Source organism: Pseudophryne corroboree, chromosome 5, assembly GCF_028390025.1.
Source record: "Pseudophryne corroboree isolate aPseCor3 chromosome 5, aPseCor3.hap2, whole genome shotgun sequence".
Lineage (NCBI taxonomy): Eukaryota > Metazoa > Chordata > Amphibia > Anura > Myobatrachidae > Pseudophryne > Pseudophryne corroboree.
Window position 1 is genome coordinate 66,396,077 of NC_086448.1, and position 144,179 is coordinate 66,540,255.

The window sequence follows — 144,179 nt, forward strand, 5'->3', positions numbered from 1 at the left end:
ACCGACGCCAGGATCTCGGCGGGGAGGGGCGAGCGCAGCAAGCCCCTTGCGGGCTCGGTGGCGACGGGTTCTATTCCCACTCTATGGGTGTCGTGGACACCCACGAGTGGAAATAGTCCCTGTTGGTCGGCATGCCAACCATCGGGATAGTGAGCCGTCGGGCTCACGGAGGAGGTCATGTGACTGTCGGTCAGCTGACCGGCGGTCACATGAATACCACCCGGTTTAAAGGGACAACTGTACTCAAGGCGAAATGTAAAAGCTTTTGTATTCACTCCTTCAGTGTACCAAACGGCTGTAGCCTGTTACAGCGCTGAACAGTACATTTAGCCTCCAGTCCTGTCACATTTTGAGGCAAATTTCTAACAAATGTGTGACTGTTTGTTTAACCATAAATCATGTATGTGGGACAGTCAGCTTGTGGGGAGTGAATCCTATGTTTCTAGGCAGATCACAGAAAGAACATGTATTGGGGGCACTGTACGTTCCTCTGGTTTTCTCTAACGTCCTAAGTGGATGCTGGGGACTCCGTAAGGACCATGGGGAATAGCGGCTCCGCAGGAGACTGGGCACATCTAAAGAAAGCTTTAGGACTATCTGGTGTGCACTGGCTCCTCCCCCTATGACCCTCCTCCAAGCCTCAGTTAGATCTCTGTGCCCGAACGAGAAGGGTGCACACTAGGGGCTCTCCTGAGCTTCTTAGTGAAAGTTTTAGTTTAGGTTTTTTATTTTCAGTGAGACCTGCTGGCAAAAGGCTCACTGCATCGAGGGACTAAGGGGAGAAGAAGCGAACTCACCTGCGTGCAGAGTGGATTGGGCTTCTTAGGCTACTGGACATTAGCTCCAGAGGGACGATCACAGGCCCAGCCATGGATGGGTCCCAGAGCCGCGCCGCCGGCCCCCTTACAGAGCCAGAAGACAGAAGAGGTCCGGAAAATCGGCGGCAGAAGACATCCTGTCTTCACCAAGGTAGCGCACAGCACTGCAGCTGTGCGCCATTGCTCCTCAGCACACTTCACACTTCGGTCACTGAGGGTGCAGGGCGCTAGGGGGGGGCGCCCTGAGCAGCAATAAAAACACCTTGGCTGGCGAAAATACATCACATATAGCCCCCAGGGCTATATGGATGAATTTTAACCCCTGCCAGAATCCATAAAAAAGCAGGAGAAAAGTCCGCGAAAAAGGGGCGGAGCCTATCTCCTCAGCACACTGGCGCCATTTTCCCTCACAGCTCCGTTGGAGGGAAACTCCCCTGGCTCTCCCCTGCAGTCACTACACTACAGAAAGGGTTAAAAAAGAGAGGGGGGCACTAATTAGGCGCAGTATTAACAATACAGCAGCTATAAGGGGAAAAACACTTATATAAGGTTATCCCTGTATATATATATAGCGCTTTGGTGTGTGCTGGCAAACTCTCCCTCTGTCTCCCCAAAGGGCTAGTGGGGTCCTGTCCTCTATCAGAGCATTCCCTGTGTGTGTGCTGTATGTCGGTACGTTTGTGTCGACATGTATGAGGAGAAAAATGATGTGGAGACGGAGCAGATTGCCTGTAATAGTGATGTCACCCCCTAGGGGGTCGACACCTGAGTGGATGAACTGTTGGAAGGAATTACGTGACAGTGTCAGCTCTGTATAAAAGACAGTGGTTGACATGAGACAGCCGGCTACTCAGCTTGTGCCTTTCCAGACGTCTCATAGGCCGTCAGGGGCTCTAAAGCGCCCGTTACCTCAGATGGCAGATATAGACGCCGACACGGATACTGACTCCAGTGTCGACGGTGAAGAGACAAATGTGACTTCCAGTAGGGCCACACGTTACATGATTGAGGCAATGAAAAATGTTTTACACATTTCTGATAATACGAGTACCACCAAAAAGGGGTATTATGTTTGGTGAGGAAAAACTACCTGTAGTTTTCCTGAATCTGAGAAATTAAATGAGGTGTGTGATGATGCGTGGTTTTCCCCCGATAACAACTGATAATTTCTAAAATGTTATAGGCATTATATCCTTTCCCGCCAGAGGTTAGGGTGCGTTGGGAAACACCCCCTAGGGTGGATAAAGCGCTCACACGCTTGTAAGGGCTCTACCCTCTCCTGAGATGGATCCTGCTGATAGAAAGCAGGAGGGTATCCTAAAATGTATTTACACACATACTGGTGTTATACTGCGACCAGCAATCGCCTCAGCCTGGATGTGCAGTGCTGGGTTGGCGTGGTCGGATTCCCTGACTGAAAATATTGATACCCTAGATAGGGACAGTATATTTTTGCCTATAGAGCATTTAAAAGATGCATTTCTATATATGCGTGATGCACAGCGGAATATTTGCCGACTGGCATCAAGTCTAAGTGCGTTGTCCATTTCTACCAGTAGAGGGTTATGGACACGTCAGTGGTCAGGTGATGCGTATTCCAAACGGCATTTGGAAGTATTGCCTTAATAAGGGGAGGAGTTATTTGGGGTCGGTCTTTCAGACCTGGTGGCCACGGCAACAGCTGGGAAATCCACGTTTGTACCCCAGGTCGCCTCTCAACATGAGAAGACGCCGTATTATCAGGCGCAGTCTTTTCGTGGACAAGCGGGCAAAATGTTCCTCATTTCTGCCCCGTGACAGAGGGAGAGGAAAAAGGCTGCAGAAATCAGCCAGTTCCCAGGAACAGAAACCCTCTCCCGCCTCTGCCAAGCCCTCAGTATGACGCTGGGGCTTTACAAGCAGAATCAGGCACGGTGGGGGGCCCGTCTCAATGAATTTCAGCGCGCAGTGGGCTCACTCGCAAGTAGACCCCTGGATCCTTCAGGTGATATCTCAGGGGTACAAATTAGAATTCGAGACGTCTCCCCCTCGCCGTTTTCCTAAAGTCGGTTTTACCGATGTCTCCTTCTGACAGGGAGACAGTTTTGGAAGCCATTCACAAGCTGTATTCCCAGCAGGTGATAATCAAGGTACCCCTCCTGCAACAGGGAACGGGGTATTATTCCACACTGTTGTGGTACCGAAGCCGGACGGCTCGGTGAGACCGATTCTAAATCTAAAATCTTTGAACACTTACATACAGAGGTTCAAATTCAAGATTGAGTCACTCAGAGCAGTGATTGCGAACCTGGAAGAAGGGGACTACATGATGTCTCGGGACATCAAGGATGCTTACCTTCATGTCAAAATTTACCCTTCTCACCAGGGGTACCTCAGGTTTATGGTACAGAACTGTCACTATCAGTTCAGACGCTGCCGTATGGATGGTCCACGGCACCCCGGGTCTTTACCAAGGTAATGGCCGAAATGATGATATTCCTTCGAAGGAAGGGAATTTTAGTTATCCCTTACTTGGACGATTTCCTGATAAGGGTAAGATCCAGGGAACAGTTGGAGGTCGGTGTAGCACTATCTCAGGTAGTGTTGCGGCAGCACGATTGGATTCTCAATATTCCAAAATCGCAGCTGGTTCCGACGACTTGTCTTCTATTCCTAGGGATGATCCTGGACACAGTCCAGAAAAAGGTGTTTCTCCCGGAGGGGAAAGACAGGGAGTTATCCGAGCTAGTCAGGAACCTCCTAAAACCGAGCCAAGTCTCAGTGCATCAATGCACAAGGGTTCTGGGTAAAATGGTGGCTTCCTACGAAGCAATCCCATTCGGCAGATTCCACGCAAGAACTTTCCAGTGGGACCTGCTGGACAAATGGTCCGGGTCGCATCTTCAGATGCATCAGCGGATAACCCTGTCACCAAGGACAAGGGTGTCCCTCCTGTGGTGGTTGCAGAGTGCTCATCTTCTAGAGGGCCGCAGATTCGGCATTCAGGACTGGGTCCTGGTGACCACGGATGCCAGCCTGCGAGGCTGGGGAGCAGTCACACAGGGAAGGAATATCCAGGGCTTATGGTCAAGCCTGGAGACATCACTTCACATAAATATCCTGAAGCTAAGGGCCATTTACAATGCTCTAAGCTTAGCAAGACCTCTGCTTCAAGGTCAGCCGGTGTTGATCCAGTCGGACAACATCACGGCAGTCACCCACGTAAACAGACAGGGTGGCACAAGAAGCAGGAGGGCAATGGCAGAAGCTGCAAGGATTCTTCGCTGGGCGGAAAATCATGTGATAGCACTGTCAGCAGTATTCATTCCGGGAGTGGACAACTGGGAAGCAGACTTCCTCAGCACAACCTCCACCCGGGAGAGTGGGGACTTCACCCAGAAGTCTTCCACATGATTATAAACCGTTGTGAAAAACTCGACAGGTATTGCGCCAGGTCAAGGGACCCTCAGGCAATAGCTGTAGACGCTCTGGTAACACCGTGGGTGTACCAGTCAGTGTATGTGTTCCCTCCTCTGCCTCTCATACCCAAGGTACTGAGATTGATAAGATGGAGAGGAGTAAGCACTATATTCGTGGCTCCGGATTGGCCAAGAAGGACTTGGTAACCGGAACTTCAAGAGATGCTCACGGAGGATCCGTGGCCTCTACCTCTAAGAAGGGACCTGCTCCAACAAGGACCCTGTCTGTTCCAAGACTTACCGCGGCTGCGTTTGACGGCATGGCGGTTGAACGCCGGATCCTGAAGGAAAAAAGGCATTCCGGATGAAGTCATCCCTATCCTGATCAAAGCCAGGAAGGATGTAACCGCAAAACATTATCACCGCATTTGGCGAAAATATGTTGCGTGGTGCGAGGCCAGTAAGGCCCGACGGAGGAAATTCAACTGGGTCGATTCCTACATTTCCTGCAAACAGGAGTGTCTATGGGCCTGAAATTGGGGTCCATTAAGGTTCAAATTTCGGCCCTGTCAATTTTCTTCCAAAAAGAACTAGCTTCAGTCCCTGAAGTTCAGACGTTTGTAAAAGGGGTACTGCATATACAGCCTCATTTTGTGCCTCCAGTGGCACTTTGGGATCTCAATGTAGTTTTTTGGGTTCCAAAAGTCACATTGGTTTGAACCACTTAAATCTGTGGAGTTAAAATAACTCACATGGAAAGTGGTCATGCTGTTGGCCCTGGCCTGGGCCAGGCGCGTGTCAGAATTGGCGGCTTTATCCTGTAAAAGCCCTTATCTGATTTTCCATTCGGACAGGGCGAAATTGAGGACTCGTCCTCAGTTTCTCCCTAAGGTGGTTTCAGCGTTTCACCTGAACCAACCTATTGTGGTGCCTGCGGCTACTAGGGACTTGGAGGACTCCAAGTTGCTAGACGTTGTCAGGGCCCTGAAAATATATGTTTCCAGGACGGCTGGAGTCAGAAAATCTGACTCGCTGTTTATCCTGTATGCACCCAACAAGCTGGGTGCTCCTGCTTCTAAGCAGACTATTGCTCGTTGGATTTGTAGTACAATTCAGCTTGCACATTCTGTGGCAGGCCTGCCACAGCCAAAAATCTGTAAATGCCCACTCCACAAGGAAGGTGGGCTCATCTTGGGCGGCTGCCCGAGGGGTCTCGGCTTTACAACTTTGCCGAGCAGCTACTTGGTCAGGAGCAAATACGTTTGTAAAATTCTACAAAATTGATACCCTGGCTGAGGAGGACCTGGAGTTCTCTCAATTGGTGCTGCAGAGTCATCCGCACTCTCCCGCCCGTTTGGGAGCTTTGGTATAATCCCCATGGTCCTTACGGAGTCCCCAGCATCCACTTAGGACGTTAGAGAAAATAAGAATTTACTTACCGATAATTCTATTTCTCGTAGTCCGTAGTGGATGCTGGGCGCCCATCCCAAGTGCGGATTGTCTGCAATACTGGTACATAGTTATTGTTACCAAAAAATCGGGTTATTGCTGTAGTGAGCCATCTTTTCTAGAGGCTCCTCTGTTATCATGCTGTTAACTGGGTTCAGATCACAAGTTGTACAGTGTGATTGGTGTGGCTGGTATGAGTCTTACCCGGGATTCAAAATCCTTCCTTATTGTGTACGCTCGTCCGGGCACAGTATCCTAACTGAGGCTTGGAGGAGGGTCATAGGGGGAGGAGCCAGTGCACACCAGATAGTCCTAAAGCTTTCTTTAGATGTGCCCAGTCTCCTGCGGAGCCGCTATTCCCCATGGTCCTTACGGAGTCCCCAGCATCCACTACGGACTACGAGAAATAGAATTATCGGTAAGTAAATTCTTATTTTAACCCTCATGTTCCTTCTGTCATTTGTCTGATGGTTATACCCCTGGCATGGTGATTCAGTGACACTCCAGGAGCAGCTGTGCGAACCATTTACTTCTGTGTATATTTGGCAGTAGCACACACAGGGCCTGAATCTGAAGTAGGAGTAAAACAAGTAACTGCACCTGGACAAACCATGCTGCACTGCAAGGGGGATAAATTTATTTTTATTGCATGCAGGGTTAATACGGGCTGCTTTCACATGTAGCGCACAAATACTGGGCAGCTTTATTTTTACACTGTATTTTGACATACCCTTCCCAAATCCAATCCTCTCTGCACATTTTACATCTGCCCCACCTACAGTGCAACACTGTTTTGCCCATGTTACTTGCTATTCCAGAATCAGGTCCACGGTCTGGATCCAGCCTCTACCCCACTATGTCCAGAACTGCCGTACTACACGTCCGGGAAAAACAGTTTTGTAGTGTTGGTGTAGAATGTCTCTGCCAGCTCCCCTGGTTCCTCTTCTCTTGCTGCAGCTGTGATCTCCAGGACCTGTCTGTGATATAAAGGTGGTGGTGTTAATAACACCTTAGCCATATCAGTCTATTCCAAAGGGTAAGCCAACCATGTGTCTCCCCTGCCCAATACTGCTTCTCTGTTATAGTAAGCACACGTAATAGCTGTGTATTCTGGTAACTTGGTAATAGTTATAAAAGTCAGAATATTATCTGTCATAACTACAGTTCGTAGTTAGCATTTTCTTCCCTGTGTTAAAGTCCGAGGCCATCGTACTTCGCCTTTTATAGTAAAGGTGATAAATGCAGCCAGATCAGTCATCTCTCCTTGTACTACAGCTGAGCTACAGGATAAAGCTACATTCTGTTTCCCATGTTATTAAGACTGAATTACATTATCAGTGGTAACTGGTAGTGTCTTAAAAGTGGCACAAAAGCTGGCTCAGTGCTGCATGCACAGACAGATGAAGGGACAAATGTACTAAAGCTGGCTCAGTGCTGCATGCACAGACAGATGAAGGGACAAATGTACTAAAGCTGGCTCAGTGCTGCATGCACAGACAGATGAAGGGACAAATGTACTAAAGCTGGCTCAGTGCTGCATACACAGACAGATGAAGGGACAAATGTACTAAAGCTGGCTCAGCGCTGCATGCACAGATGAAGGGACAAATGTACTAAAGCTGGCTCAGCGCTGCATGCACAGACAGATGAAGGGACAAATGTACTAAAGCTGTCTCAGCGCTGCATGCACAGACAGATGAAGGGACAAATGTACTAAAGCTGGCTCAGCGCTGCATGCACAGATGAAGGGACAAATGTACTAAAGCTGGCTCAGCGCTGCATGCACAGACAGATGAAGGGACAAATGTACTAAAGCTGGCTCAGCGCTGCATGCACAGATGAAGGGACAAATGTACTAAAGCTGGCTCAGCGCTGCATGCACAGACAGATGAAGGGACAAATGTACTAAAGCTGGCTCAGCGCTGCATGCACAGACAGATGAAGGGACAAATGTACTAAAGCTGGCTCAGCGCTGCATGCACAGACAGATGAAGGGACAAATGTACTAAAGCTGGGTCAGCGCTGCATGCACAGACAGATGAAGGGACAAATGTACTAAAGCTGGGTCAGCGCTGCATGCACAGACAGATGAAGGGACAAATGTACTAAAGCTGGCTCAGCGCTGCATGCACAGACAGATGAAGGGACAAATGTACTAAAGCTGGCTCAGCGCTGCATACACAGACAGATGAAGGGACAAATGTACTAAAGCTGGCTCAGTGCTGCATGCACAGACAGATGAAGGGACAAATGTACTAAAGCTGGCTCAGTGCTGCATGCACAGACAGATGAAGGGACAAATGTACTAAAGCTGGCTCAGCGCTGCATGCACAGACAGATGAAGGGACAAATGTACTAAAGCTGGCTCAGCGCTGCATGCACAGACAGATGAAGGGACAAATGTACTAAAGCTGGCTCAGCGCTGCATGCACAGACAGATGAAGGGACAAATGTACTAAAGCTGGCTCAGTGCTGCATGCACAGACAGATGAAGGGACAAATGTACTAAGTGGTGCTGTTCAATGCCATCACATGGTCAGATGCTGTAATAATATTAAATAGAAAACCAGTGCTGTTTTGCATTTAATACTATGGACATTTTCAATTCTGTGGCTGGAACTGCTGACAAGGTCGATACTTATACCCCTTTTCCACTAGCTCAAAAAATAAGATTTTACTTACCGATAAATCTATTTCTCGTAGTCCGTAGTGGATGCTGGGACTCCGTAAGGACCATGGGGAATAGCGGCTCCGCAGGAGACAGGGCACAAGAATAAAAGCTTTAGGATCAGGTGGTGTGCACTGGCTCCTCCCCCTATGACCCTCCTCCAAGCCTCAGTTAGGATACTGTGCCCGGACGAGCGTACATAATAAGGAAGGATATTGAATCCCGGGTAAGACTCATACCAGCCACACCAATCACACCGTACAACTTGTGATCTGAACCCAGTTAACAGTATGATAACAACGAAGGAGCCTCTGAAAAGATGGCTCACAACAACAACCCGATTTAGTTAACAATAACTATGTACAAGTATTGCAGACAATCCGCACTTGGGATGGGCGCCCAGCATCCACTACGGACTACGAGAAATAGATTTATCGGTAAGTAAAATCTTATTTTCTCTGACGTCCTAGTGGATGCTGGGACTCCGTAAGGACCATGGGGATTATACCAAAGCTCCCAAACGGGCGGGAGAGTGCGGATGACTCTGCAGCACCGAATGAGAGAACTCCAGGTCCTCCTCAGCCAGGGTATCAAATTTGTAGAATTTAGCAAACGTGTTTGCCCCTGACCAAGTAGCTGCTCTGCAAAGTTGTAAAGCCGAGACCCCTCGGGCAGCCGCCCAAGATGAGCCCACTTTCCTTGTGGAATGGGCTTTTACAGATTTTGGCTGTGGCAGGCCTGCCACAGAATGTGCAAGCTGAATTGTACTACAAATCCAACGAGCAATAGTCTGCTTAGAAGCAGGAGCACCCAGCTTGTTGGGTGCATACAGGATAAACAGCGAGTCAGACTTTCTGACTCCAGCCGTCCTGGAAACATATATTTTCAGGGCCCTGACAACGTCAAGTAACTTGGAGTCCTCCAAGTCCCTAGTAGCCGCAGGCACCACAATAGGTTGGTTCATGTGAAAAGCAGAAACCACCTTAGGGAGAAATTGAGGACGAGTCCTCAATTCTGCCCTGTCAGAATGAAAAATTAAGTAAGGGCTTTTATATGATAAAGCCGCCAATTCTGACACACGCCTGGCTGAAGCCAGGGCTAACAGCATCGTCACCTTCCATGTGAGATATTTTAAGTCCACAGTGGTGAGTGGTTCAAACCAATGTGACTTAAGGAACCTCAAAACAACATTGAGATCCCAAGGTGCCACTGGAGGCACAAAAGGAGGTTGTATATGCAGTACCCCTTTTACAAATGTCTGAACTTCAGGTACTGAAGCCAGTTCTTTCTGGAAGAAAATCGACAGAGCCGAAATTTGAACCTTAATGGACCCTAATTTTAGGCCCATAGACAGTCCTGTTTGCAGGAAATGGAGGAAACGACCCAGTTGAAATTCCTCTGTAGGGGCCTTCTTGGCCTCACACCACGCAACATATTTTCGCCAAATGCGGTGATAATGTTTTGCGGTTACATCCTTCCTGGCTTTGACCAGGGTAGGGATGACTTCATCTGGAATGCCTTTTTCCTTCAGGATCCGGCGTTCAACCGCCATGCCGTCAAACGCAGCCGCGGTAAGTCTTGGAACAGACAAGGCCCCTGCTGGAGCAGGTCCTTTCTTAGAGGTAGAGGCCACGGGTCTTCCGTGAGCATCTCTTGAAGTTCCGGGTACCAAGTCCTTCTTGGCCAATCCGGAACCACGAGTATCGTTCTTACTCCTCTCCTTCTTATGATTCTCAGTACTTTTGGTATGAGAGGCAGAGGAGGGAACACATACACTGACTGGTACACCCACGGTGTCACCAGAGCGTCCACCGCTATTGCCTGAGGGTCCCTTGTCCTGGCGCAATATCTGTCTAGTTTTTTGTTTAGACGTGACGCCATCATGTCCACCTTTGGTTTTTCCCAACGGTTTACAATCAGGTGGAAGACTTCTGGGTGAAGTCCCCACTCTCCCGGGTGAAGGTCGTGTCTGCTGAGGAAGTCTGCTTCCCAGTTGTCCACTCCCGGAATGAACACTGCTGACAGAGCTATTACATGATTTTCCGCCCAGCGAAGAATCCTTGCAGCTTCTGCCATTGCCCTCCTGCTTCTCGTGCCGCCCTGTCTGTTTACGTGGGCGACTGACGTGATGTTGTCCGATTGGATCAATACCGCCTGACCCTGAAGCAGGGGTTTTGCTTGACTTAGGGCATTGTAAATGGCCCGTAGTTCCAGAATGTTTATATGAAGAGATGTTTCCATGCTTGACCACAAGCCCTGGAAGTTTCTTCCCTGTGTGACTGCTCCCCAGCCTCTCAGGCTTGCATCCGTGGTCACCAGGATCCAATCCTGAATGCCGAATCTGCGGCCCTCTAGAAGATGAGCACTCTGCAACCACCACAGGAGGGACACCCTTGTCTTTGGTGACAGGGTTATCCGCTGCTGCATCTGAAGATGCGAACCGGACCATTTGTCCAGTAGATCCCACTGAAACGTTCTTGCATGGAATCTTCCGAATGGAATTGCTTCGTAAGAAGCCACCATTTTTCCCAGGACCCTCGTGCACTGATGCACTGACACCTGGCCTGGTTTTAGGAGGTTCCTGACTAGCTCGGATAACTCCTTGGCCTTCTCCTCCGGGAGAAAAACCTTCTTCTGGACTGTGTCCAGAATCATTCCTAGGAACAGAAGACGTGTCGTTGGAATCAGCTGCGATTTTGGAATATGTAGGATCCACCCGTGCTGACGTAACACTATCTGAGATAGTGCTACTCCGACTTCTAACTGTTCCCTGGACCTTGCCCTTATCAGGAGATCGTCCAAGTAAGGGATAATTAAGATGCCTTTTCTTCGAAGAAGAATCATCATTTCGGCCATTACCTTGGTAAAGACCCGAGGTGCCGTGGACAACCCAAACGGCAGCGTCTGAAACTGATAATGACAGTCTTGTACTACAAACCTGAGATACCCTTGGTGAGAAGGGTAGATTGGGACGTGGAGATAAGCATCTTTGATGTCCAGAGACACCATATAGTCCCCTTCTTCCAGGTTCGCTATCACCGCTCTGAGTGATTCCATCTTGAATTTGAACCTTTTTATGTAAGTGTTCAAGGATTTCAGATTTAAAATTGGTCTCACCGAGCCGTCCGGCTTCGGTACCACAAACAGCGTGGAATAATACCCCTTTCCTTGTTGTAGGAGGGGTACCTTGATTATCACCTGCTGGGAATACAGCTTGTGAATGGCTTCCAGAACTGCCTCCCTGTCGGAATCCAGGGATCCACTTGCGAGTGAGCCCACTGCGCGTTGAAATTCTTGAGACGGGCCCCCACCAAGTCTGAGTCTGCTTGTAAAGCCCCAGCGTCATGCTGAAGACTTGGCAGAAGCAGGGGAAGGCTTCTGATCCTGGGAAGCGGCTGCATGGTGCAGTCTTTTTCCCCTTCCTCTGCCCCGGGGCCTTTTGCTCGCTTGTATTTATGGGAACGAAAGGACTGAGTTTGAAAAGACGGTGTCTTTTTCTGCTGATGTGAAGTGACCTGGGGTAAGAAGGTGGACTTTCCAGCCGTTGCCGTGGCCACCAGGTCCGAAAGACCAGCCCCAAATAACTCCTCCCCTTTATACGGCAATACTTCCATATGTCGTTTGGAATCCGCATCCCCTGACCACTGACGCGTCCATAACGTTCTTCTGGCAGAGATGGACATAGCACTTACTCTTGATGCCAGGGTGCAAATATCCCTCTGTGCATCACGCATATATAGTAATGCATCCTTCAAATGCTCTATAGTTAACAATATATTGTCCCTATCCAGGGTATCAATATTTTCAGTCAGGAAATCCGACCACGCGACTCCAGCACTGCACATCCAGGCTGAGGCAATCGCTGGTCGCAGTATAACACCAGTATGTGTGTATATACCTTTAAGGATATTTTCCAGCCTTCTATCGGCTGGTTCCTTGAGGGCGGCCGTATCTGGAGACGGTAACGCCACTTGTTTTGATAAGCGTGTGAGTTCCTTATCTACCCTAGGGGGTGTTTCCCAACGCGCCCTAACCTCTGGCGGGAAAGGATATAGTGCCAATAATTTATTAGAAATCAGCAGTTTTTTGTCGGGAGAAACCCACGCTTTATCACATACCTCAACTGACTCAGGAAAAACTATTGGTAGTTTTTTCACCCCCCACATAATACCCTTCTTAGTGGTATTTGTAGTGTCAGAAATGTGCAATGCTTCCTTCATTGCCGTGATCATGTAACGTGTGGCCCTACTGGACATTACGTTCGACTCATCACCGTCGACACTAGACTCAGTATCTGTGTCTGGGTCTGTGTCGACCCACTGAGGTAACGGGCGTTTTAGGGCCCCTGACGGTGTCTGAGACGCCTGGACAGGCACTAATTGATTTGCCGGCTGTCTCATGTCGTCAACAGTTTTTTGCAAAGTGTTGACATTATCACTTAATTGTTTGAACACGATCATCCAGTCAGGTGTCGACTCCCTAGGGGGTGACATCACTAACGCAGGCAATTGCTCCGCCTCCACATCATTTTCCTCCTCATACATGTCGACACACACGTACCGACACACAGCACACACACCGGGAATGCTCTGATAGAGGACAGGACCCCACGAGCCCTTTGGAGAGACAGAGGGAGAGTCTGCCAGCACACACCCAGCGCTATATATATATACAGGGATAACCTTATATAAGTGTTATTCCCTTATAGCTGCTGTTTATATTGTCATTTGCTGCCAATAGTGCCCCCCCTTCTCTTTTTTACCCTGATTCTGAAGCAGGACTGCAGGGGAGAGTCAGGGAGCCGTCCTTCCAGCGGAACTGTGAGGGAAAATGGCGCTTGTGTGCTGAGGAGATAGGCTCCGCCCCTTCACGACGTCCTTATCTCCCGCTCTTTTGTGTAAAAATGGCAGGGTTTAAAATACATCCATATAGCCCAGGAGCTATATGTGATGTATTCTTTTGCCACCTAAGGTATTATCATTTATATTGCGTCTCAGGGCGCTCCCCCCCAAGCGCCCTGCACCCTCAGTGACCGGAGTGTGAAGTGTGCTGAGAGCAATGGCGCACAGCTGCGGTGCTGTGCGCTACCTTAGTCTGAAGACAGGATTGTCTTCTGCCGCCGATTTCACCGGACCTCTTCGTCTCTTCTGGCTCTGTAAGGGGGATGGCGGCGCGGCTCCGGTGACCCATCCAGGCTGTACCTGTGATCGTCCCTCTGGAGCTAATGTCCAGTAGCCTAAGAAGCCCAATCCACTCTGCACGCAGGTGAGTTCGCTTCTTCTCCCCTTAGTCCCATGATGCAGTGAGCCTGTTGCCAGCAGGACTCACTGAAAATAAAAAACCTAAATTAAACTTTTATTCTAAGCAGCTCAGGAGAGCCACCTAGCCTGCACCCTTCTCGTTCGGGCACAAAAATCTAACTGAGGCTTGGAGGAGGGTCATAGGGGGAGGAGCCAGTGCACACCACCTGATCCTAAAGCTTTTATTCTTGTGCCCTGTCTCCTGCGGAGCCGCTATTCCCCATGGTCCTTACGGAGTCCCAGCATCCACTAGGACGTCAGAGAAAACACGGGTAAATGCACGGAGGCGCGCATTTACCCGTGTTTTCTCTGACGTCCTAGTGGATGCTGGGAACTCCGTAAGGACCAGGGGGATAGCGGCTCCGCAGGAGACTGGGCACAAAAGTAAAAGCTTTAGGGCTACCTGGTGTGCACTGGCTCCTCCCCCTATGACCCTCCTCCAAGCCTCAGTTAAGATTTTTGTGCCCGAACGAGAAGGGTGCACACTAGGTGGCTCTCCTGAGCTGCTTAGTGAAAAAGTTTAAGTATAGGTTTTTTTATTTTCAGTGAGTCCTGCTGGCAACAGGTTCACTGCACCGAGGGACTAAGGGGAGAAGAAGCGAACTCACCTGCGTGCAGAGTGGATTGGGCTTCTTAGGCTACTGGACATTAGCTCCAGAGGGACGATCACAGGCCCAGCCATGGATGGGTCCCAGAGCCGCGCCGCCGGCCCCCTTACAGAGCCAGAAGACTGAAGAGGTCCGGGAAATCGGCGGCAGAAGACGTCCTGTCTTCAATAAGGTAGCGCACAGCACCGCAGCTGTGCGCCATTGCTCTCAGCACACTTCACACTCCGGTCACTGAGGGTGCAGGGCGCTGGGGGGGGGCGCCCTGAGACGCAATAAAAACACCTTAGATGGCAAAAAATACATCACATATAGCTCCTGGGCTATATGGATGCATTTAACCCCTGCCAGTTTTTCCTTAAAAAAGCGGGAGAAAGGCTGCCGAGAAGGGGGCGGAGCCTATCTTCTCAGCACACAAGCGCCATTTTCCCTCACAGCTCCGCTGGAAGGACGTCTCCCTGACTCTCCCCTGCAGTCCTGCACTACAGAAACAGGGTAAAACAAGAGAGGGGGGGGGCACTAATTTGGCAGATTAATAAATACAGCAGCTATATAAGGGAAAAACACTTATATAAGGTTATCCCTGTATATATATATATATATAGCGCTCTGGTGTGTGCTGGCAAACTCTCCCTCTGTCTCCCCAAAGGGCTAGTGGGGTCCTGTCCTCTATCAGAGCATTCCCTGTGTGTGTGCTGTGTGTCGGTACGTTGTGTCGACATGTATGAGGAGGAAAATGGTATGGAGGCGGAGCAATTGCCTGTAATAGTGATGTCACCCCCTAGGGAGTCGACACCTAACTGGATGGTCTTATGGAAGGAATTACGTGATAGCGTCAGCACTTTACAAAAGACTGTTGACGACATGAGACAGCCGGCAAATCAGTTAGTATCTGTCCAGGCGTCTCAAACACCGTCAGGGGCTCTAAAGCGCCCGTTACCTCAGATGGTCGACACAGACACAGACACTGACTCCAGTGTCGACGGTGAGGAAACAAACGTATTTTCCAGTAGGGCCACACGTTACATGATCACGGCAATGAAGGAGGTTTTGAACATTTCTGATACTACAAGTACCACAAAAAAGGGTATTATGTGGGGTGTGAAAAAACTACCCGTAGTTTTTCCTGAATCAGATGAATTAAATGAGGTGTGTGATGAAGCGTGGGTTTCCCCCGATAAAAAACTGCTAATTTCTAAAAAATTATTGGCATTATACCCTTTCCCGCCAGAGGTTAGGGCGCGTTGGGAAACACCCCCTAGGGTAGATAAGGCGCTCACACGCTTATCAAAACAAGTGGCGTTACCGTCTCCTGATACGGCCGCCCTCAAGGAGCCAGCTGATAGGAAGCTGGAAAATATCCTAAATAGTATATACACACATACTGGTGTTATACTGCGACCAGCAATCGCCTCAGCCTGGATGTGCAGTGCTGGGCTGGCTTGGTCGGATTCCTTGACTGAAAATATTGATACCCTGGACAGGGACAGTCTATTATTGACTATAGAGCATTTAAAGGATGCATTTCTATATATGCGTGATGCACAGAGGGATATTTGCACTCTGGCATCAAGAGTAAGTGCGCTGTCCATTTCTGCCAGAAGAGGGTTATGGACGCGACAGTGGTCAGGTGATGCGGATTCAAAACGGCATATGGAAGTATTGCCGTATAAAGGGGAGGAGTAATTTGGGGTCGGTCTATCGGACCTGGTGGCCACGGCAACGGCTGGGAAATCCACCTTTTTACCCCAGGTCACCTCTCAGCAGAAAAAGACACCGTCTTTTCAGGCTCAGTCCTTTCGTCCCCATAAGGGCAATCGGGCAAAAGGCCACTCATATCTGCCCCGGGGCAGAGGAAGGGGAAAAAGACTGCAGCAGGCAGCCTCTTCCCAGGAACAGAAGCCCTCCCCCGCTTCTGCCAAGTCCTCAGCATGACGCTGGGGCCTTACAAGCGGACTCAGGTACGGTGGGGGGTCGTCTCAAGAATTTCAGCGCGCAGTGGGCTCACTCGCAAGTGGACCCCTGGATCCTGCAGGTAGTATCTCAGGGGTACAAATTGGAATTCGAGACGTCTCCCCCTCGCCGGTTCCTGAAGTCTGCTTTACCAACGTCTCCCTCCGACAGGGAGGCGGTATTGGAAGCCATTCACAAGCTGTATTCCCAGCAGGTGATAATCAAGGTACCCCTCCTACAACAGAGAAAGGGGTATTATTCCACGCTGTTTGTGGTACCGAAGCCGGACGGCTCGGTAAGACCTATTTTAAATCTGAAATCCTTGAACACTTACATACAAAGGTTCAAATTCAAGATGGAGTCACTCAGAGCAGTGATAGCGAACCTGGAAGAAGGGGACTATATGGTGTCTCTGGACATCAAGGATGCTTACCTCCATGTCCCAATTTGCCCTTCTCACCAAGGGTACCTCAGGTTTGTGGTACAGAACTGTCACTATCAGTTTCAGACGCTGCCGTTTGGATTGTCCACGGCACCCCGGGTCTTTACCAAGGTAATGGCCGAAATGATGATTCTTCTTCGAAGAAAAGGCGTCTTAATTATCCCTTACTTGGACGATCTCCTGATAAGGGCAAGGTCCAGGGAACAGTTAGAGGTCGGAGTAGCACTATCTCAAGTAGTACTACGACAGCACGGGTGGATTCTAAATATTCCAAAATCGCAGCTGATTCCGACGACACGTCTGCTGTTCCTAGGGATGATTCTGGACACAGTCCAGAAAAAGGTGTTTCTCCCGGAGGAGAAAGCCAGGGAGTTATCCGAGCTAGTCAGGAACCTCCTAAAACCAGGCCAAGTGTCAGTGCATCAATGCACAAGGGTCCTGGGAAAAATGGTGGCTTCTTACGAAGCGATTCCATTCGGCAGATTCCACGCAAGAACTTTTCAGTGGGATCTGCTGGACAAATGGTCCGGATCGCATCTTCAGATGCATCAGCGGATAACCCTGTCTCCAAGGACAAGGGTGTCTCTCCTGTGGTGGTTGCAGAGTGCTCATCTTCTATAGGGCCGTAGATTCGGCATTCAGGACTGGGTCCTGGTGACCACGGATGCCAGCCTGAGAGGCTGGGGAGCAGTCACACAGGGAAGAAATTTCCAGGGCTTGTGGTCAAGCATGGAAACGTCATTTCACATAAATATCCTGGAACTGAGGGCCATTTACAATGCCCTAAGTCAAGCAAGGCCTCTGCTTCAGGGTCAGCCGGTGTTGATCCAGTCGGACAACATCACGGCAGTCGCCCACGTAAACAGACAGGGCGGCACAAGATGCAGGAGGGCAATGGCAGAAGTTGCAAGGATTCTTCGCTGGGCGGAAAATCATGTGATAGCACTGTCAGCAGTGTTCATTCCGGGAGTGGACAACTGGGAAGCAGACTTCCTCAGCAGACACGACCTCCACCCGGGGGAGTGGGGACTTCACCCAGAAGTCTTCCACATGATTGTGAACCGTTGGGAAAAACCAAAGGTGGACATGATGGCGTCCCGCCTCAACAAAAAACTAGACAGATATTGCGCCAGGTCAAGGGACCCTCAGGCAATAGCTGTGGACGCTCTGGTAACACCGTGGGTGTACCAGTCAGTGTATGTGTTCCCTCCTCTGCCTCTCATACCCAAGGTACTGAGAATCATAAGAAGGAGAGGAGTAAGGACTATACTCGTGGCTCCGGATTGGCCAAGAAGGACTTGGTACCCGGAACTTCAAGAGATGCTCACGGAGGACCCGTGGCCTCTACCTCTAAGAAAGGACCTGCTCCAGCAGGGACCCTGTCTGTTCCAAGACTTACCGCGGCTGCGTTTGACGGCATGGCGGTTGAACGCCGGATCCTGAAGGAAAAAGGCATTCCGGATGAAGTCATCCCTACCCTGATCAAAGCCAGGAAGGATGTAACCGTGCAACATTATCACCGTATTTGGCGTAAATATGTTGCGTGGTGTGAGGCCAGGAAGGCCCCTACAGAGGTATTTCAACTGGGTCGTTTCCTGCATTTCCTGCAAACAGGACTGTCTATGGGCCTAAAATTAGGGTCCATTAAGGTTCAAATTTCGGCCCTGACGATTTTCTTCCAGAAAGAACTGGCTTCAGTTCCTGAAGTTCAGACGTTTGTCAAAGGGGTACTGCATATACAGCCTCCTTTTGTGCCTCCAGTGGCACCTTGGGATCTCAATGTAGTTTTGGGGTTCCTAAAATCACATTGGTTTGAACCACTCACCACTGTGGACTTAAAATATCTCACATGGAAAGTGGTAATGCTGTTAGCCCTGGCTTCAGCCAGGCGGGTCTCAGAATTGGCGGCTTTATCCTATAAAAGCCCTTACCTAATTTTTCATACGGACAGGGCAGAATTGAGGACTCGTCCTCAATTTCTCCCTAAGGTGGTTTCAGCGTTTCACTTGAACCAGCCTATTGTGGTACCTGCGGCTACTAGGGACTTGGAGGACTCCAAGTTGCTGGACGTAGTCAGGGCCCTGAAAATATATGTTTCCAGGACGGCTGGAGTCAGAAAATCTGACTCGCTGTTTATCCTGTATGCACCCAACAAGCTGGGTGCTCCTGCTTCTAAGCAGACTATTGCTCGTTGGATTTGTAGTACAATTCAGCTTGCACATTCTGTGGCAGGCCTGCCACAGCCAAAATCTGTAAAAGCCCATTCCACAAGGAAAGTGGGCTCATCTTGGGCGGCTGCCCGAGGGGTCAAGGCTTTACAACTTTGCCGAGCAGCTACTTGGTCAGGGGCAAACACGTTTGCTAAATTCTACAAAGTTGATACCCTGGCTGAGGAGGACCTGGAGTTCTCTCATTCGGTGCTGCAGAGTCATCCGCACTCTCCTGCCCGTTTGGGAGCTTTGGTATAATCCCCATGGTCCTTACGGAGTTCCCAGCATCCACTAGGACGTCAGAGAAAATAAGAATTTACTTACCGATAATTCTATTTCTCGTAGTCCGTAGTGGATGCTGGGCGCCCATCCCAAGTGCGGATTGTCTGCAATACTTGTACATAGTTATTGTTACAAAAATCGGGTTATTATTGTTGTGAGCCATCTTTTCAGAGGCTCCTCTGTTATCATGCTGTTAACTGGGTTCAGATCACAGGTTGTACGGTGTGATTGGCGTGGCTGGTATGAGTCTTACCCGGGATTCAAAATCCTTCCTTATTGTGTACGCTCGTCCGGGCACAGTATCCTAACTGAGGCTTGGAGGAGGGTCATAGGGGGAGGAGCCAGTGCACACCAGGTAGTCCTAAAGCTTTTACTTTTGTGCCCAGTCTCCTGCGGAGCCGCTATCCCCCTGGTCCTTACGGAGTTCCCAGCATCCACTACGGACTACGAGAAATAGAATTATCGGTAAGTAAATTTTTGTTTTTTGCAAGTGGAAAAGGGTAAACCCGGATCAAGTGACCCGTGAATCCTACCCAGCTATTTACCTGGGTAGGACACAGGAATGATCCGGGTAGGGTTGTAGTGTAAACGGGAGCCGTGTTGATGCGACACGGCTCCCGTTTACACTGTATGGAAGGGCGGCGCTGAAAGGTCATGTGATCTCCCTGCGCCGCCCCTGCCGCGTCACCAACCCGGCATATGCCGGGTTGTGACTGCTGATGGGAAAGGGGCCGAGCACAGGCCGCAGCAGGGGGCAGCTCCCGTGTCAGGCTCCCGGCTGCGACCCGTGCTCGTAAGTGGAAAAGGGGTATAAGTAACTATATCTAATACCCCTTTCAGGCATAAGCCAAAAACCTGTTGTTTTTTTCTGGTGTTCGCACATCAACCCGGGGTCAGTGCACCGGCCTGTGTGTGAAAGGTATGACCCAGGCCGTGCCTAAAAGGAATTAATTGGCAGGGAACAGTGGGGCTTGGAGGACATACGGCCTAATTCAGACCTGATCGTAGCTTTGCACAGCTATGATCAGTTACTCAGACATACGGGGGGGATGGGGGGGATGCCCAGCACAGGGCTAGCCTGCCGCACATGTCTGGCCCAAAAACGCCCCCCCCCCCCCCAGACAAGTACAAAAGCATTGCACAGTGGCGATGCTTTTGTACTTGACGAGTAGCTCCCTTCCTGCGCGCTGGCAGGGAGCTACCTGTCTTCTGTCCGGGTCGCAGCGCAGCAGCCGCCGTGGCACGGTCCAGGCACGCCTGCGTTGCCCGGACCGCGCCCCCAAAACGGCGGCCAAACGTCGTCAGACCACCCCCTCCTGCCCAGTGACCGCCTCTGCCTGTCAATCTCGCAGAGGCGAACGCTGGGCTGAGATGGGCATTGGCGGTCTGGCATGCGCAGTTCAGACCTGATCGGCTGCTGTGCGATAACGCACAGCAGCGATCAGGTCTGAATTAGGCCCATAATCTCCAAGCATCCACTGTAAGCTAGAAGATCTGGGTCCAGTGTGAAGAGTAACGACACGGAAATAGCCCGAATTGTCACCCATATCTGAACGGGGAGGGGGTAAATACAGAGAACCCCAGCTTCAACCCATGCTCTGTGTCCTTGGTCTGAGCCGCGCTTTACGCCTGAAAGGGGTATACGTTTGTGCAGAAGGTGCAAATCTCCAAGTAACCAAAAAGTAATTTTCTCTTACGTCCTAGAGGATGCTGGGGTCCACATTAGTACCATGGGGTATAGATGGGTCCACCAGGAGCCATTAACACTTTAAGAGTTTGAGAGTGTGGGCTGGCTCCTCCCTCTATGCCCCTCCTATCAGGCTCAGTTTAGAAAATGTGCCCAGAGGAGCCGGTCACAGCTAGGGGAGCTCTCCAGAGTTTCCTTAGTAAAAGTTATTTTTTTAGAGTTTATTGTTTTACAGGGAGGCTGCTGGCAACAGCCTCCCTGCAGCGAGGGACTGAGGGGGGGAGCAGTGTCCGCCCTGCGGGGTCTGAGCCACTGTCTCCGCTGACTGGACACTGAGCTCCAGAGGGGATGTCTCACCCCAGCAGCATGCCGCCACCCCCTTGCAGAGCTGAAGATTGTGGCGAGTGAGACACCGACCCCCCTAGCAAGCGGGGGGCCGGTGTGAAGATGGCGGCAACAGGGTATGGAGCCCAGTACTAACTGCGCTCTGGGGCTCAGCGGTACATAGTGCGGCGCTGTGAGGGGCGCCCTGAGCCAGCGCCTGCACCCTACACTGGTCACGCAGCCTGTCGGGGTCCCCGGATCTCAGCCAGCATCAATCCTCAGGCCAGTATAATCCTATGAAGAGCGGGAAGACAGCACCATTTTGGGGGCGGAGCTTCTCAGAGCGGACCCAGCAGCGTTTAGCGCCATTTTCCTGCCTGCACAGCGCTGTACAGGAAAGAAACAAGTCCCTCCACAGCAATCTCAAGCTATCTCACGGTACCAGGGGGTTGTAGAAGGGGTGGGAGGCTGCAAAACGGCTGTGTAACCTATTAAGGTACACAGTCAGCGCTCATAAGGGGTCTCCCTTGTATGTATAAAAGCGCTGTGTGTGGGTTGGCTCCAATCTCTGTCTCTCTCTTGCCATTCTTGGGGAGAAACTCTGTCTGTATCCCCTGTGTGTGTGTGGAGTGTTTGTGGTCACCAATAGTAATGTCCAGGGACTCTGTGCCATATGCTGCAGAGGATTTGTCCTCTTAAAATAATCCATTCCATGTAATCAGGATTGCACTGATTTAGCACAGAATCTAACAAGGGAGCCGGAATGGTTATCCTCTATCAAAAATTTGATTTCTCAGATTTCACAAAATGAATCTGCTACCCAGGTGCTGCAGAATATGGCAGTCTGGCCCAGTTCTGGTACCTCAGGTCCCCCCTGTAATCCCATAAGCGTTTTTAGCATAAATTATGCAGGATGACACCGATACAGATTCTGACGGTGATTATGGGGTACGGGGGAAAGCATCTCTTGCTAAAGGGGTGCAGTTGATGATAGAGGCTATTAGGGATGTGTTGAATATTAATGATACACCACCTGAGCAGGTTGGGGAGGCTTACTTCAATAAGAATAAGAAAGTCTTGGTAACCTTCCCTGCGTCAAAAGAATTAAATGCTATTTCTCCTTCATCCACTAGGGGCCACTGGAGCGTAGTTACAATGGGGAAATAGTAGGCAGTAATTGGGAGCTCCTCCCCTACTATCTCCCCTCCAAGCCAGTCTTAGTTAGTGCCCGAGGTGAGCTGGTTCACTTGGTTTTAGCTGAAGAAATTTTTTCTTTTTTCTTTATTATTTTATTTTCTTTCTTACACACACAGACTGGCCGCTCTGCCACTGCCAGTCTGCACCGCGGGAGCTGCCGGCGGGGTCCCATCACAGCTGCGTGCGGCTCGGGATGGGCCCCGGCTGAGGGAGACACTGAGCTCTCCTGAGTTGGCCGGACACCGCTGCGTGCGGCGCGTGTCGGGGCCACTCCATCCAGCAGAAGATTACGGCAGCACGGCAGCGGTAAGTCTCAAAAGTGACCGGACACCGCTGCGTGCGGCGCGCGTCGGGGTCGCTCTGTCGAGCAGAGTATAAGTCAACACCGCTGAGTGCGGCGCGTGTCGGGACTACATCTGGACAGCGGTGAGTACAATCTCCCCCCCTCCAGACTGATGTATGATTGTACACTGTCAGTTTTAGTGATTTAATTGTGCAATGTGGTGGTTGGACCCCCCCCCTATACTCCCCAGTCAGAGACAGGCTGGCGGGTTTCAGAGGCGCACTTATTATTTTGAACGGAGCTACAGCCCGCTCTGTAAGCGGGCTCAGCGCTCTCCGCTCCCGGCCGCAGCATAAGGCAGCCGAGTGATACACTTCCCGCTTATTTTTACATCTTCTGCCAACTCCCGCTCAGTACGGCGGCTCTGCACTCTCCGCTCCCCGGCCGCAGCATACAGGCGGCCGGGAGGGATACAAGGCGCTTCCCGCTTACTGTACACTGCAGCGGGTTTTCAAACTTGGCGCCGAATCGGGGGGGCGGAGCTAACTCCCGCTCCGTACGGCGGCTCTGCGCTCTCCGGTCGCTGCAGCACAAGTCCTCCGCTCCCCGGACCGCTGCAGCACAAGTCCTCTGCTCCCCAGACCGCGGCAAGCTCCTTTCCTCTGCCTGGCTGTTCAAGGAGCATATTTTACTTTTAAAAGGTATCAAGCTAATTCCCGCTTTACTCAACGGGCTCCCCTCCGGCGGATCACAGCACTCATTGTCTCTCTGCTGTCTCAGTGGGGTTTAAGTTTTTTTCTGTGCATGCATATGCTGGCTGCCATTCCTCCCTGCAGGGGAGTCATTTCAGAGAGGCTGTAGATCAGGAACCTGCTCTATTGCAGGAGCTGGTGCTCAGCTCATTAATGATTAAAATCTAGGGTGCAAGTATTTATCTACCCTGGTATTTATATACCCTGTTAGAAGGTTCACATAGACAGTATTTATCTACTCTGTTGGGTTCACTGTGTATGTGTATATATATATATATATATATATATATATATATATATATATATATATATATATATATATATATATATATATATATATATACATATACAGGTTGAGTATCCCTTATCCAAAATTCAAAATCACACATTTTCTGTGTATGCATTACCAGATATAGGGAATAAAACAAACCACTTCCGCAATGTTTTATAATAACAAAATAGCCCACCTTGCCACATAACATTTTCCCCCATCTTTTCTCGCAGGCTGGCCACCATTTTGAAAAGCCAGCGGAACCTCCGAGAAACATCTGGTGCACCTAAATTAGGGGGCACTACATACGGGGCAGGGGGTTGCCTTACCTTTATTATTCCTTGGTGTCACTAGTTACTAATGCTATTTGTAATTTGGGGAATGTGTGTGGCATCAGACAGATAGCGCTGCGGCTCAGTACGCTAGTAGCGGGTATCTGAACACCAGGGTTTCAATCTAAAAAAAAAAAAAAAAAAATAACTTTAAGGGAAGCTCCTATGGCTAAGACTCCTGTCCCACAGCGCAGCGTTACTGGTTCAGGTCTCCGCTGCTCCAGAAAGTTTATTTGAATCGTGTCTGTCACTACACGTTATAGTGCAGACCTTACATAGGGCAGTGTCTATTTAACCCACCTTTTCTCTTTTCGTTTGTCTCACCTGGGATAGTCAAATAATTCCCTCTTAGGTGTGAAGTACGAGGTGAAGCCATCTGCTTAGCCCTCCACGCACCTGCAGGATGCATCTGTTTGAACAGCTCAGATTATGCACGTAATGTCACTGTTAACAGAGACCTTGTAAGTCATTTCCCTTCTCCAGGTTTCAAAAAGAACCTTGCTAACCTTCCATGTTACACGGATTGGTGGTGGAAAGGCCTCTCTGGAAGGAGGCGAGAGATGTCCAGGATACTGATGGTCTGTTTTCGGTGGAGTCTGAACCAGTGTCTCAGAATATCCAGGTATGTTATACAGCAGTTCGTCTGATACTGCAGGTTAAGGAACTGCCAGGGACAAGGTTAAAGTTGTGGCTGATGTGTTGACCATAATTATTTTTTAAGGCGGGCACGTCGGGTCCATCAGGGTTCGACGCCGATGACGAAATGACAGCGACTGGTCCAGTTTCGGTTGAGCTCGGCAGGCTCCGGTAGGCGGCCTGCAGACACCCGAATACACAATTTCAGGTATCAAACAATGTTTGTTTTCCTATCCTTTCCCCGCAGACGGCAGGAAAGGGTATCAGAACCTCTCCAGGGTATACCCCTCGATGTATCGCCGGTCCAACAAGCTGCCGTTTCCCTGAGGCAACCTTGCTCAGGGATCCATCGAAGACACATATACGGCAGCGGGGTTCTACCGTGTCCTGAGCAGGTAGGTTGTGGAACAATTGTCCTCTAGGCTACAGGATAATTCGCATCAGGATCAACTGATACTTTGGGACAGATCAGAATCACGATTCGGCTTTAGGTTATTTTGAGGTATCCACGTCTGCAGACTCGGAACCTGGATTTTCGCTTGGGCTGTCTTAACCCGACGACCTCTGGGGCTGCGACAGTGACTGGTGAACATGAAATCCTACGGGGCAGAGGGTTCAGGGGAAGGAACTTTCTGCAGGATTTCTTGAACCATTGGAGGTAAGTCCACTTTTCTTTCTCCTACTGCTGCCCCAGCTCCAAGACTGACCTTTACCGGTCTTTCCTTTAGATCTTTCTGTGCAGTTTCAGGTTTTTGACTCCACATGGGCGGTATCTCCGTCACCAAGGGATCTCATGGTAACAGGCTGAAGCAGAGGTTCAGCATCCTCGGTCCAGTCTGATTTTAGGTCATCCAACACACCCACTACAGGTCACACCTTCCTACCACCTGGAGGGTCCCAGGGTAGGCGTATGCAGGTGGTCCTACTGGGAGGACTGAGAAGGCTTGGGCGGTTACGGACTAGACTTTGGAATAAAACCGTCTCTGGGGTCCCTCGGCGTAGGTCGGCCGGTCGACAATGACAAGAGCAGTCATACTGCAAGCGGCGCTCCATATGCTTCTAACCGCAAAGGGTGTTGATCCCTGTTTTCACATATCATTTGAATCGGGACAGTTCTCAGGCCTTTGTTTTCTTTTCACGGGCCGAAGCTAGATGGCTCGGCCAGGCCTATTCTGGCCTTAGAATCTTTTCAGTCTGTGATTGCTAGTTTTGAACAAGAAAGGAGGTTTTTACGCGTCCCTTGTCTTCAGGGATGCCTGTTCACGGATTTCCGTTGGGCTTCCTCATCGGACTTTTCTCAGATTCGCATTACAGGATACTCATTTTCACTGCCAGTACTTTCCATTCGGTCTCTCTTCCGCTCCCACAGGGTTCAGGAAGATCACAGAATAACTCTTTTTCAGGGGCAGGAAGTGACGTTTGTTCCCTAATTGGACAATCTACTACTAGTATCCCACTCTGCAGATTAGGTGGCTTCTGAATATCCTGAGGATCCAGGAGCTTCTGGTTCGACACGGATCCAATTATGCTCCTCGTAAACGTTTCTCAACACGGTCCGTCAGAGGATTTTTCCTTCCTCGGCACCAGGTACTCTCTTTCTTCAGTCAAGTTGCGACGCCATGAGTGGTCGCCTGCATTCCCCTCTGAGCGGAGGACAACAATCTTCTTTCCAGGTCAAGCCGCCAGGTCAGACTCCCGGGTGAGGGGACATTCCCCGGAGTTTTGTCAGCTGGTCCGCTGTTGGCGGAGATTTCGAAACGTCCTCAGGGCGTTCTGACTGACTCTTTAAGACGGGAGCTCTGGCGGCAGTAGCCGAGGATGCCCTCAGGGCTCCTTGGAGTTTCTGGTTAGTCTATCCTGCCTCCTTTTCTATTTCTACCTCACTTTCGGTAACACAGGAGGGGAGAGTGCGCGCTAGTCCTCTCGGTGGCTCCGGTGGGGCCAAGCATGACTTACATTTCCAGCCTGCATCTGTTCTCAGTAGAGGAACCTTGGCTCCTACCTCGACTAGTCTGTCTACTTCAACAGGGTCCTTTTCTTTGTTCAATCTTAAACTGGTTTCGTTTAACCTCGTGACTATTCACGAGACCTCAGAAGGGAGGAGTTCCCTAGTTCGGTAATGCCTACTGGGCCCCGATTTCAGAAGTCTGTTACCTCTTCTCGCTTTTGCCACTTTTGGAAAACTTTATGGGGCATAGTGAGGATAACAGGGGTTTTCCCCTTCTTTCAGTTACCATTCAGCCGTCATCTTTGGTTTCTCTGGGAAGTTTTGCTCGGCTGCGCTTCAACATACATTGACCTGAAATTTAGGTCTCTGCCCTTTCGGTTTTCTTCCAAAAGAGATTAGCCTGCCGGCCATAAGTTCGGGCTCTCTTTCAGGGAGTACTCTATTGGCAACTCCCCCGGGTGAGCTTCAGACTCAGCGGTCGTTTCTTCCAGAGGGGATGTCCGTTTTTTCCTATATATCTGACACTAGTGTTTTCGGCCCTCTTTGAAGGTTGTCAGGGCTCGCCGACTCTCTCTACAGAGATCTTAGGCTATTCGACAAAATGTTTTCTTCCTTCTTCTGTACGATGCTCCCGTAATAAATAGCCGGGGGCCCAGCAGACGCTGGGCCGTTGGATACCATCAGACAGTCGACTTGGCGGTTGCTCGGGAGCCTTCGTTTTCCATTTCAGCGCACTTTACAAACGTTGTGGGACCTTCGTGGACGGCTGCCCGTGGGGTCTCCATGAATACTTTGTCGGGCGGCTACTTGGTCGGACCGACATTCATTTTGTCAAATTCTACAAGTTTGACACTGTTGCGGCCTCTGCATCACAGTTTGGCCGAGCGGTTTTACAGGACTCTCAGCGCTCTCCCACCCGTTTTGGGAGCTCTGGGACGTCCCCGTTGTAACTACGCTCCAGTGGCCCCTAGTGGATGAAGGAGAAATCAGGATTTTGGTACTTACCGATAAATCCCTTTCTCCGATTCCACAGGGGCCACTGGACGCCCGCCCAGCGCTGTTCCTCCTTGTTTTTTGCTTAACGGTTTGCAGATCACCATATGACTGCTTGTTGAGATCAGGCTAGCCTGTTGTTTGTTAGGTTCTGTTCCAGGTTTAGTTTGTGTTATCCTGGTTTACAGGGCGTCATTAACCTCCTCTACCTTAAGGTTTGTTTATTCCAGCTCTCCTCGGGCACAGTTTTACGTAGACTGGCTTGGAGGGGAGATAGTAGGGGAGGAGCTAGCCACAGTGTGAGAGTTTTAAAGTGCCAGCTCCCAATTACTGCCTACTATTTCCCCATTGTAACTACGCTCCAGTGGCCCCTGTGGAATCGGAGAAAGGGATTTTATCGGTAAGTACCAAAATCCTAATTTTTGAAAAGGCATGGAAAAACCCTGAGAAAAAAATCCAGATCCCTAAGAGGGTTCAGGTGGCATTTCCTTTCCCTGTTGAGGATAGGAAAAAATGTGAAAACCCGCCTATTGTTGAAGCGTCAGTATCCAGACTTTCAAAAAAGGTGGTGTTGCCTGTTCTGGGATCTATCGCCTTGAAAGATCCGGCTGATCGTAAGATTGATAATACGCTTAAATCCATGTACACGACTTCAGGGGCTATACTGCGTCCCACTATTGCCAGTGCTTGGATTGCCAAAGCTATAGTAAAGTGGTCTGGCACCTTACTTGAAGATTGGGATACTATGGATAAAGATGATGTTGGCTTATTTTTGCGCAACATTCAGGATTCAGCTGGATTTCTGGTGTAATCCATGATAGATCTGGGTTCCATGGCTGCAGGAATTTCTTCCATGTCGGTCTCAGCGCGGCGAGGACTGTGGCTACGTCAATAGTCTGCCGACACAGAATCCAGGAAAAGTGTGGAGTCCCTACCGTATACAGGTCAGGCTCTCTTTGGGGCAGCGCTAGATGCGTGGATTTCCACGGCTATAGCGGGCAAGTCTCCCTTTCTTCCCTCAGCTACTCCTGCTCCGAAGAAACCGTTTTCTTCACCTACATCACAGCCCTTTCGGACTACGAAGCCCAGGAAGGCCAGGCCGTCCAACACTTTCTTTCGGGGAGGTAGGCCCAAGTCCAAGAAACCTGCTACGGCAGGTTCCCAGGAACAGAAACCTATTTCAGGTACACCAAAGTCCTCCGCATGACGGTGGACTGCTGGTCCCCGGAGGTGGGAGCGAGACTCAGGCAGTTTAGTCACGTCTGGGTGTCGTCCGACCTGGATCCCTGGGTGCAAGATATTGTGCCCCAGGGGTACAGGCTAGAGTTTCAAAATCTCCCCCCTGGCAGACAGGACGGTCCTACAAGCCACCATCCAGAAGTTGGTGGAGTCACAGGTCATTGTGCCTGTACCACCTCAAATGCACAACAAGGGTTACTATTCGAACCTTTTTGTGGTACCGAAACCGGATGGTTCAGTCAGGCCCATTCTGAACCTAAAGTCACTAAACCTCTTTCTGAAGGGGTTCAAGTTCAAAATGGAGTCTCTAAGAGCGGTGATATCAAGTCTGGAAGAGGAGGAATTCCTGGTATCCCTGGATATCAAGGATGCGTACCTCCACATTCCGATCAGGCGTATCTCTGCTTTGCCTTGTTGGACTGTCATTTCCAGTTCCTGCCATTTGGCCTCTCAACGGCACTGAGGGTATTCACCAAGGTGATGGCAGAGATGATGGTTCTCCTTCGCAGACAGGGGTTAAACATCATTCCATATCTGGATGATCTGCTGATAAAGGCATCGTCCAGGGAGAAACTATTGCGGTCCATTGCTCTCACGACCGATCTTCTCAGTGTCCACGGTTGGATTCTGAACCTTCCAAAATCACACTTGGAACCAACCAGGAGGTTGTCCTTTCTGGGGATGATCCTCGACACGGAAGCACAGAGGGTATTTCTTCCACTGGAAAAAGCGTTGGAGATACAAACAATGGTCCGGGATGTCCTGAAGCCAGCCCGGGTGTCGGTTCATCAATGCATTCGCTTTCTGGGAAAGATGGTGGCCTCTTACGAGGCTCTCCAGTACGGAAGGTTTCATGCTCAGTCCTTCCAACTGGATCTCCTGGACAAGTGGTCAGGATCTCATCTGCACATGCACCTGAGAATTCGTCTGTCGCCAAAGACCAGGATTTCGCTCCTCTGGTGGCTCCAACTACCTCACCTTGTGGAGGGCCGCAGGTTCGGGATTCAGGACTGGATCCTTTGAACCATGGATCAAGCCTCCAGGGCTGGGGCGCAGTCACTCAAGGGGAGACCTTCCAAGGAAGGTGGTCAATTCTGGAAGTTGGCCTTCCGATCAACATTCTGGAATTAAGAGCCGTATACAACGGTCTTCAGGCGGCCCATCTTTTAAGATATCGGGCCATTCAAGTGCAGTCGGACAACGTAACAGTGGCTTACATAAACCGACAGGGCGGAATGAACAGCAAAGCTGCCATGGCGGAGGTAACAAGAATCCTTCTTTGAGCAGAAAAACACGCGTTGGCGCTGCCAGCAATCTTCATTCCGGGAGTAGACAACTGGGAAGCAGACTTCCTCAGCAGACACTATCTCCATCCGGGGGAGTGGGGTCTCCATCCGGAGGTGTTCAAAGACATAACAGACCTATGGGGATTACCCCAAATAGACATGATGGCCTCTCATCTCAACAAGAAGCTTTGGCGTTATTGTTCCAGGTCGAGGGACCCACAGGCAGTGGACGCCCTGGTGTTCCAGTAAGTGTACGTGTTTCCACCACTCCCACTCATCCCAAGAATCCTAAAGCTCATAAAGAGAACAAGGGTTCAAGCGATCCGCATTGCTCCAGACTGGCCGAGAAGGGCTTGGTACGCGGACTTTCTGGATCTACTACAAGAAGAGCCGAGGCCCCTTCCTCTTCAAGAGGACCTGCTGCAGCAGCGGCCGTTCGCCTATCAGGACTTACCACGGCTACGTTTTGTCACAACTGAGGGCCTGAGCTGACGGGAGGCAGCCTCAGTTGTAGGGGCTGAGGTGTAATGGAACCTGGCAGGTTGTATCAGACCCCTAGACATATAGAAGAATTGCCCGAAGGCGTGACCACGACAACCAGGAATAAAAGTCAATGATGTTTATTTATGACAAACTCCATGCATCACAGTAGCAGTAAAGAAACATAAAAATCAGCAGAGAAATAATAATACAGTTCCTGGGTACTACAGGGTGGCAGGGGCCACAGAGCTCTGGTGGTATGAGACAGTTCTTATTATCTGCAAGTTGGAAAGTCCTTACCAGGCTCAACTGTAGCAATGCAGAAAGCCCAGGGTCGTACCAGCTGGTGTTCCAGGGAAAGCTGGACTGCTGAAGATAAAATGCTGCTGTGGGTACTGGTTAGAACCAGACAGGTGTTGGCACAGAGTGGATACTGGCTGGAACCAGTTAAATAATAAATGAGGCTTGAGAGCGATGCAATATGGATGAAATGTAGAATTTGAGAACGGAGAAAATAAGAATTTACTTACCGATAATTCTATTTCTCGGAGTCCGTAGTGGATGCTGGGGTTCCTGAAAGGACCATGGGGGATAGCGGCTCCGCAGGAGACAGGGCACAAAAGTAAAGCTTTCCGATCAGGTGGTGTGCACTGGCTCCTCCCCCTATGACCCTCCTCCAAGCCAGTTAGGTACTGTGCCCGGACGAGCGTACACAATAAGGGAGGAATTTTGAATCCCGGGTAAGACTCATACCAGCCACACCAATCACACCGTACAACTTGTGATCAAAACCCAGTTAACAGTATGATAACAGAGGAGCCTCTGAAAGATGGCTTCTTAACAATAACCCGAATTAGTTAACAATAACTATGTACAATTATTGCAGATAATCCGCACTTGGGATGGGCGCCCAGCATCCACTACGGACTCCGAGAAATAGAATTATCGGTAAGTAAATTCTTATTTTCTCTATCGTCCTAGTGGATGCTGGGGTTCCTGAAAGGACCATGGGGATTATACCAAAGCTCCCAAACGGGCGGGAGAGTGCGGATGACTCTGCAGCACCGAATGAGAGAACTCCAGGTCCTCCTTAGCCAGAGTATCAAATTTGTAAAATTTTACAAACGTGTTCTCCCCTGACCACGTAGCTGCTCGGCAAAGTTGTAATGCCGAGACCCCTCGGGCAGCCGCCCAAGATGAGCCCACCTTCCTTGTGGAGTGGGCCTTTACAGATTTAGGCTGTGGCAGGCCTGCCACAGAATGTGCAAGTTGGATTGTGCTACAGATCCAACGAGCAATCGTCTGCTTAGACGCAGGAGCACCCATCTTGTTGGGTGCATACAATATAAACAACGAGTCAGATTTTCTGACTCCAGCTGTCCTTGCAATATATATTTTTAATGCTCTGACAACGTCCAGTAACTTGGAGTCCTCCAAGTCACTTGTAGCCGCAGGCACTACAATAGGCTGGTTCAGATGAAATGCTGACACCACCTTAGGGAGAAAATGCGGACGAGTCCGCAGTTCTGCCCTGTCCGAATGGAAAATCAGATATGGGCTTTTGTAAGATAAAGCTGCCAGTTCTGACACTCTCCTGGCCGAAGCCAGGGCTAGTAACATGGTCACTTTCCATGTGAGATATTTTAAATCCACCTTTTTTAGTGGTTCAAACCAATGAGATTTTAGAAATTCCAAAACCACATTGAGATCCCACGGTGCCACTGGAGGCACCACAGGAGGCTGTATATGCAGCACTCCCTTAACAAAAGTCTGGACTTCAGGAACTGAAGCCAATTCTTTTTGAAAGAAAATCGACAGGGCCGAAATTTGAACCTTAATAGATCTCAATTTGAGACCCATAGACAATCCTGATTGCAGGAAATGTAGGAATCGACCCAGTTGAAATTCCTCCGTCGGAGCACTCCGATCCTCGCACCACGCAACATATCTTCGCCAAATGCGGTGATAGTGTTGCACGGTTACTTCCTTCCTTGCTTTAATCAAAGTAGGAATGACTTCTTCCGGCATGCCTTTTTCCTTTAGGATCCGGCGTTCAACCGCCATGCCGTCAAACGCAGCCGCGGTAAGTCTTGAAACAGACAGGGACCCTGCTGAAGCAAGTCCCTCCTTAGAGGTAGAGGCCACGGATCTTCCGTGATCATCTCTTGAAGTTCCGGGTACCAAGTCCTTCTTGGCCAATCCGGAACCACTAGTATCGTTCTTACGCCTCTTTGCCGTATAATTCTCAATACTTTTGGTATGAGAGGCAGAGGAGGAAACACATACACCGACTGGTACACCCAAGGCGTTACCAGCGCGTCCACAGCTATTGCCTGCGGATCTCTTGACCTGGCGCAATACCTGTCCAGTTTTTTGTTGAGGCGAGACGCCATCATGTCCACCATTGGTCTTTCCCAACGGGTTACCAGCATGTGGAAGACTTCCGGATGAAGTCCCCACTCTCCCGGGTGAAGGTCGTGTCTGCTGAGGAAGTCTGCTTCCCAGTTGTCCACTCCCGGGATGAACACTGCTGACAGTGCTATCACATGATTCTCTGCCCAGCGAAGAATCCTTGCAGCTTCTGCCATTGCACTCCTGCTTCTTGTGCCGCCCTGTCTGTTCACATGGGCGACTGCCGTGATGTTGTCCGACTGGATCAACACCGGTTTTCCTTGAAGCAGAGGTTCTGCCTGGCTTAGAGCATTGTAGATTGCTCTTAGTTCCAGAATGTTTATGTGAAGAGACGTTTCCAGGCTCGTCCACACTCCCTGGAAGTTTCTTCCTTGTGTGACTGCTCCCCAGCCTCTCAGGCTGGCGTCCGTGGTCACCAGGATCCAATCCTGTATGCCGAATCTGCGGCCCTCCAATAGATGAGCACTCTGCAACCACCACAGAAGAGATACCCTTGTCCTTGGAGACAGGGTTATCCGCTGGTGCATCTGAAGATGCGACCCTGACCATTTGTCTAACAGATCCCTCTGGAAAATTCGTGCATGGAATCTGCCGAATGGAATTGCTTCGTAAGAAGCCACCATTTTTCCCAGGACTCTTGTGCATTGATGTACAGACACCTTTCCTGGTTTTAGGAGGTTCCTGACAAGCTCGGACAACTCCTTGGCTTTTTCCTCCGGGAGAAAAACCTTTTTCTGAACCGTGTCCAGAATCATCCCTAGGAACAGCAGACGAGTTGTCGGCATTAACTGGGATTTTGGAATATTCAGAATCCAGCCGTGTTGTTTTAGCACTTCTTGAGACAGTGCTAATCCCCTCTCTAGCTGTTCTCTGGACCTTGCCCTTATTAGGAGATCGTCCAAGTATGGGATAATTAATACGCCTTTTCTTCGAAGAAGAATCATCATCTCGGCCATTACCTTTGTAAAGACCCGAGGTGCCGTGGACAATCCGAACGGCAGCGTCTGAAACTGATAGTGACAGTTTTGTACAACGAACCTGAGGTACCCCTGGTGTGAGGGGTAAATTGGAACGTGGAGGTACGCATCCTTGATGTCCAAGGACACCATAAAGTCCCCTTCTTCCAGGTTCGCTATCACTGCTCTGAGTGACTCCATTTTGAACTTGAACTTCTTTATGTACAGGTTCAAGGACTTCAGATTTAGAATAGGTCTTACCGAGCCGTCCGGCTTCGGTACCACAAATAGAGTGGAATAATACCCCTTTCCCTGTTGTAGAAGAGGTACCTTGACTATCACCTGCTGAGAGTACAGCTTGTGAATGGCTTCCAAAACCGTCTCCCTTTCGGAGGGGGACGTTGGTAAAGCAGACTTCAGGAAACGGCGAGGCGGATCTGTCTCTAGTTCCAACCTGTACCCCTGAGATATTATCTGCAGGATCCAGGGATCTACCTGCGAGTGAGCCCACTGCGCGCTGAAATGCTTGAGACGACCGCCCACCGCCCCCGAGTCCGCTTGAGAAGCCCCAGCGTCATGCTGAGGCTTTTGTAGAAGCGGGGGAGGGCTTCTGTTCCTGGGAAGGAGCTGCCTGTTGGTGTCTCTTCCCCCTTCCTCTGCCTCGTGGCAGATATGAATATCCCTTTGCTCTCTTGTTTTTAAAGGAACGAAAGGACTGCGGTTGAAAAGTCGGTGTCTTTTTCTGTTGGGGAGTAGCTTGAGGTAAAAAGGTGGATTTCCCGGCTGTAGCCGTGGCCACCAAATCTGATAGACCGACTCCAAATAACTCCTCCCCTTTATACGGCAAAACTTCCATATGCCGTTTTGAGTCCGCATCGCCTGACCACTGTCGCGTCCATAAACTTCTTCTGGCCGAAATGGACATAGCACTTACCCGTGATGCCAGTGTGCAGATATCCCTCTGTGCATCACGCATATAAAGAAATGCATCCTTTATTTGCTCTAAAGACAGTAAAACATTGTCCCTATCCAGGGTATCAATATTTTCAATCAGGGACTCTGACCAAACTACTCCAGCACTGCACATCCAGGCTGACGCTATAGCTGGTCGTAGTATAACACCTGTATGTGTGTATATACTTTTTTGGATATTTTCCATCCTCCTATCTGTTGGATCTTTAAGTGCGGCCGTCTCAGGAGAGGGTAACGCCACTTGTTTAGATAAGCGTGTGAGCGCCTTATCCACCCTAGGAGGTGTTTCCCAGCGCGCCCTAACCTCTGACGGGAAAGGGTATAAAGCTAATAACTTCTTTGAAATTAGCATCTTTTTATCGGGGGCAACCCACGCTTCATCACATACATCATTTAGTTCTTCTGATTCAGGAAAAACTATAGGTAGTTTTTTCACACCCCACATAATACCCTGTTTAGTGGTACCAGTAGTATCAGCTAAATGTAACGCCTCCTTCATTGCCAAAATCATATAACGTGTGGCCCTACTGGAAAATACGGTTGATTCGTCACCGTCGCCACTGGAATCAGTGCCTGTGTCTGGGTCTGTGTCGACCGACTGAGGCAAAGGGCGTTTTACAGCCCCTGACGGTGTTTGAGGCGCCTGGACAGGCACTAACTGATTGTCCGGCCGTCTCCTGTCGACAAACGACTGCTTTAGCGTGTTGACACTATCCCGTAATTCCATAAATAAAGGCATCCATTCTGGTGTCGACCCCCTAGGAGGTGACATCCCCATATTTGGCAATTGCTCCGCCTCCACACCAATATCGTCCTCATACATGTCGACACACACGTACCGACACACAGCAGACACACAGGGAATGCTCTTAACGAAGACAGGACCCCACTAGCCCTTTGGGGAGACAGAGGGAGAGTTTGCCAGCACACACCAAAAGCGCTATATATGACAGGGATAGCCTTATAATAAGTGCTCCCTGTATAGCTGCTTTTATAATATAATTTTTGCCACTATTTTGCCCCCCCTCTCTTGTTTTACCCTGTTTCTGTAGTGCAGTGCAGGGGAGAGACCTGGGAGCCGTCCTGACCAGCGGAGCTGTGTAAGGAAAATGGCGCTGTGTGCTGAGGAGATAGGCCCCGCCCCTTTTCCGGCGGGCTCGTCTCCCGCTCTTTAGTGTATTCTGGCAGGGGTTAAATATCTCCATATAGCCCCGGAGGCTATATGTGAGGTATTTTTTAGCCAAATAGGTTTTCATTTGCCTCCCAGGGCGCTCCCCTCCCAGCGCCCTGCACCCTCAGTGACTGCCGTGTGAAGTGTGCTGAGAGGAAAATGGCGCACAGCTGCAGTGCTGTGCGCTACCTTTAGAAGACTGAGGAGTCTTCTGCCGCCGATTCTGGACCTCTTCATGTTTCAGCATCTGCAAGGGGGCCGGCGGCGAGGCTCCGGTGACCATCCAGGCTGTACCTGTGATCGTCCCTCTGGAGCTGATGTCCAGTAGCCAAGAAGCCAATCCATCCTGCACGCAGGTGAGTTCACTTCTTCTCCCCTAAGTCCCTCGTTGCAGTGATCCTGTTGCCAGCAGGACTCACTGTAAAATAAAAAACCTAAGCTAAACTTTCTCTAAGCAGCTCTTTAGGAGAGCCACCTAGATTGCACCCTTCTCGGCCGGGCACAAAAATCTAACTGGCTTGGAGGAGGGTCATAGGGGGAGGAGCCAGTGCACACCACCTGATCGGAAAGCTTTACTTTTGTGCCCTGTCTCCTGCGGAGCCGCTATCCCCCATGGTCCTTTCAGGAACCCCAGCATCCACTAGGACGATAGAGAAATAATAATACCGGTGGAGAGAGGTAAACTGCAGAAAGGACACCGGCCCTTTAAGAGAAGCTGTACACTGCTGGAAGCTGGGCTGGAAGCAGGTGATTGTTGTAGCTGGAAACAGGTGAGTCCAGAATGGATCGGAGAGTCAGGCTACACCGCAGATGGAATGCTGGTACACCGGCCCTTTAAGAGAAGCTGTACACTGCTGGAAGCTGGGCTGGAAGCAGGTGATTGTTGAAGCTGGAAACAGGTGAGTCCAGAATGGATCGGAGAGTCAGGCTACACCGCAGATGGAATGCTGGTGCGGGTCTCTATAGCAGAAGTCTGGAGACAGGAGCTGGAACCTGGAAGACAATCACAGGAGAGAGACAAACTGGAACTAGGTTTGACAACCAAAGCACTGACGCCTTCCTTGCTCAGGCACAACCTATTTATACCTGCAGCAAGGAAGGCATTGGCTAGGCAATTATGCAAATTAATAATACTGACGACGGATTGGTAGGAATGATCAGCTGACAGAATCCAAGATGGCTGCGCCCATGCAGACACTTGGAGGGAAGTTTGGATTGCAATCCATGTGGTGTGGAAAACAGCAATGGCGGCGCCGGCCACCAGAGACAGGAGACGCCAGGCTGACAGATGCACATCCGACCACGCGGACACAGCGGAGGCCGCGGCTGGCGTAATCGCCACTCTGAATGCAGAAGCTCAGGGACGGCGGCGGAGGCCGCGGGAGACGCCATGCCAGATGTATAAGGCGTTACTGTGACTGCGTCCAGAGAGACAGGAGAGGATGCGGGAATGTGCACATCAGGATGACAGATGGGATCCGGTCCTGGAGCGCTGAGCCAGCCTTAGGAGGCATCTGATAGGTAAGAAATGGCGTCCAGATACCCGGATCGTGACCCGTTTGACGGCATGGAGGTTGAACGCCTGATACTAGCTCGGAAGGGCATTCCGAACAAGGTTATTCCTACCCTGATTCAGGCTAGGAAAGGAGTAACGTCTGAACATTACCATTGAATTTGGAAAAAAATGTGTCTTGGTGTGAATCCAAGAAGTTTCCTACGGTGGAGTTTCAACTGGGACGGTTTCTCCTCTTCCTGCAGGCTGGAGTGGATATGGGCCTGAGGGTGGGTCCAGATTTTGGCCCTATCCATTTTCTTCCAGAAACAGCTGGCTGTCCTGCCTGAGGTTCAGACCATTTTGAAGGGAGTTCTGCACATCCAGTCTCCCTTTGTACCGCCTACGGCGCCATGGGATCTTAACGTGGTGTTTCAGTTTCTCCAGTCTAACTAGTTTGACCCTCTGCAAGAGGTAGAGGTCAAGTTTCTTACGTGGAAGGCTGTCACTTTGTTGGCCTTAGCTTCTGCTAGACGTGTGTCGGGGTTGGGGGCTTTGTCTTGTAAGAGCCCCTACTTGATCTTCCATGAAGATAGAGCTGAGCTCTGGACACGTCAGCAGTTTCTTTTGAAGGTTGTGTCGGCATATCATATCAACCAACCTATTGTGGTGCCAGTTGCTACTGACTCCTCAATTTCATCTAAGTCCTTAGATGTGGTAAGGGCTCTAAAGAACTATGTGAAGAGGACTGCTCGTCACAGAAAATCGGACTCTCTTTTTGTTCTATGTGATCCCAAGATAATTGGATGTCCTGCTTCTAAGCAGACTCTCTCTCGCTGGATCAGGTTCACTATCCAGCATGCGTATTCTACGGCGGGATTGTCGTGTTCTAAGTCTGTTAAGGCCCACTCTACTCGTAAGGTGGGGTCTTCCTGGGCGGCTGAGTTTTTAGACTGAGTCTGGTAGGAGAGGCATAGAGGGAGGAGCCAGCCCACACTCTCAAACTCTTAAAGTGCCAATGGCTCCGGGTGGACACATCTATACCCCATGGTACTAATGTGGACCCCAGCATCCTCTACGGACTACGAGAAAAAGATTTACCGGTGGGTAATTAAAATCCTATTTTATAATATAACAAGCTGCTAATTTTAAAATATTTCTGGATCTTGTGAAAACTGATCATGTTTTAAATAAGATTTTAAACCTACCGGTAAATCTTTTTCTCGTAGTCCGTAGAGGATGCTGGGGACTCCGTAAGGACCATGGGGATAGACGGGCTCCGCAGGAGACATGGACACTTTAAGAAAGTCTTTAGAACTGGGTGTGCACTGGCTCCTCCCTCTATGCCCCTCCTCCAGACCTCAGTTAGAGAAACTGCCCAGAGGAGATGGACAGTACAAGGAAAGGATTTTTGTTAATCCAAGGGCAAGATTCATACCAGCCGCACCAATCACACCATATAACTTGCTTATCTAATAAACAGTTAACAGTATGAAAAAACAACGAAGCATCAGTCTAAAACTGATGAAACTCTAACATAACCCTTATGAAAGCAAAACTATATACAAGTTTTGCAGAATGTTGTCCGCACTTGGGACGGGTGCCCAGCATCCTCTACGGACTACGAGAAAAAGATTTACCGGTAGGTTTAAAATCTTATTTTCTCTTACGTCCTAGAGGATGCTGGGGACTCCGTAAGGACCATGGGGATTATACCAAAGCTCCCAAACGGGCGGGAGAGTGCGGATGACTCTGCAGCACCGAATGAGCAAACATCAGGTCCTCCTCAGCCAGGGTATCAAACTTATAGAACTTTGCAAAGGTGTTTGAACCCGACTGTGACAGGACGGTACCGTACGGAAGCACTCGCCGCTTGCCGCGTCCCGTCGACTGCGCACAGAATGGAAGGTCAAGCCGCACGAGGCCTGACCACCTAGGGGATTCCCGCTTACCGTCAGTAACCGCCTGTTACTGACTCCACCCACTACGCTGTGGGCGGGTTCTCGCTGCCACCACCAAACTCCTAACCTGCCGTGGCGTTTGGAACCACGGTTCTGCTCTGTATGTGCCGACGCACTGCCTTACCACAGCTGTGTGGTGCTGACGAATCCCCACTAGCCACTTGCTAGGCCTCTACCGGTAGCTGGCGGAAGGCGGAGCTTGGAGACGTTAGGTGCTTCCCTGGACAGCCGGAGGACGGGGCTAGGTTTGGCCTAACCCTGTTGGTCACAAGATGAAGCAATCTTCTTGAGGCAATGATGTTTATTTGCTCAAATATAGTTCTAAAGAGAACTCTTCCCTATTGCTAGGGGCAACAGCATACAGCAAGATGTTCCAGCAGAATAAGATGGTATAACTACTCTGGAGGCACGCAGGTCTCCTTTTTATGTCAGTTTTCCACACAGTACCACAGGGGGGTAAGCCCTCCCTGTCTTCTCCAACCAATCAGGTTATTTTACAAAATACCAATAAATTACATTTTACAAGGATATAAGTGCAATAAAACAATATCCTCCTTCCTGTCACCCAGACAACGTTTGGTATCAGATTAACATTCACTATTGATAAATTTATCACATATCTTCAAAATACAGATGTTTCTGGTCATTCACATCTCCAGGCAATCCCAGTGTTTAAGATTACAACAGGAATGGCTACAATACAAATAGTCTTCCTTCCTGCATAGGTCGTTCGTATGTCAATTAAATCAGGTACATGAAACAAGTTCCAAGCCCATAAACCCAGTGATTAGCATCTCTCTCTAAGGAACTTACACATCAAAAGGTATTGTCCTTCACACCTCTCTGCTAGCACGGAGCCATTAGCATGCCCCTTCCTATTTCCAGAGGATAAGAGATGCCTTTTCAGACATCTAAAGTAACTGCATTTTTTCCTTTAAATACATTTCATTTAAACACGTGTTTCCCTTTAAATATACACCAAGCCTGTCTTGAATATAAAATAAATACATTTAAACAGGTCTTCCTGCAATGGTGCACAGAGCACTACATATGACATGTTAAAACACATCATTCAACAAACTTTTAAACAGTCCGCAACATGGCGCTGGGCACGAGGGTTAACCCCTTCAGTGCCGCAGACGCCATTACACGTGTGGCTGGCTTGTCTCTCCGGCCACATTCCTTCCCCCCCATTCAAGCGGGTCAACCAGGGACCCATGTCCCAACGATTTGGGTCCTGGTCCCGCAGTCCCTTGTGTTGAAGGGGACGCTACCTAGGGTGTGTAGGCTCCGGCCTAGACAGTTCATCCATAGTGCAGTGGGCCTCTCTTCGTGGGTGCACAATGTTCAAATAGTCCACCTGAAGTCCAAGTTCAAGGCTCCACCACAAAAGTCTGTCCAATTCCCCCAAGGTAGGTTGCAGCCACCTAACAGGTAGGTGGTAAGTCACCACGGTGGGGGGCCAGTTACAAACAAGTGCCACCCAAGGTGTCCCAATTGTGGCATACCCCAGCTCCCACAATAGCAGTATACTGCTCAACCAGGCCACAGGGTGCTCCTGCCCATATGGCTCTTTCTGGCTCTGTACTGCTCCCAGTCCGTGCAGTGGCGCAATAGTTCGTAACACACAGTCCTGGTCAAGAATGTGCGCCATCAGCACTGGAGCGGGTACCCGAGCCTCCTTCAATGACTGGAATGCCAACTCGCAAGTGGGTACAAAGTCCACTGACTTGGGAATGCCCTTCCTAGCCATCTCTGTCAAGGGGTTCACTACAGGACTAAAGTCAATGACAACATGTCCGTAAGGCCTTACAGGTTCTAAGGTCAGTACCGGTCTGGGTGATGTGGGTCGGGGACAGCCTCTGGTTGCCTCCACCCCCTCTGGGTTGGGCCTACCCCTGTCTCCTCCCACATGGTGCCCCAGGCACTGCACCTCCGTCATACCTATCTGGCAACTGTCTGCCCTAACTGTCAGACCTGCCCTCCAATCCTCCTCTGTCGACCTATGACTCAGGAAACCTACCCTGTCACCTAGGCCTACTCTTCCCTCCTCGTCCGCTACCTGTGCCACAGTGATGGCGGCCAGACCACCAGCCTCTGGATCCTGTGTGGCATCCACTACAGGGAGGCTGCGTGTCTTCCCCGATCCACTGTGCACAGGCAAGGGACCTGCTATGTCCACAGCAACTTGCTGCAAGGGTTCTCCTATGGGCAGAGGCCCAGAGACAACACAACCGCTGGAGTGCCCCGGCTGCCAACGCATGGCACCAGCCTTACATGTGGTCTGGGCGTCATCCGACATTCCAGACCAGGGTAAGCTCTGTATCAGGCACTTCAGGGTACGGTCTGTCTCCGGGTTACTGTCCAAAGGGGTTTCGCTGGCAACCGACACCGGTTGCGCAGGAACGTTCCCTGAGGGGACCAGTTGGACACATTCCCTATCTGGTCTATCCCCTCCCACTTTCCTGTCTACCCTGTACCTTAACCCTTCCCGCCAGGTCAAACTTCCCGCCCCAACCCTGTCAAGGCCGCTGCCAGAGTGGCGCCTCATGCCTTTCGGGGATGGGTCGGAGAGTTGAACCTCCCTAAACTCCTGCCTGTGGCCCTCAATCTCTCCTAAATTGGGACACACTACAGGGGGATCTAGGTGGGGACTACTAGGGTCAGTCTGGTAGGGGTCAGTCATGGAAAAATCAGTGTGGTTTCTCATACTCACCGCCGGAGTTGGCAAACCACTTGGGTCAGGAGCATCATTGGGCACCCCCACAGGATCACTCGAGCTGGAACTGACATCCTCTGCGTTGCTAGGGGACGTAGGCATACCAGAGGCAAAAGGCATGCGGGGTCGATGTACTGATCTAGCCGCTGTGATCTTTTCCTCTGGGCTGGTTGATGCTGTGGTTGGCTGTGCTGGCAGTTGTCTAGCAGCTGTAGTCTTTTCCTCTGGGCTGGGCTGTGCTGGAGTAGCTGATGTCAACGGTGGTTTTGGAACTTGACTCCGGGGAATGGCGCCAACAAACATAGTGACGATCCCACCACCCAGATCATTTCCTAGGACCACATCAGTTGGGAGACCATCCATGACGGCAACTTCTCGCAACTCTGGTCCAGCTCCCCAGTCCAGGTAGACTCTTGCCATGGGAACCGCTCTCTCTGTTCCTTCTGCCAGGGTGACCGTGGCAGTGCGACCCTGCAATACTGCAGCAGGATCTATAAGGTGGGGGCTCACCACAGTGATTGAGGCCCCAGAGTCTCTTAGGCCTTCTCCCTGCAGGGGTCCCACGTGGACTGGCTGCAGGTGCCTCCACATGTTGTGTAGGGGCTGTTTGGCCATGCAGGTGACTCTCTCCGCAGAGTGCACCTGTCTCTCGCCACACTCCATCGGACTGACTGGAGGGGGAACAGTCTCTGTAGTCTCATCTCCTCTCGTCAAACAAGCGATCCGGGCTCCAGCACTCGGATTTGGGGCACGAGTCTGGGGTGCTTGGGATGCAGGACAGTTCATCCTCAGATGTCCGATTTTCCCACAGCCGTAGCACTTCTTCTCCAGTCGTGGCACCGATGATCTCTGATCAGTTGCAGGGACGCTGCGGTGCGGTTGCTGGCCAAGAGCACCCGGGTTGGAAGATGCTTGTCTTTGGGGTTGATGAGCTGAAGAGAGGGGTCCCCTTGGTGGTACAGTCTGTTGGAGCTGGCTGCTGGCGGGGCGCTTCTGCCCCCGTGGCCGAATTGCCACATATTTGTCGGCTAATTGGGCAGCCATTTTTAAGCTGGGTGGCTCCCGATCTAGCACCCACTCCTTCACTTCTTGGGCGCATCTGCGGTAGAACTGCTCCCTGCAGATCAGGTCGATCAGTGCGTCCCATGTAGTGGCTTCCGAATCCTTCACCCACTTCACCACGTACTGCCGCAGCTGGGTGGCGAACTGCTCATGGGTGCTGCTAGGATTCTTGGGCAAGTCTCTGAACTTCTTCCTGTAAGACTCTGGAGTGATGAAGAATCGCTGGAGGAGGGCCTTCGCGACTTCGTCGTAGTTCCCACAGTCCTCCGTCGCCACTCCTCGATAGGCCTCCAAGGCCTCTCCATGCAGAGTGGGCACAAGGTGTCTCACCCACTCTGACTTGGGTAGATCATGTAATTTGCAAGTCCTTTCAAAAACTTGTAAATGTCCATCAATGTCCCCATCACTGTCTGCAAACTTGGCAAACTGAATACGTCCTGATCTGTGTACAACAGCTGACAACGGCTCCCGGGGTACCACGGCCTGTGATGCCCGCTCCGCATGCCACATCCGAATGACAAGCATGCGTTCTTGCTCCGTTGCCCTTTCCCCCAATTCCGCTAGCCGATCTGCTAGGGTATCCGGGCCGCCCCCCCTGGGACGTTGGGATCCTGGCCATGCTAGGGATTGCTGGGAAACATTGCTGCGGTGAGAGAGGGCGGGGCTTGTGGTTCTCACCGGTTCCATACGAAGGTCCACTGTTGGGCCGTCCTCTGCGATGCTGACGCCGTCAGTGCTTTCCACCTCCGCCCGATGAGACTCCTCCACGCTCCTGAGCGCCGCCTTCATGACGCTTCTGGACGCGTTGGAAGGGATATCCACACCCTTCTGGCACACGATCTCCAGATCGCCCTTGGACATTCCGCTGAATTCCGCCATCTTGTGCGTTCTCCTGCGCTGCAGTTACTCCTCTTCTGAGTAACTCGGCTTCTCCAATCGGGTGATGAAAAGCCGCCTGGGAATATCCCACCACCGCTGCCACCAATTTCTGTGACAGGACGGTACCGTACGGAAGCACTCGCCGCTTGCCGCGTCCCGTCGACTGCGCACAGAATGGAAGGTCAAGCCGCACGAGGCCTGACCACCTAGGGGATTCCCGCTTACCGTCAGTAACCGCCTGTTACTGACTCCACCCACTACGCTGTGGGCGGGTTCTCGCTGCCACCACCAAACTCCTAACCTGCCGTGGCGTTTGGAACCACGGTTCTGCTCTGTATGTGCCGACGCACTGCCTTACCACAGCTGTGTGGTGCTGACGAATCCCCACTAGCCACTTGCTAGGCCTCTACCGGTAGCTGGCGGAAGGCGGAGCTTGGAGACGTTAGGTGCTTCCCTGGACAGCCGGAGGACGGGGCTAGGTTTGGCCTAACCCTGTTGGTCACAAGATGAAGCAATCTTCTTGAGGCAATGATGTTTATTTGCTCAAATATAGTTCTAAAGAGAACTCTTCCCTATTGCTAGGGGCAACAGCATACAGCAAGATGTTCCAGCAGAATAAGATGGTATAACTACTCTGGAGGCACGCAGGTCTCCTTTTTATGTCGGTTTTCCACACAGTACCACAGGGGGGTAAGCCCTCCCTGTCTTCTCCAACCAATCGGGTTATTTTACAAAATACCAATAAATTACATTTTACAAGGATATAAGTGCAATAAAACAATATCCTCCTTCCTGTCACCCAGACAACGTTTGGTATCAGATTAACATTCACTATTGATAAATTTATCACATATCTTCAAAATAGATGTTTCTGGTCATTCACATCTCCAGGCAATCCCAGTGTTTAAGATTACAACAGGAATGGCTACAATACAAATAGTCTTCCTTCCTGCATAGGTCGTTCGTATGTCAATTAAATCAGGTACATGAAACAAGTTCCAAGCCCATAAACCCAGTGATTAGCATCTCTCTCTAAGGAACTTACACATCAAAAGGTATTGTCCTTCACACCTCTCTGCTAGCACGGAGCCATTAGCATGCCCCTTCCTATTTCCAGAGGATAAGAGATGCCTTTTCAGACATCTAAAGTAACTGCATTTTTTCCTTTAAATACATTTCATTTAAACACGTGTTTCCCTTTAAATATACACCAAGCCTGTCTTGAATATAAAATAAATACATTTAAACAGGTCTTCCTGCAATGGTGCACAGAGCACTACATATGACATGTTAAAACACATCATTCAACAAACTTTTAAACAGTCCGCAACATGGCGCTGGGCACGAGGGTTAACCCCTTCAGTGCCGCAGACGCCATTACACGTGTGGCTGGCTTGTCTCTCCGGCCACACCGACCAAGTAGCAACTCGGCATAGTTGTAGTGCCGAGACTCCTTGGGCAGCCGCCCAAGATGAGCCCACCTTCCTGGTGGAATGGGCCCTAACCGATTTAGGTAACGGCAATCCAGCCGTAGAATGAGCCTGCTGAATCGTGTTACAGATCCAGCGAGCAATAGTCTGCTTAGACGCAGGAGCACCAAGCTTGTTGGCAGCATAAAGGATAAACAGAGCCTCTGTTTTCCTAACTCGAGCCGTTCTGGCCACGTAAATCTTCAAAGCCCTGACTACATCCAGTGACTCAGAATCCTCCAAGTCTCGTGTAGCCACAGGTACCACAATGGGTTGGTTCATATGAAAAGATGATACCACCTTAGGCAAGAACTGAGAACGGGTCCGCAATTCTGCTCTATCCATATGGAATACCAGATAGGGGCTTTTATGAGACAAAGCCGCTAATTCCGACACTCGCCTAGCCGAAGCCAAGGCCAATAACATGACCACTTTCCAAGTGAGATATTTTAATTCCACCGTTTGAAGCGGTTAAAACCAGTGCGACTTAAGGAAACTCAACACCACGTTCAGGTCCCAAGGCGCCACCGGAGGTATAAAGGGAGGCTGAATATGTAGGACTCCCTTCACAAACGTCTGCACTTCAGGAAGAGAAGCCAGTTCTTTTTGGAAGAAAATAGATAAGGCCGAAATCTGAACCTTAATGGAGCCTAATTTTAGGCCCAAATTCACCCCAGTCTGTAGGAAGTGAAGGAGACGGCCCAGATGAAATTCCTCCATAGGAGCATTCCTGGCCTCGCACCAAGAAACATATTTTCGCCATATCCGGTGATAATGTTTAGCGGTCACATCCTTCCTGGCCTTTATCAGCGTAGGAATGACCTTCTGGAATGCCCTTTTCCGGCTAGGATCCTGCGTTCAACCGCCATACCGTCAAACGCAGCAGCGGTAAGTCTTAGAACAGACAGGGCCCCTGTAGCAACAGGTCCTCCCTGAGAGGAAGAGGCCACGGATCTTCCGTGAGCAATTCCAGTAGATCCGGATACCAGGTCCTTCGTGGCCAATCCGGAGCAATGAGAATTGTTCTCACTCCTCTTTTTTTTCTTATTCTCAACACCTTGGGTATGAGAGGAAGAGGAGGAAACACATAGACCGACTGGAACACCCACTGTGTTATTAGGGCATCTACAGCCACCGCCTGAGGGTCTTATGACCTGGCGCAATACCTTTGTAGCTTTTTGTTGAGGCAGGACGCCATCATGTCTATCTGGGGCAGTCCCCACCGAGTTGCAATTTGTGCGAAGACTTCCTGAAGAAGTCCCCACTCTCCCGGATGTAGGTCGTGTCTGCTGAGGAAGTCTGCTTCCCAGTTGTCTACTCCCGGAATGAACACTGCTGACAGTGCGCTTACATGATTTTCTGCCCAGCGAAGAATCCTGGTGGCTTCCGCCATCGCCCCTCTGCTCCTTGTGCCTCCTTGGCGGTTTATATGACCCACTGCGGTGATGTTGTCTGACTGGATCAGCACCGGTTGGTTGTGCAGTAAAGTCTCTGCTTGACGTAGGGCGTTGTATATGGCCCTTAGTTCCAGGATGTTGATGTGAAGACAAGTTTCCTGACTTGACCACAGACCTTGAAAATTTCTTCCCTGCGTGACTGCTCCCCACCCTCGGAGGCTCGCGTCCGTGGTCACCAGGATCCAGTCCTGAATGCCGAACCTGCGACCCTCTAGAAGGTGAGCACTCTGTAGTCACCATAGGAGCGACACGTGGGCTCTGGGAGACAGGGTGATTAACTGATGGATTTGTAGATGTGACCTGGACCACTTGTCTAGTAGGTCCCATTGGAAAATTCTCGCATGGAACCTGCCGAAGGGAATGGCTTCGTATGATGCCACCATCTTTCCCAGGACTCGAGTGCAGTGATGCACTGATACTTGTTTTGGCTTTAATAGGTTCTTGACGAGAGTCATGAGTTCCTGAGCTTTTTCTATTGGAAGAAAAACCCTTTTCTGGTCTGTATCCAGAATCATGCCCAAGAAGGGCAGACGAGTCGTAGGAGTCAACTGTGACTTTGGAATATTGAGAATCCAGCCGTGTTGCCTTAACACCTTTAGTGAGAGTGACACGCTGTTCAGCAACTGCTCCCTCGATCTCGCTTTTATGAGGAGATCGTCCAAGTACGGGATTATTGTGACCCCCTGCTTTCGCAGGAGTACCATCATCTCCGCCATAACCTTGGTGAAAATCCTCGGGGCCGTGGAAAGCCCAAACGCAACTTCTGAAATTGGTAATGAGAATCCTGTACCGCAAATCTCAGGTACGCCTGGTGAGGTAGATAGATGGGAACATGAAGGTATGCATCCTTTATGTCCAAAGATACCATAAAATTTCCCCCTTCCAGGCTGGCGATGACCGCTCTGAGCGACTCCATCTTGAATTTGAACCGTTTTAAGTATAGGTTCAGGGATTTTAAATTTAAAATGGGTCTGACCGAACCGTCCGGTTTCGGGACCACAAACAGGGCTGAGTAATATCCCTTCCCTCGTTGGAGTAGGGGAACCTTGACCACCACCTGTTGAAGGCACAACTTGTGAATTGCATTTAAGACTATCTCCCTTTCTGGGGGAGAAGTTGGTAGAGCCGATTTGAAAAACCGGCGAGGAGGCACCTCTTCGAATTCCAGCTTGTATCCCTGAGCAACAACTTCCACTGCCCAGGGATCCACCTGTGAGTGAACCCAGATGTGGCTGAAAATTCGAAGATGTGCCCCCACTGGGGCGGATTCCCTCAGGGGAGCCCCAGCGTCATGCGGTGGATTTTGTAGAGGCCGGTGAGGACTTCTGTTTCTGGGAACTAGCTGTGGTGTGCAGCTTTTTTCCTCTGCCCCTACCTCTGGCAAGAAAGGACGATCCTCGTACTCTTTTGCTTTTATTGGAACGAAAGGACTGCATTTGATAATGTGGCGCTTTCTTAGGCTGTGAGGGAACATAAGGCAAAAAATTTGATTTACCTGCCGTGGCCGTGGAGACCAGGTCCGAGAGACCTTCCCCAAACAATTCCTCACCCCTGTAAGGTAACACCTCCATATGTCTTTTTGAGTCGGCATCACCTGTCCACTGCTTGGTCCATAGGACACGTCTAGCAGAAATTGACATAGCGTTTATTCTGGAACCCAGTAAACTAATGTGTCTTTGAGCATCCCTCATATATAAGACAGCATCTTTTATATGCCCTAGGGTCAATAAAATGGTATCCTTATTTAGGGTCTCAATTTCCGCTGATAAGAAATCTGTCCATGCTGCTACAGCGCTACAAACCCAGGCCAACGCAATTGCCGGTCTGAGTAATGTACCAGAATGTGTGTAAATGGACTTCAAGATAACCTACTGCGAGCGGTCAGCAGGATCCTTGAGGGTAGCCGTATCCTGGGATGGCAACGCTATCTTTTTTGATAAGCGTGTCAAAGCTTTGTCTACCCTAGGGGAGGATTCCCACCGTATCCTGTCCGTTGGCGGGAAAGGATACGCCATAAGAATCCTTTTGGGAATCTGCAGTTTTTTGTCTGGAGATTCCCAAGCTTTTTCAGATAATTCGCTCAACTCATGTGAGGGGGAATATGTTACCCCTCAGGTTTCTTTCAGGTTTCTTTCCCTTATACATGTGTACCCGGGTGGTCTTCTGTTTGCCGGCGGTCGGGCTCCCGGCGCTCAGTATACCGGCGCCGGGAGCCCGACAGCCGGAATACCGACAATTATTTTCCCTCGTGGGGGTCCACGACCCCCATAGAGGGAGAATAAAATAGTGTGGCGCGCGTAGCGCGCCACCGTGCCCGTAGCGTGGCGAGCGCAGCGAGCCCGCAAGGGGCTCATTTGCGCTCGCCAAGCTGTCGGTAAGCCGGCGGTCGGGCTCCCGGCGCCGGGATGCTGGTCGCCGGGAGCCCGACCGCCGGCCAGCCGTAGTGAACCAGTGTACCCTCGTGTCAGGGACAGGGGGTTCCTCTGTGATATGCAAAACATCTTTTATTGCAATAATCATATATCGAATACATTTAGCCACTTTTGGCTGTAACTTTGCATCATCGTAGTCGACACTGGAGTCAGAATCCGTGTCGGTATCTGTGTCTCCTAATTGGGATAGTGGGCGCTTCTGAGACCCTGAAGGTCCCGGCGACATAGGGACAGACATGGGTTGACTCCCTGGCTGTTCCTTAGATTCAGCTTTGTCTAACCTTTTGTGTAATAAGTTTACACTAGCACTTAAAACATTCCACATATCCATCCAGTCAGGTGTCGGCACTGCCGACGGAGACCTCACGTTCATACGCTCCCCCTCCTCCCTAGGTGAGCCTTCTACCTCAGACATGTCGACACACGCGCACCGACACACAGGGAACCTCTTATCTGAAGATAGCTTCCCCACCAGGCTCTTTGGAGAGACAGAGAGAGAGTATGCCAGCACACACCCCAGCGCTATATGACCTTGGAAAAAACAATAACTGTTTATCCAGTAGCGCTGTTATATATATATATATATATATATATATATATATATATAATGCCAATTTGTGCCCCCCCCCTCTTAAAACCCCTCTATCACCGTGTGTAAGCAGGGGAGAGTCCGGGGAGCTTCCTCTCAGCGCTGTGTTGTGGAGAAACATGGCGCTGGTGAGTGCTGAGGGAGAAGCCCCGCCCCCTCTGCGGCGGGCTTCTGTCCCGCTCAAAATTACTGAAAACTGTGGGGGGCTCTGTTATATACATGTACAGTGCCCACCTGTACATGTATATACTTATTTTTGCCAAATGAGGTCCTATTGCTGCCCAGGGCGCCCTGCACCCTTACAGTGACAGTGGTATGTGAGGTGAATGGGAGCAATGGCGCACAGCTTTACAGTGTGCGTTACCTCAGTGAAGATCATGAAGTCTTCTGCCGCCTTTGAAGTCTTCTTTTCTTCTTATACTCACCCGGCTTCTATCTTCCGGCTCTGCGAGGAGGACGGTGGCGCGGCTCCGGGACGAACTCCAGGGTGAGACCTGTGTTCTGACTCCCTCTGGAGCTAATGGTGTCCAGTAGCCTAAGAAACAGAGCCTTGAAACTCACAGAAGTAGGTCTGCTTCTCTCCCCTCAGTCCCTCGATGCAGGGAGTCTGTTGCCAGCAGGCTCCCTGAAAATAAAAAACCTAACAAATATACTTTCTGACAGGAAGCTCAGGAGAGCTCCCTGTAGTGCACCCATCTCCTCTGGGCACAGTATCAAACTGAGGTCTGGAGGAGGGGCATAGAGGGAGGAGCCGGTGCACACCCAGTTCTAAAGACTTTCTTAAAGTGCCCATGTCTCCTGCGGAGCCCGTCTATCCCCATGGTCCTTACGGAGTCCCCAGCATCCTCTAGGACGTTAGAGAAAATAAAGTTATTATGGGGGAGAACCTAGGGCTTGACAAACCTCAGGCACTAGCCTGCCATACCTTGTATGAATCTGTGTAACTCTCTGATGAGCGCTGCTGGGGATCAGGCCACATGGTCAAGAGTGACCATGACAACATCCTCAATATGTAAAAATCAGAAATGTTGCCACGTGAAATGTTTATGTTTTGAGGATTCAGATGGTTAGGATTAGGCTGTGGGGGTAGGGTACATCTCAAAACTGCCTCTTCATCAGAGGTCTCAGGTGAATGCAATGGTCACACGACCGACAGGACCCTGAAGATGCTTAAGCCGCTGCAGCCGCCTGGACTACCAAGGATATGAGGTTGAAATGCTATCATGTCATCAGTGTAGACATGGTAGCTATTGACCAATCAAACCACACCTGCACTACTGCGTTGCAATTGGCAGAGAAGACTTGGGGCAGGACGTAATGCCATCCGATGCTGTTGGAGGTGCTGGATCCCGAGAGTCATTTACAAGGGAAAACCATTAATCATTGCTGCTTTAAGAAAAACATTTGAGTTTGGCCCCGCACCTACGGCATACTCGGGTGGCATTATATCCCACCCTTGGTGTGTGAAGCACCTTATGTGTGCTTAGATCCTAAATTTTTTAGACTGGCTCCTTTATTTGAAAAGTATTGTCCACCCCTGAATTAGCCTTTTTCTCAGCATGTAATGGCTAATAACAGAAGAATACCTTGACCTCAGCTGCAGGGTGTGGAACTTGCTCAGATTAAGGAGTAAAGCTAGTTACACGCTATACAATTATTGGGTGATTGGCCTGTTTTTTGGTGCAGCATATATGTATGACTGTTTCGGCCAAATGCTGATTAAGTGTTCCAAAAAACGGAAACAGTCTTATGACGGTTCGATCTTTCGGGCCTTCCAAATGATGTGGGCCAAAAGGCCCAGATACCAGGTATCGTGAAGTGTGTGGCCATTCAGGATAATAAGACCATGGTTTCCTCTATTTTTTGTATCATCCTTGTGGGCGTACATATGTAAATTCTAACCATTTTTTTACACAGCAATTCAGAATTCAGTTAGGACACACCCCATAAATCTCTCCGCACATTTTATATCTACCCCACCTGCAGTGCAGCATTGCTTCATTTACTCCTAACTCTGGATAAAGGGCCTAATTCAGACCTGATTTTGCAGGGCTATGATCAGGCACGCAGACATGCGGGGAGACGCCCAGCACAGGGCTAGTCCGCCCTGCATGTCAGGCCCGCCGCCCCCCCCCCATCCCTCAGAAGTACAAAAGCATCGCACAGCGGCGATACTTTTGCACTTCAGGAGTAGCTCCCGGCCAGCGCAGCTCCTGCGCGCTGACCAGGAGCTACTCGTCACTGCCTGGGTCGCAGCGGCTGCGTGTGATGTCAAGCAGCCCACGCAGCCCGCCCCCGGCATGGTCCGGCCACGCCTGCGTTGGCCGCACCGCACCCCCTAAACAGCGGATTAATGCCGCCATCCCGCCTAGCGAACGCCTCTGTCAATCAGGCAGAGGCGATCGTTAGGCTACGACAGCCGTCGGCTGTCAGCCATGCATGCACACTTCAGACCCGATTGCTGCTGTGCATTTAGCGATCGGGTCTGAATGACCCCCAAAGCTGGGTACTCACCTTGTCCATCACTCGGCTGATCGGGTAAATGCTCCTGATCAGACAACGGATGTATACCCAGCATGACCCCCTGTGAGTCCCGTATACACTGCTAGAAATAGCTCAGTGTGTACCGGCTTGTATGGGATCGGGAGGTCAGGTCAAATATAAAATAGCAGATAAGATGCGACCTCCTGATCCCGACTGTAGCTGGAGTGTTATAAGCCGTATATCAGCTAATGCTCCTGCAATGGAGCTGCATATACACCTATGTAATCGCTGGGAAGTTCACCTGATATTAGGTGGTCGCCCATGGATTGTATACTGTGTGCCCAGTTTAAGGCCTTGTATGTGAATACAATGGCTGGTATCTCGAGTTCTTTCAAGGTCCGAGAACAAATTACAATGAGGACAGATGGATGAAACTACAGTGTGCAACTAATATATAAATTGTCTCTGTCACTTCAGGTATGATTCAATGTCATCTTTCTTTCATTATGACAGGCAGAGACAAGAAACCGTTACTTGTTTCTGTTATTTTCACACCCCTATAATAACATCCCAGCACGTAGGAAGCAAGTTCTGGCCGCCCTGTGGATATTTACAAGCACACGCCGCTCACAGGCACTTACATGATGTGACAGGGCTCATTTCTGTCCTTCAGGCAGTGTCCGGATTCCCACTTCTTCTTAGTCGGGAAAGTGGTTCTCACATACTTTGAGCCAGCGTGAGTGTTCTTCACCCCGCACCAGGGGGCGTCTGTTCCACAGAAACAGGACAACGTCATCAGAATAAACCTGCGGCATGATGGCTAGGATATGTCATGTGACCCTGATTGCTTACTATATTCCTATCCAGCGTATAACATCTGATGTACTAAGTGGGCATGGAGTGCAGAGACCTTCAGCTTACATGCCTACGGTAAGAACAATAAAAGCTATCAGATTTTACCCATAAAAGAAGCGCCATTTAGCTTGTTCCATGCAGCGTCTTCTATGTTATAAATAATCCTGCGATAACACGCGACTCATTGTGAAAGTAAAAGAATATGAAACAGTGAAGACTAAATGCACCCAGATGTTACACACATCATATAAAAACAATATTCTGATTTTATTAACCACTTAACTGACTTTTATTTTTTTGTCAAAACAGCGCAGATATTGGCCCTCATTCCGAGTTGATCGGTCGCAAGGCGAATTTAGCAGAGTTACACACGCTAAGCCGCCGCCTACTGGGAGTGTATCTTAGCATCTTAAAATTGCGACCGATGTATTCGCAATATTGCGCTCACAAACTACTTAGCAGTTTTAGAGTAGCTCCAGACTTACTCTGCCTGTGCGATCAGTTCAGTGCTTGTCGTTCCTGGTTTGACGTCACAAACACACCCAGCGTTCGCCCAACCACTCCCCCGTTTCTCCGGCCACTCCTGCGTTTTTTCCGGAAACGGTAGCGTTTTCAGCCACACTCCCATAAAACGGCCTGTTTCCGCCCAGTAACACCCATTTCCTGTCAATCACATTACGATCGCCGGAGCGATGAAAAAGCCGTGAGTAAAAATACTATCTTCATAGCAAAGATACTTGGCGCAGTCGCAGTGCGAATATTGCGCATGCGCACTAAGCGGAATTTCACTGCGATGCGATGAAAAATACAGAGCGAACGACTCGGAATGAGGGCCATTGTCTTTTTTATTTACTAAAGTGTAAAAAGTATTTTTAAAAATATATTTAAATCCCCTTGTTTGCACAGCATTCTGGGGCTCGAGTTTGAGAGTGATGGCGGTGGTTGCAGACTGCAACACCACTCCCGGGGGGCCGTAGTGGCAGGAGGAAGTCCATTCTGCACAAGGATTTCCTCCACAACTGACGGAGGCAGTACTGACGTATGTGACACGACCTGGCCAGGTAACGCCCTCCTGACTGCGGTCATATCCCATATGTGCATAGAACAGTGTTTCCCAAACTCTGGGCCTAATTCAGAGAAGTACGCACACCTGATTGACATGCAACGGCCATTTAGGGGCGGCGATAGGCCGTGTTTCAAAAAACAGAGTTACATTTAACAATGGGAACATCACCTGTCTCAATCATCAGCCTCTCACTTGGTATAGATCTCAGCACCTCCAGGTTGGCCTCTGTCTTTAATGAACTAGGAGTTTGGAAACAATAAAACAAGTAAGTAACAGACTATACACACCAGTCACATACATACATAGGGCCCTATTTATCAACAAAGAATAACACCAGTGGCATATTTCATTTCTGCAGCAGGTTACATTGGTTTCCACAGAGAAACATCGAGGTGTAGAGTGGATCTTGATCCAGAGGCACCAACAGGCTAAAGCTTTAGGCTGTCCCAGGATGCATTGGGGCCTCCTCTATAACCCCGCCTCCAGGCACTGAGAGCTCAGTTTTGAGTTGGTGCATGCAGCAGCAGGTCACCTAACAGGAGGGCTGCACTGGTCAGCCCTGAAAAAGCTTTTCTGACAGAAGATTTCTTCTCTGGGCTGCACTGCGGCTCCATTACCTCCCAAGCGGCGTTTCATACTCCCGCGGCCTGGTTCCCGGGTACTTGCGGCGGAGAAGTCTGGCTTAGGCACAGAGTCGCAGACCGCTCTCTTGGTTCGTGTGGCTGCTATGGTGAGGAGGTAAGAGGGGCCCCCAGGCGGGACCCACCATTAAATCGCGTTCACATAATACCGGACTTATTCGCAGGTATTGTACTTTGTCTGGCTTTATCATACTAAAGGGGTCATTCTGACCTGATTGCACGCTGCCGTTCATCGCAGCGATCAGGTCAGAAAAGTGCATGCGCCGGCAACGGCTGTCGTTGCCTAGCGATCGCCTCTGCCTGTCAATCAGGCAGATTGACAAGCAGAGGCAGTTGCTGGGCGGAAGGGGGCAGCACTGCTGCGTTTGTCCGTCATTTTGTCGTCGCGGTTCGGCCAACGCAGGCATGGCTGCACCGTGCGGGGGGTGGGCCGCAGCGCCTATGTGATATCACACGCAGCCGCTGGGACCTGGGCAGCGACGAGTAGCTCCCGGCCAGCACGCAAAATCTGCTCCGGCGGGGATCTACTCCTGAAGTGCAAAAGCATTGCCGATGTGCGATGCTTTAGTATTTCTCCGGGGGGGGTAGGGGGCTGGGCCTGCGTCCCCCCGCATGTCAGTGGTCCTGATCGTATCCCGCAAAGATCAGGTCTGAATTAGGCATAAGTCGCTCTGTTGTTGCATTCTCATATAGGGGGTCATTCCGAGTTGATCACTAGCTGCCGTTGTTCGCAGAGCAGCGATCAGGCTAAAAAGCGGCATTTCTGCGCATGCGTATGGGGTGCAATGCGCATGCGTGGCGTACTTTCACAAAAGCCGATGTAGTTTTACACAAGGTCTAGCGGCGCTTTTCAGTCGCACTGCTGGCCACTGAGTGATTGACAGGAAGTGGGCGTTTCTGGGAGGTAACTGACCGTTTTTAGGGAGTGTGTGTAAAAACGCAGGTGTGCCAGATACAAACGCAGGCGTGCTGGGGGAAACGGGGGAGTGGCTGGCCGAAAGCAGGCCGTGTTTGTGACGTCAAAACAGGAACTAAATAGTCTGAAGTGTTCGCAAGCTAGGAGTAGGTCTGAAGCTACTCAGAAACTGCTCGAAAATATTTTGCAGCAGCGGTGCGATCCTTTCGTTCGCACTTCTGCTAATCTAAGATACACTCCCAGAAGGCGGCGGCTTAGCGTTTGCACGGCTGCTAAAAGCAGCTAGCGAGCGATCAACTCAGAATGAGGGCCATAATGTCTAACAGAAAGTGCAGTAAATCAGTGGAAGCTCCTGCATCATGCAGAGAATGCTCCAAGGATTTACCAGAGGGGGAATTGTTATATGATGGTCTGTGTATTAATTGCCATGCATCTCCCAGTCAGTCTGCAGCTCCTGCATCTACACAGTAGCCCCCTGGGCTGCGTTCATCAACCTGCTGAGTACTCTGGTGGATGCCTAACGCCCCCTATGGGAGCACTGGTGCCACTGCGACCACATACTGTCCCTACGGTTAATCCGCCTTGGGCGGAAAATTTGTCTAACCAACTGCAGCAATTAAATCAGTCTCTGGGTAGATAGAAATCCACACCAGGTCACTCACGTGTCCCTGGTACATCTAAGCGGGCTGCTTCCTCCTTACAAACTTCTCTTATGTCTCATCTGAAGAGGAGGGGGAGCATACGGTCCTGTCAGACACTGAATCCTGTGATACTGATGAGGATTCTCCCTTGCAGATTGATGTTCCTGCCTTAGTGGCTGCAATTAAGCATATCCTTCAAATCACCGATGATGAGGATTCCACTACTGTGGCAAAGAAAACTGATAAGTTTAAACAGCAGAAGGTGGTTAAAACCATATTACCCAATTCTGATCATCTTGTGGACATCAGACTGGAACCCTGGTCTAATCTAGGGAAGAAATTCCCTCTGCCTAAACGGGCCTGGGCTCGCTATCCTCTCCCTGCAGAGTTATGTAACAAATGGGAGACTCCACTGCCGGCGGATTCTCACGTCACCCGCCTCGTGGTGTCGTCCACTCTGCCTGTCACCACTTTCACTCCACTGAAGGAACCGACAGATAAGCGTGTGGAGGGATGCCTGGAGTCTATTTACTCCCTTACTGGAGCCATTCATAGACCCACTATAGCTGCCTCCTGGGCTGCAAAAGGTATTGAGACGTGGGTTCAGGCATTAGAGGAAGAGCTGCCCGAGGATATATCTGTCAATGCCAGACAGTACCTGTCTCACATTACCACCGCCGCCTATTACTTTCAGGAGGCGTCCTCTGAGGCGGGTTTATTGACAGCCAAGGTGTTGACCACATCTGTCCTGACTTGTCGCATAATGTGGTTGAGGTCGTGGAAAGTGGACCTGGACTCCATTTTGTTTGGGGAAGACCTAAATAAAATAGTGTCTGAAATAGCAGTTGCTAAGATGGTATTTCTCCCCACTACTAATCCTTCTGCACAGAAGGCAAAAGGTACCACTTTTTGTTCCTTTCGGCCTCAAGGGAAAGCAAAAGGTCAGGCATACCCGAGACAAATCTCTTGCTCCCAAAACCACAAAGCCCAAGGCAAAACAATCCTGGGCAGTCCGTCAGCCTGCTTCAAAACATGAAAAGCCTGCTGCATGACGGGGCAGGCTTCCCTCTGGGGGATCCCAGGGTAGGAGGCTGACTTCTACATTTTGTCCAGGTCTGGTTAAAAACCACTTCAGATGCATGGGTACTGGAAGCTGTCTCTCATGGGTACGCTGTCTCATTCAAGAGACGTCCCCCTCGCCAGTTCTGCACTACGGCGCTCACTTCGTATCCATTAAAGGTGCAAGCTCTGAAACTGTTGTGAGTTCTCTCCTGAGTACAGGAGTGGTTGTGCTGGCACCTCAGTCCCAGACAGGCAGAGGTTATTAATCGACCCTGTTTCTGGTCCCGAAACCCAATGGGTCCTTCCGACCTATACTAAATCTCAAATCTTTGAACAAGTTTGTGAGAGTACCCAGGTTTCATATGGAAACACTGCGCTCCATTGTACTGGCTATGGAACCCAGAGACTATATGGTATCCCTGGATATACAGGATTCATATCTGCTTATTCCTACTGCCATGTCGCATCAGCAGTTCCTGCGGTTTGCTATTGGCGACCTTCACTACCAATTCCAGGCTCTGCCATTGACTGGCTACAACTCCTCGGATCTTCACCAAGGTCATGGCCGTAATGATGGCCCACCTCCATCGCCAGGCAGTCAGAATCCTGCCGTATTTGGACGACCTGCTGATTCTGGGAAATTCCCACGAAGTCCTCCTCAGTCATCTGCAACTGACAGTAACCTTCCTGCAAGCCCACTGGTGGCTTATCAATTGGAAGAAGTACTCAATGGTCCCAGCTCAGAGCATGGTGCACCTGGGGGCACCCCTGGACACACACAGTCAACGACTGTTACTGTCTCCAGAAAAAGTCCTGAAGCTTCAGGACAGGATACGATGCTTCCTTCATCACCCCAGAGTGTCGATACACTCAGCGATGCAAGTACTTGGCCTGATACTTGTACTTGGCCTTCGACATGGTAGAGTACGCTCAATTTCATTCCCGCCCACTACAGAGGTTAATCCTTCCTCATCAGATCAGATCTCACATGATTTCTTTGACTCCGGAGGTTCGTCTGTCGTTGACCTGGTGGCTTCAGTACCAGCAATTAAGCAGGAGCTGTCCCTTCTGGATTCCCGACTGGGTCCTGCTGACAACGGACACCAGTCTGAGGGGATGGGAAGCGGTGTTGGAGCAACACTCTTTTCAGGGTCGCTGGACCAAGGAGGAATCATTCCTATCAATAAACATTCTAGAGCTGAGGGCAGTGTTCAATGCACTCTCTCTCGCCCTGCCTCTTGTACAGAACAGGCCAGTTCAAGTACGATCAGACAACGCCACCATGGTGGCATACATAAACCATGAAGACGGCACTCAAAGCCGCATGGCAATGATGGAAGTGTCAAAAATCCTTTTTGGGAGCGGAACTCCATCTGCCAGCCATATCGGCAGTGTTCATTCCGGGTGTCCTGAACTGGGAAGTGGACTTCCTCAGTCGCCAGGAAGTGTACGCCAGAGAGTGGAGTCTTCATCCAGAAGTCCCTCCAGTGTCACTTCTGCCCAGGGTCCTACAGAAGTTCAAAAAAGAAGGAGTAATACTACTTCTAGTCGCTCCAGCGTAGCCCAGACGGCATTGGTTCTCAGACCTGCAGGGTCTGTCGACAGAGCATCTTCTTATACTTCCTCAGCGCCCAGACCTCCTCGTCCAGGGCCCTTGTCTCCACCCAGACCTGGCCAGACTGGCTTTGATGGCGTGGCTCTGGAAGCATCACTCCTGTGGGCCAAAGGAATCTTAGAGGCAGTTATCCAAACTATGTTGAAGGCCCGCAAACCGGCGTCTGCCCAGATTTATTACAGGGTCTGGAATTCTTACTTCACCTGGTGTGCTGATAAGAATTATGATACATATCGGTTCAGAGCTTCCAGAATTCTGGCATTTCTGCAACAAAGCCTGGACTTAGGCCTTCGTCTGGCCTCCCTCAAGGTTCACATATCTCCCTTGTCAGTATGGTTTCAGAGAAAAATTGCATCTATAACTGACGTTCATACATTCACTCAGGGTGTACTACAGATTCAGCCTCCCTATGTCCCTCCTGTGGCTCCATGGGATCTGGATGTTGTACTAAATGACCTGCAAGAGTCTCCATTTGAACCTCTTCAATCGGTGGACCTTAAAGGGCTCATGGCCAACGTCTTGTTCTTGCTGGGTATTGCCTCTGCAAGACGGGTATCGGATTTAGGCGCTCTGTCCAGTCATCCACCCTTTTTGATATTTCAAAAAACACAAGGCTGGGACTGCGCAAATCAATCTGATGTGGATATTTATTTTCACATAAAATTACTTTCTAGACATATACAAATACATACAAACAAATACATACAAAGTACTTGATACCGGCCAGCATCACATAAAAGATTATTTCATAAAACCAATTAATAAATTACTACTGGGTCTAATAATAGAAGATAATTTCTTGATTCCAGTTTAAATGCCTGATACAATTTGTATCCTTAATTTATATGCTTCAAATGAACCATTAATATCTTTCTCATGCAATATTAGTAATATCACTACAAACAGATTAGACAAAGATGGAATGTCCAGCGCTTTTTTGGTTAGTGACATGCAACCATGCAGGGTATTTTTCCTTACAGGTGTTAATATTTCATCCAAGCATGCATTAGTATGAACTCAGTCCAGATCAAAAAATCTCTCTCCTCAGGTTAAAGACATCCACACTTAATTGTACACTTAGAACCGCTTTATCCACAATTAAGGCTTCTGCCGTTTAGCTAAGCAGATCATGCGTGATTATAGCCTCTTATATGGCGATTCATATCGTTCACTTATTCAGGGTATAATACTATGCCTGTGCAGTGTCTTTGGACAAACCCCTCCCGGCTGGTTAAAGCCTTATCTGGAGCCTCCGGGTTCTTTCTGCGGCGTGTTTTTCCTCCCCAATTCAATGGGGTTTCTCATGCCTGCGGCCGGCCGGCCCACTGATGTCTCCGCTGCTAACTCCTGTAAAGGGAATAATGACAGACGCGTTTCCCCGCCTTTGATTACATCGGCGGCTTCCTCAGTGTCAGATATTGATATTTCACTGTGACTGGGCAGTTCTACGAACTCGACCAAGTTATTTGCCTAAGGTGGTGTCATCTTTTCACCTTAACGAAAAAATTGTGGTTCCGGCCTTTATCTCTTCAGATTTGTCTCCCAAAGAACGTTCTTTGTATGTGGTTAGGGTTCTCCGTTTCCATGTGGAAAGGACTGCCTCTATCAGGAGGTGAGATGCCCATTTTGTCCTGTTTGGTTTCCACAAACGTGGCTGGCCTGCGAATAAGCAAACCTTGGCCAGATTGATTAGAATGGTGATTGCACAAGCTTCTGCACAGGCTGGACTGCCAGCTCCTGCTGCTTTTAAAGCCCATTCTACTCGGTCTGTTGGACCTTCTTGGGCGGCTCACCGTGGCGCGTCCAGAGAACAATTGTGCTAGGTGGCTGCGTGGTCCTCAGTGAACACGTTTCTTAGGTTCTATGCCTTTTTATACTTTCACCTCCCAGGATGCTTCCTTTGGACGCCGGATTCTCATATCCACTAAGTCGCATCCCCTCCCTTGAGGAACTGCTTTAGGACATCCCCAATGTTTTCCCTGTGGAAACCAACGTAACCTGCTGCAGAAAAGGATTGTTATTGTAGACTTACCATGGTTAACACGCTTTCTGCGAGGTACATTGGGTTCCACAGGGCGCCCACCCTAACGCACCTAGCTTCTATGGGTTTGTATGGCATTAGCCACTGGTACCTTCTCCTTTCGTGAAAATGTGGTTCTATGTGACTAACATCTACCTTCTCTCTTACCTGCTCCTGCATTGGACTGATTAAGGAAACTGTGCTCTCAGTGCCTGGAGGCGGGGTTATAGAGGAGGCCCCAATGCATTCTTAGACAGCCTATAGCTTTAGCCTGTTGGTGCCTCTGGATCAAGATCCACTATACACCCCGATGTTTTCCCTGTGGAACCCAATGTACCTTGCAGAAAGAGTGTTAACCATGGTAAGTCTACCATAACACTGCTTTTAGTATCACTATGATACAAACAAAAATGCAGCTGCTATTCAGCATTACTTATGTCTCCGGCGAGGTCCGGAGCCGTCTCCCCCCTCAGCGGTGTCCTCTGCTCTCCTGCTGGGAGCCTAGCACTGCCAACGATGGGCTGCTGAGTCATGCGCGATGTCCAGTCTGCGCATGTGGATGACTCCTTCACCCAGCAGAGTCCCAGCAATGGCCGGAAGGTTTCGCTGAAGCAGCAGCGCTGATTCCCCATTGCCGGCCATGGGGGGAGTATCGATTTTGCCATCTATAGCTGGCGAGAGCGGGACAGGGGCAACCAACGGTAAACTCAGTTTACCGTTGTTTGATGAACACTGAAAGCAGGACATCACTCCTTTAGCAAGTTGTTAGTTACACTGAAATATGCATGGCAGGTTAATCATAGGCATCTATACAAAACAAGTATGAAGCTAAGTGAAATACTGGTGTGCACACAGCAACCAATCAGATGTTCGCTTTTATTTCCTAACATGCACTAGTTTGACTCTAATGGATGATATTAATGGGAGAACATATAAAGGGTGAGGCAAAATAAAAACTCCCAGATTTTAAAGGCTCACAAAAAAGCCATGGGAAATACTATTGAAAATGTTAGTACTTAACCTAAAAGTGAATGGAATACAGTTTATTTTCAGTTGGTTTTAAATAATGTAATCTCTTGGTGTATAGCAGCCTTCAGTTGATTAATGGTTCTTGGTTGATGTTTATAGACCGGAGCATTCAGAAAATGTGTTGAGGCCCTTCATGACGCGGATGAGGATTGCTTTCTGCCCATTAACGAAAAGTACAGCAATAACGCCGGAAATGACCGCCAGGTGATGCAAAACTACAGAAATCGACTACAAATGTCTATTACGAATGAAGGCCAGCATCTGAGTGATATCATATTCAAAACCAATTTAAAATAAACTGTATTTCATGCACTTTTAGATTATGTACCAAAGAAGAGCATTCACCATGCCTTGTTTGTTAATCTTTAAAATCTGGGAGTTTTTTTTCCCTTCACCCTGTAAAATGGCAAGATGGAACATATTTCTATTTAAGGATCCTTGTATTACTGTTGCTATGTTTGCCTATAAGCATTATATAAATACCCTCTGGCATTAAGTCTGTAATCAAGCAAATAATAGCCCCAGTGAGTTTTTGCATACATCACTTGAGGATGATCGTGTTGACAAATGTAACTTTTCCAGTCCGTGACGCCAAGTGAACAGCACAGTACATCTATTTACATATACAACACTCTCCATAGTTCTGTAGGTGAAAGGAATTATGGTCCTGATGTCATCCATACAACTCGCACCCAATTAATACAATACTACTGCCCATTCATCATTCATGTGCCTGGTTTTATCTTTTTTGGTTTCTTTTTAAAATTGTCAATAAAAATAAACCCTTACCAGCCATTAATGCCGATGTACAGATCCAAATTGATTATATCTTCTGCATCTTCTTTTGTACCATCAAATGAATGAACCTAAATATAATATATATGATAACGTGTTTCATCAGTTTATCCAAACTTGCACTGATAATATGTAATAATTGATTGGTATTGGATTCATGGTATCCGGTCTCTTCGTTGACAATGTCTAGGTAGACCGGGGTTATAGGTCAAAAGGTCGACATGAGTTTTTCACAATTTTTTTCTTTTTTTTTTAACTTTTTCATACTTAACGATCCACGTGGACTATGATTGGGAATAGTAACCTGTGCCGAGCACAGTAAGGCACCTTGCCCATCGCTCGCCATGCGAGGGTACACGGTACACTAATTGGGGTTCCCGGTCACTGTACGAAGAAAACAACACCAAAAAAAAATTAATGTTGACCTTTTGACCTAGAACATGTGGACCTAGAATCCCTGTCGACCTAGTTACTGTCGAACAATAGTGATCAACCTAAGTGTGGTTGACCCTCCATACCACACCCAGATTCATAGACTGGAGTAGTGAGGCTGCCTGTATACCACGTCACATGCTTTCTAGGACACCCTGCCCCGCACTGAGGATGCTAAATAAGGCTGCAGCAGACTGCACAGTAGGTGGATGTTATGCAATGACTCAATGAGGGGAATTCAAATGTTTGAAAAGTCGGTTGAGCGTCTGATTTTTCCTATGAGATAGGAAAAAACAGACACCCAACTGACTTTTCAAACAATTGAATACCCCCAAATGAGTTGCCATTAACGGACACTACCCCATTACCTAGATGAGATGTTGGGGGGATTTTATATATACATATATATTTACGTGACCACTGTTATGCTTTGATTCAATACACGATTGACCATTTACATTGACGGAGTGCCGCTGCCTTTTTTCTACTGTTTGCTGCGGAGGCCACCCGGATTTGATACTCCACATTGAGAGTGCCGGGCATTTCTGCACACATATATATATATATATATATATATAGCACCTCCCACTGTCTACAACGCAGTACAAGGATAGGACAGGCTTTGTAGCCACTTCCAGACTGCTGAACAGGGAGTTTGGAAACTACATATTAGGATGGCAAAGACGCTATAATTTTCTGTATAAGATTTATTGGTCTTTAAAATTTGGTTTGAAGAAAATAGAGAGGATTTAATTCCATTGTGAAGTGTTGTAAATATAATGAACAAGTGCTCCCAGTGGCACAATATACAGGTAATGAGGATATTTAGGTCTGTGCCCAGGGCTCAAAGGAGCCAAGCTCTTCCCATTCCAACTCAACGGTGCGCGTATGGTTCTAATAGTCCGTAGAGGATGCTGGGGACACCAAAAGAACCATGGGATATAGACGGGATCCGCAGGAGACATGGGCACTCTAAGACTTTCAAAAGGGGTGTGCACTGGCTCCTCCCTCTATGCCCCTCCTCCAGACCTCAGTTATAGGAACTGTGCCCAGGGAGACGGACATATTTCGAGGAAAGGATTTATTGTTAAACTAAGGTGATATTCATACCAGCACACACCTCAAGCACGCCGTACAACGTGGTATTCAACAGAACACAAGCCAACGGCATGAACAATTTCAGCAACAGGCTGACTATAAACAAAACATAACAGGTGTGTAACCATAACTAATGAATGCAGATACAGTACGCACTGGGACGGGCGCCCAGCATCCTCTACGGACTAAGAGAAAAGGATTTACCAGTAGGTATTAAAATCCTATTTTCTCATACGTCCTAGAGTATGCTGGGGGCACCAAAAGAACCATGGGGTTATACCAAAGCTCTAGAACGGGCGGGAGAGTGCGGATGACTCTGCAGCACCGATTGACCAAACTTGAGGTCTTCATCGGCCAGGGTATCAAACTTGTAAAACTTTGCAAAAAAGTATTTGAACCCGACCAAGTAGCCGCTCGGCAAAGCTGTAATGCCGAGACCCCTCGGGCAGCCGCCCAGGACGAGCCCACCTTTCTAGTAGAATGGGCCTTCACCGATTTCGGTAACTGTAATCCGGTCGTGGAATGAGCATGCTGAATCGCGTTACAAATCCAGCGTGCAATGGTCTGTTTGGAAGCAGGACACCCAATCTTGTTGGGAGCATACAGGACAAACAGAGCTTCGGTTTTCCTAACCCGAGCCGTTCTAGCGACATAAATTTTCAGAGCTCTGACCACATCCAAAGATTTTGACTCAACGAAAGCGTCAGTAGCCACTGGCACCACAATAGGCTGGTTCATGTGGAAAGATGAAACCACCTTCGGCAGAAAATGCTGCCGAGTCCTCAATTCTGCTCTATCTTCATGAAAATAGGATTTTGAATACCTACCGGTAAATCCTTTTCTATGAGTCCGTAGAGGATGTTGGGCCGCTCAAAGAACCATGGGGTATAGATGGGATCCGCAGGAGACATGGGCACTTTAAGACTTTCAAAGGGGGCGTGACCTGGCTCCTCCCTCTATATCCCCCACCAGACTCAGTTTGGAACTGTGCCCGGCGAGACGGACATTTCGAGGAAAGGATTTAACAACAAAGGTGAGCACAACACCAGCTCACGCCATAAGCATGCCGTACAACAAGGCAGATAACTGAACACATGTCAACGGACATGAACAAGATTCAGCAAGAAGCTGAAAAAAACCATAACACCAACTGTGTTTAACCAGAACTACACTGCAGATACAGTACGCACTGGGACGGGCGCCCAACATCCTCTACGGACTCATAGAAAAGGATTTACCGGTAGGTATTCAAAATCCTATTTTCTATTTCGTCCTAGAGGATGTTGGGCCGCTCAAAGAACCATGGGGATTATACCAAAGCTCTAAAAACGGGCGGGAGAGTGCGGATGACTCTGCAGCACCGATAGACCAAAACTAAGGTCTTCATCGGCCAAGGTATCAAACTTGTAAAACTTAGCAAACGTGTTTGACCCCGACCAAGTGGCAGCTCGGCAAAGTTGCAATGCCGAGACACCCCGGGCAGCTGCCCAGGAGGAGCCCACCTTCCCAGTGGAATGGGCATTCACCGATTTCGGTAACGGCAAGCCTGCCTTGGAATGAGCCTGCTGAATTATTTGACAAATCCAGCGGGCAATGGTCTGCTTGGAGGCAGGACATCCAATCTTATTGTATAAAATAAACAGAAACTCTGTTTTCCGCAATGGAGCTGTTCTGGCTACATAGATTTTCAAAGCTCTGACCACATCCAGAGACTTATCCGCAGCCAAAGCGCCAGTAGCCACTGGCACCACAATAGGTTGGTTAATATGAAAAGAGGAAACCACCTTTGGCAGAAATTGTTGCCGAGTTCTTAACTCAGCACGATCTTCATGGAAGATCAAATAAGGGCTCTTGTGAGACAAGGCCGCCAACTCTGACACCCGCCTAGCGGATGCCAATGCCAATAAAATGACAACCTTGCAAGTGAGGAATTTCAACTCCACTTTACGTAAAGATTCAAACCAATGTGACTGAAGGAACGATAACACCACGTTAAGGTCCCAAGGTGCCACAGGGTGCACAAAAGGAGGTTGGATATGCAACACCCCTTTCACAAAGGTCTGCACCTCAGGAAGTGAGGCCAATTGTTTCTGAAAGAAAATGGACAAAGCAGAAATCTGCACTTTTAATGGAGCCCAATTTAAGGCCCGCATCCACACCATTTTGTAGAAAATGGAGAAAACGTCCAAGGTCAAATTTCTCCACAGGAGCTTTCTTGGACTCGCACCAGGAAATATATTTCCTCCAAATACGGTGATAGTGCTTCGACGACACACCCTTCCTGGCAAGGATAAGAGTAGGTATGACTTCACTGGGAATACCCTTTTGGGCTAAAATCTGGCGTTCAACCTCCATGCCGTCAAACGTAGCCGCTGTAAGTCTTGATAGACGAACGGCCCCTGCCGCAGCAGGTCCTCGCGCAGATGAAGAGGCCAGGGATCGTCGACCAGTAACGTCAGAAGATCCGGGTACCAAGTTCTCCTTGGCCAGTCCGGGACCACAAGGATCGCCGGTATGCTTGTTCTTTTTAGAAGCCTCAGCACCTTTGGGATGAGAGGAACCGGAGGGAACACATACACTGAGGGGAACACCCAGTTGTCAGTGCATCCACCGCGTCGGCCTGAGGGTCCCTGGACCAGGAACAATACCTCGGAAGTTTCTTGTTGAGGCGAGACGCCATCATGTCTATATGGGGAACCCCCCATCGATTTGTTAGCAGCGTGAAGACCTCCTGATGGAGGCTCCACTCTCCTGGATTCAGGTCGTGTCTGCTGAGGAAGTCTGCTTCCCAGTTGTCCACTCCCGGAATGAATATTGCCGACAGAGCGCTTGTATGCCTCTCCGCCCAGCGAAGAATCTTTGTGGCTTCCGCCATTGCCGCTCTGCTTCTTGTGCCGCCTTGGCGGTTTATGTAAGCTACTGCCGTGACATTGTCCGATTGGATCAGAACCGGCAGATTTCGAAGAAGATGTTCCGCTTGTAGAAGGCCGTTGTAAATGGCCCTCAGTTCCAGAACGTTGATGTGAAGATGAGTTTCTGGACTTGACCATCTTCCCTGGAAGGTCACCCCAGAGTGACTGCCCCCCCAACCTCGGAGACTTGCATGCGTGGTCACTAAGATCCAGTCCTGGATCCCGAACCGACGTCCCGCTAGGAGGTGAGAGCTGTTGAGCCACCACAGGAGGGAGATCCTGGTGTTGGAAGATAGAACTATCTTCCGGTGCATATGCAGGTGGGATCCGGACCACTTGTCCAACAGGTCTCACTGAAACACCCTGACATGGAACCTCCCAAACTGGAGGGCCTCGTATGCCGCTACCATTTTTCTCAGCAATCGAATGCATTGATGGATGGATACCGTTTTCGGTGTCAGCAAGAGCTTTACTAAACTCTGAATTTCCAGAGCTTTCTCCATAGGGAGGCACCCTCTGCTGGACCGTGTCCAGTATCATGCCCAAAAACGCCTAGCGTGTTGTCGGGACTAACTGTGATTTCGGCAAGTTTAGGAGCCAGCCGTGCAGTTGCAGAATGGACAGGGACATTGCAATGTCCTGTAACAATTTGTCTTTGGACCTCGCTTTTATCAGGAGATCGTCCAAGTACGGGATAATTGTAACACTCTGCTTGCGCAGGAGAACCATCATTTCTACCATTACTTTGGTGAAAATCCTCAGAGCCGCGGATAGACCAAACGGCAACGTCTGAAATTGGTAATGTGTATCCTGGATTGCAAACCTCAGGAAACTCTGGTGAGAAGGATAAATGGGTACATGAAGGTAAGCGTCCTTTATGTCCAATGAAACCATAAATTCCCCTTCCTCCAGACTGGAGATCACCGCTCTGAGAGACTCCATCTTGAATTTGAATTTCCTCAGACAGAAATTGAGAGATTTCAGGTTGAGGACTGGTCTTACCGAGCCGTCCGGCTTCGGCACCACAAACAGGCTTGAATAAAAGCCCCGCCCCTGTTGCGCTAGGGGTACCGGGACCACAACCCGATTTTGTACTGCACCGCAGATCAGCGCCCTATCCTGCAGCGAAGCAGGTAAGGCTGATATGAAAAACGTCGAGGGGGCATGTCTTTGAAACTCCAGTTTGTACCCTTGGGACACAATACTCAATACCCAAGGGTCTAGACCCGAGCGAACCCAGACCTGACTGAAAAAGCTGTAGACGTGTCCCCACCGGTGCGGGCCCCTGAAAGGGGGCCCCGGCGTCATGTGGTGGATTTGGCAGAAGCCGGGGAGGACTTCTGCTCCAGGGAACCCGAGGAGGCGGGTTCTCTTTTTTTTTATTTTTCGTCTTCTCCTACCCTAGAAGCAAGGAAGGAAAAAACTTCGTCCTCTCTAGCATATATCGGACTGTAGATGATAGTGGTGTGTCACCTGTAGTAGCGTAGGAACCTACCGTAAACAAACAGGGGACGGCTTACCCGCGGCCTTTGTATCTAAACAAAAAACACCACCTTCATATGGTAGAAAGTCCCTATAATTCCTAGAGGTAGCAAAAGTATTCTACTGGTGAACCCCCAAATCACGCCTAACAGCGACCGACATGGCACCTTTTAATAAAAGGTCAATGTCCCTCGCAGTTTTCAATTGGAACGCTGTAGCGTCCCAGATAACTGAGCGTCAAGAGGACGCTATCCCTATCCAGGGCATCCCAAATCAGAGAACAAGTTCTCTGTCTGCGTCTCAATGGCGCTACCCACCCACACAGAAAGTATAATCAGACTGAGTTGTGTACCGTTATAATGTATAGTAATGTAGCGTCTTTGAGGGCTGCTGTACCAGAGGCTGGCCGAGCCACTTGATTTTACAATGAGATAGACTTTTGTCCTCCTTTGGGAGGCAATCCCCACGTTTTCCCTCAGCAGGGGAAAAAATGGGGACTTCACTGTAATCCTACGAGGAGTGGAGATTATTCTGTCAGGGCTGTCCCAGACTACTGCAAAAACAGCGTTCAGTATAGAAGAGTGAGGAAATGTAAACACCGGTTTCTTTCCCTTATCATATAACACAGTTTTATTACAACAATGTACTGAAATCGCACTGCCATTTTAGCATCTAATCTGACTATGCTGATAGTCGACACATGAACAGAGCCCGTGTCGGTACCTGTGTCAGTCAACTGGGCAACTACATTGTTGAGACCCCGTGGGGTCCTGGATCTGCAAGAAAACTAATCTTTTATAGATCCCATAATTCAAATCTGACTATGGGAGAGTCACATTTTGCAAGTAGTTAACCCCTGAGCCATCGGCGGTGCCGACCCGGCTACCCTCATAACATTATTGTGTCCCTACTATATTTTCCTCCTGAGAGGAACTGCGGCTTCAGATATGTTGACACACAAGCACCAACATTTCCCCATTGAACATATATACATATATAGTTATAAACATTATGTACATACACATCATATACAGCCATATATAAGACAGCACCTAAAGAAAAGTCTGTCAGGGAACACAGAGGGACAATCCAGCCCACACCTCAGCGACAATACATTTTTATATTTAATGAAAACTGCCCCCCCCCCCCCCCCCCCTCGTTTTTAGCTCCTCTGGTCCTTGCTGCCTGTGAGGAAGGACCAGCGCTGCTATGAGGAGGAGGAAATGGCGCCGAGTAAGCAGTGAGGAAGAAGCTCCGCCCCCAACATGGCGCGCTTCTTCCCACATTTTTTGTTATATTTATCCTGGCGGGGGTTTGCGGGCAGTGCCTGGGCACTGTAGACATATGCCAGCCTTATTTGAGGTATATACTTGCTCCCCAGGGCGCCCCCCCCCTTCCCCCCAGCGCCCTGCATCCACGGTGTGTACTGTCCTGGAGCCAGGCGCGCACTGATCAAAGCCGGTGCGCGGTACCTCTTATATGCCATCTTTCGATGAAGAGAAGTCTTTTCCTCTTATACTCACCTGTCTTCTGGCTGAAGAGGGGGGACGGCAAGCTGTGGGAGGGAGCATCCAGGAGAGCCCGGCGTTCATCTCCCCTCAGGAGCTGAAGGCATCCTGTCAGCAGCAGCAGAGCCCTGAAACTCATCAGAAGTGGGTCTAGACTGCTCTCCCCTCTTTCCCACGAAGCAGGGAGTCTGTAGCCAACAGATCTCCCCAAAATAAAAAACCTAACATTAAGTCTTTTCAGAGAAACTCTAGGAGCTCCTACTAGTGCCTGTGTCTCGTCCGGGCACATTTCTAAAACGGAGTCTGGTGGGGGATATAGAGGGAGGAGCCATGTCATGCCCCCTTTGAAAGTCTTAAAGTGCCCATGTCTCCTGCGGATCCCGTCTATACCCCATGGTTCTTTGAGCGGCCCAACATCCTCTAGGACGAAATAGAAATATTAAATAAGGGCTCTTGTGAGACAAGGCCGCTAACTCAGACACCCGCCTTGCGGACGCCAAAGCCAACAGGATGACCACTTTCCAAGTGAGAAACTTCAACTCCACCGTCTGTAAAGGTTCAAACCAATGCGATTGAAGGGACTGCAACACCACGTTAAGATCCCGTGATGCCACAGGGGGCTCAAATGGAGGTTGGATGTGCAACACACCCTTCATGAAAGTTTGAACTTCTGGAAGGGAGGCCAATTGTTTTTGAAAGAAAACCGATAAGGCTGAAATCTGAACCTTAATTGAGCCCAACTTTAGGCCCGCCTCCACACCTACTTGTAGAAAATGGAGAAAACGTCCTAGCTGAAACTCTTCCGCAGGCGCCTTCTTGGATTCACAGCAAGACACATATTTCCTCCAAATGCGATGGACACATATTTCCTCCAAATGTTTAGACGTTACTCCCTTCCTAGCCTGAAGAAGTGTGTGAATGACTTCACTGGGAATACCCTTTCGGGCTAGGATCTGGCGTTCAACCGCCATGCCGTCAAATGTAGCCATGGTAAGTCTTGGTATACGCACGGCCCTTGCTGTAAAAGGTCCTCACGTAGAGGAAGAGGCCAGGGATCTCCTATGAGTAATTCTTGAAGATCATGATACCAAGCCCTCCTTGGCCAGTCCGGAACAATGAGGATTGCTTGAACCTTTGTTCTTCTTGTGATCTTTAGAACTTTTGGAATGAGAGGCAGTGGAGGGAATACATATACTGATGGAAACACCCATGGTGTCACGAGTGCATTAACTGCTATTGCTTGAGGGTCCCTGGACCTGGAACAATATCTCTGAAGCTTCTTGTTGAGGCGCGACGCCATCATGTCTATGTGAGGAATACCCCAATGACTTGTCACTTCTGTGAAGACCTCTTGATGGAGGCTCCATTCTCCTGGATGGAGATCGTGTCTGCTGAGGAAGTCTGCTTCCCAGTTGTCCACTCCGGGAATGAAGATCGCTGACAGCGCGCTTGTATGCTTCTCCGCCCAGCGGAGAACCTTTGTGACTTCTGCCATTGCCGCTCTGCTTTTTGTTCCGCCCTGACAGTTTATGTATGCTACCGCTGTCATATTGTCCGACTGGATCAGCACGGGCAGATTGCGAAGAAGATGTTCCGCCTGCACAATGCCATTGTAAATGGCCCTTAACTCCAGAACGTTTATGTGGAGACAAGTTTCCTGGCTTGACCATCTTCCTTGGAAGTTTTCCCCTTGCGTGACTGCACCCCATCCTCGGAGACTTGCATCCGTGGTTACTAGGATCCAGTACTGGATCCCGAACCTATGCCCCTCCAGGAGGTGAGAGCTGTGTAGCCACCACAGGAGTGATATTCTGGTCTTGGAAGACAGGATTATCTTTCGGTGCATGTGCAGGCGGGATCCGGACCACTTGTCCAACAGGTCCCACTGAAACACTCTGGCATGGAATCTGCCAAACTGAATGGCCTCGTAGGTTGCCACCATCTTCCCCAGCAACTGAGTGCACTGATGGATTGACACTCTTCGTGGTTTCAGAATTTGTTTGACCAGGCTCTGAAGTTCCTGAGCCTTTTCTTCCGGAAGAAAAACTCTCTGTAGTTCTGTGTCCAGTATTATCTCTAAAAATGACAACCTCGTCGCCGGAATCAACTGTGATTTTGGCAAGTTCAGGAGCCAACCGTGTTGTTGAAGAACTGTCAGGGACAGGGCAACGTTTTTTACCAACTGGTCCCTGGATCTCGCCTTTATCAGGAGATCGTCCAAGTACGGGATAATTGTGATTCCTTGCTTGCGAAGTAGAACCATCATTTCCGCCATTAGTTTGGTGAAAACCCTCGGAGCCGTGGACAGGCCAAACGGCAACGTCTGAAATTGGTAATGACAATCCTGAATTGCAAACCTCAGGTAAGCCTGATGTGGAGGATAAATGGGAACATGTAAGTAGGCATCTTTTATGTCCACCGACACCATAAAATCCCCTTCTCTCCGAGATCACCGCTCGGAGAGACTCCATCTTGAATTTGAATTTTTTTAGGTGGAAATTGAGGGATTTCAGGTTTAGGATTGGCCTGACCGAGCCATCCGGCTTTGGGACCACAAATAGGCTTAAATAAAAGCCTTCTCCCTGTTGTGACTGGGGAACCCTGACGATAACCTGATTTTGACACAACTTTTGTATGGCGTCGCAAATTACCTCACTGTCCGGAAGAGAAACTGGCAAGGCCGATTTGAAAAATCGGTGAGGGGGGGATGCCTTGAAACTCCAGTTTGTACCCTTGGGATATTATTTGTAAAACCCATGGGTCCAGGTCCAAACGAATCCAGAACTGACTGAAGAGTTTGAGACGTGCCCCCACCGGTGCGGACTCCCGCAGCCGAGCCCCAGCGTCATGCGCTGGATTTGGCAGAAGTCGGGGAGGACTTCTGCTCCTGGGAACCCGCTACGGCTGGTGATCTTTTACCCTTCCTCTAGCAGCAAGGAAGGAAGAACCTCGCCCTTTCTTGTATTTATTGGGCCGAAAGGACTGCATTTGATAGTGGTGTGTCTTCTTTTGTTGCGAAGGCACATAAGGCAAAAATGATGACTTACCCGCGGTAGCTGTAGATACCAAACCAGCGAGACTATCACCAAACAAGACACCACCTTTGTACGGCAGGGATTCCATATTTTTCTTAAGAGTCAGCATCAGCATTCCACTGATGAATCCACAATGCTCGTCTAGCTGAGACTGCCATGGCATTGGCCTTTGATCCCAAAAGGCCAATATCCCTCGCCGCTTCCTTTAGGTAAGCCGCAGCGTCCTTGATATAACCCAGCATCAAGAGGATGTTATCCCTATCTAGGGTATCTATATCAGATGACAAATTATCTGCCCACTTTTTGATAGCACTACTCACCCACGTAGAAGCAATGACAGGTCTGAGTAGTGTACCTGTGGTCGTATAAATGGATTTTAACGTAGCTTCCTGCTTACGATCCGCCGGGTCTTTAAGGGCTGCCGTGCCAGGTGACGGAAGAGCCACTTTTTTAGACAACCGCGATAGGGCCTTGTCCACAATGGGGGGTAACTCCCACTTTTCCCTATCCCCAGAGGGAAACGGATAAGCCACCGGAATCCTTTTGGGAATCTGAAATTTTCTGTCAGGACTTTCCCAGACTTTATCAAATAGAGTATTCAGGGGGCATGGCCACGGCAGCACAGGAGTAGGAAGCAGATCCCGGGAGCTCCCTGGATTAAACATCCTCCTGTAATATCCTGGCCCCTTTGGTGTGCCTGAATACCCTGCTTTTCTTCCCTACGCTGCAGGGCACCGGCAGGCGATTTCCCCGCTCTCCCCGGGGTCTGTACGGCCGAGGAGACATACTTCCGATTTGCGGCCTATACCTCCTCCGGATCCCCGGCCTCAATTTTGGAGATTCCCGGCCCCACTGCTCTGGACTGCTGCTTCCAGTCATAGAGGGAACACTCTCACTTAAAGGCTGACTGATATGTAAATGGTGAGTGACTTCTACCTCCTGGGATCAAATTACACTTTGACTTCAGTTGCTGTCTTATTTTACATACTAAATAACTGCATCGCTCCTGCTCTCACCTATATTCTGGGACGCTGCCAGTACTTTCTTTTACATTTGCCTACTACTTTGGAGACCAGCTGCGGATGTGTTTCTGCTTATTACAACCCTAAAACTCACTCATTGCTGAAGTCTCCTTCTACGCTTTTGACCTGAGATTACACCGGAGTGTCTGTTACTACCTATTGTCCGTCATGGTTCGGGACGGCCAGCGCACGGCTGCGGCGAAGCTGGAGAAATTTGCCAGACAACCTAACCCACTAAACCAACGGGCCTCGCAGGCCGCTTCGCAGGGGGCCTCTCCGTCCCACTCCTACTCCCCATCTGCAACAGCTGCTGAATCCCCTAACACACCCGCAGCTCCATCTCTTCAACAAGTGCTGGAGGCAATAGCTGGATCGGAACAGCGTCTTTCAGATAAGATGGAGAAAGTGCAGTGTGATCTCTCATTGCTCCGGCAGGACGTCCAGCGCATACGAGAGAGAGTGGGAGAGGCAGAAACCCGTGTCTCGAATCTGGAGGATATGTGCGGTCCTATGAAACAATCTATTTCCACGGTAACCCAGCAAGTAACATCCCTTCAATCCAAATTACTAGACATGGAGGGTCGGCTGCGTAGAAATAATGTGCGATTTGTGGGCCTGCCGGAGAAGGAGGAGGGCTCCCAGCCTGAGGTCTTCCTGGAGTCATGGCTTAAGGAACTGTACGGCGCTGAATCCTTCACGGCACAGTTTACGGTGGAGCGTGCACACCGGATACCATCTCGTCCTCTACCTCCTGGCGCCCCTCCGCGCACCTTCATCGCCAAATTTCTGCATTATAAGGACCGTGACTCGGTCCTCCGGTTGGGACGCACAAAAGGCCCCCTTACCAGAAACGGGGTTACCGTGTCTGCTTTTCCTGATTTTGCCGCGGAAGTCCAGAAGGATCGAGCCCAGTTTATGCCTATCAAGAGGCGCCTCAGAGACCTGAACGTCTCCTACTCTATGCTATTCCCCTCCCGACTCCGGGTGGTAGCGGACGGGGAAACCAAATTCTTCAATTCCCCTAGAGAGGCGGCCCAATGGCTGGACAGATATGCTCCGGGAGCGCGCCAGATGGCCCCGGATTGAGGCCCTGCACTGTCTAATGATCGGTTGGGACCACCAGAGGCATCTACCCATTGTCCAGGGAGCCCCCCCTTGGCGTTGGTGGCTCAGGACTTTTCTTTTCTTTCTCTTGATCGCTTGACTTTGGTTAAGGGTTTTGTTTAGTATTTAGCCCTTGAGAGATAGAAACGATAGTTTGGGATTTAAGTATGCCGAAGTTAGGGGTGGTATACAGGGAGGGGGGGAGAGTTCAGCGAACAGCTTGTTGCTGTGCCTTACACAAGTTTTTTTCTTTCTATAGTTTGTTATTTTTCTCATGCTTAAATTTGTTTTGGAGTACATTCATTTTGATGTGGGAAGTATGTCTGATGCATTGGATACTGTCGATTAAGAATCAGGGATTGAGTAGTATAGCACTGTTATTACCCTCACTAACAATTTCCAGGAATATTCGCTGGACTGTGGCCCTCATTCCGAGTTGTTCGCTCGGTATTTTTCATCGCATCGCAGTGAAAATCCGCTTAGTACGCATGCGCAATGTTCGCACTGCGACTGCGCCAAGTAACTTTACTATGAAGAAAGTATTTTTACTCACGGCTTTTTCTTCGCTCCGGCGATCGTAATGTGATTGACAGGAAATGGGTGTTACTGGGCGGATACACGGCGTTTCAGGGGCGTGTGGCTGAAAACGCTACCGTTTCCGGAAAAAACGCAGGAGTGGCCGGGGAAACGGTGGGAGTGCCTGGGCGAACGCTGGGTGTGTTTGTGACGTCAACCAGGAACGACAAGCACTGAAATGATCGCACAGGCAGAGTAAGTCTGGAGCTACTCTGAAACTGCTAACTCGTTTGTAATCGCAATATTGCGCGTACGTCGGTCGCAATTTTAAGAAGCTAAGATTCACTCCCAGTAGGCGGCGGCTTAGCGTGTGTAACTCTGCTACATTCGCCTTGCGAGCGAACAACTCGGAATGAGGGCCTGTATCTTTAGGTTACTACATAGAATATTACCAGATCTATGGCTAATTTGAAATTTCTGACATGGAATGTTCGAGGTTTAAATAATAAGATAAAGCGTTCCTTAGTATTAACTACACTTCGGAAATATGGCCCGGATGTTGCATGTCTCTGCGAGACTCACTTGGAGGGGAATAGGTTACTGTCACTTAGAAGACCCTGGGTGGGCTGGGCCTATCACGCTTCTCACTCCTCTTCCTCCAGGGGTGTGTCAATCCTGATAAAGAAATCGGTCCAATTTGAGCTGGTATCGGTCAAGACTGACAAATACGGTCGATTTGTGTTCCTTGAATGTAGACTAAGTTCCCAACCCTACTACATACTGGCGGTTTATATCCCCCCCCCATTCTCGTACGATGTACTACAGCAAGCCGCTTCATTCATAGCCTCCTCTCCGGACACCCCGGTAATCTGCTTGGGTGACTTTAACAATGTCATGAATTTAGCTTTAGACAGATGGCGCTCTCCGCAGGCTGCTGGGGTCCGCTCTAGTCCTACTAAATTTGCTGATTTTCTGAATAATTTGCAGTGGGTGGATGTGTGGAGAGCTCGGCACCCTACGACTAGACAGTTTTCATGCTTCTCTGGCACGCATGGTTCGTTCTCCAGGATCGATCTGACCCTACTCTCCCCCGTTCTTCTCCCTAGGGTGGTTGACGTCCAATACGAGGCCCGGGGTATATCTGATCACTCCCCTATGGTGTTGACTCTCGCTATGGTGAGCCAGAGGGGTCAATCTTATTGGAAACTGCATCCTTCCTGGCTGCTGCAAATAGGTGACTGCTCTGACCAGGTGACTCAGTGGGAGGGATACTTTACTGACAATGTAGGCTCGGCCCCCGGAACAGTGGTTTGGGATTCATTTAAGGCATTCCTAAGGGGAACGTATATTAGACGTATTTCTGCCCTCAAAATGTCCTGCAGGGAGAGAGAGAGAGCCCTTGAGAGTGACGCCAGGGATTTGGAATCTAGATACTTGGTGGATGGCACCCCTGCGCTGAAGGTACGCTGGCTGGCAGCCCAGTCGGCATGGGTGGCTCATCTGTCTGATAAAAACTCGCGCTCGCTTCTATTTCAGGCTACTAATATTTACATGCAGGGCGATAGGCCAGGTGGCCTGTTGGCTCGATTGGTGCACAGTGACCGCCCAGGTTCTACAATTGCTCAGATGACCGGTAGCGATGGCGCCCTTGTGAACACCACGCCGGAAATTGCGCAGCTATTCCGCTCCTACTATGCTGAGGTCTACAGTTCACAACTGGTAGACTCGACATCAGACCTCTCCGCTTATTTAAGTAATATTCCCCTACCCACACTCCCCCCGAAGGCCTCTGAGATGCTGGAGGCACCCTTAACTCTGGAAGAGGTAACGGCGGCTATTGGCTTGTCTCCCAGCGGCAAGGCACCGGGCTATGACGGCATCCCCTCAGAGGTATACAAGACCCACATTGATTTCTTCGGTCCTAGGCTTCACGCCCTGTATTCTGATATTTTTGTTAATGATCAACTTCCCCCCTCTATGGCGGAGGCGATTATTATAGTGATCCCGAAGCCCGGAAAAGACCCTAGATCCCCAGAATCCTATAGACCGATATCATTGATTCCCACTGACGCTAAGATCCTGGCAAAGATTTTAGCAGTTCGACTCAACACCGTAATTACTTCCATTATCCACTCCGACCAGACCGGCTTTATGCCAGGGATGTCCACTTCTATTAACCTACGTAGATTATATACCATCTTACAAATCCCATATGACTTCCCCTCTGACTCGGTAGTGGTCTCACTGGATGCCGCCAAGGCATTTGACAGTATCGAGTGGTCCTATCTATGGGAGGTCATGACAGCTATGGGTTTCGGGCCTAATTTTATAAAATGGATTAAATTGCTTTATCAGCACCCGACTGCCAGGATCTCAGTGAATGGCTATATCTCTCCCTCGTTCCGCCTGTTTCGCGGGACCAGGCAGGGATGTCCTCTGTCCCCAACCTTGTTTGCCCTGGCCATCGAACCCTTGGCCTGTCTAATAAGGTCCCACCCAGGCGTGGTGGGCATTCATACCGGCCCTCGTGAGGATAGGATTGCCCTTTACGCTGACGACATGCTGTTGTTTCTGCAGGATTACACCAGGTCTATGCCTACAGTGTTGCAATTGATTGAGGAGTTCGGTGTATATTCAGGCCTTCATATTAACTGGTCTAAGTCCTCTATTATGCCTGTGATTGGCCCCCCCCCTGCAGCTCCTAAAATCTCCCTACCGCTATGTTGGACGGCGAAATTTAAATATCTTGGGATTCAGGTAACCAATGACCCCTCTGACTTTACACCTTTGAACCTTGATCCGATCATGCAACAAATTACTCGTAAATCCAAGACTTGGTGTAAGCTTCCATTGACTGTATCTGGCAGGGTCAGCCTCGTAAAAATGATAATACTACCTAAGATTCTATATGTGGTTCTGCAATCCCCTGTATATATTCATCCATCCTTCTTTAGAAAATTGAATAGTGTCCTGTCTTCTTTAATATGGGCTAGCAAACGTCCTAGAATACAACTGAACACTCTCACCAGGCTGGCCTTGCCAAACTTTCAGATGTACTACTATGCCGCTCAGCTGTCTCATATTAGTGCATGGGTACAGGATACTGGCGTCACTTCTCTACACTGGGTATTTGTCCAATGCTACTTCCCCGACTTATCCCCCCTGCAGGTGTTGCTGAGTGGGAGCTTGGCCCGGTTCCTCCCTCCTCTTATATACCAAGCCATGAAGGTGTGGCAGGCACTAAAAATTCTTTTGAAATTTGATGGATTGGACCCGGACACCCCCCTCTGGTACTCTAAATGGCTCCCTGAACTGTATGCGCTCGAGGGGAGGGAAGTTTGGGCCCCTAAATCAGTGATTTCCATAAATCACCTTTATACGGATAATACGCTCAAATCCTTCCAACAACTAAAAGATGAGTTTAATTTGCCTAACTCCTATTTTTTTAGATACCTCCAGCTCAGACATGCCTTGCAGTCCCAATTCCCCCCCTAAAATTATACCATTTCCCATTAAGACCTTTGTAAGTATGCTGGGTCGAGTTAAGATGATTTCCCATGCTTATGGTTATCTACTCGCCAAACTCCATATAGATCCTTTGACACGTCTCCGTGTCAAATGGGAGCAGGATCTGGGCCCCATAGATGAAGAGAACTGGGCCCTTGCTTTGGAAACTCCGTGCACGGTTACCAAGTCCATCAGGTATCAACAGATACAATACTTCCTTTTGCATAGAATATATATGACCCCGGCCAGACTGGCCAAATTCGGGACGGGTCGTGTGGGTGACTGCCCTAAGTGTGGGATGACTGCAGGTACTTTTTGGCACCTCATTTGGGATTGTCCGGTGTTGCGGGCTTTCTGGGCGGGGGTCGGATCGATTCTGGGGAACACAGGGGTGGACGAGGCCATGCTTACTCCGCAATTTTGCATCCTGGGAATGGGTAGCTCTGACTTTGTGTCTGGTCCAGAGGGCCTATATGCTCGCAACATATGTGCAATGGCGAAGGTGAGCATTGCGAGGCTATGGATGGCCCCTAAGGGCCCTACACTCCCCGCTCTTAAGGCACTAATAAACGACACTGTTTTTAAGGAACGATACATTTATATGAAACACAATGCCTCCGCTAAATTTGAAAGAATTTGGTCTCCATGGCTGGAATCCATATACTCCGTCCCAGACTCTACAACTTAATGGTGATAGGGTTACTAACAGGTCCTGGATTTGCCAAGTTATGATCTTCTAGGGCCATAGGCTTCCCTCTCATCCAATGGGTTGTGAATGAGAGAGTGGCTCTGTGCCCATCTGGACAGGGTAGGATTTAGAGTGCTAGTATCCCCCAATACGTCCTCTTCCCCCTATTGTTTTTTGTCTCTTTGTTTTTTTAAACATTTTTTTATTACTGGGGTTCTCTGTGTTTGGTTTCTGATTGATTTCTTCTCTTTTAAAGGGTTTTACTCGGACGGATTGTCCGTAAGAGTTATATTTGAGGGGGGGGGGGGGGGAAACAAAACAAAGTATAATGTGATTTCATGAATACTAGAGTGTACGGATAATGCAAAATAATGGTATATATAACTGTACATTCCTATGCGCCTATGAGCAAATTACATAGTTTGAAAATAAGTCGAAAGTGAATGCTGTTCCCCGATGAGGACATGTCATTACGTGTTTAATGTGTTCCTGTTATGCAATGTCTGTATGCAAACTACTCTCCTTCGAAATAAAAATACTTTATTTAAAAAAATAGAGTATTCAGTTCATGAGAGGGAGGAAACGTTATCTCAGGTTTCTTCTCCTTATACATACAGACCCTTTTATCTGGAACAGCAGGGTCCTCAGTGATATGCAATACCTCTTTAATAGCCACAATCATGTACTGAATGCTCTTTGCCAATTTCGGATCTAATCTGGAATCACTATAGTCGACACTGGAATCAGTGTCCGTGTCGGTATCAGTGTCAGCCAACTGGGTAAACGTACGTTTCTGTGACCCCGAGGGGACCTGAACTTGTAATAACATATCTTCCACCGATTTCTTCCATGCCTGGGTCTGAGACTCAGACTTGCCTAATCTCTTACTAATACGAGCTACATTAGCATTCAAAGCATTCAATACATTTACCGACATGGTCACCCCCACCGCCTTTTGCGTCTCTAATACAGCCTCCTCCTGTGAAGAGCACTCAGCCTCAGACATGCCGACACACGTGTAATAAATACCCACAGACACACTGGCCTTATAGGGGACAGACCCACAGAAAAGCCTGTCAGAGAGACACAGAGGGAATTTGCCAGCTCACACCCCAGCGCCAAATCAATGGGTCTTAAGCGATTACTAAAATGCCCCAGACCTATAGCGCTTTTTATATTATATTACTGCACCAAACAACCTGGGCCGCCCCCCTCCCCCCCCCCTCTCCCCCCGTTTTGCACCCTGATACTTGTTCAGCAGTGTGAGGAAGGACCAGCGTCTCTGCAGCCAGTGAAGATGAAATGGCGCAGAGAGAGCTGTGGGGACGAAGCTCCGCCCCCTTAATGGCGCGCTTCCGTCCCGCTCTTTGTAATACTGATTATACTGGCGGGGGTTAGGACAGTGCCTTTGCACTAATGTCCTCTCTTGCCAGTTTATGCTGAGGATTTTAAGCTGCCCAGGGCGCCGCGCTCCCCCGCGCCCTGCACCCAGTAGTGCTGTGTGTGTGAGCGGGAGCTTGGCGCGCAGCGTCCACTCGCTGCGCGGTACCTCAGGGAAATGCCGTCACTGTAGTCTTCTTTCTTCTTCTACTCACCTGTCTTCTGACTTCTGGCTCTGTAAGGGGGGTGAAGGCCGGCTGTGGGAGCGAGCATCTGAGCGTACCCAGCGATCAAACCCTCAGGAGCTAATGGTGTCCTGTAGCCAGAAGCAGAGCCATTAAACTCACTAGAAGTTGGTCATACTTCTCTCCCCTCAGTCCCACGAAGCAGGGAGACTGTTGCCAGCAGCCTCCCTGAACATAAAAAACCTAACAAAAAGTATTTTCAGAGAAACTCAGTAGAGCTCCCCTGTAGTGCGTCCAGTCTCACTGGGCACAATTCTAAAACTGGAGTCTGCAGGAGGGGCATTGAGGGAGGAGACAGTGCACACCCCTTTTGAAAGTCTTAAAGTGCCCATGTCTCCTGCGGATCCCGTCTATACCCCATGGTTCTTTTGGTGTAACCAGTATCCTCTAGGACGTATGAGAAAAGAGATTTATCACACCTTCAAAAGAAGACAAGTGGTGGTGTTGCCTGTAGAAACCAATCAGGTTCTAGTTATCTCATAGAATGTACAAAATGAAAGCTAGAATCTGATTGGCACCACAACTTGACATCTGTAGAAGGTGTGTAAGTCCCCCCTCCTTTGGTGAGGGATGGTTAAAGAATTAGGCTTGCTGCGAGGGATGACGGGCTTGCTGCGTGTTCTCATGAGAAGAGTTGTGCATGCTACAGAATGCCATCCAGTAGGTGATTAGACATGAGAACACAGGTGCCAGGTGAAAACAATTCATGATGTCCACTGTGTGGTGTCTATGGGCGCCTAAAGTCCTTCCCAACCCTGACTCCAGGGGGTGCTGTTTGTGTGGAAGGGTTACCATGTGTCTGTTCTATGCCATTGCAGTACTCTGTGTATTGGCTCAGTGCCCGGTGATTCCACATCCAATACGCCATCAGTTCCTACTCACCACTCCTCCAACACAGCGATCCCGATTCCTCCGCATTATATCTGAAAATCAGCAAAAGCAACAGGACACAACAATAAGAATCCATCTCGCTTCTAGTTAGACCACATCACTGCAAAATCATTGGGTAACGTTAGGTCAAGAGGGCAGTCTGATTTATAAAGAGAAACTAAAGTTAAATTATAAAGAGGGTAGAAAAAAAAAAAAGAGATTTCTTTTTAAAAAGAAGAATCACCTTTAGGCCCATACACACGGTGAGATTCGGGCTATGCACGATTCTCACTATGCGACAGGGGCTAGGTCGGCACATAGTCAGTATCGCAAGCACACTCAGTATGTGCTTGCAGTACTGACTATGGCCCTCATTCCGAGTTGTTCGCTCTGTAATTTTCTTCGCATCGCAGCGATTTTCCGCTTATTGTGCATGCGCAATGTTCGCACTGCGACTGCGCCAAGTAAATTTGCTATGCAGTTAGGTATTTTACTCACGGCATTACGAGGTTTTTTTCTTCGTTCTGGTGATCGGAGTGTGATTGACAGGAAGTGAGTGTTTCTGGGCGGAAACTGGCCGTTTTATGGGTGTGTGTGAAAAAACGCTGCCGTTTCTGGGAAAAACGCGGGAGTGGCTGGAGAAACGGGGGAGTGTCTGGGCGAACGCTGGGTGTGTTTGTGACGTCAAACCAGGAACGAAACTGACTGAACTGATCGCAGTGGCAGAGTAAGTATCGAACTACTCAGAAACTGCAAAGAAATTTCTATTCGCAATTTAGAGAATCTATCGTTCGCAATTTTGCTAAGCTAAGATTCACTCCCAGTAGGCAGCGGCTTAGCGTGTGCAATGCTGCTAAAAGCAGCTTGCGAGCGAACAACTCGGAATGAGGGCCTATGTGCGATTTTGGCTAAGTGTAAATTTTGACTCTCTCTTCTATAGAGAGAGTCAAAATTGACTTGCCTGCACAGTCTATCTAGTCTTGAGATGCCGACCGCGCATCGAATCGGGATCGCAAGGTGACTTTCACCTTGCGATCTGCACTAACTTTTCTTATGATTTTGACTATATAGTCAAAATCGTAAGAAAATATCTCACCGTGTGTACACACCATTAGAGGTGACCTAATTAATATTTATAAATACTGTATATCTGAGGTAAATACAAAGACTTGTCTAAAGGTGTGTACACTGAGATAATTTTTTTGCGATTTTGACTATATAGTCAAAATCACAAAGAAAGTTAGTGCAGATCGCAAGGTGAAAGTCACCTTGCGATCCTGGTGCGCGGTCCCGAAAGGTTGGTCTCGCAAGCCCAGATAGACTGTGCAGGCAAGTCAATTTTGTCTATCTAGTATAAAAGATAGTCAAAATTGACACTTAGCCAAAATCGTACAAAGCCAGTATCGTAAGCACAGTCATCTTTGCTTGCGATACCGACCTAGTCCCTATCGCATAGTGAGAATCGGGGTTTAGCCTGAATCTCACGTGTGTACACACCTTAAGTTTCATTACAACAGACAATGAGTAATTGACTGCAAATGGAAGACCGACAGTTTTATCATTAGTGTAGGAAGGATTCTTTACTGTAAAGGTGGTATGGCAGCTGTTACACTGTTGGATTTTTGTTGTGACTCCCTCTATATGAGCAGGAATATGTAATTATTTAGTAATATATGATTTTACACCGCTGCAAAATCAAAAGAAGCTGTTCACACTAAGGGGGTTATTCAGGTTTGTTAGCAAACCAGAAAAGCACACTAATGGGCAAAACCATGTGCACTGCAGGAGGTACATATGTAACATGTGCAGAGAGAGTTAGATTTGGGTGGGTTATTTTGTTTCTGTGCAGGGTAAATACTGGCTGCTTTATTTTTACACTGCAATTTAGTTTTCAGTTTGAACACACCTCACCCAAATCTAACTCTCTCTGCACATGTTACATCTGCCCCACCTGCACTGCAGCATGATTTTGCCCAATTGCTTGCTTTTTTTGGTTTGCTTACAAACCTGAAGAAGGCCCTACATTGTTATACTACTGTCTGCATTTATATCAGATTTCCAAAAGCCTATATACAGTATATCATGCACATCATACTCCCGGTAAGGGAGGGGTTAACCCTAAAGAGGGGTAGGCTGCGCTAAATTTCTACATATAACAACAATAACATCTGATAATAAAGATTTTAATGTTAAAAGTGAATTCACTTCAGTATAAAAATATGGACCATTAATGGTATGTTCCAATGAGCATTAAAAGATATACATAATGTAATAAGTAAACCAGGGTTACCCAATGAGCCAGGAATGGAAACAGTGTTGAAATAAGGAAGTCCGTTCCAGATTTGTTCCCCAATGATGAATGAGTCCAGCAATTTGTAGATTAGAGGAGGTGTGTATGTAGCCAGTTGTAAGGCTTTGCCGCTAGAGGGTATGGTGCTCCAAGATGGTAAATGGTGAGCTCCTCATGCAGTGCGGTGGGCAGAATTCAACAGTTCAGCCAAAAATACAAACACCCTCCAGTTGGAGTCGTATGCTGGAAGTTTGTAGGGGATGGTCCGGACTTTCAAATGCAGTTTCCTGGCAGGGGTCCCAACATTAAAATCTTTATTATCAGATGTTATTGTTGTTATATGTAGAAATGTAGCGCAGCCTACCCCTCTTTTTGTTTACATATTTTGGGAGTGACTCCCCGTTGTTTATGGTTGCTGCTCGGCATAGCACCCCATATCTAAGCGCCCAAGAACCTTGGGTTATTCCCTCTTCTCCACACAGGGGTTAACCCTAGAATGATTCATAGAAGACAAAGGGGTAGATGTATTAACCTGGAGAAGGCATAAGGAAGTGATAAACCAGTGATATGTGCAAGGGGATAAAGGCACCAGCCAATCAGCTCCTAACTGTTAATTTACATATGGTAGCTGATTGGCTGGTGTGTTTATCACCTTGCATTCATCACTGGTTTATCACTTTCTTATGCCTTCTCCAGGTTAATACATCTGCCCCAAAGTTTAATGTGGGGAGGAGTCATTCCTATGAAAATAAGATTGCTGGCGGAAATCAGCGCCAATACTGCGCAGAGCGAAGACAATGTGTGAAATGGGAAGTTTCCTTTAATAAAAAGGAAAAACATGTCAATGGCAACAATGGTTTAAAACAAAAAGAAATAACTAAGTTAAAAACAGATGTGTCCTCACACATCCAGCCTCAGTACGCCATGCAGCGCGATATACCTGAGTGAGACGCCAGGTCCAGAGCAACTCTGCTATCGCCAGGCGTCTTTAATTGCCGACAATGCATCTTAAATCGTAACATAAATTGACTAGGACCCACCAGGAAACTGTACTGATTAATCTGAAAGCAACACTTGTATATTGGGGGTCATTCTGACCCGTTCGCTCGCTGCTTTTTGTCGCAGCCGAGCGAACGGGTCTCTACTGCGCATGCGCCGTAGTGCGCCGGCGCATGCCAGACGGCCGAAGGCCGTAGCAGGGCTGCGATCGCCTCTGCCTGATTGACAGGCAGAGGCGGTCGCTGGGCGGGAGAAGGCGGAATGGCGTTGTTTGGCCGCCGTTTCGTGGGAGCGGTCCGGCCAATGCAGGCGTGGCTTGACCGAACAGGGGGCGGGCCACAACGGGTGCGTGATGTCACGCACAGCCACTGCGGGCCGGGGAGCGATGAGTAGCTCCTGGCCAGCACGCTAAAGCTGCGCTGGCCGGGAGCTACTCCTGAAGTGCACTTTTGCACTTCTGCAGGGTGGGGCGGCACTGACATGCGGGGCGGACTAGCCCTGTGCTGGGCGTCCCCCCGCATGTCAGTGTGAATGATCGTAGCTGTGCTAAATTTAGCACAGCTACGATCATCTCGGATCATCTCGGAATGACCCCCATTGTGTGTGACTCAGACTGTATACGGAGCAGAACAGTAATTGGATAAAAGCTGTGGCTGCTACATTGTAGCACTTCGTGTACAGATTCAGAGACTCAGTCGCACACAGAGACGCATTTTCGGTAAATAAGACACCTGACGCTAACAGAGTCTCAACAAGAGGGGCTGTTTGAAGCAACTGCAGCACTGATGTATGAGGACACATCTGTAACACTTTCTTTTTATCAAGAAGCAAAACAAAGTTGCAGTTAACAAAATTAAAAAATATGGACAAACATGCACAGGTCACATGACTGGTGTTCTGTGCTTGGGACAGGATGCAGTAAAACTGCATGCTCCACTTGGGATATGGTGCAATATGACGGAATGCTTCACTTGGGACATGGAGCCTGATTCAGGTGTGGTTGGAGTTGCTAGGACTTCCTTGGAAGCAGCAGTGATAGTGCTATATGGTGATGCAGCAGCAGGCGTCTATTACATGCAGACACCTCCTGCTGCAGTAGCGATCTGACCTGCGTCCTAGGAGGCAGCATTGGATCACGGCGACACCATCAGCAGCTTGTGGCACTCATGGGGCCAGGTAACCAGCCATTGCAGATCTCCGTGAGAAACCAGGAAATCTCCGTTCAACGACGGAGATCCCTGGCCTCTTCCCTCATCTTAAACGGTGGCGGCTGCATTTTTTACAAACTGAGGCCGTCACCACGCCATCCCCACCCCCAAATGGCATAAGACTGTCAATCACTGACAGTCTGATGCCAGACTGCGTCCTGTGTCACGCACACACAGAACGGGTACTGCACAAAGTGCCGAACATCGGTACTTTATGCATCAGGATGTAGATTCTTATGGATGTGAATTAAACCCATGGTGCAGTAAGACTGGCTCTTGCGCTTGGGATGTGGTGCAGTAAGACTGACTCCTCCGCTTGGAATGTGGTGCTATAAGACTGGCTCCTTCGCTTGGAATGTGGTGCAGTAAGACTGGCTCCTCCGCTTGGGATGTGGTGCTGTAAGACTGACTCCTCCGCTTGGGATGTGGTGCAGTTAGACTGGCTCCTTCGCTCGGAATGTGGTGCAGTAAGACTGACTCCTCCGCTTGGGATGTGGTGCAGTAAGACTGGCTCCTCAGCTTGGGATGTGGTGCAGTAAGACTGGCTCCTCCGCTTGGGATGTGGTGCAGTAAGACTGGCTCCTCCGCTTGGGATGTGGTGCAGTAAGACTGACTCCTCCGCTTGGGATGTGATGCAGTAAGATTGACTCCTCCGCTTGGGATGTGATGCAGTAAGACTGACTCCTCCGCTTGGGATGTGATGCAGTAAGACTGACTCCTCCGCTTGGGATGTGGTGCAGTAAGATTGACTCCCCGCTTGGGATGTGGTGCAGTAAGACTGGCTCCTCCGCTTGGGATGTGGTGCAGTAAGACTGGCTCCTCCGCTTGGGATGTGGTGCAGTAAGACTGGCTCCTCCGCTTGAGATGTGATGCAGTAAGACTGACTCCTCCGCTTGGGATGTGGTGCAGTAAGACTGACTCCTCCGCTTGGGATGTGATGCAGTAAGACTGACTCCTCCGCTTGGGATGTGATGCAGTAAGACTGACTCCTCCGCTTGGGATGTGGTGCAGTAAGATTGACTCCCCGCTTGGGATGTGGTGCAGTAAGATTGACTCCCCGCTTGGGATGTGATGCAGTAAGACTGACTCCTCCGCTTGGGATGTGGTGCAGTAAGATTGACTCCTCCGCTTGGGATGTGATGCAGTAAGACTGACTCCTCCGCTTGGGATGTGGTGCAGTAAGACTGACTCCTCCGCTTGGGATATAGTGCAGTAAGACGGACCCCTCAGCTTGGGAAATGGTGCAGTTAGACTGACTCTTCCGCTTGGGATGTGGTGCAGTAAGACTGACTCCTCAGCTTGGTATATGGTACAGTAAGACTGGTTCCTCTGTGTGGGATGTGGTGCTGTAAGACTGACTCCTCTGCTTGGTATATGGTACAGTAAGACTGGTTCCTCTGCTTGGGATGTGGTGCTGTAAGACTGACTCCTCTGCTTGGTATATGGTACAGTAAGACTGGTTCCTCTGCTTGGGATGTGGTGCTGTAAGACTGGCTTCTCCGCTTGGGTATGGTGTAAGAATGGCTGCTCCGCTTATGGAGAAATTATAACTTTAAAATATTTTGTGATACAAATTGTACTTCCAGATGCTTCTAACTTACTAGTGGTGCCAAAATACTGTTTCCCTGGAAAATATGCAAATAAGCCCCTTAACCCGCAGCGACCTACCTAGAAAATCCTTGTGGGCGTTCCTGCAGTGCAGAAACATGGGAAGCTTCGAGCGTTCGGCCAGAATAAACTGCTTTTCAAAATACCTTGTCAGAGCGAGAAAGAGGACGTGTCACACTCAATATACTTATACTACTGTAGCTTTAGTGATGCTGTATGAAAAAACTTTTGCATGCAACATATTGTGCAGCTCTGATATAGATGTATGTAATAGCTACGGTATATTCAGACTGCGAGTACTAGCTAGCAAGTTTTCTCTCGGCCAATAGCAACACCCCAATAAATGGATCACTAGATCTACAATCTTTTTCATATTTCAGAAAGTATCCCAAATATTGCTGAACAACAATAAAGAAATATTTCTTACTTCAGCTGCGTCTCCTTTGGACAAAACTCCAGCCTGTCATAGTCTGTTAGGAAGAGAGAGACACAGTTATTGTCGTTCTAGGCTACACAGAACATGATTGCTTTGAAGAAAGGTGAGGGTATTTTTTTTTATCTCTCCGACCCGTGTATATTTACGTTTGCTATAGTGCTATAATAAAGAAAGGATTGATGTGTGAGATGGTGCATGCACAGTGTGTAACATATAAGTAGTCACGTACAGGAACCTCACTGATGATAAGGAGTAACAGCGCACTTTAGGCAAACTCAGCGCAAATCTGTTTGGTTGTGGTTTGTAGTAGGGAGGTCAGTTTTATCTTAAAATTACATATATAAGATGTCAGTAAAAATATCAGTAGTCAGTATTGCATCAGATAAAAGTCTAATTACCATTTCACCTGGACAAATAGGGCCGGATGTAATGACGGGCGATCGGGACAATCACTTACAAGGTATGGTTTTGCCTTGGAAGTGATTGCCCCTTTAAAAAAACCTCTGAGTTTGGCCGGCATCCCGCACGGCCGTCAAACCCAGGCGTCCTTACACCCGGCCCCTAGATGAGATTTTACACTCTGAGAATGGAACCACGGTGAAACGATAAGCCTAATCATTATTTATTTATTAACATGTATTTATATAGCACCAGCATATTTCCGTTGCACTTTACAATTAAATAATTAAATATTTGATTTAACTTAATACAGTTATGTGCGTCATGCCATCTATCTCACTCCTCTGCAATAGGTTACCATGTTAGAAGGGAGGTGTGTCTTTATCGTTCATCATTTTATCAAGCACTTATTAATACTTTTAGACTTGAGGGTTTATTTTTCTAACCACCGTGGGTTTTGCCTTTAATAAAACTGGCACTTTAAACCCCACAGGAAAAAAAAAACAGTGATTGGTAAATAAGTTGATCCACAGGGACAAGATCCATGACATGTCAGCAGCTTAACTGACAGAAATTTCGGCTTTTAGACCACCTTGAAGAGTGTCCTAAAGAACAGCTACTTTAGTGGAGCGGGGAATTTGATACTCAACTTTATTGAGTTTTAACAGAACTACAGCAGATGCGAAGCTGAACCAATACCTATATGTATTTTTATTATTATCCTTTATTTATATGGCGCCACATAGGATTCGCAGCGCCCAATTACGGAGAGCTAATTCAGATCTGATCGCAGCAGCAAATTTGTTAGCTAATGGACAAAACCACGTGCACTGCAGGTGTGGCAGATGTAACGTGCAGATAGAGTTAGATTTGGGTGAGTTATATTGTTTCTGTGCAGGGTAAATACTGGCTGCTTTATTTTTACGCTGCAATTTAGATTTCAGTTTGAACACACCCCACCCAAATCTAACTCTCTCTGCACATGTTATATCTGCCCCCCCCCCCCCTGCAGTGCACATGGTTTTGCCCATTAGCCAACAAATTTGCTGCTGCGATCAGGTCTGAATTAGGCTCACAGAGTAAACAAATAAGCAAAATGTGAAGACAGTGACTTACAGTTCAATACAATATGCAGGTTGAGTATCCAAAATTCAAAATCCCACAATTTTGGGTCCCCTGCTGAGACAATGACATATGTATTGTATATATATTATCTTTAAATATATATAAGTAATATATATAATATTTATGTCATTATCTCAGCAGGGGACCCAAAATTGTGGGGATTTTGAATTTTGGATTAAGGATATTGTATAGGACAAGTACAGGGTATAGAAACAGAACTGCGTCAGTAAACAGCACTGAAAAAAGTATCAGGGAGGCAGAAAACCGAAGGGTTTGGTGCCATCAAAGGGAGTATTGAAAAGAAGATAGGTTAAGTAAGAGACGTAAAGGCACATGAGGGAAGAGGACCCTGCTCGTGTCTTTCTAAAGCGGAGGGGCACAGAGACAGGGGGATATCAATGTATATCTATCTTTCATGTATAAAATATAAATTGTCATGGGTTTATTTATTTTTCTCGGCTCCCCATGTCCACTAGAAACTAGAAACTCACCAAGACCACACTCCCCGACAGCTACAACTTTCCCCTTGTTGTTGTCCAGCAGGTTCTGTAGGTCAGATAAATACTGGTCGGGGTCTTCAGTCTCAAACTCTCCACACCGGGTGGGGTGGCAGCCAACCGTGCTGTAGAACCGATCTGACAAACGAATCTGGTTAGAAGTCTCCTGGCAAAGGTGGTCATTCCGAGTTGATCGCTCGCTAGCAGTTTTTAGCAGCCGTGCAAACGCTAAGCCGCCGCCCGCTGGTAGTGTATCTTAGCTTAGCAGAAGTGCGAATGAAAGGATCGCACAGCGGCTACAAAAAAATATTGTGCAGTTTCTGAGTAGCTTCAGACCTACTCAGCGCTTGCGATCACTTCAGACCATTCAGTTCCGTATTTGACGTCACAAACACGCCCTGCGTTCGCCCAGCCACGCCTGCGTTTTTCCTGGCACGCCTGCGTTTTTTCGAGCACTCCCATAAAACGGTCAGTTGACACCCAGAAACGCCCACTTCCTGTCAATCATTCTGCGGCCAGCAGTGGGACTGAAAATCTTCGCTAGACCTTGTGTGAAACTACATCGGCCGTTGTGAAAGTACGTTGCGCATGCGCACTGCGCCGCATACGCAGAAGTGCCATTTTTTTACTTAATCGCAGCGAACATTTTCAGCTAGCGATCAACTCGGAATGACCCCCAATGACTCCAGCAATGCACAACCCACGTCACCCAAATCACCACCCATGATGCTGCTTCATTAGACACCATCCATTACTACTGCTGCACTAATACACCAGCCGGCACGGATAAGGGCACTTTGGAAGCCATCCTCTGATTTATGATAAGGCTCAGATGTTCATGTTTCCACTACAGCGAGACAGTTTGTATAATCCAGCAGGAGAGAGGTGCCAAACACCTGCCATATTATTATATCTCTAATGTTACGCGTTTCACACCTTCCAGCGGCATTTCTGCAGCAACGCTTTTCTAGGCACTTTTCCACCAATGTAATTAAATATTCAAAACACACAAAAGTGCCCCATGTAAGGCAGTTCACGTGTCTCTATACGGACATGATTAATTTAAGTCATTAAAATTAGAAAAATGGAAAGTTTATTGCCATGATGGAGTGGTAAACGTAGATTGGACTTTAAGAGTTTGGACTTTGGACTTTAAGAGTTTTCCCAAATTAAGTACTATATGCAAACCCGAATATGTAGGAATACCCCATCCTGTACCTGTGGGTTTCCAAAGGCTGTTCCCGAAATGCGCTAGCTGCACTTGTAGCAGCAAGACAGCCGTGCGGAGCAGCACTTACCTGCGGGTTGTAAATGAGCCTGTATGTCACTACTGGCTTCTACATTTCTGTACAGTAACACAGTAGAAGGAGTAGTATTCACCTCTGCCCACCCACCTGCCTATCTTCTCCTTCCACATCCTCTAAGGAGCAGGGATTATTCTCATATAAATGAAGTATAAAACAGCACAAGCCGCTGTACTGTCATCTAGGCAGAAGACGGTAAGGAATACCATTGGTCTGTGCGAGTTGTATTGCCTCTGCGCTTTCACGTAGGTTTCCTCCTGTGATCATAAACTGTGTAAAAACAAATGAGATGGCTTGGTCAATATTGTGAGAACCGGTGCAATTTACTAATAATTTAATCTCTAGATAGCGTAGATATGAGAGTGTCCATGATTACCTTCTCACGGACCATTCAAATAAAACATAAAATAGTCAATTGCCCTGGGCCAACACAAAGCAGTGGCCACCTTAAGAACGTAGATTAATGGGATAGATAGCACCGTGGCCCTAAACCTGGACTACTTAAATCCCTCTCTCGGGTATTTTCAAAAAATAGTTGACTCGTTCCACAGTCAGCTACAAAGGTTTAGACGTTTTTCTTGGTGGGATTTGACCATAAGCATTCCAAGTATTACCCCAACCACTACAAGGAAGAATTCATTATCTTTTGTTGTCCAAGCTCTATTCATAAACTATGCAAATGTATAAATACAGTTCAAAATTAGGGTACACCTGTACATAGCGAATACAAAGTCTCTACCATAATATACACTGTGGCCACTTTAGTATGGTATACTTTTACACCTGCTCATTATGCACATATCTAATCAGTCAGTCATGTGGCAGCAATGCATAAAAGCAAGCAGATGTGGTCAAGAGGGTCAGTTGTTGTTCAGATCAAAGCAAATATCACAAGTCACAGAGCACGTTATCTTAAGCTGCTTCCATAAACGTGAAAATGCAGTTTACTGAGCACCAAGTCTTACTGCCCACTAAGTTCTCAGATGAATGAGGGATGACAAGTGTACTGCCTGAATGAAGCATAGGGATCATTGATCTCTATGGTAAATGAAACATCAGTGAGCTGCAGATCTTTATAAATGTGCATGTTGGATCATGAATGGTGAAAAATTGATCATAGCAAGTTTATTAAATGTCATGCACTTTAAAAATAAAATTTAAAAAAGGATATATTTATATATTATGCACTGAAGTTCTACTGACACAGCATTTGGTGTATAGGTTTAGGGGAAGGAAACAGGAGAATGTGCAGTGGCGACCTCCTACCTTCTGTACACCAGTCTTCACAGCCCGTTCAATTATATCTGCAAAGTCATCTGTGAAGTTAAACATGAATTATCCATAGTTACACACAAATGTACACAATTACTGTAGAAACATATAATGGCCCAAGTAGGTCTATATATCCAAGTGAAATTATTGGCTGCATTGTAAGCAATACAAACAAAACATATAACCAGCATGCAAAACAACCGCAGAGTACACAGTTATAAGGGTCTTGAACATACATATAAAATAGCATTTTAAACGGGATGGTATCAGGATCCCGGAGCTAGGGGGCAGTGGTATCCCGATGTGCAGAATCCCAACACCTGCCAGGTAAATATCCTAACCCTCCCCACCGGTGCTGCCTAAACCGATTTAAACTTCAGCAGATCCAAGTAAAGACACTGTGGTTTGCCGACCGGCAACCGGCTGGGGAAGGGGTAGGTGTTTTTCCAAACTGGGGGGAATATTGGTAGCACAGTTTCATCATTTGTTGGCAACCCTGTGTTAGGACAAGTGGCGTCTAGTGTGCTGTACATTTTTCCCATCCACCCATCAATGTGGGGCAAAAGAAGCCGGGCAACGGCTTCTGCCAACTCAGGACTATGCAACGAATATCCAAGTGGCATTTTCAAATCTAATTCAATTTTTATACAGCACCATAAATGCAATAACGTGAAAGGATGACCACAAAAGGTGGTAAAATAATTCTGTGAATAAATGGGTCGTACACACAGATAAAGAGCTGTATCTACAAAAACAGATAGTGTATTAAATATAGTAATGTAGTAAACTGAAAACTAAGGGGGTAATTCCAAGTTGATCGCAGCAGGAACTTTGTTAGCAGTTGGGCAAAACCATGTGCACTGCAGGGGAGGCAGATATAACATGTGCAGAGAGAGTTAGATTTGGGTTGGTTATTTTATTTCTGTGCAGGGTAAATACTGGCTGCTTTATTTTTACACTGCATATTAGATTGCAGATTGAACACACCCCACCCAAATCTAACTCTCTCTGCACATGTTATATCTGCCTCCCCTCAGTGCACATGGTTTTGCCCAACTGCTAACAAATTCCTGCTGCAATCAACTTGGAATTACCCCCTAAATTCCAGGGCTGATGCATTAATAACAAACGCCACTAGATGGCACTGTTGTATCACAAATTAAATAAATCTGTTTAGCAATACAGGTTGAGTATCCCTTAACCAAAATGCTTGGGACCAGAGGTATTTTGGATATGGGATTTTTCCGTATTTTGGAATAATTACATACCATAATGAGAGATCATGGTGATGGGACCTAAATCTAAGCCAGACTTGCCTACTCTCCCGGAATGGCCGGGAGGCTCCCGAAAATCGGGTGACCCTCCCGGCCCCCCGGAAGAGCAGGCAAGTCTCCCGGTTACAGGGGTCCTCCCCCTGCCCGGCCGCCCACTTAGCGAGTAAAGTGGGCGGTCCGGGCAGGCGATGACGCGATTCTTGTTGAATCGCGTCATCATAGCTACGCCCCCTGCTGTATAATGCCTGCAATAGCGGCATTACACAGCGGGGGGCGGGGATTACACGGGACGGTCCCGTGGCCACGCCCCTAGCCCGCCCCTGCCACGCCCCCGGTCTGCCTCCGCCCCGACCCCCTCTGCACTTGCTTTGCAGCCCGACCCCCTGCAGCACCGACCTGGCTGCTCTCTCCCGGAGAGAGCAGCCAAGAAGTCGGTAAGTATGATCTAAGCACAGAATGCATTTATGTTACATATACACCTTATACACACGGCCTGATGGTAATTTTAGCCAATATTTTTTGTAACTTTGTGCATTAAACAAAGTGTGTGTACATTCACACAATTCATGTATGTTTCATATACACCTTATACACACAGCCTGAAGGTCATTTAATACAATATTTTTAATAACTGTGTGTATTAAACAAAGTTTGTATACATTGAGCCATCAAAAAACAAAGGTTTCACTGTCTCACTCTCACTAAAAAAAGTCCGTATTTCGGAATATTTGGATATGGGATACTCAACCTGTACTATAATTCTGTTAAATAACTTGTAAGGGCCCGGAGCACCCCAACTGTAGAAGGATAAATGAAAACAAGGATAGAGAAGTCCAAATTGAACAGTTTGTGTCGAAGATAATAAGAATTTACTCACCGGTAATTCTATTTCTCGTAGTCCGTAGTGGATGCTGGGAACTCCGTAAGGACCATGGGGAATAGCGGGCTCTGCAGGAGACTGGGCACTCTAAGAAAGAATTAGGACTACTGGTGTGCACTGGCTCCTCCCTCTATGCCCCTCCTCCAGACCTCAGTTAGGGAAACTGTGCCCGGAAGAGCTGACACAATAAAGAAGGGATTTGGAATCCCGGGTAAGACTCATATCAGCCACACCAATCACACCGTACAACTCGTGATACTATATCCAGTTAACAGTATGAATAACCACTGAGCCTCACGAACAGATGGCTCATAACAATAACCCTTTAGTTAGGCAATAACTATATACAAGTATTGCAGACAATCCGCACTTGGGATGGGCGCCCAGCATCCACTACGGACTACGAGAAATAGAATTACCGGTGAGTAAATTCTTATTTTCTCTGACATCCTAGTGGATGCTGGGAACTCCGTAAGGACCATGGGGATTATACCAAAGCTCCCAAACGGGCGGGAGAGTGCGGATGACTCTGCAGCACCGAATGAGCAAACTCAAGGTCCTCCTCAGCCAGGGTATCAAACTTATAGAATTTTGCAAACGTGTTTGAACCCGACCAGGTAGCAGCTCGGCAAAGTTGGAAAGCCGAGACCCCTCGGGCAGCCGCCCAAGAAGAGCCCACCTTCCTTGTGGAGTGGTCTTTTACTGATTTAGGATGCGGCAGTCCAGCCGCAGAATGTGCAAGTTGAATCGTGGAGCAGATCCAGCGAGCAATAGTCTGCTTAGAAGCAGGAGCACCCAACTTGTTGTATGGAAGATCAGATAGGGGCTTTTACAGGACAAAGCCGCCAATTCTGACACCCGCCTAGCCGAAGCCAAGGCCAAAAGCATGACCACTTTCCACGTGAGATATTTTAATTCCACTGTCCGAAGTGGCTCAAACCAATGTGATTTTAGGAAATCCAACACAACGTTGAGATCCCAAGGTGCCACTGGGGGCACAAAAGGGGGCTGAATATGCAGCACTCCCTTAACAAATGTCTGAACTTCAGGCAGTGAAGCCAGTTCTTTTTTAAAGAAAATAGACAGGGCTGAAATCTGGACTTTAATGGAACCCAATTTTAAGCCCATAGTCACTCCTGACTGTAGGAAGTGCAGAAATCGACCCAGCTGAAATTCTTCTGTGGGGGCCTTCCTAGCCTCACACCAAGCAACATATTTCCGCCATATGCGGTGATAATGTTTTGCCGTCACATCTTTCCTAGCCTTTATTAGCGTAGGGATGACCTCAACCGAAATGCCCTTTTCCATCAGGATCCGGCGTTCAACCGCCATGCCGTCCAACGCAGCCGCGGTAAGTCTTGGAACAGACAGGGCCCCTGCTGTAGCAGATCCAGTCTGAGAGGTAGAGGCCAAGGGTCCTCTGAGATCATTTCTTGAAGTTCCGGGTACCAAGTCCTTCTTGGCCAATCCGGAACAATGAGTATAGTTCTTACTCTTTTTCTTATTATCCTCAGCACCTTTGGTATGAGAGGAAGAGGAGGGAACACATACACCGACTGGTACACCCACGGTGTCCCTAGAGCGTCCACAGCTATCGCCTGAGGGTCCCTTGACCTGGCGCAATATCTTTTTAGCTTTTTGTTGAGGCGGGACGCCATCATGTCCACCTGTGGCCTTTCCCAACGGTTTACAATCATTTGGAAGACTTCTGGATGAAGTCCCCACTCTCCCGGGTGGAGGTCGTGCCTGCTGAGGAAGTCTGCTTCCCAGTTGTCCACTCCCAGAATGAACACTGCTGACAGTGCTAACACGTGATTTTCCGCCCATCGGAGAATCCTTGTGGCTTCTGCCATCGCCATCCTGCTTCTTGTGCCGCCCTGTCGGTTTACATGGGCGACCGCCGTGATGTTGTCTGACTGAATCAGCACCGGCTGGTTTTGAAGCAGGGGTCTTGCCTGACTCAGGGCATTGTAAATGGCCCTTAGTTCCAGGATATTTATGTGTAGGGAAGTCTACTGACTCGACCATTGTCCTTGGAAGTTTCTTCCCTGTGTGACTGCCCCCCAACCTCGGAGGCTGGCATCTGTGGTCACCAGGACCCAGTCCTGTATGCCGAATCTGCGGCCCTCAAGAAGATGAGCACTCTGCAGCCACCACAGCAGAGACACCCTGGCCCTCGGGGACAGGGTGATCAGCCGATGCATCTGAAGATGCGATCCGGACCACTTGTCTAGCAGATCCCACTGAAAGATCCTTGCATGGAACCTGCCGAATGGAATTGCTTCGTAAGAAGCTACCATCTTTCCCAGGACTCGCGTGCAGTGATGCACCGACACCTGTTTTGGTTTTAGGAGGTCTCTTTCCAGAGATGACAACTCCTTGGCCTTCTCCTCCGGGAGAAACACCTTTTTCTGTTCTGTGTCCAGAATCATACCCAGGAACAGCAGACGCGTCGTAGGAACCAGCTGCGACTTTGGAATATTCAGAATCCAGCCGTGCTGTTGTAGCACTTCCTGAGATAGTGCTACTCCGACCAAGAACTGCTCCCTGGACCTCGCCTTTATAAGGAGATCGTCCAAGTACGCGATAACTATAACTCCCTTTTTTCGAAGGAGTATCATCATTTCGGCCATTACCTTGGTAAATACCCGCGGTGCCGTGGACAGACCAAACGGCAACGTCTGGAATTGGTAATGACAGTCCTGTACCACAAATCTGAGGTACTCCTGGTGAGGTGGGTAATTGGAGACATGCAGGTAAGCATCCTTGATGTCCAGTGATACCATGTAATCCCCTTCTTCCAGGCTTGCAATAACCGCCCTGAGTGATTCCATTTTGAACTTGAACCTTCTTATTTAAGTGTTCAAGGATTTTAAATTTAAAATGGGTCTCACCGAACCGTCCGGTTCATTGTGGAATAGTAACCCCGTCCTTGTTGAAGGAGGGGAACTCTTATTATCACCTGCTGGAGGTACAGCTTGTGAATTGCCGCCAGCACTACCTCCCTGTCCGGAGAAGCAGCTGGCAAGGCCGATTTGAGGAAACGGAGAGGGGGAGACGTCTCGAATTCCAGCTTGTATCCCTGAGATACCACTTGTAGAACCCAGGGATCCACCTGTGAGTGAACCCACCGGTCGCTGAAGTTCCGGAGACGGGCCCCCACCGTACCTGGCTCCACCAGTGGAGCCCCAGCGTCATGCAGTGGATTTAGTGGAAGCAGGGGAGGATTTCTGTTCTTGGGAACTGGCTGTATGGTGCAGCTTTTTCCCTCTACCCCTGCCTCTGGGCAGAAAGGATGCGCCTTTAACCCGCTTGCCTTTCTGGGGCCGAAAGGACTGTACCTGATAATACGGTGCTTTCTTTGGCTGTGATGGAACCTGGGGTAAAAATGTCGACTTCCCAGCTGTCGCTGTGGAAACGAGGTCCGAGAGACCATCCCCAAACAATTCCTCACCCTTGTAAGGCAAAACCTCCATGTGCCTTTTAGAATCAGCATCACCTGTCCACTGCCGAGTCCATAATACTCTCCTGGCAGAAATGGACATTGCATTTATTCTAGATGCCAGCCGGCAAATATCCCTCTGTGCATCTCTCATGTATAAGACTATGTCTTTAATATGCTCTATGGTTAGCAATATAGTGTCCCTGTCAAGGGTATCAATGTTATCAGACAGGGAATCCGACCACGCAGCTGCAGCACTGCACATCCATGCTGAAGCAATAGCAGGTCTCAGTATAGTACCTGAGTGTGTATACACAGACTTCAGGATAGCCTCCTGCTTTCTATCCGCAAACTCCTTTAAGGCGGCCATATCCGGAGACGGTAGTGCCACCTTTTTTGACAAGCGTGTGAGCGCTTTATCCACCCTAGGGGATGTCTCCCAACGTAGCCTGTCCTCTGGCGGGAAAGGGTATGCCATTAGTAAGTTTTTAGAAATCACTAATTTTTTATCAGGGGAAGCCCACGCTTCTTCACACATTTCATTTAACTCATCTGAAGAGGGACAAACCACTGGTTGCTTTTTCTCCCCAAACACAATACCCTTTTTAGTGGTACCTGAGTTAATGTCAGAAATGTGCAACACATTTTTCATTGCCGTAATCATGAAACGGATGGCCCTATTGGAATGTACACTAGTCTGGTCATCGTCGACACTGGAGTCAGTATCCGTGTCGACATCTGTGTCTGCCATCTGAGGTAGCGGGCGTTTTTGAGCCCCTGATGGCTTTTGAGATGCCTGGGCAGGCACTGTCTGAGAAGCCGGCTGTCCCACAGCTGTTATGTCATCGAACCTTTTATGTAAGGAGTTGACACTGTCGTGTAATACCTTCCACATATCCATCCACTCAGGTGTCGACCCCGCAGGTGGTGACATCACATTTATCGGCACCTGCTCCGCCTCCACATAAGCCTCCTCATCAAACATGTCGACACAGCCGTACCGACACACCGCACACACACAGGGAATGCTCTGACTGAGGACAGGACCCCACAAAGTCCTTTGGGGAGACAGAGAGAGAGTATGCCAGCACACACCACAGTGCTATATAAACAGGGATTTACACTACACAAAGTGATTTTCCCTATAGCAGCTATAATACACAGTTTTGCGCCTAAATTTAGTGCCCCCCCCTCTCTTTTTTACCCTATTGAGCCTGGAAACTGCAGGGGAGTGCCTGGGGAGCGTCCTTCCAGCGGAGCTGTGAGAGGAAATGGCGCCAGTGTGCTGATGGAGATAGCCCCGCCCCTTTCTCGGCAGGCTTCTCCCGCACTTATATTAATATAATGGCAGGGGATTTTTACACATATATAGTTTTTAGGCTATATTATGTGTGTTTTTGCCAGTTAAGGTACTTTTATTGCAGCCCAGGACGCCCCCCCCCCCCGGCGCCCTGCACCCATCAGTGACCGGAGTATGTGGTGTGCATGGGGAGCAATGGCGCACAGCTGCAGTGCTGTGCGCTACCTTAATGAAGACCGGAGTCTTCAGCCGCCGATTTCCATGACGTTCTTCTTGCTTCTGGCTCTGCAAGGGGGACGGCGGCGCGGCTCCGGGACCGGACGACCGAGGCTGGGCCTGTGTTCGATCCCTCTGGAGCTAATGGTGTCCAGTAGCCTAGAAGCCCAAGCTAGCTGCAAGCAGGTAGGTTCGCTTCTCTCCCCTAAGTCCCTCGTAGCAGTGAGTCTGTTGCCAGCAGATCTCACTGAAAATAAAAAACCTAATAAATACTTTCTTTACTAGAAGCTCAGGAGAGCCCCTAGTGTGCAACCAGCTCGAGCCGGGCACAGATTCTGAGGTCTGGAGGAGGGGTATAGAGGGAGGAGCCAGTGCACACCAGTAGTCCTAATTCTTTCTTAGAGTGCCCAGTCTCCTGCGGAGCCCGCTATTCCCCATGGTCCTTACGGAGTTCCCAGCATCCACTAGGACGTCAGAGAAAAATGATTTTCCCAGTAAATCACAGCAGTCCCCCAGGGTGAGCAGGGAGGTATTCCACTTTCCAATATGATCCAGAAAAGTTCAGTAGACTGACCTTAACACCAAAAAAAATCAAGGGTATGAGACTCATCAGGATTGGTCATGCAAACCGATAGCAGGCGGACTCCAGTGTCGGCAGCAGCCAAAGAGGTGGCACAGGACAGATCGCCAGCTGGGGATTATTAGCTCTGCAGCAGATAACCGGCAGTGCTCCTATTAATGCGGGGAAATCCAGCTCCAGCACTCACCACCCAGATGGAAGTGATCCGTCGTAGAACATCTGCCCAGAGGACAGTCCAGGCACTGGAATGAGCCACCAAGCTTCTGGATCCCAACAGTGAAAAAGCAGCCCTGGCTTGCGCCAACATTGTGTCGGCAGTCATACTCCTGGTATATATAGTGCTCAGAGGTCAGAAAACTCCCTTCAGGATCCTAGGGAGTAGTAGAAAACAGGGAGGCCAAAACAGACCTTCGATTCACGGTAGGAAGCAGAGGGAGTTATTTCCCGCTATGAGGAGCAGCTCTAAAAAGCGGCCAAACTTGATGTCCCGCCCACCGGAAGTCCTGGTTTTTCCTTTTAAATAATCGCTGCTTAAAAAGAAAAAGTGTCCAGACTGACAGGAATCTCGCTGATGCCTTAATGTTGCGGAAGATCTCTTTCCCCCAATTGCTTGAATAAGTTATATATAAGGTAAAAGGCATAATATGCACTATACAATAACACTGCAGAACTGCCACTTGCAGTGCAGATGCGTCCTCATATGCAGTAGCTCCTGTCGTGCCAAATAGCCCTCTCGTCTTGCGCCAGTTCCCGGAAGACTCGTCTGCGACAAACATCTTTACGCTCAAAATGTGCGCCTTATTGACATAAATATAACTGGGAGCGACAAAACTACATTGCTAGATTACACTGAGCAAAATGCTGTGCAACCTTTGTACATCTGTGTGCGACCGAGCCTGAATCTGTGTAATAAGTGCCGCGACGCAGCAGCCGCAGCTTTTTCTGCTGCAGAGTACCGTTGTGCGTCATCTGTGACTTTGTACGTGTGTAAAATCAGCTCTTGTGCGGGTAATGTCTCAGCCTTGCGTCTATAGTACACTGTGGACCTTATTCAGTAAGGATTGCAGTTACTGCGATCAAATAGTTGCCGCCCAGAAATAGAGAAAAAACGCCCATTGCAGAAATTGTTAATGCATCGCAATATGCAGCTGATCGCAAAACCATACGCATTTACCGGAACACCGAAGATTTTTCCTATCTGCGCCAGGCAAGGCCGTCCACAATTCTTGTGACACAAGAGGCTGGAAGTGGTCATCGCTGATGTCAGAGGCCCTCCTTAAAATCGCCTGGGCACGCCTGCGTTTTTTCAGACACACCCAGAAAACGTCAGGTTTCTGCACAGAAACGCCGGCTTCCTGTCAGTCAAACAGCGTCTGCATTGCAATCACGATGTGTACGCATTTTCTGTCGCTATTATTACTTGTGCGAGTGCAATGCAAGTGCTGTGTATGTGCAGTCGCTCGATAATCGGCCGTATTACGATTCGCAAACTTTGCAATCCTTACTGAAAGTCCTGTGAGCGGTATCTCGCTCATTCTGCAGGGGATGAGTTTAGCATCCCCTGCAGAATGGGGGTGGGTTAGGGATAGGCAGTAAGGGGGGGGGGAGACGACGATTTAGGCACTAAGGGGGTGGCAGTCATAGCCACCACCCCTGGAGGGTTAGCCATAGACGGCACCCCTAGATGTTTAGGGTAGGGTGGACAGTAGAAATACTTACCCCATCCGCAGTCGGGCTCTCTTTGTCGGTCATGTGACCGCCGGCATCCCGACAGCTTATATTAAATACCGAACCCTCCCGCAGAGTCTACAAGACACAAAATGTACAGAAATATACGGAATGCTACTGCCCCAAGAGCGCCTCAGTCACACCGTGTGTCTCCCGGCGTATAGGTGCTAGGCGTATGAGGACACATCTTTAGATAGCAAAACTGAATATCAGGTGCCATCTCAACTCACCTTGATGCTTCTTTGTGCCTCTATAAATCCCTCTAAACATAGGATCTGTCAGATTGATGCCGATATCTACAAAATAAAGGCCAGAACATAGATCTGTGTAAGTATAATAAACCTATACATTATATGCCAGGAATAATGAATGAAGGCAGATGTAACAGGTCTGTCCAGGATGCTGTTTTATTCTCCTATCTCCATCATTCTGGGACAGTTCTATACCAAGGCAGAGCTGGTGAGATACAGAACAGCGTGATCTCTGCAGACTGTACATTGCTGCATTCATAGACAGGCATTATAGATTCCTCATGAGTTATTATGGAGAAATGAAATTGTGGCCAGTACACAGACATGAATCAGTAATGGTAACATGGATATACAGAATGCAGCCCTCACCAATGAATCTGAGGAGTGACATGTTGCTGAGTCTGGCGTGGCAGAGGCTTCCTGCAAGTCTAGTGACTGTGCGCTGCCATCTTGGTACACCCTCCACAGCTAGCCTCCATCTTGTTACACCCAACTTTTTGAAAAATAGGTTAGTACACATCCAACAAGCAAAAGCACCAAACTCTGTTATTTATAGAATATCACTACTGATGAGCACTTAAGCCACACAAATGAGTAAATTATTGTCGTTATTATCATTATTGTCTGGCCCATTATAACGCCATCGCAGCGGCCATTTTGTTGGAGAACATTGCATTGAGATTCAAGGAAATTCAGCCTCTAAGAAAATGTCCGCCGCTGTAGCTCTGGCCAACTTCTCCTGCAGACATCTGAATGTGACAAGTTCTGTCACCTCGTGTTGCAGGTGTAAGTAGCCAATCGCTGAAGAGGTCGCGGTGACGTCAAACTCCGTCGGATAGTGTTCCCAGGAGTCAGGACGAGGCCGGAGGAGGGGGGGTGGCAAGATGGCGGCCTACCTGTCTCACCAGCAAATGGTGCTGCGGCTCTATAAACGGGCTGTGCGGCACCTGGAGTCCTGGGTAGTGTTCAGGTAATGCTACATGTATGTACATGCTGACAGGGGACAGGGAGGAGGCTGGGGGCTGGGTGTCAGCGCATGACCTACCCCCAGAGAGGGCACTCAATGACAGGGAGGGGGCAGCTATATATCATGCCACTTTGTGTGTGTCACTTTTTCTTAATAGGCTACTCCATTGTAATTATTTTTAATGAATTAACATTTTAAATGGATAACAGTGTTATGCTGGCCACACATTAGGACGATATCGGATACGAATGTGTAAGTTTTCAACGCGTCGTATGATGCATTGTGTGCACATCGTATGTGCTTTCGGTAGGCTTACAATGCAATTTGCGTCCCTGTTAGATGAATGTCGCATCAAATGATCGTTCGTGCAGCCCATATTATCCATCGTAGTCGTATGCACATACCATCAGAGTCCTTTTAAACTTTTAAAAAAATTTTTAGTGGTCACGTGCTAGGTGAGGCATATGATAAATCGTATGATTCATCTTATGCAAAAAAAAAAAAGCCAAATCATGCACGATGGGACCCACGGGGGATTGAAGGGATGTGCTGCTTTCTGTCAGTGAGGTGGGGATGTGCTGCTTTCTGTCAGTGAGACGGGGATGTGCTGCTTTCTGTCAGTGAGACGGGGATGTGCTGCTTTCTGTCAGTGAGGTGGGTATGTGCCGCTTTCTGTCAGTGAGGTGGGGATGTGCCGCTTTCTGTCAGTGAGGCGGGGATGTGCCGCTTTCTGTCAGTGAGGTGGGGATTTGCCGCTTTCTGTCAGTGAGGCGGGGATGTGCCGCTTTCTGTCAGTGAGGCGGGAATGTGCTGCTTTCTGTCAGTGAGGCGGGGATGTGCTGCTTTCTGTCAGTGAGGCGGGGATGTGCTGCTTTCTGTCAGTGAGGTGGGGATGTGCTGCTTTCTGTCAGTGAGACAGGGATGTGCCGCTTTCTGTCAGTGAGGTGGGTATGTGCCGCTTTCTGTCAGTGAGGTGGGTATGTGCCGCTTTCTGTCAGTGAGGTGGGGATGTGCCGCTTTCTGTCAGTGAGGTGGGGATGTGCTGCTTTCTGTCAGTGAGGTGGGGATGTGCTGCTTTCTGTCAGTGAGGTGGGGATGTGCTGCTTTCTGTCAGTGAGACGGGGATGTGCTGCTTTCTGTCAGTGAGACGGGGATGTGCTGCTTTCTGTCAGTGAGGTGGGTATGTGCCGCTTTCTGTCAGTGAGGTGGGGATGTGCCGCTTTCTGTCAGTGAGGCGGGGATGTGCCGCTTTCTGTCAGTGAGGTGGGGATTTGCCGCTTTCTGTCAGTGAGGTGGGGATTTGCCGCTTTCTGTCAGTGAGGTGGGTATGTGCCGCTTTCTGTCAGTGAGGTGGGTATGTGCCGCTTTCTGTCAGTGAGGTGGGGATGTGCCGCTTTCTGTCAGTGAGGTGGGGATGTGCTGCTTTCTGTCAGTGAGGTGGGGATGTGCTGCTTTCTGTCAGTGAGGTGGGGATGTGCTGCTTTCTGTCAGTGAGACAGGGATGTGCCGCTTTCTGTCAGTGAGGTGGGGATGTGCCGCTTTCTGTCAGTGAGGTGGGTATGTGCCGCTTTCTGTCAGTGAGGTGGGTATGTGCCGCTTTCTGTCAGTGAGGTGGGGATGTGCCGCTTTCTGTCAGTGAGGTGGGGATGTGCCGCTTTCTGTCAGTGAGGTGGGGATGTGCCGCTTTCTGTCAGTGAGGTGGGGATGTGCCGCTTTCTGTCAGTGAGGTGGGGATGTGCTGCTTTCTGTCAGTGAGGTGGGGATGTGCCGCTTTCTGTCAGTGAGGTGGGGATGTGCCGCTTTCTGTCAGTGAGGTGGGGATTTGCCGCTTTCTGTCAGTGAGGCGGGGATGTGCCGCTTTCTGTCAGTGAGGTGGGGATGTGCTGCTTTCTGTCAGTGAGGTGGGGATATGCTGCTTTCTGTCAGTGAGGTGGGGATGTGCTGCTTTCTGTCAGTGAGGTGGGGATGTGCTGCTTTCTGTCAGTGAGGTGGGGTTGTGCCGCTTTCTGTCAGTGAGGTGGGGATGTGCCGCTTTCTGTCAGTGAGGCGGGGATGTGCCGCTTTCTGTCAGTGAGGCGGGGATGTGCCGCTTTCTGTCAGTGAGGCGGGGATGTGCTGCTTTCTGTCAGTGAGGTGGGGATGTGCTGCTTTCTGTCAGTGAGGTGGGGATGTGCTGCTTTCTGTCAGTGAGGTGGGGATGTGCTGCTTTCTGTCAGTGAGGTGGGGTTGTGCTGCTTTCTGTCAGTGAGGTGGGGATGTGCTGCTTTCTGTCAGTGAGGCGGGGATGTGCTGCTTTCTGTCAGTGAGGCGGGGATGTGCTGCTTTCTGTCAGTGAGGCGGGGATGTGCTGCTTTCTGTCAGTGAGGCGGGGATGTGCTGCTTTCTGTCAGTGAGGCGGGATGTGCTGCTTTCTGTCAGTGAGGCGGGGATGTGCTGCTTTCTGTCAGTGGTCTCTCTGTGAGTGATGCTAGTGTTAACAGTTGGGTTTGGATACAGGTGGCCATGTGACATTTTGGTAGTAGGTCAGGCGTGTGCTGTCATTGGGGAAATAATGAAGTCATGTGATCTAATGTATCCAGCCTTGGTAGTGGGATTTCTGTCCTTACTCGTATACCATGCCATATTATAAATGTATACATATAGATATAATCTATTACCCGCATGTCCTCCTCCTCCATTATCCCTAACATTGTTGAACTTAAAGCATCAATCTGTGTGACAGGAGGCTGAAATCATTGAGGAAGGGGGGGAATGTTCACTTACTTTACACCCATTAGCAAGCAGCCTGGTGCGACAAGGTGCCCTGCATCCGAGCAGGGGGAAATGGAGCACAAGAGCCGTAGTATTTACCATTTTAATTACAATGGTATTTCACTATCTGGGCCAACAGTTTGGTGACGGGTGTCCACACAGCCCATTGAGGCGAGAGTATGGGAAGGGCAGGATAGTGATGGCAGTAGCAAAGGCACAAAGACAGGCTTATACCATACTGTGACGATACGGGGTAATTATGTAGCTCAGTCCTAGAGTTTGGTCTTCCCTGGCTCAGGTCTCCTGACCCCCAGCAGCTTCCTAGCATACTCGGCTGTGACTGGATACACAGGCCGCAGCCTGTCCTGACTGCAGAGTCTTCCAGACTGGCTCTCCACTACTAGGTGTTCTCACACTTGCCTCTTCTTCCCTGTGCTCCACACAGATTACATGTCCATAATGCAATTTACCCTCATACTGCCACATATACATACATATATCTATCTATATAAAATATCTCTGTAACCAATAAAGCATGATAATATTTCAGGATAATGGCTTTATTTTGGATACCAGTCGGTACTGCCAGGTAGATGGTAAGGGCAGTGTATGTATACACAATTAATCTCCTGTGTTTCTCCCGGCAGAGACCAGTTCCGCTATGAGGCCTGTCTCCTGAGAGCGCGCTTTGAGGAACATAAGAATGAAAAGGACATGGTCAAGGCCAGGCTACTGCTGAAGGCCGGCGAGGAGGAGTTCTTCCTTCGCCAGCATCCTCAGCCCTACATCTTCCCAGACTCTCCGGGAGGGACGTCCTATGAGAGATACGATTGCTACAAGGTGGGCAGGCATGCTAGTGTGTGGGGATTGGCGTTGGTGTGCACAGAGTAGCGCTTGTGCCACTGTATCTGGCTAGCATACTCCCTCCGGCTCCGGCCATACAGGACCACGGGGGATGAAACAGTAGCTCGGAGCAACCCTGTGCTATAGCAGTCCTGCCACAATGGTTACAGTAGCCCTGTTTATGCCTCTGCCTGTGTCTCTGGTATAATTGTCGGCTACTGGGAATTATAACCGTATAAGCTGGTAAGAGTTGCATCACTACCTATAAAAACTACAGACATTGGCTGAGATAATAAATGGGTCGCAGATGTCGGAAGGAACTTGTTATTTCCATATAATACTTGGGGGCTCAGTAGTACATTTTTCGGTAGTAGTTGCACCCTGTGTCGTGCTGAGTACTGAAATGATGACATCGCAACTCACCTTTGTATAGAGAGAGATGCAGGTTACACACGTATGACCGCATGTGTATTGTGTGCAGGTCCCGGAGTGGAGCTTGGAACACTGGCACCCCTCGGAGAAAGCCATGTACCCGGACTACTTTGCTAAAAGAGAAGAGTGGAAAAAGCTTCGGGAAGCGTCCTGGGACCGTGAGGTCAGTGACATGTTCCTGTGTAACTGCGCTCTATACAGTGTCAGGAATCCATTCAGTCCTGTGTCTGCTGATGGGTAGAGATGCTTCTAACAGAGAGCTCCCTCCGACTCGGGATCTACAGTGTACACGCCGGGTGCTGCATTGTAATTGGGGTGTCTGAGCCAGGGCTGTTCAGTCAGTCAGCCAAAGCTCCCACTCAGACTCTGTTAGTAAAATAGAGGAGTGGTAGTGGAAGGTTTGGCTTTCCGACTCCAGTATTACTAAAGCGCACCTTCACATTACAGTCATTTCCTGGCTTCTACATGTCCTTCTGCAGCCTCTACCTTCATTATTTTATCTGTCTGGTTCTCCTCTGTCCCTTTCAGTTTTTTATATCATCAGTACAAAACATTTAGGCTGCGCACACAACATGCAATATCGCATAGGAACCGACTGATATCGTCCGGAACCTAACGATATTGTATAGTGTGTATGATGCGTATAGATGCACGCTCCCGCGGGTCGTATAGATGCGCGCTCCCACGGGTCGCATACTGCATCGCGGTACGACGTGCCCAGTGCAGTATGACCCTGCAGAGTCGTCGCCCCCCCCCCCCCCCCCAAGCCACCGCTCATCGACTCTTGTCGGAGTTCCGTTGCAGGCGATGTCACATCGCACGGACATCGCCCTGATGTGTGCATAGCCTTACTTCAGTCACGTTTGTGTATGAGACTGCTGCAGCACACTTCCCTCATAGGAAATTGACATCCAGTGCATCTTATTCATAGGCAACAGAAACCACTCTGTTTGAATAAGGGGTTCAGAAAACACAGGAGGAAGACTGAACGATATAACAGTGTACAAATTGCAGGAGGGTGTGTACAAGCCGTCAGAAGGTGGAATCTGCACTGCAGTAGTTAGTAATTGGCCCGTGGACTCTGTAGCAGTGGGGTGTTAGCTAGCAGAAGAGTCAGTCCCAGGAATTGGATGCTGCACTGCTGACTAGTCATTTGGCCAGTCACAGAAATTATTACAACACAGCTGGGGGGAGTCATCATTCCAAACTGCCTACAATAGAATCATGTCAATATAAAACTCATCAAACGTAACCTGTCAGGCTGCAAGAAGTAGTGGAAAGTTACCAGAATGTAATGCAGGCTTCTGATCGGCTGATTATATCCACGGACTAGTTCATTTTGTCTTGTAAATTGGGAAGCGTCATGTCAGGGGAAATGTTAAAGGTAAAACATTTGTTACAGGAAACATAAATGACTAAAAGCCGGAGTCAGTCTTACGCCATTAGGGTCTGTAGGCACAAATCTCCAGATAAATACAAATCTAAATCCAGCACATGCAGTTACATGCGTGCTTACGTATGTGTAAACAGATTGTAAATACAGGAGGAATTGGATTGCAGTTTAAAAATAAATTATGTTTATTAAAAAAATAATTATTACATAAAAGAAGATAAATAATTCATACAGTATATTAGAAATTGCCAAATATAGATTTCTAATTAATAGATTCGATTTGAAAGCAAATCCTTATGTGGGGGCTGTCGAGCAGAATTCTTGGTTGGTCTAGATGTCAGATTGTAGCCCTAATAGTAAGGGGCACTTGCTGTCTGGCTTTAGGTTCTGCGCGTCACTGGGGAAGGAGGTCCCCTACTAATCAGTGGTATAGCCTGAGATAGAGGGAGAATGGTCGGTAACAGCCTCTCTCATAGTAACACCATAAATGCTTTAGACCACAGGTTCTCAAACTCTGTCCTTAGGACCCCACACAGTTCATGTTTTGCAGGTCACCTGTAGATTTTTAAAATGTGGCAGTTGGTCATACACAGTGCGCCTGCTGGGTGACATGGAAAATGTGAACCGTGTGGGGTCCTGAGGACCGAGTTTGAGACCCACTGCTCTAGGCCAAAAGGTGGTGACTGTGTGCAGTGAATATACGCAGTCCACCTCGTTCCGTGCTCGTTAGCAGTGCGCTCATTGAGGGCAGGACTAAGTAAGGCAGCCCATATACACGGTACTGCGTACTCTGCACAGTCACACCCCAGTGCGTTCTGTTATTACAAATAGATATTCTGTTTGTCTTGGGGTTTTATTTTTTTGTATTTTAGTATACCATTCAATTAGTGGGTTTTTTTTTTGTATACGATTCTAGAAAGGACTGTAGCATAAAGATGATGAGATGTAATTCTGTATACCTGCAGCATTGTCAGTGTTTGTTGTACTTGCCATGCATTGCTAATATACCATCGATAATTACTGCTAGAGCAAACGTAATGTAGCATAGGGAAGACCTGAGCATTAGAATATCTGTATGTGAATGCTGGTGAGTGGGGACACAGGCGTTAGAGAGTGGGGGTGTGGAAGCGAGCGTGGGGGAGTCACTTGGTCATCTATTCCCTGCTCTATCCACACCTCCCACACAGCAGTTTACAGCATTGCTGGCTGTAGTATGAATCGGAATATAATAGCGCTGTCTCAGTTTTCTCTTTCTCCATCAGTTCCTTTTCCTAAAGGCCTCCATACATCACAGATGAATTGGGGCAATGTCCCAATCCCCTGACAGCCGGGGCGTGGAAACAGGAATATTATACATGCTGAAATATCCCAATTCCGACCGGTTTCAGTTGGGATCAGGGAATCTGGCATTTTTAACATGTTTAATTTCCCTGATTCCCCCGAAGGGTGGACAATCATCGTTAGCCTCCTCTTGGCGGTGCCAGCGGTTCGGGGATCGTGGCAGCTGACATATGGAGTACTTTAGGTGATAAGAGACGATTAACAAAGTCATTGTGAGAGCTGCACATAGACACCGGAATAATGTTACACCCATCCCTACGTCTGGCATATGTTAGTACAGGTTGAGTATCCCTCTATCCAAATATTCAGAAATACGGAATATTCCGAAATACAGACTTTTTAAAATGAAACTGAGATAGTGAAACCTTTGTTTTTTGATCACTCAACAGGGCCGGATCTAGGGGGGGGGGGGGGCAAAGGGGGCGACCGCCCCCCCCCCCCCTAACACCGTCATAGCCACGCCCACTTTTGAGCAGAAGAGAGCTCTCCGGGGATAGCCTGAGGCAGAACGATGTGCTGCAGCTTATACCACAGCAGCACAGAGGAGCCAGGAGAGCAAGGGTTACAGAGCATTTGCCCCTCACTTGCTGGTGTGTGGGTACTAGGGCTAATAAATACAACTACCCCATAGCACAGTCACATGTACATAGAACAATCGCAAAGCTTTGTCTCAGTCTCACTCAAAAAGTTCAGTCAGAATTGAGAGAGGAGGAGTTAGGATTGCAGATGGGAGGAGTTGGGACTGTAGAGGGAGGAGTCAAGATTAAACAGTAAACCGCCCCCCCTAAAGAAAAGTCTAGATCCGTCCCTGTCACTCAATGTACACAAACTTTGTTTAATACACAAAGTTACTACAAATATTGTATTATAAGACCTTCAGGCTGAGTGTATAAGGCAGAGGTTCTCAAACTCGGTCCTCGGAAGCCCACACAGTGCATGTTTTGCAGGTAACCCAGCAGGTGCACAGGTGTATTAATTACTCACTGACAGATTTTAAAAGGTCCACAGGTGGGGCTAATTATTTCACTTGTGATTCTGTGAGGAGACCTGCAAAACATGCACTGTGTGGGCCCCCGAGGACCGAGTTTGAGAACCTCTGGTATAAGGTGTATATGAGACATAAATGAATTGTGTGAATGTAGACACACTTTGTTTAATGCACAAAGTTATAAAAAAATATTGGCTAAAGTTGCCCTCAGGCTGTGTGTATAAGGTATATATGTAACATAAATACATTCTGTGCTTAGACTTGGGTCCCATCGCCATGATATCTCATTATGGTATGCAATTATTCCAAAATACGGAAAAATCTGATATCCAAAATACCTCTGGTCCCAAGCATTTTGGATAAGGGATACTCACCCTGTACTGTGTAAATGATCAGCTGTACGTGTCTCACACAGGTGCAGCAGATGTTGGAAGAGACGCCACCTGATGGTCCGAAGACTGAAGCTCTGCCCCCAGCCCGTCAGGGGGGAGACCTGCCCCCACTGTGGTGGTCTTTTGTGACGCGAGCACGCGAGAGGCCCGCATAAGAGGGACATGATCACAATGTAATTCTAGCCATACTTGTATCTGATATATCCAATATATTAAATGTCTGTGTACAAAATATCGTCGTCTTAGGGTTTTGTTTTGGGTTTTTTGCAAAGAAACATTTAATATAATTACACAGGTCTGCGAAATTTAAGGTATTTAAAGCTTTTTTTAATAATACTTTTATATTCTTAATTATACTCCTGTGTACATCAAGAAATAGTATATAAAAAAATAAAATTACCACATCACATTTACCTATAAGGGGGTTACATATATTTTTAAGAAAAAACAAGAGGTGTAATTGTTCTGGACATATTTATTGTGAAATACGAAGAAATGTAGATGATATCACCGTGTTTTTGTCTTAATTACATAATAAAATAACAATAAAATCAAACAATAATAGAAACAGAACCGTAATTATTGTAAAAAAAAAACGTTAATATCTTTGGGTTTTTTGTCTTCAAACTTTTGTTTTGTTGCTTTCCTGCGTAAGTTTTTTTTTTTTTTTTTTTTTTTTTTTGTCGACTCTGTGTATCATCCAGCAGTAGTCGGCCATCTTGCTGTCATCCCAACGTGTGTGTGTGTGTAGTCTGTACTGTGTTTGTGTATATGTGGCAGTGGTGGATGTGTGTGTATATGTGGTATCAAGAGTGTACTGCTATATGTGGTGATGGGTGTGTGTACTGTCAGTATGTGTAGTGCTACATGTGGTGGTGGGTGTGTGTACTGTATGTGTATATGTGGTGGTAGGCAGGGGTTAAAATGAGCCAGCACAGGGCAAAAATGTGTTGCATCTGGTTCCACCTTCGCCAGCTCACCTTTTAGTTGTTGTTGGTTTCATAGGCAAACGCGGGGGGGCTTTCTGGTTGCCTGGAAACCCCCCTCCTCTTGGTAAGTGGTTTAAATTATGACAACAGTAGCAATGGTATATAATACGATTACTAGAGCTGTCGCCACATCATGCAGTTTAAGGGACAGGCAGAGCTGCTGCACATATCCAGTGGTAGCAGCTGTCCACTACCAGGAAGAAGAGACAGGAGCCTTACCATGAGGAGGGAGAATGTGTCCTTAGAAAGTGCAGTACTGGCTCTATTACAGCATGTTTGTGTACTTCTTTATTATGGTATGTTTAACCTTTTCCTGACCACTTATTTATACTATTGAAATGTTTGATAAAGCCTATAGTATAGACCATCTATATAGTTAAATATTAATACTGTTTCTCTGACGTCCTAAGTGGATGCTGGGGACTCCGTCAGGACCATGGGGAATAGCGGCTCCGCAGGAGACAGGGCACAAAATTAAAAGTTTGACCACTAGGTGGTGTGTACTGGCTCCTCCCCCTATGACCCTCCTCCAAGCCTCAGTTAGGTTTTTGTGCCCGTCCGAGCAGGGTGCAATCTAGGTGGCTCTCCTAAAGAGCTGCTTAGAAAAAGTTTGTTAGGTTTTTTATTTTCAGTGAGTCCTGCTGGCAACAGGCTCACTGCAACGAGGGACTTAGGGGAGAAGAAGTGAACTCACCTGCGTGCAGGATGGATTGGCTTCTTAGGCTACTGGACACTAGCTCCAGAGGGACGATCACAGGTACAGCCTGGATGGGTCACCGGAGCCGCGCCGCCGACCCCCTTGCAGATGCCGAAGAGAGAAGAGGTCCAGAAACCGGCGGCTGAAGACTTCTCAGTCTTCATGAGGTAGCGCACAGCACTGCAGCTGTGCGCCATTGCTCTCGGCACACTTCACACCAACGGTCACTGAGGGTGCAGGGCGCTGGGGGGGGCGCCCTGGGCAGCAATGAAAGTACCTATTCTGGCTAAAAATACATCACATATAGCCCCTGGGGCTATATGGATGTATTTAACCCCTGCCAGGTTGTCAGAAAAACGGGAGAAGAAGCCCGCCGAAAAAGGGGCAGGGCCTATTCTCCTCAGCACACAGCGCCATTTTCCTACACAGCTCCGCTGCTAGAAAGGCTCCCAGGCTCTCCCCTGCACTGCACTACAGAAACAGGGTAAAAACAGAGAGGGGGGGCACTTATTTGGCGATATTAATAATATTTAAGCTGCTATAAGGGGAACACACTTATTTAAGGTTGTCCCTATATATTTATAGCGCTTGGGTGTGTGCTGGCAAACTCTCCCTCTGTCTCCCCAAAGGGCTAGTGGGGTCCTGTCTTCTATCAGAGCATTCCCTGTGTGTCTGCTGTGTGTCGGTACGTGTGTGTCGACATGTATGAGGACGATGTTGGCGTGGAGGCGGAGCAATTGCCTGTAATGGTGATGTCACCCCCTAGGGAGTCGACACCGGAATGGATGGCTTTGTTTATGGAATTACGTGATAGTGTCAGCACGCTGCAAAAGTCGGTTGACGACATGAGACGGCCGGCAAACCAGTTAGTACCTGTCCAGGCGTCTCAAACACCGTCAGGGGCTGTAAAACGCCCTTTACCTCAGTCGGTCGACACAGACACCGACACGGACACCGAATCTAGTGTCGACGGTGAAGAAACAAACGTATTTTCCAGTAGGGCCACACGTTATATGATCACGGCAATGAAGGAGGCTTTGCATATCTCTGATACTGCAAGTACCACAAAAAGGGGTATTATGTGGGGTGTGAAAAAACTACCTGTAGTTTTTCCTGAATCAGAGGAATTGAATGAAGTGTGTGATGAAGCGTGGGTTACCCCCGATAGAAAACTGCTAATTTCAAAGAAGTTATTGGCGTTATACCCTTTCCCGCCAGAGGTTAGGGCGCGCTGGGAAACACCCCCTAGGGTAGATAAGGCCCTCACACGCTTATCAAAACAAGTGGCGTTACCGTCTCCAGAAACGGCCGCTCTCAAGGACCCAGCTGATAGGAGGCTGGAGAATACACTAAAAAGTATATACACACATACTGGTGTTATACTGCGACCAGCAATCGCCTCAGCCTGGATGTGCAGTGCTGGGGTGGCTTGGTCGGAATCACTGACTGAAAATATTGATACCCTGGATAGGGACAATATTTTATTGACTATAGAGCATTTAAAGGATGCATTTCTTTATATGCGTGATGCACAGAGGGATATTTGCACTCTGGCATCAAGAGTAAGTGCGATGTCCATATCTGCCAGAAGAAGTTTATGGACGCGACAGTAGTCAGGTGATGCGGATTTCAAACGGCATATGGAAGTATTGCCGTATAAAGGGGAGGAATTATTTGGGGTCGGTTTATCGGATTTGGTGGCCACGGCAACAGCCGGAAATTCCACCTTTTTACCTCAGGTCACCTCCCAGCAGAAAAAGACGCAGTCTTTTCAGCCGCAGTCCTTTCGTTCCTATAAGAACAAGCGGGCAAAAGGACATTCATATCTGCCCCGAGGCAAAGGAAAGGGTAAGAGACTGCAGCAAGCAGCTCCCTCCCAGGAGCAGAAGCCCTCCCCGGCTTCTGCAAAGGCCTCAGCATGACGCTGGGACCTTACAAGCGGACTCAGGGGCGGTGGGGGGTCGCCTCAAGAATTTCAGCGCACAGTGGGCTCACTCGCAGGTGGACCCCTGGATCCTGCAGGTAGTATCTCAGGGTTACAGGTTGGAATTCAAGACGTCTCCCCCTCGCCGGTTCCTAAAGTCTGCTTTGCCAACGTCTCCCTCCGACAGGGCGACGGTATTGGAAGCCATTCACAAGCTGTATTCTCAGCAGGTGATAGTCAAGGTACCCCTTTTACAACAGGGAAAGGGGTATTACTCCACGCTATTTGTGGTACCGAAGCCGGACGGCTCGGTAAGACCTATTCTAAATCTGAAATCTCTGAACCTGTACATACAAAAATTCAAGTTTAAGATGGAGTCACTCAGAGCAGTGATAGCGAATCTGGAAGAAGGGGACTTTATGGTGTCCTTGGACATCAAGGATGCTTACCTCCATGTCCCAATTTGCCCTTCACACCAAGGGTACCTCAGGTTCGTGGTACAAAACTGTCATTATCAGTTTCAGACGCTGCCGTTTGGATTGTCCACGGCACCCCGGGTCTTTACCAAGGTAATGGCCGAAATGATGATCCTTCTTCGAAGAAAAGGCGTATTAATTATCCCTTACTTGGACGATCTCCTGATAAGGGCAAGGTCCAGAGAACAGCTGGAGGTCGGAGTAGCACTAACTCAAGTAGTGCTCCAACAGCACGGGTGGATTCTGAATTTTCCAAAATCCCAACTGATCCCGACGACACGTTTGCTGTTCCTAGGGATGATTCTGGACACTGTTCAGAAAAAGGTGTTTCTTCCGGAGGAGAAAGCCAGGGAGTTATCCGAACTCGTCAGGAACCTCCTAAAACCAGGAAAAGTGTCTGTGCATCAATGCACAAGAGTCCTGGGAAAAATGGTGGCTTCTTACGAAGCGATTCCATTCGGCAGATTCCATGCACGAATTTTTCAGTGGGATCTGCTGGACAAGTGGTCCGGATCGCATCTGCAGATGCATCAGCGGATAAACCTGTCGCCAAGGACAAGGGTGTCTCTGCTATGGTGGTTGCAGAGTGCTCATCTGTTAGAGGGCCGCAGATTCGGCATACAGAACTGGGTCCTAGTGACCACAGATGCCAGCCTGAGAGGCTGGGGAGCGGTCACACAGGGAAGAAACTTCCAGGGCGTGTGGTCAAGCCTGGAGACGTCTCTTCACATAAATATACTGGAACTAAGAGCAATCTACAATGCTCTAAGCCTGGCAAAACCTCTGCTTCAGGGTCAGCCGGTGTTGATCCAGTCGGACAACATCACGGCAGTCGCCCACGTAAACAGACAGGGCGGCACAAGAAGCAGGAGGGCAATGGCAGAAGCTGCAAGGATTCTTCGCTGGGCGGAAAATCATGTGATAGCACTGTCAGCAGTGTTCATCCCGGGAGTGGACAACTGGGAAGCAGATTTCCTCAGCAGACACGATCTTCACCCGGGAGAGTGGGGACTTCATCCAGAAGTCTTCCACATGATTGTGGTCCGTTGGGAAAGACCAATGGTGGACATGATGGCGTCCCGCCTCAACAAAAAACTGGACAGGTATTGCGCCAGGTCAAGAGACCCTCAGGCAATAGCTGTGGACGCTCTGGTATGTGTTCCCTCCTCTGCCTATTATACCCAAGGTACTGAGAATTATACGGCAAAGGGGAGTAAGAACGATACTCGTGGCTCCGGATTGGCCAAGAAGGACTTGGTACCCGGAACTTCAGGAGATGCTCACGGAAGATCCGTGGCCTCTACCTCTAAGAAGGGACCTGCTTCAGCAGGGACCTTGTCTATTCCAAGACTTACCGCGGCTGCGTTTGACGGCATGGCGGTTGAACGCCGGATTCTAAAGGAAAAAGGCATTCCAGAGGAAGTCATCCCTACCCTGATTAAAGCCAGGAAGGAAGTGACTGCACAACATTATCACCGCATTTGGAGAAAATATGTTGCGTGGTGTGAGGCCAGGAAGGCCCCCACGGAGGAATTTCAACTGGGTCGATTCCTACATTTCCTGCAAACAGGATTGTCTATGGGCCTCAAATTGGGGTCCATTAAGGTTCAAATTTCGGCCCTGTCGATTTTCTTCCAGAAAGAATTGGCTTCAGTTCCTGAAGTCCAAACTTTTGTCAAAGGAGTACTACATATACAGCCCCCGGTTGTGCCTCCAGTGGCACCGTGGGATCTCAATGTAGTTTTGGATTTTCTCAAATCCCATTGGTTTGAGCCACTCAAATCGGTGGATTTGAAATATCTTACATGGAAAGTAACCATGCTACTGGCCCTGGCTTCGGCCAGGAGAGTGTCAGAATTGGCGGCTTTATCGTACAAAAGCCCATATCTGATTTTCCATTCGGACAGGGCAGAACTGCGGACGCGTCCTCAGTTTCTCCCTAAGGTGGTGTCAGCGTTTCACCTGAACCAGCCTATTGTGGTGCCTGCGGCTACTAGCGATTTGGAGGACTCCAAGTTGCTGGATGTTGTCAGAGCATTAAAAATATATATTTCAAGGACGGCTGGAGTCAGGAAGTCTGACTCGCTGTTTATACTGTATGCACCCAACAAGCTGGGTGCTCCTGCGTCTAAGCAGACGATTGCTCGTTGGATTTGTAGCACAATTCAACTTGCGCATTCTGTGGCAGGCCTGCCACAGCCTAAATCTGTCAATGCCCACTCTACAAGGAAGGTGGGCTCCTCTTGGGCGGCTGCCCGAGGGGTCTCGGCATTACAACTCTGCCGAGCAGCTACGTGGTCAGGGGAGAACACGTTTGTAAAATTCTACAAATTTGATACCCTGGCTAAGGAGGACCTGGAGTTCTCTCATTCGGTGCTGCAGAGTCATCCGCACTCTCCCGCCCGTTTGGGAGCTTTGGTATAATCCCCATGGTCCTGACGGAGTCCCCAGCATCCACTTAGGACGTCAGAGAAAATAAGAATTTACTCACCGGTAATTCTATTTCTCGTAGTCCGTAGTGGATGCTGGGCGCCCATCCCAAGTGCGGATTGTCTGCAATAATTGTACATAGTTATTGTTACAAAAATCGGGTTATTATTGTTGGGAGCCATCGTTTCAGAGGCTCTTTTCGGTTATCATACTGGTAACTGGGTTCAGATCACAAGTTGTACGGTGTGATTGGTGTGGCTGGTATGAGTCTTACCCGGGATTCAAAATCCTTCCTTATTGTGTACGCTCGTCCGGGCACAGTATCCTAACTGAGGCTTGGAGGAGGGTCATAGGGGGAGGAGCCAGTACACACCACCTAGTGGTCAAACTTTTAATTTTGTGCCCTGTCTCCTGCGGAGCCGCTATTCCCCATGGTCCTGACGGAGTCCCCAGCATCCACTACGGACTACGAGAAATAGAATTACCGGTGAGTAAATTCTTATTATTTCATACAGTATCCAGTGCATTAAATGACCAATGTTTACATTAAGGTCCACGGTCGTTACTAGGTTCTTCTACTGCTCCCCCAGACTCTCCCGCACTTGCTCCAATGTTCCGCAGAGTGGGGGATTCTGGATTGCATTTGCAAACCCTCCACTAGCAATCCTGCGTTTGCCCCTGCGTTTAGGCCCTTTGTAAATTTCAGTTCCAGGCCCATGTGGACCTTAATTTGGCACTGGGCGGGGGGGAAGTTTTTTGATGAGAACTGAATTGCAACGTTCTATACTACCAACTAAATTCATTTAAGACCATGTTTGATAGTTAATGTAGGCAGAATACATTTATTACTGTAATGAATATGAAAAAATTACATTCATAAATACACGTTTTGCAGAAAATCAGGATTTTTCGTGTTCAGAAGCCAAAAATCTATATGTATCACATACATTTGTTAAAAAAAGCTTTTTCATCGCAGACCTGTTACTATTAAATAATGTATATAGTGCACATATTACACAGTTCCTTACAGTCCCTGTGCCAGTGGAGCTTACAATCTTTATTCCCTCTCAAGTGGGCACACATACAAACTAAGGTTCATTTATTGTCCAAAGGCAATTAGTCTAGCAGTATGTTTTTGGAATACGGGAGGAACTCATGGGAGCACATACAAACATTATAATATAATATACAGATTTATATATAGAATTAGGTTGACTGCATCTACAACACTTGCACATTGTGTAATATTTAATAGTACAGATAAGCCACATGTTTTATGGATAAATTAACATACAGTACTTTAAAATTAGCCAATTGAAGCTGAATGCTCCAGGCGGCAGAATCTAAGCACTGACCTTACTTGTAGGTGCGATTGACTGCTAATAGCTTCACACCTGCCCTTACCTGTAGTTGCGACTGACTGCTAAACGGCTTCTCATCTGCCCTTACCCAATGAGCGAGACTTACTCTAATGCAGCCTTAGGCCTATCCTATAGTTTGTTTAGTGAAATGAACTGTTAAGCAGCCGCAGCTTCTGTCTCCCGTCTGCATTTGCTTTTCAATCTTTTCTCATAATCCAGCTGCTGTTTTCAAGGCAACTAAAGGTTGTTACCACGTAAGCGCAAGAATATGTTGATCCGCATAGCTGGAAACCCCAGACAGACTGGGTCTGCATTTGTTCCTGAGTTTTGATCACCGGACCTACCCAAGCACCAAACACTCGTACCAGTATATTGGGCGTAATTCAGACCTGAGCGCTCGCTAGGGTTTTCTCATATGTCCTAGAGGATGCTGGGGTCCATTTCATGACCATGGGGTATAGACGGTTCCGCAGGAGCCATGGGCACTTTAAGACTTTTCAAAGGGTGTGAACTGGCTCCTCTATGCCCCTCCTCCAGACCTCAGTTTTAGAAATGTTCCCAGGCAGACTGGATGCACTCCAGGGGAACTCTACTGAGTTTCTCTGAAAAGACTTATGTTAGGTTTTTTATTTTCAGGGAGATCTGCTGGCAACAGTCTCCCTGCTTCGTGGGACTGAGGGGGCAGAAGTAGGAACCAACTTCCTGAAGAGTTTCATGGCTCTGCTTCTGGCTGACAGGACACCATTAGCTCCTGAAGGGTACTGAATGCTAAAAGTGTCTATATGCTCACTCCCACAGCGCGCCGTCACCCCCCTCACAGAGCCAGAAGACAGGTGAGTGTTAGAAGATGAATCTTCAATTAAGATAGTGACAGCTAAAGGTACAGCGCGGCTGGCGGGAGCGCAGCTCGCCATTGCTGCCCACATATACACAGAGCACTGCAGGGTGCAGGGCCAGGAAGGGAGGGGGGGGGCGCCCTGGGCAGCAAATAACCTTGTAAACTGGCTAAAAGGGGGCATAAGATACCACGGCACAGCCCTACCCCCGCCAGTATAAATATTAGGTGAAAAGTCTGAGAGGAAATGTGCCATTGCGGGGGCGGAGCTTCCTCAATCAGCCAGCACACTGCTCAGCGCCATTTTCTCTCTCTCCTCAGCTGCAGAGACAACGCTGGTCCTCCTCCACTACTGAATATAAGTATCAGGGTGCAAAACAAGGGGGGGGGGGCACAGTGAATTTGGTGCTTTACAGGGTGTATTTACACTATAAAAAAAGCGCTTGTGTCAGTGGGCATTTTGTGTTCACAGACATTGTGTACTGGCGCTGGGTTTGATAACTGGCTGCTCCTAACTGTGTCCTTCTGACAGATTTTACTGTGGGTCTGTCCCCTATAAGTCCCAGTGTGTCTGTGGTGTGTGTGTGCAGGACAGTGAGATGACTGAGGCTGGGAGTTCCTCCCCGGAGGAAGCCATTTTAGGGACACAGAGTTGCAATGTGGTGGCGCTGCCGGCACACCAAGAGCCTACATGGGTGAAAGAAATATGTGATAGTATGCATCATATCAATAGGAGATTAGATAAGTCTGAATCTCATGCAGAATGCTGGAGAAAATCTGTGGAAGATGTGATTTTTCAAGGTTCTGGTCTCCCATCCGCAGGCGACCCCGCTGGGTCACATAAAAGACCGTTTGCAAAATATTGTAAATACTGATACCGATATGGACTCTGATTCCTGTGTCGACGATAGTGACTCCAGGAAACTATCATAAATTGGTGAAAAATATACAATATATGATTGTGGCTATAAGGGATGTTTTGGAAGCCACTCCTGTACCTCAGGAGAAGGATTATTTCTATAAAGAAAAGAAATCTAAGGTTGTTTTCCCTCCTTCCCACGAGCTAAATACTCTCTTCGCATTCCCAAAAGGATTCAGATGGCTTATCCTTTTCCTTTAGAGGACAGGAAAAAATGGGAGTCACCCCTGGTGTTACAGTGCCCTGTCTAGATTGACAAAGAAGGTGATTCTCCCGGCACCTGGGACGGCTTCGCTAAAGGAGCCGGCAGACCGCAAAATGAAGACTACATTAAAATCCATTTATGTTGCCAATGGAACACTGCTCAGGCCCACAATTGCTTGCGCATGGGTGAGTCGTGCGATTGCAAAATGGTCAGACAACTTGTCATCAGAAATTGACACGACTGATAAAGATAAGATACTCCTAAAGTTAGGTAATATCAAAGACGCGGCCGCATACATGCTAGAAGCAATGAAGGATATTGGACTCTTGGGTTCAACAGCCGCTACCATGGCAGTATCGACTCGGCGGGCGTTATGGATTCGCCTGTGGAACACGGATGCAGATTCCAAAAAAAGGTGAGGCCTTATTTGGTGATGGGTTGGATGCGTTAGTCTCGGCGGCTACTGCAGGTAAGTCAACATTTTTGCCTTATTTCCTGCACCAGTAAAAAAGACACATCCCTCTCACATGCAGTCCTTTTGGCCCAACAAATACAAAAAGGTCAAAGGTTCCCCCTTCTTTGCAGGAAGGGGAAAAGGAAAGAAGTCTCCAGGATCCCAGGAGCAGAAGTCAACCCCTAGTTCTGCCAAATCTACAGCATGAAGCTGGGGCTTCCTTGCGGGAGGCCGCTCGAGTGGGGGCACGTCTGAAACTGTTCAGTCAAGGTTGGATTCAATCTGGCCTGGACCCATGGGTTTTACAAATAGTATCCCAGGGGTACAAGCTGGAGTTACAAGACGTCCCCCCATGCCGATTTTTCAAATCGACTTTGCCAGCTTCTCTCCCAGAAAGAGAGGCAGTAACAACGGCAATTCAAAAGTTATGTCAGGATCAGGTCATAATCCTGGTACCCTTGTCGCAACAAGGAGAAGGGTTTTCTTAAAGCCTCTTTGTAGTTCCGAAGCCAGACGGCTCAGTCAGACCAATTTTAAACCTAAAAAATCTGAATCCCTACTTGAAAAGGTACAAGTTCAAAATGGAATCACTGAGGGCAGTGATTTCCAGTCTGGAGGAGGGGGACTTCATGGTGTCGGTAGACATAAAGGATGCTTACCTGCATGTTCCCATTTATCCTCCTCACCAGGCTTATCTGAGATTCGCGGTTTAGGACTGCCATTACCAGTTCCAGACGTTGCCTTTCGTTCTCTCCACGGCTCCGAGGGTATTCTCCAAGGTGATGGCGGAATGATGGTCCTCCTTCGTCAAAAAGGAGTCAATATAATTCCCTATCTGGATGATCTCCTGATAAAGGCGAGATCCAGGGAGCAGTTGCTGCAGAACATCACACTCTCCCTGTCCATACTCCAACAACACGGTTGTATCATAAATTTTCCAAAGTCTCGGTTGGATCCGACAACGAGATTGTCCTTTCTCGGGATGATACTGGACACATAAGTTCAGAGAGTATTTCTTCTTGTGGAAAAGGCTCTGGAGATCCAATGTATGGTCAAACAGATACTGAAACTAACAAGTGTGTTGATCCATCAGTGCATTCGGTTGTTGGGAAAGATGGTGGCAGCCTACGAGGCCATACAGTTTGGAAGATTTCATGCCAGAGTATTCCAATGGGACCTGTTGGACAAGCATGCACAGGAAGATAATCCTGTCGTCAAAAGTCAGGATTTTGCTCCTGTGGTGGCTGCACAGTTCTCACCTACTAGAGGGACACAGGTTCGGGATTCAGGATGGGATCCTGGTAACCACGGATGCAAGTCTCTGAGGCTGGGGAGCTGTCACTCGAGGGGAAAGCTTCCAAGGAAAATGGTAAAGTCAGGAAGCTTGCATTCACATAAATGTTCTGGAGTTGAGAGCCATTTACAATGGCCTTCTACAAGCGGTGCATCTTCTTCAAGATCATCCCGTGCAGATCCATTCGGACAATGTAACAGCAGTCACGTACATAAACCAGCAAGGCGGAACAAAAAGCAGAGCAGCAATGGCAGAGGTGTCAAGGATTCTCCTCTGGGCAGAAAGACATGTCAGAGCTCTGTTGGCAATTTTCATTCCGGGAGTGTACAAGCAGAATTCCTCAGCAGACACTATCTCCATCCAGGAGAGTGGGGCCTCCACCAAGAAGTCTTCGCAGAGGTGACAAGTCTCTGGGGCGTTCCTCAAGTAGACATGATGGCATCTCATCTCAACAAGAAGCTTCAGAGATATTGTTCCAGGTCGAGAGACCCTCAAGCAATAGCAGTGGAAGCACTGGTGGCCCAGTGGATATTCCGGTCGGTGTATGTCTTCCCTCCGCTTCCGCTGATCCCAAAAGTTCTCAAGATAATAAGAAGAACAAGAGTTCGAGCAATCTTCATTGCCCCAGACTGGCCAAGGAGGGCTTGGTACCCAGATCTTCAGGAGTTGTTCATAGAAGATCCTCGGCCTCTTCCTCCTCACGAGGACCTGCTACAGCAGGGGCCATGCATGTATCAAGACTTACCGCGGCTACGTTTGACGGCATGGCTGTTGAGCGCCGGATCCTAGCCCGAAAGGGTATTCCCAAGGAAGTCATTCCCACTCTTGTTCAGGCCAGGAAAGGAGTAACGTCTAAACATTACCACCGTATTTGGAGAAAATATATATCTTGGTGTGAATCCAAGAAGGCTCCTACGGAAGAGTTTGAGTTGGGACGTTTTCTCCATTTTCTGCAGGCTCAATCAAGGTCCAGATTTCGGCCTTATCAGTTTTCTTTCAAAAACAATTGGCTTCTCTTCCAGAAGTTCAGACCTTCGTGAAAGGGGTTTTGCACATCCAGCCTCCATTTGTGCCTCCAGTGGCACCATGGGACTTTAATGTGATGTTGCAGTTCCTTCAATCGAGTTGGTTTGAACCTCTACAGGAGATAGAGTTGAAGTTTCTCACTTGGAAAGTGGTGATGCTTTTAGCCTTGGCATCTGCAAGGCGGGTGTCTGAGTTGGGGGCCTTGTCTCACAAGAGCCCTTACCTGATCTTCCATGAAGTTAGGGCGGAGTTGAGAACTCGCCAACATTTTCTTCCGAAGGTGGTTTCATCTTTCCACATAAACCAACCTATTGTGGTGCCAGTGGCTACTGGCACGTTCACTGAATCAAAGTCTTTAGATGTGGTTAGGGCTTTGAAGATTTTTGTCGCTAGAAAAGCTCGGATACGGAAAACAGAGGCTCTGTTTGTTCTGTATGCTCCCAACAAGATTGGGTGTCCTGCTTCCAAGCAGACCATTGCGCGCTGGATCAGAGGTACGATTCAGCACGCTCATTCTTCGGCTGGGTTGCCCTTGCCGAAGTCAGTGAAGGCCCATTCTACTAGGAAGGTGGGCTCGTCCTGGGCGGCTGCCCGGGGGGTCTCGGCATTACAACTTTGCCGAGCAGCTATTTTGTCAGGGTCAAACACTTTTGCTAAATTTTATAAGTTTGACACTTTGGCCGATGAGGACCTCAAGTTTGGTCAATCGGTGCTGCAGGGTCATCCGCACTCTCCCGCCTGTACTGGAGCTTTGGTATAAACCCCATGGTCATGAATGGACCCCAGCATCCTCTAGGACAGAGGTTCTCAAACTTGGTCCTCGTGGGCTCACACAGTGCATGTTTTGCAGGTCTCACAGAATCGCAAGTGAAATAATTAGCTCCACCTGTGGACCTTTTAAAATGTGTCAGTGAGTAATTAATACACCTGTGCACCTGCTGGGTTACCTGCAAAACATGCACTGTGTGGACCCACGAGGACCGAGTTTGAGAACCTCTGCTCTAGGACGTATGAGAAAACAGGTTTTTAATACCTACCGGTAAATCCTTTTCTCCTAGTCCGTAGAGGATGCTGGGCGCCCGACCCAGTGTGTACTTTACCTGCAGTTTTGTTCAGTTAGTTACACAAGTTGTGTTTCATTTGTTTTCAGCATGTTACTGTAAATGGTTCATGCCTGTTGGCGTGTGTTATGTTGAATGCCATGTTGTGCGGCATGGTTGAGGTGTGAGCTGGTATGAATCTCACCATTAGTTTAAAAGTAAATCCTTTCCTCGTATGTCCGTCTCCCTGGGCACAGTTCCTATAACTGAGGTCTGGAGGAGGGGCATAGAGGGAGGAGACAGTTCACACCTTTTGAAAAGTATTAAAGTGCCCATGGCTCCTGTGGCAGCGTCTATACCCTATGGTCATGAAATGGACCCCAGCATCCTCTACGGACTAGGAGAAAAGGATTTACCGGTAGGTATTAAAATCCTGTTTTTCTTGCAGTCCTGCGTTCGCATAGTCGCCGCCCACAGGGGAGTGTGTTTTAGCTGTGCAAGTGTGTGATCGCATGTGTAGCAGAGCGGTACAAACTGATTTTGTGCAGTCTTTGAGTAACCCAGGACTTACTCAGCCGCTGTGATCACTTCAGCCTGTCCGGGACCGGAATTGACAGCAGACACCCGCCCTGCAAATGCTTGGGAACGCCGGCGTTTGTTCAGACACTCCCAGAAAACGGTCAGTTGACACCCACAAACGCCTTCTTCCTATCAATCTCCTTATGATCACCCGTGCGAACGGATCCGTCGCTGAGCGCCGATGCGCTTTGTACCCGTGTCACGTGCCTGCGCATTGCGGTGCATGCGCAGTTTGGACCTGGTCACCTGCTGTGCGAAAACGCAGCCTAGCGATCAAGTCTGAATTACACCCATTGACATTTACACAGGACTTGGAAACAGTGGGGGGAATTCAAATGTTTGAAAAGTTGGTTGGGTGTCTGTTTTTTCCTGTCTATTAGATTGGAAAAAACAGACACCCAACTGACTTTCTGCAGCGGGGTACACTGGTATTCCACAGGGAATAACATCGGGCTGTAGAGTTGGATCTTGATCCGAGGCACCAACAGGCTAAAGCTTTGACTGTTCCCAGGATGCATTGCACCGCCTCCTCTATAACCCCACCTCCAGGCACTGGAGCTCAGGCAGCTAACAGGCGGGGCTGCACTAAGCAGCCCTGAAAAGAGCTTTTTTTGAAGACTTCAAGGGCCGCAGCACTTTTATGTCCTTCTGACATTCTGTGCTGCGGCTCCATCACCTCCCCAGCAGCGCTGTATACCTGGTTCCAGGATACTTGCGGCGGAGGCGCACCGGACTTCAGGCACACACCGCTGACGCTCTCCTGGATCGCGTGGCTGCACATCAGGGAGGAGGTAAGAGGGTCCCCCAGGTGGGACCCACCGGTAAAGCGCGATCCGATCGTGGTCCCAGGAGACTGACCACGCCGCTGACGTGGACACTGTACTGCACAGGGACTACACTATATCCACCAGGGCAAGGGAGTACAGGTCTGATTTACTAAAATCCGTTTGTAATAGGCTCCACAGTACCCGGTGGTGAGGACCAGCATAGGGGATAAGGCGCTGACCTGTAGCCCCTCCCCCAGCTCCGGGCGCCATCTACTGCTGGTGTTCCTGCCCTGGAGCTGCATTTCTCTCTCCCTCACTCCCTGACAGAGATTTTGGCGCCATCTTCACTACTAGCTGGGCTGATCTCCAGGACTGCAGGGCTCTGTCTCCTCTGTAAAGCCGCCTGTCTCATCAGTGCTGTGTATTTACAGGCACTTAAGTATTCTACATGTCTTTTTAGACAGTGTTAGTTAAGAACAAGTGTACTGCTATCTGAATATTTAGTACAAGTATTATGTGATATACATCCAGTATCTACTGTGCATTGTCATATCTATACTCATACATAGTTAGTAGTAAATTACTAGTTCAGTGCAGTTTTATTGTTTATATGTAATAACTTCTGCATTGTACATGTGACTGAGTGTGCCTGTAGCTGTTGTGTGGGATTCCATTCTCCTGTATCACATATTGCTATCACTGTATTCTGTACCCTGGGGGGGCTAGGTGCATCAGGGGTCCTCTCTCTCTCTCTCTCTCTCTCTCTCCTATATATTTGCCCTGTGACTGTGCCTGGCCCTCTAACGCTGGGTGGAGTCACAGTGGTGGGTGGAGTTAGCAGCTCCTCCCCTGTCCCAGCACACCACTAGCAGGACGGAGCTGCAGACACATAATCCGCCCACCAGCCACATACGCGCACGCAGGGGGGGTTTCCGAGTACCTAGAAACCCCCCCTGGTCTCCGATCCATCGACGCTCCCGTCCGATTTTTTTTTTTTTTTTTAAATGAGAAGCTTATGCAGCAGCTTCCTCCTCTTTACACTGTCCGAGTGACAGTGTGAACCTGGCTGCTGCCGCTGGTGGCTGCCTGTAGGGGAAGCTGCAGCGGAAGCGCGCAGCTCCTCTCAGGCAGTTCAAGGGGCCATGGAGGTCATTCCGAGTTGTTCGCTCGGTAAAAATCTTCGCATCGCAGCGATTTTCCGCTTAATGCGCATGCGCAATGTCTGCACTGCGCCAAGTAAATTTGCTATGCACTTAGGAATTTTACTCACGGCATTTTCTTTGTTCTGGCGATCGTAATGTGATTGACAGGAAATGGGTGTTACTGGGCGGAAACAGGCCGTTTTATGGGCGTGTGGGAAAAAACGCTACCGTTTCCGGAAAAAACGCAGGAGTGGCTGGAGAAACGGGGGAGTGTTTGGGCGAACACTGGGTGTGTTTGTGACGTCAAACCAGGAACGACAAGCAGTGAAATGATCGCAGATGCCGAGTAAGTCTGAAGCTACTCAGAAACTGCTACGAGGTGTGTAATCGCAATATTGCGAATACATCGTTCGCAATTTTAAGATGCTAAGATTCACTCCCAGTAGGCGGCGGCTTAGCATAAGCAAATCTGCTAAAATTCACTTGCGAGCGAACAACTCGGAATGACCCCCCATGAGACAGAGCTACGTGAGGTAGTGTCTGCTGTTTTCGGCTCCCACTGTAGTGTAAGGTGAGGAGGGGGTTCTGTTCAATGTTAATGGATGTGTGTATTGCTATGTAAAATGTATAGTGTGTGTGTATTAATGTATGTATGCTAAGTACATGTATAGTGTGTGTGTGTAACTATGTATGTTTGCTGTATGCATATATAGTGTGTGTATGTATATATGCTGTATGCATGTGTACTGTGTGTGCATGTATACTGTGTGTATGTACAGTATGTTGTGTGCATGTATAGTGTGTAACTATGTATGCTGTGTGTGTATGTATATATGCTGTATGCATGTGTACTGTGTGTGTGTGTTGTGTGCATGTATACTGTGCGTGTGTGGCTGTGTGCATGTATACTATGTTTGTATGTTTGCATGTATACTGTTAGTATGTATACTGTGTGTGTGTGTGTGTGTGTGTGTGTGTATGTATGATGTGTGCATGTAAACTGTGTGTGTACACATGTATGTTGTGTACAGTATGTGTGTATGTCTTGTCTATGTACAGATGTGTATGTGTGTATGTACGTATGTATATGTGTGTGTGTATATATATATATATATATACATACATACATACATACATACATACATACACACACAGCTTGTGCAGTGTGCTGGCTACTCAATTACGAGCACACACACACATACACGCGCGCACGGAAACCCCCCCATGAAAATCCTGCGTTTGCCACTGAGCCAGAAGCCACCAGGGCATGGACACCCCACACTGCCAGGTAACCACAGACCCCTCCCGTGCCACCTAGACCCCAATGCCACCCGCACCACACACCCCAAACCCCCCTCCAGCAGCCACTGACAGCCCAGACATCCCCGACGCCTGCATAACTCACCAGCACACACTGCCCAGCCTAACCCACCGCACCAAACCCACTCGCCGCACAAGCCAGCACCTCCCACAGCCATCCGCGCCACGGACATGGTGGCCGGGCCCTGCCACCCGCACCACGGCCGACCAGACAGCCACCGCCCGCACCACCCCTCCCGCCCTCCACACCCCCCCAACGCCAGCTCCCGCACTGCAGCCGCGCCTGGGACCCACTGTCCCGCCAGACGCCGTCCGCACAACGGACGAAGAGATTGCAGTTACGGCGCAGCATCACACGCGCCTGTAACTGCTGCCGCCGCCGCCAAACACATCAGGAGGGACGGGTGGCACAGGAGAAGGCTTCATAGCCCCCCCTGCGCCGGTACAGATACCCGCTGCCTCCTCCGCACACCGAACACAACGCTGCCTCCCACCATCCCCAGATTCCCGGACTGTACACCACAGGGCCTGGGCTGCCGGCTCCACAGGCCAGAGACGGGGGACAGCGCGCCTGCTAATGTGGCCGCTACACCAACTTCACAGGTGAGAGTGCACAGGCAGCTCCGCCTCTCTGCGTCCCCTCCCAGCCGCCCGCGTCTCTGCGTCCCCTCCCTGCCGCCCCCCGCGTCTCTGCATCCCCTCCCTGCGTCTCTGCGTCCCTGCGTCCGCTCCCTGCCGCCCCGCGTCTCTGCGTCCCCTCCCTGCCGCCCCGCTTCTCTGCATTCCCTCCCTGCCGCCCCGCGTCTCTGCGTCCCCTCCCTGCCGCCCCGCGTCTCTGCGTCCCCTCCCTGCCGCCCTGCGTCCCCTCCCTGCCGCCCCGCGTCTCTGCGTTCCCTCCCTGCCGCCCCGCGTCTCTGCGTTCCCTCCCTGCCGCCCCGCGTCTCTGCGTTCCCTCCCTGCCGCCCCGCGTCTCTGCGTTCCCTCCCTGCCGCCCCGCGTCTCTGCGTTCCCTCCCTGCCGCCCCGCGTCTCTGCGTTCCCTCCCTGCCGCCCCGCGTCTCTGCGTTCCCTCCCTGCCGCCCCGCGTCTCTGCGTTCCCTCCCTGCCGCCCCGCGTCTCTGCGTTCCCTCCCTGCCGCCCCGCGTCTCTGCGTCCCTTCCGTGCCGCCACGCGTCTCTGCGTCCCCTCCCTGCCACCCTGCGTCTGTGTCCCCTCCCTGCCACCCTGCGTCCCCTCCCTGCCGCCCGCATCTCTGCGTCCTCTCCCTGCCGCCCGCGTCTCTGCGTCCCTTCCCTGCCGCCCGCGTCTCTGCATCCCCTCCCTGCCACCCGCGTCTCTGCGTCCCCTCCCTGCCGCCCGCGTCTCTGCGTCCCCTCCCTGCCGCCCCACGTCTCTCTATCCCCTCCCTGCCGCCCCGCGTCTCTGCGTCCCCTCCCTGCCGCCCCCGTCTCTGCGTCCTCTCCCTGCCGCCTGCGTCTCTGCGTCCACTCCCTGCCATCCGCGTCTCTACGTCCCCTCCCTGCCTCCCGCGATTCTGCATCCCCTCCCTGCCGCCCCACGTCTCTCTATCCCCTCCCTGCCGCCCGCGTCTCTGCGTCCCCTCCCTGCCGCCCGCGTCTCTGCGTCCTCTCCCTGCCGCCTGCGTCTCTGCGTCCACTCCCTGCCACCCGCGTCTCTACGTCCCCTCCCTGCCGCCCGCGTCTCTGCGTCCTCTCCCTGCCGCCCCACGTCTCTCTATCCCCTCCCTGCCGCCCGCGTCTCTGCGTCCCCTCCCTGGTACCCCGCGTCACCTCCCTGCCGCCCCGCGTCTCCGCCTCCCCTCTCTGCCGCACACGTCTCTGCGTCCCCTCACTGCCGCCCACGTCTCTGCATCTCCTCCCTGCCGCCCGCGTCTCTGCGTCCCCTCCCTGCCGCCCGCCTCTCTGCGTCCTTTCCCTGCCGCCCGCCTCTCTGCGTCCTTTCCCTGCCGCCCGCGTCTCTGCGTCCCCTCCCTGCCGCCCGCATCTCTGCGTCCCCTCCCTGCTGCCCCGCGTCTGTGTCCCCTCCCTGCGTCTCTGCGTCCCATCCCTGCCGCCCCGCCTCTCTGCGTCCCTTCCCTGCCGCCCCGCGTATCTGCCTCCCCTCCCTGCCGCCCCGCCTCTCTGCGTCCCCTCCCTGCCGCCTCTCTGCGTCCCCTCCCTGCCGCCCCGCGTCTCTGCGTCCCCTCCCTGCCGCCCCGCTTCTCTGCATTCCCCCTCTGTCGCCCCGCGTCTCTGCGTTTCCTCCCTGATGCCCCGCGTCTCTGCGTCCCCTCCCTGCCGCCCCGCGTCCCCTCCCTGTCGCCCCGCGTCTCTGCATCCCCTCCCTGCCGCCCCGCATCTCTGCGTTTCCTCCCTGCCGCCCCGCGTCTCTGCGTTCCCTCCCTGCCGCCCCGCGTCTCTGCGTTCCCTCCCTGCCGCCCCGCGTCTCTGCGTTCCCTCCCTGCCGCCCCGTGTCTCTGCGTTCCCTCCCTGCCGCCCCGCGTCTCTGCGTCCCTTCCGTGCCGCCCCGCGTCTCTGCGTCCCCTCCCTGCCACCCTGCGTCTCTGTGTCCCCTCCCTGCCACCCTGCGTCCCCTCCCTGCCGCCCGCATCTCTGCGTCCTCTCCCTGCCGCCCGCGTCTCTGCGTCCTCTCCCTGCCGCCCGCGTCTCTGCGTCCCTTCCCTGCCGCCCGCGTCTCTACGTCCCCTCCCTGCCGCCCGCGTCTCTGCGTCCCCTCCCTGCCGCCCCACGTCTCTCTATCCCCTCCCTGCCGCCCCGCGTCTCCGCGTCCCCTCTCTGCCGCCCACGTCTCTGCGTCCCCTCACTGCCGCCCACGTCTCTGCATCTCCTCCCTGCCGCCCGCGTCTCTGCGTCCCCTCCCTGCCGCCCGCCTCTCTGCGTCCTTTCCCTGCCGCCCGCGTCTCTGCGTCCCCTCCCTGCCGCCCGCATCTCTGCGTCCTCTCCCTGCCGCCCGCGTCTCTGCGTCCTCTCCCTGCCGCCCGCGTCTCTGCGTCCCTTCCCTGCCGCCCGCGTCTCTGCGTCCCTTCCCTGCCGCCCGCGTCTCTACGTCCCCTCCCTGCCGCCCGCGTCTCTGCGTCCCCTCCCTGCCGCCCCACGTCTCTCTATCCCCTCCCTGCCGCCCCGCGTCTCCGCGTCCCCTCTCTGCCGCCCACGTCTCTGCGTCCCCTCACTGCCGCCCACGTCTCTGCATCTCCTCCCTGCCGCCCGCGTCTCTGCGTCCCCTCCCTGCCGCCCGCCTCTCTGCGTCCTTTCCCTGCCGCCCGCGTCTCTGCGTCCCCTCCCTGCCGCCCGCATCTCTGCGTCCCCTCCCTGCTGCCCCGCGTCTGTGTCCCCTCCATGCGTCTCTGCGTCCCATCCCTGCCGCCCGCCTCTCTGCGTCCCTTCCCTGCCGCCCCGCGTATCTGCCTCCCCTCCCTGCCGCCCCGCCTCTCTGCGTCCCCTCCCTGCCGCCTCTCTGCGTCCCCTCCCTGCCGCCCCACATCTCTGCGCTCCCTCCCTGGTACCCTGCGTCCCCTCCCTCCCCGCATCTCTGCGTCCCCTTCCTCCCGCCCGTGTCTCTGCGTCCCCTCCATGCCGCCCTGCGTATCTGCCTCCCCTCCCTGCCGCCCCGCCTCTCTGTATCCCCTCCCTGCCACCCTGCGTCTGTGTCCCCGCCCTGCGTCTCTGCGTCCCCTCCCTGCCACCCTGCGTCTGTGTCCCCTCCCTGCCACCCTGCGTCCCCTCCCTGCCGCCCGCATCTCTGCGTCCTCTCCCTGCCGCCCGCGTCTCTGCGTCCCTTCCCTGCCGCCCACGTCTCTGCATCCCCTCCCTGCCACCCGCGTCTCTACGTCCCCTCCCTGCCGCCCGCGTCTCTGCGTCCCCTCCCTGCTGCCCCACGTCTCTCTATCCCCTCCCTGCCGCCCCGCGTCTCTGCGTCCCCTCCCTGCCGCCCGCGTCTCTGCGTCCACTCCCTGCCACCCGCGTCTCTACGTCCCCTCCCTGCCTCCCGCGATTCTGCGTCCCCTCCCTGCCGCCCCACGTCTCTCTATCCCCTCCCTGCCGCCCCGCGTCTCTGCGTCCCCTCCCTGCCGCCCCCGTCTCTGCGTCCTCTCCCTGCCGCCTGCGTCTCTGCGTCCTCTCCCTGCCGCCTGCGTCTCTGCGTCCTCTCCCTGCCGCCTGCGTCTCTGCGTCCACTCCCTGCCACCCGCGTCTCTACGTCCCCTCCCTGCCGCCCGCGTCTCTGCGTCCCCTCCCTGCCGCCCGCGTCTCTGCGTCCCCTCCCTGCCGCCCCACGTCTCTCTATCCCCTCCCTGCCGCCCGCGTCTCACTGCGTCCCCTCCCTGCCGCCCCGTGTCTCCGCCTCCCCTCTCTGCCGCCCACGTCTCTGCGTCCCCTCACTGCCGCCCACGTCTCTGCATCTCCTCCCTGCCGCCCGCGTCTCTGCGTCCCCTCCCTGCCGCCCGCCTCTCTGCGTCCCCTCCCTGCCGCCCGCCTCTCTGCATCCTTTCCCTGACGCCCGCGTCTCTGCATCCCCTCCCTGCCGCCCGCGTCTCTGCGTCCCCTCCCTGCTGCCCCGCGTCTGTGTCCCCTCCCTGCGTCTCTGCGTCCCATCCCTGCCGCCCCGCCTCTCTGCGTCCCCTCCCTGCCGCCCCGCGTCTCTGCGTCCCTTCCCTGCCGCCCCGCGTATCTGCCTCCCCTCCCCTCCTTGCCGCCCCGCCTCTCTGCGTCCCCTCCCTGCCGCCCCACATCTCTACGCTCCCTCCCTGGTACCCTGCGTCCCCTTCCTCCCCGCATCTCTGCGTCCCCTTCCTCCCGCCCGTGTCTCTGCGTCCCCTCCATGCCGCCCTGCGTATCTGCCTCCCCTCCCTGCCGCCCCGCCTCTCTGCGTCCCCTCCCTGCCGCCCCGCCTCTCTGTATCCCCTCCCTGCCACCCTGCGTCTCTGTGTCCCCGCCCCGCATCTCTGTGTCCCCTCCCCGTCTGTCTCCTCCCCGCTGCCCCGCGTCTTTGTGTCCCCTCCCCGACGTCCCGCGTCTCTGCAGGGGTTAAAGCGGCGCAGCCCCTTCCGGCGGTGTGAAGAGCGCCCGTAGGGCGCGATGAAGCACCTAGTATATATATATATATATATGTATATATATATATATATATATATATATTTCTTTAACGTCCTAGTGGATGCTGGGGACTCCGTAAGGACCATGGGGAATAGACGGGCTCCGCAGGAGACAGGGCACTTTAAGAAAGAATTTGGATACTGGTGTGCTCTGGCTCCTCCCTCTATGTCCCTCCTCCAGACCTCAGTTTGAATCTGTGCCCGGACGAGCTGGGTGCTACTTAGTGAGCTCTCCTGAGCTTGCTATAAGAAAGTATTTTGTTAGGATTGTTTATTTCTCTGACGTCCTAGTGGATGCTGGGAACTCCGTAAGGACCATGGGGAATAGCGGCTCCGCAGGAGACTGGGCACAAAAGTAAAGCTTTAGGACTACCTGGTGTGCACTGGCTCCTCCCCCTATGACCCTCCTCCAAGCCTCAGTTAGATTTTTGTGCCCGGCCGAGAAGGGTGCACACTAGGGGCTCTCCTGAGCTTCTTAGTGAAAGTTTAGTTTTAGGTTTTTTATTTTCAGTGAGACCTGCTGGCAACAGGCTCACTGCATCGAGGGACTAAGGGGAGAAGAAGCGAACTCACCTGCGTGCAGAGTGGATTGGGCTTCTTAGGCTACTGGACACCATTCGCTCCAGAGGGACCGAACACAGGCCCAGCCTCGGAGCTCGGTCCCAGAGCCGCGCCACCGGCCCCCTTACAGAGCCAGAAGCAAGAAGAGGTCCGGAAAAATCGTCGGCAGAAGACATCAGTCTTCAACAAGGTAGCGCACAGCACTGCAGCTGTGCGCCATTGTTACTCAGGCACACTTCACACTTCGGTCACTGAGGGTGCAGGGCGCTAGGGGGGGGCGCCCTGAGCAGCAATGTAAACACCTTGGCTGGCATAAATACACCACATATAACCCCCTGGGCTATATGGATGTATTTTAACCCCTGCCAGAACTCACCAAAAAGCGGGAGAAAAGGCCGCCGAGAAGGGGGCGGAGCCTATCTCCTCAGCACACGGGCGCCATTTTCCATCACAGCTCCGCTGGAAGGACGTCTCCCTGACTCTCCCCTGCAGTCCTGCACTACAGAAAAGGGTAAAAAAGAGAGGGGGGCACTAATTTGGCGCAGTTTTGATACTAATAGCAGCTATAAAGGGAAAAGCACATTTTATAGTGGTATTCCTGTCTATATATAGCGCTCTGGTGTGTGCTGGCATACTCTCCCTCTGTCTCCCCAAAGGGCTAGTGGGGTCCTGTCCTCTATCAGAGCATTCCCTGTGTGTGTGCGGTGTGTCGGTACGATTGTGTCGACATGTTTGAGGAGGAAAATGAGATGGAAGCGGTGCAATTGCCTATTATAGAGTTGTCACCCCCTAGGGAGTCGACACCTGAGTGGCTGAGCTTATGGAAGGAATTGCGTGACAGTGTCAGCTCTTTACGAAAGACAGTTGACGACATGAGACAGCCGGCTACTCAGCTTGTGCCTGTCCAGGGGTCTCAAACGCCATCAGGGGCTTTAAAACGCCCGTTACCTCAAATGGCAGACACAGACACGGATACTGACTCCAGTGTCGATGATGAGGAGACAAACGTGACTTCCAGTAGGGCCACACGTTACATGATTGAAGCAATGAAAAATGTATTGCATATTTCTGATAATACAAGTACTACTAAAAAGGGTATTATGTTTGGTGAGAAAAAACTGCCTGTAGTTTTTCCTGTATCCGAGGAATTAAATGAAGTGTGTGATGAGGCGTGGGTTTCCCCCGATAAAAAACTGATAATTCCTAAAAGGTTATTGGCATCATACCCTTTCCCGCCAGAGGATAGGGTCAGGGCCGGATTAAGCCCTTGGGGGGCCCAGGGCACCCAAGACAGGGGGGCCCCTTCACCAGCAACCACCCCCCGCAGGGAGAAAAGCAGGATACAGAAGGGGGGGTTTCCTTTGATGCATGCACATGTGTTTGTGTGTGCGTATATATATATATATATATATATATATATATAGATAGATACCCCACACGGCTGGCACACGCAGAGACTGAATAAAGAGACTGACACTAGCAACTGTGTCAGTCTCTTTATTCAGTCTCGAGTGCCAGCCGTGTGGGGTATCTATATTGTTCTGGAAGGCAAGGCACCGGAGCAAGTTGCTACACTATTTATTAGGAGTGCCGGACTAGTAAGATTTATTTTTATATATATATATATATATATATATATGCTAGAAACAAATAAGGAGAGCGCACCGGTAAACGTAAAATCATTCACTTTATATAGAAAAAGTAATATCCACATACATTGCAATAAAAGTATCCAAACTCAGCGAGGTCCACACGACCATCAGAATTGTGCTCAACCGAGCTGGAACTGTCTCGTCGGCTCCGGACCCGGCGGGTGACGTCACAATGTCCTCAGCAGATAGCCACGCCCAACGCGTTTCGACCTATCACAGTCTTCGTCAGGGGATGTGGTTAATGTGTGTAGGTACGGTCTTATATACCCATTCCAACTGATAACAGCTGCTAACAATTAATTGTATTCCATAATAGTGCAATTACATTTAACAATTAGTTCAAAACGGCAGATTATCCATACAAGCTTTTCAGCAAGAATTGTCCATCCCATTTATTGCATATCCTTTGACCCAGAATTTTAATTAAATTATAAATCTCCAGAATGGTTTTAATTAGAAACAGTTGTTCCATAGTCTAGTTGTCTGCTACCAGACACAGTTGGTCCCAGCTGTTCATTATAAAGCAGAAAATGGGATTGACAGCTCTCACTTCACAAAGTTCAGAGTGGTCGCTACCATTAACAGTTCATTTTAATACTACATAAATTTAAAAAACAATGTTATTCAATATACATGTATCATAATTTAAAATATGTTACCAGATATATCACAATGGTTATAGAGGCTTATATATCTAATCTGAACATAAACTCTATTTCAGTAGAACACGCTGCTATTGTTTATTTGCCTGTTTCCAAAACACCCTATTGGCATGAATTTTTAAAAAGAGTTTTTTATATATAGAAATAGATTAACTTACAAATCAAATCTTAGATAGCTAGCTAAAAAGAAAAGAGTTGTTTCTTATTAATAGGCTGTAACGGAAGAGAGAGTGAGATAGAATAAAGAGTGTGTGTCAGCCATGAACCCCCCCATAGATCCACTCGCCGGGATTTAGCCACTGCCACGTTTGGATCATCAGAAGGGACCTGACTTTCACATTTAGCAGTGTAAAAAGGGTACTATATCACATCCCTCATTAAGACCAAATGGTACGAACGTATTTAGTGTATAAATCCAGTATATTTCTCTCTGGCTTAATTTTTTCAACAGATCTCCACCTCTTTCATCCAGGCAGATCTTCTCTATTGCCTTAAAGGAGAAACCATTTAAACTGGAATTAGTACACTCTAAGAAGTGTCGTGGAACACTATGATTATCTACTTTATGTAGTATATTGCGAGTGTGTTCAAGTATACGTAGTTTTAACATACGCTTGGTCTTTCCAATATAGCGTTTCCCACATTTGCACTCCAACATATAGATTACATGGGTGCTTACACAACTTAGTTTACCTTTAATTTTCCATGATTTATCATTACAAGAATTCGAGAATTGTTTATTATCTCTATTTACAAACTGACACATTTTGCATTTATTGCAAGGGAAAAACCCTTCCAATCTATTACATTCCTCGTATTTGTCAACTTTTTTCATATTACTAGGGGCTAGACGATCCTTCAGGGAACGTGATTTTTTATATATAATTCTGGGATGTTGTGTGATCACATCTTTAAGTAACGGATCAAGGCTTAATATGCCCCAATGTTTATTTAGAATTTTCTTAATCTCCCCTCCGCCCTTATTAAAGCGGGTTACAAAAGGTACTCCGAGTTTATCCATATGTTCTTTTTCTTTTCTTCTATCCTTATATACCAAAAGTTCTTGTCTATCTCTATTTAACGCTTTCTCATAGCACTCCTGTATTAGATTATCTGGGTACTTTTTCTCCTTAAATCTCTCGCTGTAGATCTGAACCTGTTCTTTAAATTTAGTTTGTTCAGAACAGTTCCGTTTAAGACGAATGAACTGAGAATAAGGAATGTTCTCAATCCATTTTTTATAATGACAGCTTTGGAAGTGTATATAACTGTTACGATCTACGCTTTTAATATATGTATAAGTATCAATCTTTGCTCCTTCACAGGATTTACTACTATCCAATACGAGATCTAAAAACTCTATGGTATCATTATTATACTTATAGGTAAAGTGCAAATTAAATTCATTATTATTCAGTTCAATCATAAATTCATCCAGCAGATCTATACCTCCAGACCATACCACAATAATATCGTCTATAAACCGCTTATATTTATGTATATATTTCAAAAATCGATTATTGTTAAATATGACTTCCCTTTCCCATTTGCCCATATATAAGTTTGCTAGACTCGGGGCATAAGGCGTTCCCATAGCTACACCGCACTCTTGATTAAAAAAGGTTCCCTGAAAGTTGAAGTAATTATTTTTAAGTATATATTCAATACACTCCAATATGAATCCCTTCTTGTTATTACTCATTTTCAAGTCTTCCTCCAAAAACATTTTTACAGCACTTATTCCCCCATCATGTGGGATACTCGTGTAAAGGGCCTCGACGTCAATCGTTACCCAATTAAACTCAGTATTCCACTCCAAATCCCCCATTTCTTTAAGCACCTGTGTGGAGTCTTTAATATAAGAGGTTAGACCCAAAACATAATCCTTAATGTGCGCATCAATAAATTCAGACATATTTGAGGAAGCAGACCCAATTCCCGAGATTATCGGGCGGCCAGGGGGTTTCTCTAGTCGCTTATGTATTTTGGGTAAACTATAAAATAAAGGAACTCGAGGGTATGGGTTAAACATAAAACTCATTTCATCTATACTTATACTACCATTTTTTACACCCTTATCTAGAAGTGTTCGAATCTCTTCAATAATTTGTTTGGTGGGATCTTCCAACAATTTTTTATAAGTTTTATTATCACTCAGGAGTCTCTCACATTCCATGAGATAATCTTTTCTATTTAATAAAACAATACCCCCACCCTTATCCGCCATTTTTATTACCAATAGGGGGTCATTCTCTAAGCTTTTTAGGGCTGCTCTCTCCCCTTTATTTAGATTATCTTTGAATCTGAATTCATTACTACACATCTTGTCCAGATCCTTTTTAACTAGTTTAGAGAACGTATCAATAAAGTTCCCCCTCGATTCTACCGGATAAAAGTTTGATCTCTTTTTAAAAATAATAGTATTATTTGGAGTCTCTTCCATTTCTGTAACCTTTTTATTCTTAGCAAAATGGCGTTTCAAGGTCAGATTTCTCGTAAACTTATTTATGTCTATAAATAATTCAAAACCTTTTGGAGCAGTGTTAGGGGCAAAGGATAAACCCTTTGACAGCAAGGAGATTTCATTTTTGCTTAACACATGGTCAGATAGATTAAAGACATCTGTTTTTACTGGGAGTTCTGTTTTCTCATTTTTACCCCTCTTTTCTCCTCTCTTCCCTCTCTTTGTTCTTCTTTCTTTCTTTTTGTCCCAAATATTGGACTGGGGTTTGGTTCCCTGTTGTGTAAATTTCTCCGTTCCCTCCAATTGCGATCTCTCTGAAAAAAATGTGTCTTCTGTTCTCTATAATCAGGTGTTTGTAATGTTTCAAATCTATTTGTCAATGGAATCCTATCACCTTCTCTCTCATTTCCTTTAGAAAACCTCTTATTTGTATATTGAGTTTTATGCTGATAATTTGTTTTCACATTTGTGTTCCAATCCCTTCTTTGTTTGGGCCAGTTTCTAATTGTACCCTCTCTATAATCCATCGTATCACGTTTAAACTTGCTGACCTTCGTTTCTAAAATCTCACTTTCTAATTTTTTGATACGTATATCCCCCTCACTTTTGAGATCATTTAACTCTTTTAGATCTTTAATGGGATCAAGTTGTTTTTCTAGTTCACAAATTTCTTTATCTATCTCAACCAATTCCTTTTTTCTTTCTAAAATAATAAGCCTCATTAGATCCATTGAGCTATTTTCTAATATCTGGTTCCATTCCTGCATAAAAGTCTGCCTCTCATTACCGAAAGTAGGTTTTTTAAAAAGCCTCAGCTTATTATATACACACACACACAATTAAATAGAACTCATACACCCACATACACACAAATACATACACATACACACACAGAAAATATACACACATACATATACACTAATAGAACTGTTCTATAAGTGTATATGTATGTGTGTATATTTTCTGTGTGTGCATGTGTTCTATCTGTGTATACTGTATGTATGTATATATGTTCTATTAGAACATATACACATGCATACAGTATACATAGATAGAACACATACACACAGAAAATATACACACATACATATACACATACATACAGTGTACACAGATAGAACACAAACTGTGGACACTTAGACTGAAGCCTGCCCTGAGGAAAGGGGTGAGGATGTCACCACAGCCAGGAGATATTGCTGGGAGCCAGGGGCACAGTTCACCATTAGGCCCCGCCCCCATGACAAACATGCCGCGATTCGCGGGTCGTGGGGAGGGGGCGGAGCCAACATGCCGTGATTCTATAACAATGATCTCATATTAGCTCCGCCCCCTCTGCTCCGCCCCCCCGAATCGCGGTATACAGCCACGAGGGGGTTCAGTGGCGCACCCAGGGGGGGTTTCCGAGTACCCAGAAACCCCCCTCCACTAAAAAAAAAAAAAAAAAAAAAAAAAAATTTTTTTTTTTTTTTTTTTTTTTTTAAATTAGCTGCATGAGTATTATTAATGACTGTCTAGCGTCCTCTGCAGCCTGCTGTCTTCCTGGTGGCACTTGCAAGTGCAATAAAAGTTTACTTTATTTTAATTATAGTACATATATATCCATGTGCCTACATATATACACATGTATATATATACATACATACATATAAACACACACACACACACACACACACACACACATGATATATATATATATATATATATATATATACATGTGTATATATATGTGTACTGTATGTGTGTGTGTATATATATATATATATATATATATATATGTATGCATGTTTAATATGCTATGTATATGTGTATATGGGTTCACTACGATCTCCCGGCGGCTGGCCTCCCGGCGACCAGCATACCGGTGCCGGGAGGCCGGCCGCCGGCCTACCAACAGTGTGGCGAGCGCAAATGAGCTCCTTGCGGGCTCGCTGCGCTCGCCACGCTACGCGCGCCACACTATTCTATTCTCCCTCCAGGGGGGTCGTGGACCCCCATGAGGGAGAATAAGTGTCGGTATGCCGGCAGTCAGGCTCCCCGCGCCGGTATGCTGGTCGCCGGGAGCCCGACCGCCGGCATACTGAAGACCACCCGTGTATATGTATGTGTGTGTGTGTGTGTATGTATATATATATATATATATATGTGTGTGTAGATATATATATATATATATATATATATATATATATACACACACACACACACACACACACACAAACACACTAGTTTTACGGACCCAGCATATACTGGGTCACCTCAGTCCCCACCCCCGTGATTGGCTCCGCCCAGTTCTGGAAACCCCCCCATGCAAATCCTGCGTTTGCCACTGGGGGTGGGGCTCTGAATGCCGGACAGCAGCCATTGGGGAAAAAAAATATTTGCCCATCCCCCTATTCCCCCTGCACAAACAAGCCAGCCACCGGCATCAGGAGCTGTTGGGGTCAAGGCCCCATGCTGAAGCAGGGAGGAGAAGACTCCTGGCTGCTGGGGAGGGAGGATTCCGCGCTGCCAGCGGGTGTGGGATGTCCCGCTCGCGGCTGTGCGTGTGGCTCCCTCCCCCCTCCTCACGGGTCAGTAACTGATACAGGGCAGAGGGACCAGCAGCACCAGAGCGGTGCAGAGCAGCTTCGGCTCGGGGGCCCCTTATGTCAGGGGGGCCCGGGGGTACTGACCCCCTTGGCACCCCCCTTAATCCGGCTCTGGATAGGGTACGTTGGGAAACACCCCCTAGGGTGGATAAAGCGCTCACACGCTTGTCTAAACAGGTAGCACTACCCTCTCCTGATACGGCCGCCCTAAAGGAACCTGCCGATAGAAAGCTGGAGAATATTCTAAAATGTATATACACTCACACGGGTGTTATACTGCGACCAGCAATCGCCTCAGCCTGGATGTGCAGTGCGGGCGTGGCGTGGTCGGATTCCCTGACTGAAAATATTGATACCCTAGATAGGGACAGTATATTACTGACTATAGAGCATTTGAAGGATGCATTTCTATATATGCGTGATGCACAGAGGGATATTTGCCGACTGGCATCAAGAGTTAGCGCGCTGTCCATTTCTGCAAGAAGAAGTTTATGGACGCGGCAGTGGTCAGGTGATGCGGATTCTAAAAGGCACATGGAAGTATTGCCTTATAAGGGGGAGGAGTTATTTGGGGTAGGTCTATCAGACCTGGTAGCCACGGCAACTGCTGGAAAATCCACATTTTTACCCCAGGTAGCTTCTCAACCTAAGAAGACGCCGTATTATCAGGCGCAGTCCTTTCGGCCCCATAAGGGCAAGCGGGCAAAAGGCGCCTCATTTCTGCC

At 49.2% G+C, this 144,179-nt stretch overlaps 2 protein-coding genes across 2 annotated transcripts; one reads left to right on the top strand and one right to left on the bottom strand.

Moving 5' to 3' along the window:
* Positions 1 to 6,285: 6,285 nt before the first annotated feature.
* On the bottom strand, positions 6,286 to 104,382 carry TATDN1 (TatD DNase domain containing 1). Its single transcript, XM_063921318.1, has 12 exons — positions 104,226 to 104,382; positions 103,836 to 103,901; positions 94,180 to 94,229; positions 93,120 to 93,183; positions 91,604 to 91,747; positions 89,580 to 89,622; positions 89,213 to 89,298; positions 83,060 to 83,100; positions 63,243 to 63,319; positions 54,698 to 54,768; positions 53,250 to 53,376; positions 6,286 to 6,642 (listed from the first exon to the last, which is right to left on the bottom strand). Exons 1-12 carry the CDS (start codon positions 104,374 to 104,376, stop codon positions 6,540 to 6,542), a joined length of 1,023 nt encoding a protein of 340 aa, XP_063777388.1. The 5' UTR covers positions 104,377 to 104,382; the 3' UTR covers positions 6,286 to 6,539.
* A 299-nt stretch (positions 104,383 to 104,681) lies between these two features.
* Positions 104,682 to 113,195, top strand: NDUFB9 (NADH:ubiquinone oxidoreductase subunit B9). The gene is made up of 4 exons (XM_063921320.1): positions 104,682 to 104,826; positions 108,222 to 108,414; positions 108,899 to 109,012; positions 112,987 to 113,195. The coding sequence occupies exons 1-4, from the start codon at positions 104,741 to 104,743 to the stop codon at positions 113,116 to 113,118; spliced, it is 525 nt and encodes a 174-aa protein (XP_063777390.1). The 5' UTR covers positions 104,682 to 104,740; the 3' UTR covers positions 113,119 to 113,195.
* Positions 113,196 to 144,179: the final 30,984 nt, after the last annotated feature.

What these genes read in the sequence shown, in the direction of transcription:
- TATDN1 (XM_063921318.1), bottom strand. Translation starts at nt 104,376, where the DNA reads ATGTGTACTAACCTATTTTTCAAAAAGTTGGGTGTAACAAGATGGAGG. An exon ending in TACATCGGCATTAATGGCTG is followed by an intron (nt 54,769 to 63,242) that starts GTAAGGGTTTAT and finishes CCAAACTCCTAG; the next exon opens with TTCATTAAAGACAGAGGCCA. An exon ending in AATGAGCCCTGTCACATCAT is followed by an intron (nt 6,643 to 53,249) that starts GTAAGTGCCTGT and finishes TTTATATCACAG; the next exon opens with ACAGGTCCTGGAGATCACAG.
- NDUFB9 (XM_063921320.1), top strand. Translation starts at nt 104,741, where the DNA reads ATGGCGGCCTACCTGTCTCACCAGCAAATGGTGCTGCGGCTCTATAAA. An exon ending in GAGTCCTGGGTAGTGTTCAG is followed by an intron (nt 104,827 to 108,221) that starts GTAATGCTACAT and finishes TTCTCCCGGCAG; the next exon opens with AGACCAGTTCCGCTATGAGG. An exon ending in AAGCGTCCTGGGACCGTGAG is followed by an intron (nt 109,013 to 112,986) that starts GTCAGTGACATG and finishes TGTCTCACACAG; the next exon opens with GTGCAGCAGATGTTGGAAGA.